The 144,179-nt window shown below is 31.2% G+C and overlaps 9 protein-coding genes, 1 long non-coding RNA gene and 1 pseudogene across 16 annotated transcripts in view; 6 read left to right on the top strand and 5 right to left on the bottom strand.

Moving 5' to 3' along the window:
• The window catches only part of LOC109799032 (uncharacterized), a 3,904-nt gene extending 1,569 nt beyond the window's left edge, over positions 1-2,335 (top strand). Inside the window, exons 3-5 of one of the 2 annotated variants that reach the window (XM_020359509.2) lie at positions 228-930; positions 1,710-1,801; positions 1,878-2,335. In XM_020359509.2, the coding sequence (XP_020215098.1) occupies positions 228-930; positions 1,710-1,801; positions 1,878-2,072 (990 nt within the window). In that variant the 3' untranslated portion in view covers positions 2,073-2,335. Of the gene's footprint in view, positions 1-227; positions 931-1,688; positions 1,802-1,877 lie in introns of both variants that reach the window. The other variant, XM_020359508.2, reaches the window with a different exon arrangement.
• A 27,340-nt stretch (positions 2,336-29,675) lies between these two features.
• Positions 29,676-35,040, top strand: LOC109799019 (protein trichome birefringence-like 39). The gene is made up of 5 exons (XM_020359491.3): positions 29,676-30,027; positions 30,133-30,304; positions 32,206-32,381; positions 32,663-32,821; positions 34,528-35,040. Exons 1-5 carry the CDS (start codon positions 29,762-29,764, stop codon positions 34,814-34,816), a joined length of 1,062 nt encoding a protein of 353 aa, XP_020215080.1. The 5' UTR covers positions 29,676-29,761; the 3' UTR covers positions 34,817-35,040.
• A 7,292-nt stretch (positions 35,041-42,332) lies between these two features.
• LOC145950889 (uncharacterized) lies at positions 42,333-46,993 on the bottom strand. Of its 5 annotated transcripts, XM_083062748.1 has the most exons (6): positions 44,784-46,993; positions 44,449-44,711; positions 44,036-44,375; positions 43,884-43,956; positions 43,708-43,803; positions 42,333-43,621 (listed from the first exon to the last, which is right to left on the bottom strand). In XM_083062748.1, exons 1-3 carry the CDS (start codon positions 44,805-44,807, stop codon positions 44,195-44,197), a joined length of 468 nt encoding a protein of 155 aa, XP_082918874.1. In that variant the 5' UTR covers positions 44,808-46,993; the 3' UTR covers positions 42,333-43,621; positions 43,708-43,803; positions 43,884-43,956; positions 44,036-44,194. The 5 variants fall into 5 exon arrangements, with proteins under 5 accessions (XP_082918874.1, XP_082918873.1, XP_082918872.1 ...); XM_083062747.1 differs by having other exon boundaries at positions 43,884-44,375; XM_083062746.1 differs by having other exon boundaries at positions 43,708-43,956.
• A 3,056-nt stretch (positions 46,994-50,049) lies between these two features.
• LOC109799250 (TMV resistance protein N) lies at positions 50,050-57,550 on the bottom strand. 2 transcript variants are annotated; one of them, XR_014428582.1, is made up of 9 exons: positions 57,035-57,550; positions 55,402-56,506; positions 55,019-55,294; positions 53,996-54,790; positions 53,425-53,674; positions 51,489-52,431; positions 51,192-51,245; positions 50,500-50,592; positions 50,050-50,349 (listed from the first exon to the last, which is right to left on the bottom strand). XR_014428582.1 is itself a non-coding variant. In XM_029271380.2 (5 exons), exons 1-5 carry the CDS (start codon positions 57,547-57,549, stop codon positions 52,772-52,774), a joined length of 3,594 nt encoding a protein of 1,197 aa, XP_029127213.2. In that variant the 5' UTR covers position 57,550; the 3' UTR covers positions 52,455-52,771. The 2 variants fall into 2 exon arrangements, 1 of the variants encoding a protein (XP_029127213.2); XM_029271380.2 differs by lacking the exons at positions 50,050-50,349; positions 50,500-50,592; positions 51,192-51,245; positions 51,489-52,431 and having other exon boundaries at positions 52,455-53,674.
• A 2,971-nt stretch (positions 57,551-60,521) lies between these two features.
• LOC109798350 (uncharacterized) lies at positions 60,522-64,132 on the top strand. Its single transcript, XM_020358580.2, has 5 exons — positions 60,522-60,668; positions 60,747-61,103; positions 61,342-61,584; positions 61,846-62,508; positions 63,356-64,132. The coding sequence occupies exons 1-5, from the start codon at positions 60,621-60,623 to the stop codon at positions 63,941-63,943; spliced, it is 1,899 nt and encodes a 632-aa protein (XP_020214169.1). The 5' UTR covers positions 60,522-60,620; the 3' UTR covers positions 63,944-64,132.
• Positions 64,133-66,543: 2,411 nt separating this feature from the next.
• On the bottom strand, positions 66,544-73,432 carry LOC109799304 (uncharacterized). The gene is made up of 5 exons (XM_020359848.3): positions 70,352-73,432; positions 70,221-70,266; positions 70,016-70,129; positions 69,829-69,901; positions 66,544-66,974 (listed from the first exon to the last, which is right to left on the bottom strand). The coding sequence occupies exons 1-4, from the start codon at positions 72,968-72,970 to the stop codon at positions 69,843-69,845; spliced, it is 2,838 nt and encodes a 945-aa protein (XP_020215437.2). The 5' UTR covers positions 72,971-73,432; the 3' UTR covers positions 66,544-66,974; positions 69,829-69,842.
• Positions 73,433-81,273: 7,841 nt separating this feature from the next.
• On the top strand, positions 81,274-82,579 carry LOC109790605 (uncharacterized). Its single transcript, XR_002238952.3, has 4 exons — positions 81,274-82,017; positions 82,095-82,157; positions 82,319-82,368; positions 82,462-82,579. It is a non-coding gene; the product is annotated as an uncharacterized LOC109790605 (long non-coding RNA).
• Positions 82,580-106,971: 24,392 nt separating this feature from the next.
• On the bottom strand, positions 106,972-109,679 carry LOC109798905 (Pentatricopeptide repeat (PPR) superfamily protein). The gene has a single exon (XM_020359339.3). It carries the CDS (start codon positions 109,601-109,603, stop codon positions 107,417-107,419), a length of 2,187 nt encoding a protein of 728 aa, XP_020214928.1. The 5' UTR covers positions 109,604-109,679; the 3' UTR covers positions 106,972-107,416.
• Positions 109,680-112,141: 2,462 nt separating this feature from the next.
• Positions 112,142-118,580, top strand: LOC109799251 (laccase-4-like; annotated as a pseudogene).
• Positions 118,581-120,016: 1,436 nt separating this feature from the next.
• On the bottom strand, positions 120,017-124,412 carry LOC109799158 (trans-resveratrol di-O-methyltransferase). Its single transcript, XM_020359688.3, has 2 exons — positions 123,571-124,412; positions 120,017-120,399 (listed from the first exon to the last, which is right to left on the bottom strand). The coding sequence occupies exons 1-2, from the start codon at positions 124,339-124,341 to the stop codon at positions 120,106-120,108; spliced, it is 1,065 nt and encodes a 354-aa protein (XP_020215277.1). The 5' UTR covers positions 124,342-124,412; the 3' UTR covers positions 120,017-120,105.
• Positions 124,413-140,652: 16,240 nt separating this feature from the next.
• Positions 140,653-144,179, top strand: part of LOC109798322 (rRNA-processing protein fcf2) — a 4,693-nt gene continuing 1,166 nt past the window's right edge. Inside the window, exons 1-3 of the mRNA XM_083062540.1 lie at positions 140,653-140,812; positions 143,332-143,563; positions 143,817-143,877. Coding sequence (XP_082918666.1) covers positions 143,334-143,563; positions 143,817-143,877 — 291 coding nt within the window. The 5' untranslated portion in view covers positions 140,653-140,812; positions 143,332-143,333. The remainder of the gene's footprint in view (positions 140,813-143,331; positions 143,564-143,816; positions 143,878-144,179) is intronic.

Below are 144,179 nucleotides of genomic sequence, written 5' to 3'. Positions count from 1 at the left end.
GTATAATGTGCACTTTTCTGGCACATATTGTCTTAATGCATTAAAAACCCTATCACTTTGTGGGTGCCTTTCTCCGTTGACTTTCTTTATTTTTACTCGGTATTGAATGCAACATAGAGCTTATATTTTTGTTGTTATATATGGTAATCTTTCTGTATATAATCATAATTTTTAACAGTAATGGGTGAAACTGTTCTTGAGATTGATAGTTCCCTAACCTGGTACAGGATACTGTTAAATACATAGAGAATCAGATGCAGGCTGTTGGGGAAAGTGTTAAAAAGTTCTATTCAGATATTGTGGAAGATTTACTTGAATCAGATGAAGAGGTAGGCATTGAATTGCCTATAGATAAACATGCTGATGCTAGGTTCTATAAGAAGCCATTCCAAGTTTATAAGGAAAGACATGTAAAAGCTGATACAAAGCAAACAACTGAGGATTTAAGGATTCACAATGGTGTTGATAATTATGCCAAACTTTTTGCTTCATTTGATCGGACTTCTGAGGCTGATGCTTCAACATCTTTGAGAAATTCTGTCAAACAAAGTAATTTTAGTTCGCCTTCAAGACAGTATGCTGGAAGAATGGATGTTAACTCAAACATTGGCATTGATGAAAATCCAGTAAGAAAAGAAGTGGCTGCAACCAAGATAATCAAAGAAACCACTTTGGCAGAAGCAAATACATGCACGACATTACAGTCTTGTGAGATCTCAAGTGAAAATCAAAATCAGAATCATGGAGTTAGTGTTTCAAAGCCAGCTTCAACTGAAGTGACAAATCTTGCTCCTGAAACAGACTGTTCTAATGAAATTGAAAATGCTAGTACCGAACAATTTCCTAATGTTCAGGAATTAGATAAATCTGCTGAAGAGAAACAGATTGATGCGAGTTCTTCCTGTTGTGTCCCTTTTGCAGAGTCAGTTGGTGAGTATTTCAGTATTCCTTGGTTATAGTTTCAAAATTTTCCTCATTGTTTTGGCTGATAACTTTGATTTCTGATGTTTTTTCTCTGTAAGTGATAGTTTCTCTATGAATAGAACAGTACACTTCAATGATTATACTTATAATATGGTGGGCCTATCTCAGCTAGGTAGTAGGTAGTAATTCAGATTATAAGTAGTTACTCAATTTATATATTGACACATCACTTTGAAGAACGTAGTCTCTGTCAACGTTAATATATATTACTTCCTCTGGTCCTCTTTATAAGATCAAATTAACTGATCCACAAGGATTAAGGAAATTAATTTGGTTAGTAGCATTAAATTTGTCCTAAATTTAGTTCAAAACTTAGGTAGGTTTTGTTGGAACATTTACATTAAGTTGTGGGAATTGAGTGTGTGACATAGGATTCGATTATTCTCTTTTGTTGAATTTATCACCTTTCTTTAATTTCAAGACAGAATCAACTAAACGCTGTAAGCATGCTTAAATTTATGTTTAGATGTTTTATAGATTTGATTCTTCCCCTATTTGTGGGCTCTAGATACTAGATTGGCAGCCACTACCAACTGAATAAATTTATGGTTTATGGAACCAAATCCCTAAACCTTTGCTGGTGCTAAAATGCTAACAATTCTTGGCCAGTTGAATTCAGTCAGGGTATTGAATTAATTCATTGTTTTTTTAATGATATTTGTGATGTAACAATGATTGATAGTTTAATACTGTTTTATAACAAGACCATATAACCATGCAAGAAGATCATATGAAGCTTGAGGAAGCCTGTGTTATGGTGAGTAGAGATGAAATTCAATTACCTCCCAAAGCAGGTGGTAATGCAAACATTAACAAGGTACAACACTCAAACCGTCCTCTTCTCTTTATTTGGTACACATTCACATTTAACTAAAGTATTTTTCCATTTCTAGAAAAAGACGCGGCGAGCATTTTCTTTGTATAAGAAATCTGCAAGAAAGCAAGAGTATAAAGAGCTTGCAGCATGGCATTTGAAAAGTGAAAAAGTAAATGAAGATTGCATGGAGAATTTAAATCAAACTTTACCACACGATCCAAAAAAACCACTGCTTTCTAGTATGACTGAACCTGAGTGGGAGCTTCTCTAACTCTATGTCATAATTTGGATTCACTCATTAGTCCCTGTGGAGATTAAGATGCCATACTTGAATTTTAAGAATTAAGATGCTGAAATGATATGAATTCATACAATGTTTATGCTATTTATAGTTCTTTTCTAGTTCCCAAGCTTCCCTACTCAACCTTTTTCTTTTTGCTGCTCACAGAAAAGAGGAAAGGGAACTTGTAAATAGGCCACTCAAATGAGAACCTCAAATAGAATAATAAATGAAACTGCTATCTATTTTATGAATACTGAACCTTCCTATTTACATTTTCTCCTCTGATTTCCATTGTGAATTGCACGTCCTTTCTGATTGAATTCATAATCCTGAAATGTCTCTTTAAGTTATAAGAAGTAAGAACAAGTAGTTCCTATCAGCACGTGACTCTTGGTGGCCTTGGCTTGTGGTTATGTGAATTGTAATGTAAAAACACTTCACTGGAACTTTGAGTCTGGTTCTTGTCTCAACTAGTGTTAGTTTTGAGTAAACACTCAAATTCGTCACTGAAAATAAGTATCAGGGAATATATTAATTCTTAGTAATGTAGAAGTTTCAGTTTAGCGCAAAAAAAATCATAAATGTTGATTATATCGATTCTTTTCAGAGACAAGATTATTGTGTTTAAGGATTAATATGATTTAACATTCATGGTTTTTAGGAAGTGTGGAATTGTCGTATTATTCGGAGTACAATCTTCTTTCTGCCAAACTTTTCATAGACACATTTAAGGTTTAACTCTAGTAAAATGAATATGGTCTAGAAGAAACGTCCAGATCGTTAGGTACATTTTTTTTGACAGAGATAGTCATCAATATAAATCTTAAGAACCATATTAACATTTTCCTAAAAAGTTTCAAGTGATTTTTACAAGATAGCATAAAGTTTTTAAAAACATTTTGGACAGGTGAAAATTTAAGCCATCTACAAAAAAGAAAATATTTTGGGCCAGGTAACAAAACGAGGAATCATAATAGAATAAGGCATGTCCATGAAACGATTACTCCATTCTTTTATGCTATCAGGTACACTATTCACGAATTTTTCACTAAAATAGAATTTTTTAAAAAAAGATTTATCAAAAAAAGCACCTGTACCAATTTATTTACCCAATTAGTACATTTCACTGTTCACGTTCAGAATTCGGTTTTCAGGAAACCGAATTCTGAGCTGTTAATTTTTTATTTTTTTTTTTGCATTTTGGATCTAAGCATGGTATAAAGCTGGATCTAGAACGACTCGTTCTCCTTGCAGAATGCTCCGTTCTCCTTTCAGAACAAGCTGTTCCGAATGCAAAAATACACACATAACGAATGAATCTAAACGGGCCGTTCTGCTTGGACGTTCCAGTTTCAAAATTAACAAACTATGTGTGCAAGCAGAACAGCCCGTTCTGCTTGAAGAACGGCCCATTCTGCTTGAAGAACGGGCCGTTCCAGTTGCAACATTAACACATAACCTGAACTACAAACAGAAAAAAAAAAAATTAAACACTATTCAGAATTCGATTTCCCGGGAATCGAATTCTGAGCAAAAAAAAAAAAATTGAAGTTCAGAATTCGGTTTCTGCACGAACAGTAAAAGGTATTACTTCTGTAAATAAATTGGAATAGGTGTTGTTTTGGTAAAAAAAATTTAAAAAAAATTTATTTCAGTAAAAAATTCCTCTATTCACATGACCATGAGTGGAGTGTAGGGGTAGAATTTAATATTTTAATGTAATATGTTGACATAATTTAATATTTTATTGAAGAATTTATTTACTTATTTAATATTTTTTTCTATTTTTTTTAATTCACATCAATATAATGTTCACAGATGATAAAAAAACCAATATAATGTTCACTAATCCTTGTTTTTTTTTTTATTTAAATTCTTCCACTTATTATTGTGCCTCTACATATTTAACTACTTATTTTATTATATCTCTATAATAATTACAAACTTACCAATGACTAAGAGGTAGATGAAGGTAGTTCCCTTACAACTAGTGTCAAAATGAATCAATTCAAGTCCGGCGTGATTTTTTAACCTAACTTGTTAGCACAAATTATTTTAGAATTATATATATTAATTTTAAACTTTTATCAATTTTTATTTTTAGTCCTTAAAATTTTGTCAAGTTTAAATTTTACCAGTCCTTGAATTTTTTTTCTTTCATTAGCGTTTTGATTTTTGACGTTAAAACTTTTTTGTTCATGACTTTTTTTTTTCAAAGATCAAAGCCAAATAAAATTTGTTTAGAGCTAAAAATAAAAATTAAAAACATTTAAAGACTAAAAATATATTTAATCATTTATTTTATCACCTACCTTTTTATAATTTGTAAAATATAAATATAAAGTTTAATACATAATATGTCGATTAATATTTTATGTACATTGACTTTTGTTTTTAATTTCTAGCACTTGATTAATGTTACAATTGGTGCAAATTTTCATTATTGTATATTATATTTTTCTATTTTGGAGTACACATGACAACTTATTTTTTTAATTTTATTTTATATTAATAATAAATCATTTTTATTAATTTGTTATGTAAAAGTTAATTTTTTAATATTTTTATTATTATTTATATTCTTAAAAATGAGTGTTTCATGAGTTAGCATATTTATCTTGCAGGTTGCCAAGGATTGGGCCAACAAAATTGTAGCCTGTGTTAAATTAGTCTAGTTTTGGCTCAAGCTATAAATATGTTAACAACTTGATTAGATCAAGGTTGTTCAATTTGTCAACATTACTTAAACACATTGAAAGTTAATTGTGTATTTAGTTTGATGTCTTTGATCTATGTTATGTCAAAATTCACATCAAATATTATTAATTGACATAAAAGCAACTACAAATAACTTTAAGAATATAATGATTGAAAGTGACAAAATGTGGAACTAAACACGCTTTTAAGTTAATGTGAAACCAAACACATTTAATGTATGTTTGATTACATGTTTGTAAAAATCAATATCAACATCTTTAATTTATTTTGAATTAAAAATATCACTAAACTTATATTAACAACGTGACTCCAAACACACTATTAGTAATTATATCACATCTATAATCCTGCTTGTAATTACTTGTTTAATTTTAAGCTTGATAGAATTGATTTTAATAAACTTGATTTTGAATCGTTGAATGTAATCAAGACATGTATATGTACTAATCAAATTTAATATTTTTGTTGGGACCTGTGTTTTTTTATTAAAAAACATAAATAAACTTTACTTATGTTTTGACCGAATCATAATATATGTTTTTAATTTTTGATATTTTGTTTATTTTTATTTAGTTATTGAACAATTATTTTTATTTATTTTAGCCTTTGAATTTTTGTTCATTTTTTCACTTTTAGTCCTTTAATTTTTCTTTCTATTAACATATTTGGTATTTCTAAGGATAGAAAAAAGGTCCACTTAGACTAATTAATGTTATTTATAGTTCTTGGAATGGCACCATGAGATCTCCTATTCTCATTAACTAGGGAACACCATTAATATGGAACATCCAACATTACTTTCAAATACTACTATATCTTTCAATTTAATTTCTGTTCTGCTCATACACAAATACAAGATAATTTCTTAAAGATTAAATATATTTTAGTCCTTAAATTTTTATCAAATTTTTTTTTGAACAAATAATTTTGACATCAATATAAAAAATGTTAATAGAAAGAAAAATTAAAGGACTAAAAGTGAGAAAATGAACAAAAATTCAAAGGCTAAAATAAATAAAAATAATTGTTCAACAACTAAATAAAAATAAACAAAATTTCAAAAATTAAAAACATATATTATGATTCGGTCAAAACATAAGTAAAGTTTAAGTAAAAATTATTTCCACAAAAAAATCAAATCCAAACATTATCTAAACAATTCAATCTTGAATTCAACATATTATATACATACAGTTAATTAAAAGGGTTGACGAATTTTAAAAAAAGGATCGCATCAATTTAGAAAACCAATATATATAATGAGGAGTTTTCTCTCAAACAATATTTTTTAGTGTTTTAACCTAAATTTCTTTACATTCATTTTCTTTTTAATTTACACTTTGAGCTTGATTAATTGATTGTTATTTGTGGCTCTGTTTTATTTTGAAGTATCCTATTACCTTGTTGATATATTAACGAGCAGAACAAAAAATCTGAACAGTGGGACCAAAAAAAAAACCATTCCAGAGGAAGAAAATAAGAAAGATGGAAATAATGAATGGTGGAGAAAAATGATATTTGCAATTGACATGAATGTGTTTGTTAGATGGATTTAATATATTCTGAGAAGAGATAGCTGAGTAAGACTATTGACTATATACAGAGGATTTCGTGTACTTGAAGAGTGCATAACCTTAATTATCTTGAAATTCTAATCAAATCGAATGAACACTACCTACTGAGAATCTAAAACTGTGTAAACCTTAAGTAATCCTTAAATGAGTTACATAAAAGTTGTCCATTCATTCACAAAGGCAACAATAGCATTGACACATGACTAACTATCAGGAAATATATAAACAAATAATGATAATAATTTATGCATGCTACCAAGGAATTGATTTTATCTATATATATATGCTACATTAATTAATTAATAATAATAATAATGTTAGAGTTTAAGTGTAAAAAAAAAAAAGAAATTACATCAAATAAAATTGGATATGTTAAGTAGTATATAGGTGAAAAACAATTCATCAAGTTAATGTCTTAAAATGTAGTGTAAAATTTAATTATGTGATTTATTTAGTATTTATTGATGAAAGTGTTTCATGGTGTTTAATTTCCAGACACATCAAATAACAATAAATATAGCTGTTTTTTTAAAAGTATAATTGGGAGAAACCATTAACTAACAGTTGTCTCCTGATCAGTGAACTAGTAGTAGCTGTACCTAATAACTTGATATATATCTGAGGTGTAGTGTTGTTCACCGACACTTGGTAAAACAAATGTTGGGAGGAAAATAATACACGCTCACCTATAATGTAAGGGTAGCCTTAAGTTCATCAAATTTATATTGTCATTCACTATTAAAATTGTGTTTGGATACTCGAGAGGACTCAAACATATTTTTTTCCGTTCAAATAAACTAAACACATATTAAGAAATTAAAAATAAATGTAATTTTAAAAATGATTATTATGAAACTAAATATCCTTATAATTTGTGATCAAATGGTATTGTTCCCTTTGATAGTATGTAGATTATTTACACTTTGTATATTACCTCAAAGGTATGACTGTAGGAGGATCTAAGCAAAAGATTTGGATAGCGCTCATTCTAATTGAAGTGTTTCTATGGGCTGAGTAGTACTTGGCTTGTCAAATGCACTTCTCCATAAGCTTGACATTAATAATAAAAGGTCTTAAATGTATTTAAATAATTTAATTTTTAATGTTAACATTTTTTCATTTATATTATATATCTGCATTCCACCTTCAAAAGGTACGTTTTACTATGAAAAAATATACTTGAACACTCTAACCATCCGCTAACTTAGACATTAGAGTACTTTTTGTAGGTACAACTATTGTTTGCAATCTTAAGGACCAAGGACCAAGGATCGAGAACTTTGGACGAATACTTCTCAACAAGTACATTTGGCATTCACCACGAGGCCTTAGAAAACTTATTCTTATGGACTCTACTAATTAGAGTGAAGATGGCTAGAGCAAGAGGCTTACCAAGCAGGAATTTTGAGACGTTGGATAGTATTCACATGTTGACAGATTTACAAAAGGAATTGCAGTAGTGATGGAAACAAAGTGAGCAATAATAGAAACGACATGAGGAAGAGATGACTCTCTTCAAGAAGCATAATTATGAGTTATGACAAATGATTGAGCAGTCGTAGACTATAGTATCTTTACTCCCAGTAGCGACTCCACCTAACAACTAAGTTCATCTTAATATTTAGCTGATTTTGTTTTCCCTTCTAAAATGTTGGCAACTAAGATGTCAGTCTTTAAGGGAGCTCGAATTCCCAAAGCATGGGGATCGGTTGAGTCGAATTCGGGTATTCGGCCTAGTCCGAAGTGGCAACTAAGAAGGAAGGCATGCCTAATCAATACTCAACTTTTGGATATTGTGGGTTTAGGGTTTAGGGTTTAGGGTCACATCTCTTTGAATCGTTAGATCTTTTCATCGTCAACTATGGCAATGGACATGACTTTTCACGTTCCTAAGAAAGTTTCACGCTTATGCTTAACTTCTAGGACTTTCCAAGGGTTTTTGACATACCATCATTGGACTTTACCTTACCACTAAAATGATGGTGTATACGTAAGGCGAAAATTGCAAAATTTTACCTTACCACTAAAATGATGGTGTATACGAAAGGCGAAAATTGCAAAATTTTTAGGCGAGAAAACAAACTTTTTGGTGACCAACAATGCATTAAACTTTTTTCCCCAAGAGTAAAAAACTTGGGGCTTATGTATCGGATAGGTCTCAGAGTCGAGGTTTTATCGACTCTTAGTTATAAATGGACCTTAATAGATGATTTAGATAGTATTCATCTTGACCGAAGTGTTCCCATGGGCCAAATGGTACTTGGCTTACCAAAGACACTTCTCAACAAGCTTGGCAGAAAGTAACTTCTGACTATTACGCGACAATAAAAGGTCTTGAATGCATTTAAATGACTCTAAGAAGACATGTTTTTACTCTGAAAAAATATACATAAATACTCGTTAACTTAAACATCAAAGTTCTTTTTACAAGTACCACCACTATTTACAATCTTGAAGATAGAAGATCAAGCATCAAAGATCAATCTTTGGATGAATATTTCTCAATAAATACAATAATATTTTTATTCATTTAGTAAGATGACTATATGAATATAAATAAGTAAGAAACAATTTTTTTATCTTACAAATTAATTTTATAAAATTAAATTATATTCAAACTTATTTTCTTAATTATATTAGAATTTATCATAGTCATCGTTGTATAATCACCTAACTCTTTTACACGAGATCTACAACGCTTAAAAAATAAATCTTTTGCTTTGAGCCATGGTAAGATCTATGAGTAGCTAATATATATATATATCTAAATGAAGAAAAACTTTTATAATCTGCCATCATAGGTACGAATTGAATTGTATCGTGCGAATTACATGACCACCAACTCTAGAATTAATATTAGGAATAAAGCACATGGTTTTTCTTAATAACCAAGTTAGGTTCATCAATGCAGCCATTTTTTCAAGGATAGTAGTGCCTGCCACTGTTGACCAATGAAATGGAATGGTGAAGATATTATAAGCATTTTCTGCAAAATTCACTCATTTGGAAAACAATAACTTCATACATCAAAATGGACCACCAATTTCGGCTGTATCTGCCCTACATATTGCAACTTGAAACAGCATTATCTTTAACAACAGCACAATTATTTATGGAACCAAAATAATAATAACACAATTACTTCACATTCTTTTGTCTACCTAAAGCCACTATATTTTGTTCAGAACCAACCATGCATTTCAATAACTTATTGCTGTAGGCTACTATCACCAAATTAACAACTCTGAAAGTGTTGCTTTTATATTTGCTCATAAAAACTAAATAAATAAAAATGTCACATACCCATTTAAAAAATATAGTGATACATTTCGTCCCAACTTTATTTTTAAATCAAATATTGAGACTCAATTTTTATTAAGAGATGTAAGTATGAAGTTACTTTGTCTATTAACATTTAATATATTAATAATATCTAATTTTTTATATTTATTAAATGGGGCAGATATTAACTCGGTGTAATTATATTAAAAATATTTTTTTATCAATCTAACTCTTGCATTATAACTTCATATATATATATATATATATATATATATATATATATATATATTATATTTATGTCAAATTTCATTAAAATTAAATAATTAGAATATAATCAAATTATTTATATTTTATTATATTTTAAAATGTATATATTTCATCAATTTTGATTTATATGAATGTTAAATTATTTTAAATTAATATAAATATTATACATATATATAATTGAGAAGTAAGAAACTTTTAATTTAATGAAAATTTTTAAAAAATAATTATAACTGAAAATTATTAAATGATATAATAATTGATAAAAATTATACTAATTTCATTTAGAATTCTCTATTAATATAATAATAAACGCATCATAATGTTAGTCTATATGCATCTGTAATGCTAATATAAACTAACAACTTTTTTGTTAAATAAAATTTCCACTAACAATAACTGATTTAACATTATATACTGCTATAATATACTACCGAATGCATAAATTAATTGATATAAAATTATTATAATTTAATCAATAATCTCAAAATTTTAAAAATACCTGAATATCTTCTATAATGAAAGAAAACGTTATAACACAATAACAATTATTTTAATTAATAGTGAAAGAAAAGAAGTCAACAAAGAAAGGTGCCTAGAGGGGGCCTAATCAATGGGGGGTTAATGCCAGCAAAGGTAACAACGATGCTCAGAATTTAAACTAAGATAAGAGGTTTAAGTCATTAATTTAAAGTTTAAACCATCACAAGTGGATAGAATAATAAAAACAAATGCTGTTAAGGGCACATGCCTATAATTTACTATTAATGAATTTCTATCATATTTTTCATTTTATGAATTTTGGTGTTAATTTATACCCCTATGGCCTGTTAGTGTTACTATTGAAAGTGGACCACTGTGACTTTAATTTTCTTCTTGCTAGTTATCTTGGAAATTACAAATCAAAATTCAAGGGCTATAAAACTAATGGAAGAAGTGACTTGTAGGTAAAGGCATTGGTATATCTTATTATAGACTGCATGGATAATTAATTAATTATTTTCTGTTAACAATCCAAATCAACTTTACTAGGCTTCAAGGGGTAGGTTTTTATGTGGAATTTTTTGGTGCACTGTTTATGTAGATCTCACTTTATAAACTTAATTAAAACAGCTAAAAAAAAAATTTCTTGTGGATCTGCTTGCAAGCACTATATATCCTATCTAATTATAATTTAATTTTAATTATAGTAATAATTGGAAGTTTAATTTAATATTTAAAAATAAAATACTTTTATATTCTTAACTTATTCTTAATTTTACTTTTTATGCATTTATTTATAGTTCATATTTAATATAACAATCACTTAAAATAATTAAGGGTGTTTTTGAAATAAAATTTGAATTTATTTAGAATTAATTAAAAACAATTAATTTAATTACTTTTCTTGATTTTGATGATTTATTTTACATTGTTTATAATTATGATTGGAAGTAGTATAAAATAATTTATTTTAATTAAAGCAACTTGTTTATATTAAAATGTAGTGTTCACATAAAACTTAAGCAAAAAATTAAATAGAATTGACAATTTGCCTCACTTATCGATGGCGATACGGACAATTTATATGCTATTGATTGAATTATTGGTGGGTTGAAAATTATTGGATCCATTTATAATATTGTGTATTAATTAAATTGACAAATGATAGATCGGTGAGCATTTATTTGTTTTCACCAATTTGATAAAATATATGCCGATTGCCGAGCTCAATTCCATGCATTACGTCTAACATCATCAAAGTCCGCTACAGTTTTTTTTTTATTTATAAAATTTTAGAATCACCTATATTACTTTTTGAGGTGCCTCTAACGTAGCGAGGAAATTAGTCATTACTATCAACAATCAAGGATAAAATATATATATATATATATATATATATATATATATATATTATAACGTTTATAATAAAATAAAATCTAAATATTTATGTACCCCAACTACTCGTTACTAAACCAATTTTAATAGTTAAATAAAGGTTGAAACATTTTTTTTAATTGTTTGTAGTTTTACTTACTTTATTTTTTTTAGTTTTTATAATTTAAATAATTTTTTTAATCATTGTACTTATATTTTATAATTATTGTGTTGTTACTGTGTGATATTTATAATTATTGTGTTGCTACTGTGTAAGTGAAATGTGTTTATTAAATTTATGTAGTGGTGATACATTTGATTTTTTTTTTGATAATAATGAGTCACTTAATAATTTATTATGCATTATCTATAATTTGATCGTTTATTTGAATCACATTTAGTCATAATAAATATTGTCTGTCTATAAATTATTTAGACTCTTTGTTTTCTTCCTCTCAAACTATTAAGTGACAAATAACCGTTCACAATATCAAATTCATCGATTTAATAAGTTTACACAAAAATGAATTTATGAAAAAATTAATAATAAAGATTAAAAAATTTTAAAAATATATAGGTTTAAGGACTTAAAAAGTAAAGTATTAAAAATTATAAAGATTAAAAAGATTTTTTAACCTTAAATAAATATACTTCAAATTATTTATATTGTTGTTGTATTCAATAAAAAAATTCTATAATTATTAAAAGCAGAAAATTTTGGGAGGACCATGGTTGCCTCACTCTTATCTCTTATCTAGCAATGTTGTGAAGCTTTTATCAGTTTATTCATTTTTTGTATTAAGATTGAACAATTATAATATTGTAGACAACCGTGTAAAATTAGAGTAGTCTAGATACAAAGATTTCTCTGGATTGATGCATAAACTACCATACACATATGCATGTTTAAAAGAATTAGCCCCAACATCATGGATCATATCTTTTAGTCAACCGTTCATCTCTAAATCAACTTGTCTTTTTTTGTATTTGACACACCTATTCGTGTAACATATCTAACAATTCACCATGTCATATCTATACTGTGCAACTTTTGAGGGACTCATCACACAAAACATGCTCTTGTATAGTGTTTATCTGCTACTTTTACAAATTGAAACAATTAATTCACACAAGAACCAATAAAATTTCTAATTACTACTTATGACATTCCTTTGTGCAAATTAAAGAAACTCTTCCACTTCATTCTTATATTCAACAAGAATGCGTAAACAAATCATCCAGCTCCAATCCATCGGTGCGTTTGTCTGACATAAACCGTGTCAACCTTACTTTTTAACACTCAATGTGACCCTACCCATTTAGAAAGATAATTCTTCGTACTTAATTAATACATAAAGGTAAAGTCTCACACATTAAATTTGACAAAATTTCAATAGTATTTCACATTGGTCTCTAAGTATACAAAATGAAAGTGGTAACATCAAATTCACCATAATCAAGTATGCACCCAAAGAACAACAAGAAATATAGTCAATACGAAATCTTATCAAATTAAAATGATACTTAACCCCCTCCCCCCCGCTCTCTCTCTCTCTCTCTCTCTCTCTCTCTCTATATATATATATATATATATATATATATATATATATATTAATCAACTATAAAAATATATATATTTCCAAACTATCCAAGCTGACAATTCAAGATTCAATACAATAATTATACATTAATAACTGTGTAACTATTGTATTCAATCTCAAACAGAAAACTAAGTTCACTCACAATCGATAAATATTTCTAACAATTATAATAGAACACTTTGAGATAACTAAATATATAATTATGTTTAGTTAAAACTCTTATATAAAATCCAAAATATAATATACACATTTAATTAATCATGTCAACATAACAAAAACTAAATTAGTAATAATTAAAGTATTCATTTAATTAACTATTACTAATTTCTAGTGTAATAAAGATATATTTTAATTAAAAATTTTAATTTTTAATTAATCTATATCTTCGACTAATATCACTTATCTAATATATTTTTAATTTAATTTCTTATTGTTTAACATTGCGTATCTAACAATTTGTATTTAATTATAGTAACATAAATTTACTAATTATACTAAAGGTCTAAAATTATGGATACCTAAAAGATATTTAAATTAATGTCCAATATTGTATAGATACCTGACATGTTTTTTAATTTTAAATTTATATTTCAATTAATTTAAAAGTATATTATATAAATTGTCTATTGTAGTACTTGCTAAATTTTTATGTATCAACTAACTTAAAATTGTCTATAATTTTATCAACTATCTAAATTAACTAATAATGTTATCAACTATATTATTATGCATGTCCCAAAGGAACCACACACACCCTATATCTAGCTAATATTTAAATAAGTTCTCTATATATACAAAACTTATATATAGATTTCAATAAAACAAGTAATGAGCAAAACCAAAATGAGCAAACAAGTAATTAATGAGCAAACCCACATTCAAAAAATATGCATATTATTCTCTACAAACCCTAAAAATCATGGAAGAAGGAGAAGTAATTTGGGAGTGTGTGCAAAGGAGAACTAAAGAAGCTCGTCGAAATTCAACGAGAACTACTCATTGAAACATTTTGGTCGCGACAGTGATCGAAATGGGTGGGTAGCATGCACGAAGGAGTTGCCAAAAATTGCCTACGTTACCAATGGAGAAGAAGATGAAATAGTGAAGTAGGAATTAGGTTTGCACTCTCACCCCAAGTAATAACAAGACATTTTATGATAGGTTAAAATTTAATTATCCACCATAAAATATTTCTTTTTATAAAAGATAAATCAACATCTGTCATAGAATAATTGAAATCCAAAACTAACCATCACAGTTTATGATAAGTGTTAATTTATCCGTCATAGAAAGAATATTTTATAATAGATAAGTCAACATCTGTCATAAAATATTTTGATATTTACAAGTATGTCATTGTACCACTTTTTATGTTATTATGTGAATAACATCCAACATAAAAAAAGTAATTAGAAAAATATAATTAATATTACATATAAAAAAAATTGAGAACAATCATTCATTTTGAGAGAATTTTCAAATATGATATCATTATAAAAATTGAGTAAGAGATAGTGTATTAAAAAAAATGTATTACGAACACTTTTCAATTATTATTATTTTATTGTTATCGGTGTGATGGTGATAGGTCGTGGTTGTGGTGTGCTCCATATATACATGCATCCATGATTTAGATTAGGTATATAGATATATTTAAAGTTAGTGATAAGATATTATTGACAAATTGTTTGAGTTTTTAGGTTTTACGTGGATAATGGGGTATATGAATGTGGGAATAGAACCCTGATAGAAACTTTAACATGCATCAAACATGGCCTTTATTAGGCTGAAAGTGAGTCGTGTATAAGGACTTTTAGTGATGTTATTCGTTGATGCTAGAAGACAAGTAAGTACTAATTACTCAAATCATATTCTCGTGCTGCAAATTAAGACCCACCGACCCTACACCACGTTGCATTATTGTATACAGCAGCTCTTAAATTAGTTTGACATATGAAGGCTCCTAGCTAGAAGCTAAGACACTTCCATTTTTTTCTTTCTTCAACTTCTCATTATATATATATATATATTATTTTTCTATTCAGCACTTGACATACTCACTAATAAACTCCATTTATGTTGATGAATATTTGAGTTCTATGCCAGAAAGGTCTTGGAATACCAAAGGCTCATGTATGTAAATCAAAGACCAGGCATATCTTCAAGAAGGTAACACGTCATATATAATATATAATATTATTTACAAAAGAAGGTAAAGTCCAAGAAATCAGGCACATTAAGAAAATCCAAGTCCAATCAAGATAAATGATAAAATTTACTGTACCAGCATTTATTACACAATTAATGCTCTAAAGTCGATACTTGACTTGAACGTTGAATACCTTTTACATGTACCTCCTTTTATCTGCCTTCGATCGAGTTGTGAGGATGAAGACTCCTCAAAAGCAACCTCAAAGTGAAGTTTATATTGAAGAAAATGACTAGTTTTTTCAAACAGGAACAAATTCTTTTAAGTATAATCAAAATTAAATTTAATCACACATACATAAAATACATTATTTAGAAATATAATTTTTATTTTAGTAATCTCTGGATGTGTTATTCAAGTTTCACACTAAAAGGTAGACGTACGTAATGGCTCATTTAATTGTAATATTAATTTTTTCTCACGATGATATTTTGTGAAATTAGTTTCCTATTTCTAAGGATCATTAGTTTTAACACTTCTATTAAAAAAATTAATACTTTTATGAAAAGTATAAATTGATATTCTATGCATATTTATGTACTGATCAGTTTTCACATACACATATTGACATAATTAAAGTAGTCTTGCATTGTTTAAACAAGAGGATGAATATAAGATTATTTACATACATAATATTTTCATCAATAAGAGACTTTTTGGGTGATAATCAAAAGTCATGAATATATAAGCTCAAAGTAGATAATATCTTATCAATGTAGAGAAACATGTGTATAGGAGCTTTCAATACCCAACAAGTGATATCAGAGATGACGATGGTCGACCACGTGATCGACTTAGCAAGTATGTGATGGAGTTGGCAAATGAATCTAGGTAGAGAACTTTCTTGTATAGAAAGTCTTCCTAATAGTGGAATAGCGATGCAAGTATTTAGAGAATGATTGGACTCTATAGGCCATAATCGAATATACTCGTTAACTAATGACTTCCCTTTAAAAAAAAGGATTAAACCATGATCTTTTTGTTTGAGGTTCCCTTATAAAGGAGAGGTTAAACCACAGTCTTATATTAATTTGAAGGAAAGATTGTTGAAATATAATTAAAGTCTCATATCATTAAAATAAGAGGATGTTTATGAGTTTATAAACACACAAAATTTCCATTATTAAGAGGTTTTTTAGGTAATATCCAAAAATAAAATCTTAAGGATTTAAGTTCAAGATGGAAATATCTTATTAACATGGAAATATGTGTATGTGTGAAAGCCTCCACACAATACTTCAATTAACTAATTATACGTAAATTATTAAAATTAAAATTTAATTAATAATTCTTGTAGATAAAAAAAATAATTCAAATAAAATATATTGGTTTCAATATAATTATATAAGTCAAATTAATAATATAATTCCCTAATTATTAACATTTTCTGATAATATATATATATAGGTAAAATCTTTTGTCACTTTCTCTCTACCTTCCGATATGCTCCACATAAGTTTGGAATGGTATGTCTTCCTGTCTTCAACTTGAATTTTCATTTATGCTTTGTTTTATAGTTATGTGGGAGTGGGACTGAAGAAAAGGAAGGTATCACATGGAGAACGATACCTACATTTTGTAAGATCAAATACAAAATGTACAAACCTAATATATATTGACATAAATATCTGCACTCATGAAAAAAAAAACCAAATTAATGATAATTTTTCCCCAGAATACATTTCTATGCAGAGTAATAAACTAATTTCTCGAAATATAGAGACTGATTTAAAAGATTGACTTCTTTCATAAATTCTTCCATTTACACAAATTTATAGAACGATTTCCTAACTTCATATTTAAGGAGTATAGTTATTTGCAACTATACTGCACTATGTTAGTTAAGAAGAATTTATATGAAATGATGATATTTGCTATGTAGTATCATTTGATTTTAACAAAATTTTGGAAATTAATTAATTAAATTGATGATGGGCATTGTACTTGTCATTAATTGAAAGGCTTTATTTTATTTAAAATTTCTATCATGTATTGAAATTAGAATTTGATAGCTATGTTGTTTCAGAATAAAATTGTAAATGAATTGATGTACTTATCACCCTCATGCCATGTGATATATGTAATAGGTTTTAGAAATTATATTTATGAAAAGGTTGTATAATGATAACTATTAATGGTTGAAGTAGTAGTTGTTATCCAAGAACTAATATGTGTGTGAAGTATTAGTACTTTTTCTTTAGGTGTGAAGAGTAAGTATAATTATATTTATTTTATTTAATAATTTATATTTTATATTAAATTTTAACGATTTAATTATCAAATAAAAAATTCTTAATATATATATTAAGATTGCAATTTTTTTTAAATTGAAATTATTTGATACACTTCATTTCAACGTAATACACACGGTAATGCCATATTTTATATTGTAATTCAATTAAAAACCATAAGGTTGATTGATAGTGTCATTAATAATTAAGATAGTTAATTTTTTACTAATAATATCACTAAAATAAAAGTTATTTTCAAATATTTATTTGAATTGAATGGTTTAAATAGTAATTATATTTAATAGCACTGTATCTAATTTAAGAGATAATTTTTTTCATCAATAAATATATCCACTTTTATGAGAGTATAAATAAAATTAATAATTAAAACATCTTAAAATAATTTTTTATTTCTTATAATTAGAACTAAAAAAGAAAGACATGCATCATTTGTTTCTTTATAAAAGATTGAATGAAGTATTATTTTTAAATGTAAGATCGGGTACTTAAACATGTGGAAAATTTTTAATTTAAAATAACTTCAACTTTAAAAACTTTTAATTTCAATTTTAAAATAAATTTAAAATTCTTCTTCTTCTTCTTCTTCTTTTTTTTTTTTATTTAAAAAAAAGGTATCATCTCAATTAAAAATTTGTCCAAAACATTGTTTCGAACTTGAATCCATCTTTTGATCACGAAAGTGTAATACACTGTGGTTCACTTCTTTCTCCGAACCTTTTCTTTTTTCGCACATGTGATTATAAGAACAATCTAATAAATATCATCTAAGATTTTTTATTCATATCCTCTTGCAAGTAACATGCGGAAAATGATAGGAATGTGCATGCAAAAAAAGAAAAATATCAACTTTAACTTTTTCGTGGTGGATTGAAACATAGAGAATAGGAACAGAGAGAGAGAAAAAAAAAATAATAAGAAAGAGATAAATGATAGATCTGAATTCTGATATATCATAATTCAGTAGAGAATATAGAGAGATAAAAAAAATAAAATAAAATAGGATGATAGTAAGCTATAAGAAAGCGAAATATATATGATAAAAACTATTTGTTCAAAAAGTCCAAAATGAACCAAAGTGTGGTGGAACTGAATTAAATTAAATTAAATTAATCCAAATCAAACCACTTTTATGATGGTATAATTAATTATATATAATTACTTTCATAAAGTGATTTAGTTTTGATTAACTAATTCTTTCAAAAATCTAAGCATACATGAATATATTGTAATAAAAATTTTCAAAAACACTTTAAAAAAAAGAAAACTAATAATATACATGAATTTGGACCGATTTATTTATATAAAATGGTTGGCTTCTGTTTAATTCGTATACCGTATGGTGGCTGACTAGGCCGAATACCCGAGTTCGCGCAGTCGACTAGGCCGAATACCTGAGTTCGTGGCCGACTAGGCCAAATACCCGAGTTCGTGGCAAACTAGGCTGAATACTCGAGTCCGTGGACGACCAGGTCGAATACCCGAGCCCACCGACCACTCACAATCTGAACGAAACGTGTCGGTGTGCTCGGCCAAGTCACGGATTTACGCCAGGATAATTATGGAGAGGTTAATTTATGTAATGCACCGGATTAGCCCCCTAATTTCCCGAGGCCCAGTCCTTAATCGCGGCCCAATAAGAATCACTAGAAATAGGACCCTAGCGAGGTACGTAACTAACTTTTCAACTACCGGATTTAATACGCCGAGCACTTACTTGAGCGTTGGAGTGTCTTTGCAGGCACCCCCCTCACTTCGGACTACTCGGAGAAGGACGAGAAGACCTAGACCCCGGACCCGACCCGCTACAACAAGGATAATTGGAGTGTATATCCTAACACAGGAACATTTGGCGCCCACCGTGGGGCCGAAAAGACGTTTTCAGCCCCTTTTAACTCTATAACTGAGACCAAGATATGTTAGTAACACGCAAAGGACCATCGACTTCGACTCAACCGAACCCCAATCCCGAGAACAATCCCGTCATGACTGGCCAATAACGATACCCATACGGAATGCCTCAGACACAACCGGAGCCTGTGATACAAGAGGTCCGGCAGAACGCCGACGGAGCCCAGCCCGCCTCCACGATGACTTGCGCTCATTGCGCGAGGAAATGGCAGCCTTCCGAAGACAGAGAGAAGCTGATGCCAGGGAGTTGGCCAAACTGCGCCGACAAAACGCCGAGCTCCGAAGTCTGAACCAAACCTACGTGCCGTCAACTCCCACACTCCTAGAGGAGTCGGCCTATCATGCCCCCACCGACCATGTAACCCGAACACCGGTTACTTCTTTGATTGGTGGCAAGATCGACACCACCACCCACTGGTTGAGACACCCCTTCTCCCGAAGGATAATGGAGGCAACCCTGTTAGACCATTGGAAGAGCATGCCGATCGAGAACTATGACGGGTCCACCGACCCCGAGGAGCACTTGAACGTTTTCCTGACACAAGCGACCCTCTGTACTCAAGATGACTCGGCCTTGTGCCAGATATTCCCCACATCGTTGAAAGGGAGGGCTCTGAGTTGGTTCACGCGATTGCCGAGAGCTTCCATTGACTCGTTTAGCGAGCTGTCGTCCCAATTCGCTCTTCAATTCGCGACGAGCAAACCGTACAGGACGACCTCACTAGCATTGGCGGGGGTTCGTCAGGAGAAGAAGGAAAGTTTGAGAAGCTTCATGGACCGATTCAACAAGATCGCCATGGAGATCGGTGACCTTAACCCAGCCGTGGCAATGGATCGGCTGAGCACTGCCCTCAGGCCGGGGCCATTTGTGAATAACTTGTGTAAGAAACCGCCCGGTGATATGAACGATCTCCGACGCCGAGCCGAGAAGTACATGCAAATGGAAGAATTGGCGGAGACTAGAAATCAAGCCAAAGCCGAGGAGGGATATGGACGAAAACAACCGGGTCGAGACCCGATGAGAAAGGCGAATGTCGAGCCCTCAAATGCTCGTCCCCCGAGAGGACCACACTACACAATGTATACAAGACATTTTTAAATATTTGTCATGTCGTTCCTTATTTTAATATATATATATATATATATATATATATGTTTAGGTCGCGCTCATGCAGGTCCAATCTCAAATAACGCACACGTCGACGCCAAGCAATCCTCGACCGATCACTCAAAAAGTGCGCTCGAGCTAGACAGGTTTCCCTCCCGAGTACCCTCCTCGGCTAAGGATGTACCTAGGCCGAGCATTACGCACATACGGCGACGCCAAGCAATCCTCGGTCGATCACTCAAAAAGTGCGGTCGAGCCCGACAAGTTTCCCTCCCGAGTACCCTCCTCGGCTAAGGATGTACCTAGGCCGAGCATTACGCACATATGCTGATGTCGAGCAATACTCGGCCAATCACTCAAAAAGTGCGCTCGAGCCCGACAGGTTTCCCTCCCGAGCACCCTCCTCAGCTAAGGATGTACCTAGGCCAAGCACTACGCACGAACATGCGCCGACGCCGAACAATCCTCGGCCGATCACTCAAAACGTACATTCAAGCCCGACAGGTTTCCCTCCCGAGTACCCTCCTCGGCTAAGGATGTACCCAAGCCGAGCACTCTCGCGGATAAAATATATCGCATATCAAATTGCATGATCTGACTCCGAGGCTGAGCACGCTTCGGCCGAACACGCTCAGGCCGAGCACTCTCGCAGATCAAATAAATCACGTATCAAATCGCATGATCCGTCTCTGAGGCCGAGCACGTTTCGACCGAACACTCTCAAGTCGAGCACTCTCGCGTGCTCCAACACACTTCGCACATCAAATCGCGTGACCCAACATTTTGGGGCCGACCACGCTTAGGCCGAACACGCTCAAGCCGAGCACTCTCGCGTATTAATTACACCGCGTATCAAATCGCGTGACCCAACATTCCGGGGCCGACCACGCTTACGCCGAACATGCTCAAGCCGAGCACTCTCGCATATCAAATACATCGCATATCAAATTGCATGATCCGACTCCGAGGCCGAGCACGCTTCGGCCGAACACGCTCAAGCCGAGCACTCTCGCGGATCAAATACATCCGCGTATCAAATCGCATGATCCGACTCCGAGGCCGAGCACGCTTGGTCGAACACTCTCAAGACGAGCACTCTCGTGGATCAAATACACTTCGCGTATCAAATCGTATGATCCGACTCCGAGGCTGAGCACGTTTCGGCCGAACACTCTCAAGCCGAGCACTCTCGCGTGCTCCAACACACTTCGCGCATCAAATCGCGTGACCCAACATTCTAGGGCCGACCATGCTTAGGCCGAACACGCTCAAGCCGAGCACTCTCGCAGATTAAATACACCGCGTATCAAATCGCGTGACCCAACATTCCGGGGCTGACCACGCTTAGGCCGAACACGCTCAAGCCGAGCACTCTCGCGGATTAAACCTGTGTTAGGATATACACTCCAATTATCCTTGTTGTAGCGGGCCGGGTCCAGGGTCTAGGTCTTCTCGTCCTTCTCCGAGTAGTCCGAAGTGAGGGGGGGTGCCTGCAAAGACACTCCAACGCTCAAGTAAGTGCTCGGCGTATTAAATCCAGTAGTTGAAAAGTTAGTTACGTACCTCGCTGGGGTCCTATTTCTAGTGATTCTTATTGGGCCGCGATTAAGGACTGGGCCCCGGGAAATTAGGGGGCTAATCCGGTGCATTACATAAATTAACCTCTCCATAATTATCCTGGCGTAAATCCGTGACTTGGCCGAGCACACCGACACGTTCCGTTCAGATTGTGAGTGGTCGGTGGGCTCGGGTATTCGACCTGGTCGTCCACGGACTCGAGTATTCGGCCTAGTCGGCCACGAACTCGGGTATTTGGCCTAGTCGGCCACGAACTCAGGTATTCCGCCTAGTCGACCGCGAACTCGGGTATTCGGCCTAGTCAGCCACCATACGGTATACAAGATTGTGAGTGGTCGGTGGGCTCGGGTATTCGACCTGGTCATCCACGGACTCGGGTATTCGGCCTAGTCGGCCACGAACTCGGGTATTCGGCCTAGTGGTCTGCGAACTCGGGTATTCGGCCTAGTCAGCCACCATCTGGGGCCGAGCACGCTTCGGCTGAACACTCTCAAGCTGAGCACTCTCGCGGATCAAATACATCGCATATCAAATCGCATGATCCGACTCTGAGGCCGAGCACGCTTCGGCCGAACACGCTCAAGCCGAGCACTCTCGCGGATCAAATACACCCGCGTATCAAATCGCATGATCCGACTCCGAGGCCGAGCACGCTTCGGTCGAACACTCTCAAGACGAGCACTCTCGCGGATCAAATACACTTCCGCGTATCAAATCGCATGATCCGACTCCGAGGCCGAGGCCGAGCACGCTTCGGCCGAACACTCTCAAGCCGAGCACTCTCACGTACTCCAGCATTTTGAGGCAGAGCACGCCTAGGCGGAGCACTCCTGAACCGAACTCACACCAAGCATTAATTCGCGACAAACATGAATTTAACCCCCCTTCGGCCGAGCATACCATTCGGTTGTGTTTATATTACTAGGCGTTAATGAATATGGCAAAAAATTGGAAAGTAAAATATTTCATTAAAGTATGGCCGATCAGTACGGCTACTTACACAAAAAATCATCTTTGTCCACGACGCCAATGGCCGATCACAAAAGACACTAATGGCCTGATTACAAGCAAGCAAAACATCCTAACCCTAACCTACTACCACCAGAGTCAACCTCTTACACCGCAGCCAAGTCCTCCGGATTCCCATCGCCGACCACATCAATGATCGACTCCTCCTCCCTTGTCGGTGGGGCCTCTTCGTCAAGCTGGGCTCCCTGAGGGAACTCGGCGTAACTTATGAACTTTCCACCGTAGAAATCCCGACTAACATCAAAATTGAAGTTAGCCGGGACCTCACAAAAGTAGAAGGCATGTCGCATAGCATGTTGGAAGCCAGCATCGTGCTGGTCGAGAATTTTCTCGGTGGCCTCGGCTTTGAACTTGGTAGCGGCCTCATTTAGCCGAGCAATCTCGGCAGCTACAGCGGTGGCCTCGGCTTTCATTTTCTGGACCGTCAACTTCAAGTCGTCGGCCTCTCTCCTATGGGCGTCAGCTGCCCTCTTCAGTTCTTCGACCGACTCGGTGACCTTTGCATTGGCGGTCAATGCCTCCTTCAACGTCGCCTTAGCCTCCTTAAGTCGCCCCTACAACCTCTCCTCGAAGACAGCTGACCTCATCATAACATGCTTAGCAATTAGGGAGGACGTTTGGCACAGGGAAATTCGAACCGGCCACGACCACCGAGGTTAGCAAAGCTTACTACACTAGGAACATGCACACTACTACTAGCGGTCGGAAGCAACATCTGCCATTCCACGCTGAGAACCACAACCCTATACAATTAAAACGTCTTTGTCTTTCCCATCCTCGACGCTGCGGGGGTTGTATACCGTATGATAGCTGACTAGGCCGAATACCCGAGTTTGCGGCCGACTAGGCCGAATACCCGAGTTCGCGGCCGACTAGGCCGAATACCCGAGTTCGTGGCCGACTAGGCCGAATACCCGAGTCCGTGGACGACCAGGTCGAATACCCGAGCCCACTGACCACTCATAATCTGAACGGAACGTGTCGATGTGCTCAGCCAAGTCACGAATTTACGCCAGGATAATTATGGAGAGGTTAATTTATGTAATGCACCGGATTAGCCCCCTAATTTCCCGGGGCTCAGTCCTTAATCGCGACCCAATAAGAATCACTAGAATTAGGACCCCAGCGAGGTACGTAACTAACTTTTCAACTACCGGATTTAATACGTCGAGCACTTACTTGAGCGTTAGAGTGTCTTTGCAGGCACCCCCCTCACTTCGTTCTACTCGGAGAAGGACGAGAAGACCTAGACCCCGGACCCGACCCGCTACAACAAGGATAATTGGAGTGTAAATCCTAACACAGGAACAATTCGATATTTATAGAAAGAAGAAAAAAAAACATGTTTTACACACACTCATGATAACTCACAATTTGACTTGTAGATATTTTATCTTTTGTTTTATTTTCTCTAGGTTTGATGGGTACGGTAGTGCACTAGTTGTTGAAATCAAGTCTATTAGCTTAGTATTGTAAGATTATTATTATGTTTTTTTTAATATGAGAGTCCATTTGATGTCTTGAAGATCAATTTTTGTTTGTATTAAAATTTATTTTAACATTAAAAATTATGTTCGATGAACATATATAATCTTGAGGAGGGTTATAATAACATTGATATAACTTTTACTAAGTATTACACTGTTTAATGATTTTATATTAAATGTGAATTTTGTAAATTCAACCGTTAGATTGAAAGTTTTTTACTCTTAGATCATATATACAAAATTTTATATTAATCCAAGATAATTTGATACTTTATTTTTATAAAACAAAATTGACGTAATATATACATTTTAAAATATACTAAAATATGAATACTTTGATTACTTTTAAATTGTTGTTCAATTTTAACAAAATTTGATATAAGCATATATATATATAGTGATATGAACTTTTAATCTAACGGTTAGATTTACAAAATTTACATTTAATACAAAATTATTGAACAGTGTAATACTTAGTAAAAATTACACCGATATTATTATAATTCTCTTCATTAATCTTTAATCGTTAATGTTGAGTCACACTGATAAATTATGTTGACTAATTGAGTGATTCGTTAATGTTGAGTCACACTGATAAATTATGTTGACTAATTGAGTGATTGTTGAATCCAGCTTAACATGAACTGGTTTGAGGATTGGGTTAAGAAGTAGACAAGAGGGTCAGTGCCCACTTGCATTAATTCACGTTTCTGAGTCCTCCATGCTAGTATGATTATTCTATTTCTTTTTCATTTTTAGTTAATCATCAAAATTTTCATGCACGTGACCATTTTTATTATTGGAAGTTCATAGCAAAGCTTTTAATGGAGAAAGGGACGTCATAATAAGGAAACGAAGAAGAAGACAGATCACATTCCATCAAACACCTTTTCATACCATATGTTCCTTAATTAATCAATTTATAATTAAGTCCAAGGGAACATGACTTTAATTCAGATATATATTATATAGAGCTAAATAATATGATACTGCAAATTGAGAATAAGAATTGTATTAACATTACACCAAAATTAGGTTTTTGTGGCGATTAATTTATTCTTTAGCAGTTATATAAATGATTATTATTTTTTTTACCAGCATTTAAATAATGGCTGGTGTATTCAGTGTGGATAATACTATTATCGACATTTATATAAAATGCTGGTAAATACCTATTAAATTGTCGAGAAAACTTATTTTTTTAGTGGCAATTCTAGTAGCCATTTTAAAGGCTATTAAAAGTTATTTTTTCAATTGTCTCATTTTCATTCATTTAGTGACTTTTATCTTTTGCTAGTAAAACTTTAAATAATTTGTTCCTATAATTTTCTTTTCTAAATTTATAACTTATATACTTTTTTTTATCTCTAGTCGATGTGAAATTTATAAGATGAGGGTTGTCTTCTATTTATATTTTTTAATTTATTTTTTTAATTGTCTTATCTCTTAAGAGATGTGAGATTTATAATGTGAAAGTTTCTCTTTAATTGTTTTATAGCACTATTGAACTTGGTAATAGTGGGTGATTTGATACTAATTTATTATAGTGAATTAAGAGTCTAACTCAACCCTATAAATCAACTTATAAGGTGATAGTTATTACTCACTTATATACTATTTAATTATCTTATCTATAATCGATATGAGACTAGTTTTTTTCAATAAATAATTGTCGCTAATAGTAAACTTTAGTGTAATATAAATAAATTTTTAGTGACTATTATATATTAGTCATTAATATTTTTATTATATAATTAAATAGCAGTAATTAAATTATTACCATTAAACAATTATTATTAATAACAAATTTTGTTGTAGTGTAATGTAGGATAAGGGTGTCTACATAAAGCTAAAGGTGAATTATTAGAAAATTAGGATTGGTTTTGTGGTGAGGGTTAAATAATGTATACAATATTTTATATTTGAATTTTAATGTGGTTATTGTAATTTTTTTACTGATATAAAGTAAAATTAAAAGGTGTAAAAATTAAATTAATTAAGATTTATATATTTTAAATAGTTTAAAATAACTCTTACAAGTATAAAAAATTTGCTCATTTATTCTTTTGTTTTCGTAACCTAATACTTTTATCTCTTTAAAAAAAATTTCAAAGAAATATTTAAAATTTTATTTTTGTAAAAATACAAAATCAATTTTAACCTTTTTTTTTTCGAAAGAAAGAAACACTTTACAAAAAAGTAAAATATATAAATATATAATAAATGTCCGAACATTCATTACTTCTGAAAGCAACAAATCAATATTATCTTGAGAAGGATCTAACAACATTATCAAATCCTATTCTCTATAATATAAAGGTCTCAAAATAATAATATAAGTTCATTATTTTATCTTATTTCATTTATTAAAAATGTTTATATATGAAAAATTAAATTTATCATACTTTTTAAGATAGTAAATGATTTGAAATAAATTAAAACATAAAAGAATTATAATTTTTAAAAATACTTTGTAATCAAATTTCAAGTTATGGAAAAATAATTAATTTTATCCTTTTATATTATTTTACATTTATCACTTATTTCAATAATTAGTTTTATTACATATGTCCAATTTAGTCAGTTAACTTATTACTTTTCAGTTTTTAATTAACTTCCACTTACCTTTTCAACTTTCTGTTAGTAAAATTACTCAATATACAAATTAAAACAAAAGAGAATGGAGCCAAGTTACAAAAGGAAGGATACATACCTATGGACCTTATAAAACTATCATGTCTTATTTTAATTAGTGTAAAGATGAGATATGTGTGATTCAAGATTTTCTTTTATTTGTGTGACAATGCCAAACATCTCTTAATGCCAAACATTTTCAGGGGATGAAAGTTCTCAAATATTCAATATTAATAAATATATTTTTCTCTAGTTTTCAATCAAGAGAACTATATATATATATATGTGAATTCATTCTTGATATCCCCCAGCATTTACTAGAACCAAAACTCATCCAAATTTTATGCTCCATAGAAAAATTTCACAAAAAAAGAAATTGGTCTTGTTTTATAATATTTAACATTTTAACAATAGTTTCTAAATGGAAGGCCAGGTATGTACATATATATCCTATACAGTGCACATGAAAATAGAAAGTAGCATTGTTTTTGTACACTAAAAGCATAGCATGCATGCACATGATAGTGAAGGAATCATTCACATAGAGTCAACAAAGGTATGCTCAGTTTATATTATCCAAAAGATCAAAAATGATGTTTGTGAGATCTTCACAGCATGGCAGAGATTATTCATGAATCACAACTGAGGTAGGGTAGACCTAAAGATTCATATTGTTTATAGTACCATACAGGTATACACTTTACACACAAAAAAGGTCAACAACCAGTCTAGGGTAAAAATGTTATTCCATGATTAATATATTTTTTTTTTCTTTTTGTCATTTCTATAGAACAATATTATTTTGACTTCTTTAATTTTGAAAAGATTTATAAAATGCACTTATATAAAAAAAATAATAATTTAATATAATGTCAAATCGAGAGATGATTATGTGGTGCTTTAAATAAGGATTAAATTTTTTGGACACTCAATTGTTTAGATACACTCATAGGACACCCATTCACATGACTAAAATATTTTAGTTAAACAACTATTTCATTTTATCAACTTATTAAAAAATAAAAATAAAAACACTTTTAAAAGGTGTTAGAGAAGTGTTTTTGTCTTGTAACGAGTGTCTATCAACCATTTTTCATATCAAAACATCTAGATATACCTCTTCCAAACACACACACATCCATGAATAAATTATTACATTGTCTGAAATCGCAAAGTGTTTACGAAATTTTTACATAATATTTGGTGAAAATTTTTAATTTGTAAGAGAAAATCAATAAATCTCAATTACCAAAGTAGTCTCAAAATCATGTACTCCCTCGGCCCAACAATATTTTACGTATAAATTTTTTTATATCTCTAATTTTAATATATTAAATCTATAATACTTTTATTTAATATCTTTAATCAGAACAATTATGAAATAAAAATGACGATGATTAAATAGAAAAGTATATGTAAAATTAATTAACATTACTTCATCTGTATAACATAAAAAAAATAGATAAAAGAGAAAATCTGAAATATAAAAAGTTATAAATAGGAGGGAGTAATAATTTATCAAGAATGTAACTAAAGATTTATATAATTTTTGATACTTTTAATCATTTTTAATAAGATCTTTTATTTCAACTACATAGTTTTCATCTACAATATTTAATTCAAAATCTTAATTAAAGAAATTAAATTTAATATCATTTACACTAATAATAATTTGATCTATACTCTCTTTTATTTATTTATTTACTTATATTTAAAATATATCATAGAAAAATGTGTCCTTAACATCTTTCATTTCCCTATTATATTTATTAGACGCCTGCGGCAAAAAGAAAAAGGAAAGAGAAAATCCATAACAAGACATTTTCAATTGTGTCTTTCTTGGTGGGCAAAGAGTTGCCATTATTTTATGAACGACAATCATCATCATTCCAACAATTTTTAAAGCAAGAATTGCATCCAACCCCACTGTTAAAAGAATCAACCCATTCAAACTTTCACCACATCATGAAAGTAAAAAAAAAAATTAAAAAAAAAAAAACACTAAAAAACACCAAGAAACGAGGAAACAACACAAGTTGTGTTCTGTTTTCACATTCCATGTGGATTGTTGGAACGCTTTCTCTCTCATGCTGACACAGTCACAGACCCTTTATATAGGCCTTGATTTGGGGGAAAGCCTTCAAAATATCACGGGGAGGGATCGGAACCCGAGAAAATGGGTTCGCCATTGCTACACTCTCTCTTCTTCACTCTGTTTCTGCTCTGCCTCTCAACCAAAGCAGAGGATTTTGGTGCAACACAGAACCTCAAAGGAACATGCAACTTTTTCCGTGGAAAATGGGTCTATGATGCTTCCTACCCTCTCTATGACCCTTCTACTTGTCCCTTCATAGATCCACAGTTCAATTGCCAAAAACATGGTCGACCAGATAAAATGTATCAAAACTATAGGTGGATGCCATTTTCTTGTCCCATGCCAAGGTACTTCTCATTATGAATTTTTATATTATCTTACAAGTGTTTTATTTCTACATTTTTTAGTATGTTGTGTTTCTAGGCTAAGTGGGATTGTTAATTCTTGTGTAGATTCAATGGATTGAACTTCTTGGAGAGATATAGAGGGAAGAAGATTATGTTTGTGGGTGACTCATTGAGCTTGAACCAGTTTAATTCATTGGCATGTATGATTCATGCTTGGGTGCCAAAGTCTAGGAGCACATTCAGACAGAGGGATGCTCTCTCCTCAGTCACATTTGAGGTTGGTTCCTTCATTCTTGTGCATTACTTTATTTTTTAAATTTAGTTTTTTTTTACACTGTTTAACTATTATAAAATTTAATAAACTTGTCATAAATAATAATTTGTAATTTGATGGCAAGTTTATTATCATAGGGCTACTTCAGTTAATTGAGAAAAATGTGTGAGGTGTCATAAGAATTCAAATTTGTTGATGGAAGTTGTGTCACTATCTTCTCTTGCTTTAAAGTTTTTGAGTCCAAGTTGAAAACTTGTTTGAACTCAAATTCAGATACTCTAATCTGATCTATATCTTGGTACATGAGCTCAGAAATAGGTGTGGTGTGCATGTGCACATATTTTTGGGTACTGTGTGGCAGTGAAGCAATAAAGTTGGGATGTGATTGGTGGGAGGCTTCGCTTTTTGCTGGGGACATTTCTAAGAGATAATAAATATCTGTGTCCTAATATTATTTACTCAAAACAGTTCTTTTACCCTCTCTGCCAAATTCAAACAATTCTGCACACAAAAGAACCAGAAAGTGAAAAAGTCTAATGTTTATTTCTGGAATTTAATTTCATAACTACTTTTTCATTTGCCACAGGTTCATTTCGTTTGGTGGAAAAAGGGTAAAAAAAAAAAAAAAAAAAAAAAAATCTTGCTCAATTTTCAAAACTACCAACAGTTTCTTCTTTTTTTCTTTTTCTTTTTTTCCCCTTTGCTCATTCTTTTTGCCTAGAAAACCACAATGTTTGTTACATCCATGAAGACTATCAAACCAGTTGCTTTATATAGAAACAAATGTTTCAATTAGCAATGATTGGTGTTTGGAGATCTGATTTTCCCTCGGATTCAGTGTGTGTTAATTCACATCCATCCCGGATTGAAGTATTACCCAACAAAACCGTTTTTCTTTCCATGATTGCAGAAAAATGAATGATGATAATTTCATATTTGCCTTTTACACCCTCTCCTCTCCTTCCTTCCACCTGAAAATCTTATTACATGTTCCATTATGTTTGTTTATGATATAAGCTTCCATAATGCTATTTATATAATCTTACAACAGATATAATTATTCATAATTGCATGTGGGTTCAAAAGAAATTAAAAAAAAACTCGAATCAGAAAAGAAAAAAAAAATCTACCTGGCATGTTCACTTTTTTAATTTTAATTATATATGCTAAAATAAATGAGGCATAATAATTTTTATTTGGCTCATAGTATAAATTTTATATAAAAAATCTCAAGCGTGTAGTTCAGCGGTAGGGATTGATCCACTCTTAAGCAATGTCAGGGGTTTGAATCTTACCTTATATATGTAGTCGTGTTAAATTTTGGGACCAGCTATCCTACCTTTTGAGGTGCCTCCAACGTAGTGAAGAAATTAGTCACTACTATCGACAGTGAATACTCTAGGGACGAAAAAAAAATATAAATTTTATATTAATAATACAAAATTATTTTCTCAATTATTAATAAACTAAAAAAATACTTTATCATACTAGAGTGGCCCTATTCTTAGGAATTTTGGGATATATATAAAATTATTAATTTAGGTCTCTATTACTTAGAGAATGGACCACTTGTGGTTTACACAGGTTCTCTGCTTCTACTTTTACGTTACTCCACAAATCTAGTAAACTGCGGTGTTAGAAATTGGACCACATTTTGGTGATAAAAAATGGCCACATTTTTCCTTTTATATTCTCTTATTTTTTCTTAAAAAAAAAAAATAAAATAGAAGATTAGTATTCTCACTAATGGTAAAGTAAGATACCATAATTAAGGACGAATTCCAAAGGCTATATATCCTCTTCAATCATATATATGTGTACTTATAAAGGAGGTTTTGCTAAATTAAAATTAATTTTTTAATAATAAAAAATGTTACATTAAAAATACACTGTTTTTTTCTCAGGATTATGGGCTTGAGATATATTTGTACCGTACAGCATACTTGGTGGATCTTGAACGTGAGAAAGTTGGACGAGTTTTGAAGCTCGACTCTATCAAGAACGGTGACTCTTGGAATGGGATGGACGTTCTGATCTTTAACACGTGGCACTGGTGGACCCACACCGGAAATGCACAACCGTACGATCATTCTCTCACATATAACATACTTTTTTTTTTCTTATTAGACAAAAATTATGTCCAATTCTTAAAAAATGATCGGTGTTATTCTTCTATCAGAATTGATGATTTATCCCAGTAATATATTTAAATATATATTAATAATATCTATAACAAATGTAAGTATATATTACGGAGATAAATTTTTAATTTTGATCAGAGAAAACAATATTAATCGCACTTAAGAAAGTGTAAAATATTATATGATTAATTAATTTGATGGTCTGAAAAATTCATTACAGGTGGGACTATGTTCAGATGAATAATAAGTTGTACAAAGATATGAACCGTTTTATTGCATACTATAAAGGGCTAACAACATGGGCAAAGTGGGTTGAACGAAACGTGAATCCAGGGAAAACTAAGGTCTTCTTTTTGGGAATTTCTCCTGTGCATTACCAGTAAGTTTTTCTATTTCTCCTTCGTTTTGGATTCTAATTCATTCATTTTAAGTATGAAGGGTTTTCGTGCTAAAGATAGAGTAAGATATAATATAAAAAAGATAAGATAAGATAACGATATGATAACTTTTAATTATGTTCAATGTCTTATACATATCAAGATAATAAATCACATAATATTATTATATATGTTTTGTATTTAATATACATTAATCAGATATTATATGAATTATATTCAAGTAACAAAATTTTTGTTTTATTAAAATTACATATGAAATAAAAAATGAATGTAAATTTCATATATGTAGTATATAATACATATTGTTATATGTTTTATAAATTTATATTCAATAATAATACAGTATAATATAATTTAATAGAATTAACTTTTTAAAAGGGAGGATGCACTTTAGAAAATAAAGTACATTCATAGTTTTTAATTATAAAATAAATTATTATGATTTATGACAAAAGAAAATTCTTAGAAAAAATAAAATTTAAAATCAATTATAATATTAATTATTAATTTTTTAATCAATAATTATTATGATATTTTATTTTTTATAGTGTAATTTTTTTATTTTAACAATCTTATTGCTTCTTAACACAACTACCTCCTTAAGACTATTAAGATAAGATAAAAGATAGTCTATATATATATATATATCATGTTGGCAACAAGCATCAGATTATAATAGAAATAAGATATATCAATCTTATCCTATTATATTTTAGCCAAAGCTTTTATGAAAATATTTGAATTTATAATAAACTTCACTTATATAAGTTATTTTTTAGTTTGTTTCAATAAGATTTAGAAAAAAAAGTTACATACAATTCTTTCGGTGCTTTTGTACTTTTACATCCAACCAGAATCTAAGTTTACCTTCATAGAATCGTAGTCTATATTAATCTTGAATGTAAACTTTTATTGTATCGTAAACTTCAATTTTGATTTGCATTAAAAGAACTTAAAAGTTGCATTTAAGTTTCGTCTTAAGACTTATAAAGAAGCCTATTAATATAAACTCTTTAATGAATTTGTTTGGATAGATTTCTCCTGAAATATTTTAAGAAGAAAAATCAAAATAATTTTTTTTAAAAGTTAAAATTAGTTTATAATTAAGTTTAAAATAAGGTTTTGAAGAAGCTAATAGGAAATGACTTTTTTTTACAAATTAACCTATGTATTAGTTGATTTTAATTCATTAAAAAGTCTATTTCATTTTTTCTTCCTATTTTTCTCTCTTAGAAGTATTTTTAGAAAAGTTTACCTATATAGACCTTTGGACATGTTTAAATAAACTTTTTCATAAGTACTTTTAGAAGAGAAAAAAAAAAAAAAAAAAACTAAATAAATTTATCTATAAACTAAAATTAATATATGCATAAACTAATTTTTAAAAGTTCTCTCATAATTTCTTTAAAATTTTATTTTTTAACTTATGCACAAGTTAGTTTTAATTTATGAAAAAAAATTATCTCATTTTGTTTCTATTTTATTCTTCTAAAAGTACTTATGAAAATCTTTATTCAAAATATACCCATGAATAAATTCTCACATGTGATAAGTTCTTAATAAAGAATTGTTTAAGCTATTCATTATGATGAAACATGCCCTTGATATACATCTATATATTCTATGATGATGTAATGTAATTGTACAACTTTGTAGTTAGTTATGTTCATTTGTGTGGTGATGTTAGGGGGAAAGATTGGAATCAACCAACAAAGTCATGTATGGGTGAGAAACAACCATTCTTTGGATTGAAGTATCCTGCAGGGACACCAATGGCTTGGGTGGTGGTGAAGAAGGTGTTGAACAAGATAACAAAGCCAGTGTATTTCTTGGATGTGACCACACTCTCACAGTACAGAAAAGATGCACATCCTGAAGGATATAGTGGGGTTATGGCAACAGATTGTAGCCATTGGTGTCTTCCAGGCCTTCCTGACACTTGGAATGAGCTTCTCAATGCAGCTCTTTCTGCTTGAAATAGTCAGTCATATAGATTTATTGATTATTAGGTCAACTTGTTAGAGGAAAACACATTGTTTTCAGCTGTAGGATAGATATTTAATTTATCATTTTGCTTCTTGTAATTGGGAATAAAAGTGTTCCATGCTCCAAATTGTAAATGTAGATTTATTTTAGCACAAATTTGCCATCAATTGTACCAAACACCATTTTGAATTTTGATGACCATTATGGAAATTAAGATGTGGTGGCTCATTGTAAAGTAGCTTCTTGATTTTTTACGCAATGTTTTTGTTGCCTTTCACTTAACCAACATTTTAAATAAATAAATAAATAAATATATATATATATATATATATATATATATATATATATATATATAAATAAAAGGTTAGGTCCAAGGATAAGGACCAACGTTTTCTATGCTAGTATACAAAAAAAAAAACAAGTAAAAACAAGCTGACAACCTGTAAAAAAAATATCCAAAGAAATAGGAATCAAAGTAAAGATAACAAGCACCTGCATGATAGCTAGCCTAATAAAAGAACATTTCATAATTGAGAATAAAAGAAATAAAATGAAATACACTTAAGATCTCTCCTTGAATTTGATAGCTTTAGTAAAGATGTTTGTTAACTTCCTATTATAAGGAGTTGACAATAAACGCATCATTCTAGATTCTAATCTTTCCTACACTACATAACAATTAATGTCGATATATTTAATTCTTTCATGAAAAGTAGCATTATAAGCTATATGAATCACAAATCTATTGTCATAATATATTAGCGTAGGTACTATAACAAATTCTTGAAGGTCCTAAAAAAAAAGAAAAAAAACCATTGTATTTCACAAGTAAGAACAATTAATGTTTTATACTCTACCTCTAAAGAAAAATAGGAAATATTGGATTGCTTCTTTTGATTTCCAAAAAATTAGAGGTGATTAAATAGGAACACAATACTTAGTTACTAATCACCTAATATCAAGGAAGGAGGAATAATTAGAGTGTGCAAAGGTTTATATCTTAAGAGTAGAAGTAATTGAAAAGAGCAATCATTTGGCGGGTTCAAACTATAAATATCTTAAATATTGAGTTGCGCTCGTGATAATCCATTAGTTTTGGCATAATTTGAGAAAGTTGTTGCATAGCAAATGTTATGTTAGGTCTTATGGTGGTTAAATAAAGCAATTTTCCAATTAGATGCCAATAATAAATAACATTATGATATGACTTTTCATCATTTGTTGAGAGCTTGATTGAAGGGTCCATGGGGATGGAAATACCCTTTGTTGTAAGAAGACCATAATCTATTAATAGCTCTAGAGTATATTTCCTTGGTTTACAAGGATGCCTTTCTTACTTCTAGCAATTTCAAGGCCTAAAAAATATTTCAAGTGCCTTCGGTCGTTAATTTTAAACTATGAAATCAGAAAACCTTCACCAATTAACTTGATTACACTTCAATCATTTCTAGCTTACACAACATCATCAAGATATATCAAAATTGCAATAAAAGAATTGCCAACTTTCTTGACAAATAACAAATAATATGTTGTAGACTAAGAGAAACCAAGAGAAAAAATGAGCTTGGGATATTTTGAAGTACCATTAGCGATTAACTTGCTTTAAACCGTAAAATGACTTGTTGAGTTTGCAAACCTTATTAAGGCAAGATGTTGGAATACCTAGAGGGAAAGACATGTATACTTCTTCATTCAAGTCTCCATAGAGAAAACATTGATAATGTCCAATTGCTCTTAGTGCTAATTAATAGAGGAAGCATGTGATGATTCCAGTCAAAACAATACATAGAGCACATCAACATATAATCCTCACATCAACATATAATCCTCACATCAACATATAATCCTCACATCAACATATTATCTTTTCTTCTTTTTTTTGCTTTAAATAGACAATGTGAGTTTTACATAGTACAAGAATATGCCTTTATTCCTTCTTATTCACCTAGGTCTTTTTTAGGTCATTCTTTGTATATATATATACATTGCAATCATTGTCACAGAAATATATGAGAAAGTTCTCAATTTTATTTCTTCCTTGCATACCTTTTATGGTATCACAATAGGCTAAATTTCATGGCTTCCTCTGACCCTAAGTTTACAAACCCCAGCCAAAATCCATCTAGCCCTTTCTATATTCACCCTAGTGAAAGCCCTTCATCTATGATAGTTACTCCTACTCTTTATATACACAACTATCAATCAAGGTCTAGGTAAATCTGAATGGCCCTTGATGATGATTTTCGCAATCTCTCCACTTGGCAAGCGGACCAAGTTTCGATGTAGTATTTAAGTATCGTCCTCAGGGATTTGAGAATTTAGTAATTCTTACTCTAATGATTAATATAGAGATGTTGATATGATTGGAAGTGAGCTAATGTGAGGCAAAATTAAAACGGTAATGTAAAAGTTATAAGAACAATTATATGAAACAAGGATTGGACCCTAGAGCACTTGCTAACTCCTAAATTTCCTTAAAATAAATATGATTTCATCTTCATGACTTCCACGTTCATTTAGTAATTCAACAAGATCCCTCAAAATTGAATCCTAAAGTAATTAATCTAAAACATGATTCCTCTATGTTTTATGATTAACACTTTGCATTAAGAGCAATGACTTGAACAAGGTGACTAAACAAATCAAGTCTATTCCTAGAGCAAGAGATGTTTAGGTGCAAGATTCAGTTCGGGTTTTCAAAAACGTTTTCCAACCGGATTCAAAAACCAAAAATCATACAACGGGTGATCAAGCCGATATAAGCATTAAGAGAAGAATCAAACACAAGTAATGAAAATGAAATGCATATATATATTTAAGAAGAAGAAGAGTTAGTAGTTACATCTAGACCAATCCTCAAAGATTTAACCCCTCGTGGCCATTTACAAGATCAAAGGAGTGGAAGAAGAAATTACAAAGGAAGAGATGAAGAAAAAGGAGTTGATCCTCGTTCCCAAGTGATCCAGCCTCCAAATCTTCGTTCCCACTCTGTTCTTTCTTCCTCCTGTGCTCCCCGCTCTTGTTTTTCTCTTTGTTTTCGTCTCTCCTTTCCCTTTTCTCTCTCCCCTGCCCTTTTATAATTGCTAGAATTAAAACAGAGTAGGCAGGAAAGAGAAGAATCCGCTCAGCGCCTTGAAACGGCTGAGCGGTTTGAAGAATTCTTCACCATGAAGTAATCTGAATGGCTGAGCCATTCAAATCCGCTGAGCGCCTGAGAGATTCTTCATTGTTAAGCAAGCACAAGGGGCTGGGCGCTTCATATCCGCTCAGCGCCTAGGAGGCAGAGAGCACTCCTTCTTCCAGGGCCAAATCCGCTCAGCGCCTTATAGTGGCTGAGCGCCTCTCTTTTGCTGCATTTGTTGAGCTCTCTGGCTTGAAGGCGCTCAGCCGTTTCAAGGCGCTCAGCCGTTTGCCTCCAGATTTCAAAACCTACAAAATAACACCAAATTGGATCAAAGGCTTCCTATTCCCTGTACTAACATTAATCAAAAGCACCTCTTTGATTCTAAGTATATATAGATCAAAATAATATCAATATGTACACAAAATGTGCTAGATAAGTGTCTCAAGTGAGTATTAAATCAAACTAATTAGACACTTATCAGCCCTTGTATCAAAAACTAAAATGAGCTTTCTCATAAGATCCATCACCAAACCATTGCCCTTTGATCCTTTGTATCCTATCTAGGAGAGGTGAAACACACTCCTCATGTCTTTGGCTTCTTAACACCATTTCACCCTCTATTGCTCATAACGTGATTTTCTTTGAAGATGCCACGAATATATGGGCTGATCTCCGTGAACGATTTTCTCAAGGAGACTTGTTTCATGTCACTAAACTCCAAGGGGGAATTTACTCCCTGAAGCAAGGCTCAAACAGTGTCATTGACTATTACAATAATTTGAAGACTATATGAGAAGAATTGGACGATTTTCATTTTATACTCTATGCTCATGCTTAGCAAAGACCTTTCATCAACAAGACTTCATCATTCGATTTCTCAAGGACCTCGACAAACACTTCTCTATGGTAAGGTCACAGATCCTTTTTCTCGACCCTCTACCCTCTGCCAACCATGTCTTCCCCATGATTATCCAACATGAGAGACAACACACAACGTCTACTTCCATCGACTCAAATCCATTCATCAACGCGACTGCCGCTAAAGCCCATGGTTTTCTGCAGTCGAGAGGACCTAAAAACATTGCATCTGATAAGAAATGTGAGCATTGCAGACGCCTTGGACACACCATTGATGCTTACTATCAAAAGAATGGCATCTTCGCCCCTAAATGGGACTATTGCAGAAGCTTCAAACACACTATGGATGTTTGTTATGCGAAATATGGATATCCTCCCAGTCACCCCAAGTACCCAGGTTGAGCTCGTATCAACAACAAGAACCAACACTCTAGTCCTGGAGACATTGTGAACAGTGTCGCCACTGAGGGAAGCAGAAGCCTAGGGCACGAAGAAGAAACCCACAAGGAAGCTCCTATACATCAATCCGGCCCAATCATCACTCAAGCCCAATTTCAGCAATTGATGGCCCTCCTTCAGCAACCTCCTAGTTCTGTAGGTGGTGTGACTTCAGATGACAGGCCTATTAGGGCTAACCTTTCCTTATCTAGCCCAAATTTCTTTTCTGACTCAATGTTTAGTACTTCTTTCATTTTTTCTACTTGCACCACACACTCTCTTAACTTAATAAAATCTCTTAATGCACCTTATATAGTTGATTCTGGAGCCACTAACCATATTGTTTGTTCTTTGCAATATTTTCACACATGTTCCAACATTAAACCTATGACCATTAATTTGCCAAATGGTTCCTTTGTTAAAGCCCATATTGCTGGAAGTATTCATTTTCCCTTAATTTCATATTGCACAATGTTTTGTATGTGCCTGATTTTACTTTCAACTTTTATCCATTTCAAAATTAATTTCCACCTCTCAATATATCATAACTTTTTCTGAAAATTCTTGTAATATCCAGGAAGCCAGCACGTTGAAGATGATTGGTTCATCTAGACTAATGGAGGGATTAAGTCACTTGGTAATTAACAAGGAAAGACAACCAACATCCAACCTTCATTGTATCTCCAACTTTTGGCATTTTAGATTAGGACATTTATCTAGAAATCATCTTGATATTTTACATGATCAATATCCCTTTATTTCCAAACATTTTGATGAAACATGTGATGTGTGTCATTTAACAAAACAAAGAATATCACCTTATTCTATTAGTGCAAAAAATACTTGATCTCATTCATATTGGATATTTGGGGACCTTATTCTAAGCATCAATTCATGGTTACAAATATTTCTTAACCATTCTTGATGACTATAGTATATACACTTGGGTAGTCTTGCTCAAATCAAAGGTAGAAATTAAAACCCATATACAAAACTTTGTTGCTTTAATAGAAAATCAATTTGAAACTTCAATCAAGTGTATCCAATCTAATAATGGCCCCGAATTCCTTTTAAAAGATTTTTTTTCTTCAAAGGGGATAATTCACCAAACAAGTTGTGTTTAAACCCCTTAACAAAATGGGAGAGTTGAACGGAAACACCAACATATTTTAAATGTTGCTAGGGCTCCTATGTTCTAATAAAAAATTCCAAATAATTTTTTGTCTTATGCAATCAAACATGTTGTTTTTCTAATTAATCATGTTCCCTCTCTTATAACATGTTGTTTTTCTAATAAAACCCCTTTTGAGCTTCTTTTATAACCAAAAACCAGATTTTTTTTTCATAATTAAAGTTTTTGGTTGTTTGTGTTTTGCCTCTATGGATAATCACCATCACAAATTTGAAGTAAGATCTCGCAAAGGTACTTTCTTGGGTTTTCAAAATGGTATAAAGGGGTATGTGATCCTAGATGTCAATACTAGACAAATATTTATTTCTAGGAATGTGATATTTGATGAGATGCAATTTCCTTATTCCAAACCATCTCCCATAAGCCCACAAACCAGCACAAAGCCCATACATGAACTTCCCCTCATACAAAACATCCTGCCTATCCACACCATCCTGAGCCCAATACGGATCTTACACCCTAATCACTTTTACCAAATTTCTCTTCACACTCTTCACCCAACCATGAAATTCCTGACTCACCAGACACTCAAACTCCTCCTCTGACACATTCACCTTAACCTTCTAATTCAACAAATTCACCTTCTTCCCAAACCGAATCACCACTACAAGAAGAGCAACCCTTACAACGTTCAACCAGACCTAGTCGTCCACCCACTTATCTTGGCGATTATCGTTATTATCTTCCCTCTCAAAGGTATGCACAATCATCCTCAACATGCTTGCATCTGATTCAAGCTTCCCTCTCCTACGCTCGAATTTCCCCTTCTCGTCACAAGTACCTCATGGCCCTATCATTCGAAATTGAACCCATCAATTACCAGGAAGCTATCAAACATGAACAATGGCGAAGAGCTATGGATTCTTAAATTGAGGCACTGATTATGAATAAAACCTTGGATGTTGTCACTACTCCACCTTATATGAGACCCACTGGATGCAAATGGGTCTACAAGATTAAGTGCTTTCCTAACGGTAATGTGGAACATTACAAGGCCTGTCTGGTAGCCAAGGGTTTTTCCCAGATCTAAGGCGTTGACTATTTCGAGACATTATCTCCAATAGTGAAGATGGCAAAGATTTGGGTTGTGCTTGCTATTGCATCAATTAAACGTTGGCATGTACATCAGCTTGACATGAGCAACATGTTTCTACATGGGGATTTATGTGAGGATGTCTACATGTCATTACCACCTAGAGTTCATGGTTACAATCCCACTTAGATTTGTAAGTTGTGCAAATCACTGTATGGACTAAAGCAGGCTTGTCGCAAGTGGTATGAAAATCTTTTCACCTTGTTATTGTGTTCTGGATATAAACATGCTCATGTTAACCATAATTTATTTGTTAAAGCATGTGGTTCTGAATTTACTACTCTTATCATTTACATTGACGATATTGTGCTTACTGGCAACTCAATTAAAGAAATAAATAGCATCAAACTCATATTGCATAATAATTTGCACATTAAGGACTTAGGGAATTTGAAATATTTTTTGGGTATAGAGGTTGCACATTATGCTCAAGGCATTTCCTTATGTCAATGAAAGTATTGCCTTGATTTACTCAAGGATTAAGGACTGCTTGGGTGTAAACCTTGCTCTACCCCTATGGATAGCTCTTTACGTCTTTATGTTGATTCCTCTAGGCATCTTTTGGATCCACTCCCTTATAGAAGATTAATGGGATGCCTCTTGTACTTAAACAACACCTGTCCTAATATTACCTTTGTTATGCAAAAATTGAGTTAGTTCATGTCAGCTCCAACACAAGCTTACTACAATGCAACCTTAAGGGTCCTTCATTATCTAAAGGGATGCCCCAGAAAGGGGCTATTTTTCCCAAGAGATAGCACAACTCAAATTTTTTGTTTTAGTGACGTGTATTGGGCCACATGTGTTGATACCAGACATTCTATCACTGGGTATTTTTTCTTTATTGGCAACTCTCTTATCTCTTGGAAAGTAAAGAAGTAGCCCATAGTCTCTCGTTCATCTTCAAAAGCATAATATAGGGCCTTTGCATCAACCACTTGTGAATTATAATGGCTAACTTGTCATCTTCGTGATCTTCATGTTACTTATCCATTGCAGTCCCTTCTTTACTGTGACAACCAAAGTGCCCTTCATATAGCTGCCAATCCAGTTTTTCACAAAATGACCAAACATCTAGATATTGATTGTCACCTCGTTCGTGAAAAGACTCAAGTTGGACTTATGAAGTTACTCTTAGTTCCTTCTTCCAATCAATTGGTGGATGTGTTCACCAAAGCACCCCCACCACAACTCTTCCAAAGCAATCTTTCCAAGCTACAGTTAGTTGATATTTTCCTACCTCCAGCTTGTGGGGGGCTAATAGAGGAAGCACATGATGATTCCAACCAAAACAATACATAATATAGAGTGTATCAACATATAATCCTCACATCAGCATATAATCTTTTTTTTTTGCTTTATAGAATAGACAATGTGAGTTATACATAATACAAGAATATGCCTTTATTCCTTCTTATCCACCTAGGTTTTTTTAGGTCATTCTTTGTATATATATACTGTAATCACACTAGTACACAAAGGGTGTTTTACGTCGTGTATTTTGACCATTTTACGTCGGAAAAGGGTCCGACGTTAATACGGGAGTCGTAAATTTACGTCGCCACTGGAAGACGACGTAAATTTACGTCGGGCAACTTTTCAGACCGACGTAAAAAGGGTCAAAATCGTGCCACAAATTTACGTCGGACGTGGCCTTGTCCGACGTAAATTTACGTCGGTCTTTGCCAGGCCCGACGTAAATTTACGTCGGACAACGCCATGTCCGACGTAAATTGTGGCAGTTTTTTTTTTAAAAACGTTTGTAAATTGATATACCCAACACCTGCATATAAATATAATCCAGAATACCAAATCTAAACCAGGCAGTCCAGAATAGAAATTCAAATTGTATTTCAAAATTGAATGACAAAAAGAAAATAATATATAAATCTTAAAAAACATAAATTATGACAATGTAAATCCTATTATCCTAAAAAAGCTATAAAACATGTTTGTCAATGCTATCTAAATAACTAACTATCAAACTATAAACATAATATCTAACTAACTAAACTTAGAAAAAAAGTTGCCCATTGTTCTCTTATCTTGAGCATCTCATCTTCGGGCAATGGAGATGGATCTTGAAAGACCTGAAAGGGTAATTTAAGTGTCATTAATATGCAATGTTAATTATTCTAAAGGTAAATATAGTTAAATAAATTGTGATATGAATTACCTGCGCCCAAGAATCAATAATACCCGCAGAAACTATGGCTTTCATCCAATACATGATGTAATAGCCACATTCAAACGAGTCTTGTTGCTTATTACACTAAAATGAGAAACAAATAACTATTAATTCCAAAGTCAATAAATTTAAATATTATTGACTGTATGAATTAATTTGCTAACCTTAGGGTATATGAAATGCAATGACTTTGATGATCTGGCTCTTCCACTTAATATATTAGCTCCAGACACGATTCTAATTAATTGAAATAAAAATAAATGTTAGCCAATATATATAATTACAGTGTTAAAACATAATGAAAAAATTTAGTTACCCATGTAATTGGCTTTTAATTTCCTGGCTTGGTTTTCGATGAAGTGAACAAAACCACACCACGGTATATTCCTTAGGAATGATTACCATTAACTGCCAATGAGACCTACATTGTATGACAAACAAATCAGTTAAAAAATTACCATGATTAAAAAATCAATTAAAAAACTAACCCGTCAATGTATGGAGCCATGTATATATGTCTTCTTGAGTCACTCATCCATGTTTGCATATATTGTTGGATCTGGACCTGAGTGTTTCCTGATTTTTGGATGGATTGAGGCTCAATAAATCCATATACTTCTGCTTGTGCTTGCTCCACACTCAATTTGTCCATGTACCTAACACAAATAATTATTATAAGTTAAATGTAATTATTGTAAATTTAGACTCATAAAAGAAAATATGACTTACATGGCCCACAACTGTATGATAGATATATTTAACATGGAGGTTCCCCCAACAATCTCTAATGCATCAGGCAGAGATATGTATAGTGGAACATCAGAGCTATCAACTCCAAAAACTCTAATGTCCCACTGCAATTGAATTGGTTGCTTCTTTAATCGTGGTAATTTGATTAGAAGCTTAGATATGGGATCATCCTCAGCTTCTGCGATATTAGCATCATGAACATGAGGTTCTCTCATGACCTCCTTACCACGATCGATAAAATCCTAAAGAAATAATGAAAATTAGTTAAACAATAATAGAATTATAAGAATCTAAAGGAGCAATAATATAATTACCTTTGCCCGTGCTGAAAGCGGCATGACCAAACATTTTGGCCAAGCTAAGAATGTGCCGGTTGCCTGCCCCACTAGTTGAACCTCTGTATTGGGCAAAGGCACTGGAGCAGCAGCATCTTGAACTTGGTCAACCACAACCCGTGTCCAGTCTGGCTGTAGAGGGACACCATGGATGGTTGAGCCACCCTCAAATACTCGGCCAATAGCCACTAACCGTGGGGGGTCATCCTCAACATATAACTCGCACTGGTTTGGTACATCAGTGTGAGCATGTTCCCCTGAGAAATTTGGAGCAGCACAACTCCCTTTAGTGCTGACTCGAACACCATCATGAGCAACTGCAGTCTGTTGCTGAGAACGAGCCAAAAGTTCAAACTTCTCTTCAAACTGTTTTTCAATATTCTTCAGTTTCTCTTCAAACTACATCTCCAATCTCTGCTCCAATTTCTGTATAACCTCTTGACTGCAAGAGTCGACAGTGCTCCTCGATGATCGGCCACCAAAGAAATCTCGGTGGCTCCAAGAACCACCAACACCACGCACACGACCTCCGTGCTCTGGCTTTCCTATGGCCGTTGTGAGGATATCATTCCGACCATCGGAAACAAATGAGCCTTGGGTGCTCTGCTCAACTAAATCCTCCTGCAACAATAAGGAAGATTAAAAAATCTTATGAATTAAATGAGTTGAAATGAAGAGTCTTAATTTGTATATTTTTACTTACTATTTTATTAGCAACGACCCTTGCAGACTCAGAAGTCATTTGCCCATCTGGTTTTGTCCGGGCTGCTATCCACATCATTTATTGTGCAAAATAACATTGCACGCATGGTAAATTTTTCTTCACGATATGCATCAAACACCTCCACTCCTGTGTCCCATAACATTTTCAAGTCATCAATCAATGGACTAAGATACACATCTATGTCATTTCCTGGTTGTCGGGGACCTGATATCATCATAGACAACATAATATATTTTCTCTTCATGCATAGCCAAGGAGGCAAATTATAAATGACCAACAAAACTGGCCATGAACTGTGTTTACTACTTAAGTTCCCATAAGGATTCATGCCATCTGTAGCTAAACCAATTCTCAAGTTTCTTGACTCTGCACCAAATTCTGGAAATGTTTCATCAATCCTCTTCCATTGCGGAGAATCAGCTGGATGTCGAAGAAAGTTGTCACATTTTCTACCATTTTCATGCCATGTGAGGTTTTTTGCATCTTCTTTAATGGCAAACAATCTTTTAAACCTAGGTATTATTGGCAAATACCATAAGACCTTAGCAGGGGGACCCTCTATTTCTTCCTCACCATTACTTCCATCAGTTTTCTTTTTGAACCGCGACAATCCACATGTGGGACACACTTTCAGTGTAGCAAAATCATTTGTATATAATATGCAATCATTAGGGCACGCGTGTATCTTCTTATACTCCAAACCCATTGGACATAGTATCTTTTTTGCCTCATAGTTGCGATTAGGTAACGTGTTATCTTCTGGAAGCATCTCCTTCAATAACTCCAACAATTCTGTGAAACTTTTATCAGTCCAACCATTTCTTGCTTTTAAACTAAACAATTTTAAAGTTGCTGATAATCTTGTAAACATACTGCATCCTGGGTATAATGGTTGCTCAAAATCAGACTTTAAGGTATCATACACATGTGCTCTTTCAAAATTTTCTTCACCAACATCACGTATCATCTCTTCTAAGTTATCGTTCATCCCTTCAAAATTTTCAGTTGTTGACATTGTTGGAATGTCTAATATTTCTCCGTGCCATGTCCATACTGTATAACTCTTCACAATACCATATATAAACAGGTGATCACGTATTTCTCCAACTTCTTGACGTATCTGATTCAAACATCGAACACATGGACAATAATATGCCCCTTTGATGGGTTTCCCATTTTCTCTTGCAAATTGTAAGAACTCTTCAACTCCATTTCTGTACTCTTGACTAATGCGACTTGCATTCATCCAACTTCGATTCATTATCTATATATTAACACAAATTAACTATTGACTCAGTTATTCATAATTTTTTTAACCTAAACTACAACCCTAAAAAATCGATGGTAAACTAAAGGTCAATGCCTAAAAAAGTCTCTTCTTTAATGCATCTGGAACGGCCGTACTGAAACTAGAACGGGACGTTCCAGATCATCAAATTACAACAAAAAAAATATCAGCAGAACGGGCCGTTCTCCATGCGGTACGACCCGTACTGCTTGCAGAACGGCCCGTTCTGCAAGGAGAACGGCCCGTTCTGCAAGGAGAACGGCCCGTTCTCCTTGCAGAACGGCTCGTTCCAGAGGAACAAATAGCAAAAAAAAAACAAATAAATTACGGGGACAACAAACTAACCTCAAACGACCAACGTGCTGACACTTACAAACTTGGATACGTTGAATGTAGCCGTAAACGCAGAGGGAGACTCAAGTAATTCAGAGGATTTCGTATAAACTGTGAGCGCGGGAATGAAAATGGGACTTTGGGGGCAATATAGGAGAACTATTACGTCGGATAAGGCGTCGCCGACGTAAATTTACGTCGCCCTTGTTGAACTCCGACGTAAATTTACGTCGGATTTGGGTGGGACCGACGTAAATTTACGTCGGACTACAGGGAACCGACGTAAATTTACGTCGGAATAGTGGTACCCGACGTAAATTAACGTCGGATTGGAGGTACTCGACGTAAATTACCTAATTTACGTCGGTCTAAGAGAGGTCCGACGTAAATTAGTCTCCACTTATTTACGAAACTGCCACCGCGTTTTTACAACGTCGGTGTTTGTGGTTTGCGACGTAAATTGGGTGACGTAAATACCCTTTTTTGCACTAGTGTCATTGTCACAGAAATATATGAGAAAGTTCTCAACTTTATTCCTTCCTTACATACCTTTTACTAATCATTGATAGTTGTAAGAACCAAAACAATTATAATAGTAGTCATTTTTTTAGCAACTAGCGAAAAGTCTCAAAATAACATTTAAGATGACGAAGAAAAAAATTTAGGTCTAAATTATCGACAATAGGAAGAGAAGATTAATTAGAGCATTAATAAAATATTAAAAAGTAGATTAGGTCTTTATTAACCATTTTGCATAAGAAAATAATTCAAAATTCTAAGTTGACACAAAAAATTCACTATTATGTCATGTTTGTTATACAATTTCATTCCTCTATCCATTTTTCACACGTCATACATCAAACTCATGCAACACTGAATTGAAACTCTTGTGCAACACAAAAACAAAACACCAAAAACTCAATTTCACAATTGAAGTTAATGTTTCCCTATAAAATAAAGCGTAAAAGAGAGGAAGAAAGAATACTATCTTCCATTTTCTATGAAGATGAGAAAAGGACAATAGATAGTGAACCATTGAATATGTTAAATTAGAATTAGTAGAGATTTTAATGATGAGAAAAATGTAATAGAAGATAGAATTATAGAGAAATTGATACATTAACAAATGTGATGTGTGACAAAAATTAATAGAATAATATTGTGGTAGTGTATCATAGATGAATAAAGCAATGTGGTAACATATGGTTTTGTAGTTTAGAATTTATTAATTATAAATATATAAATACAAATCTATCAATTAAATTATACTTTTGGTTCCTATATTTATTTTTAAGATTCAGTTTCCTTCTACTATTTTTAAATGATTCAATTTGGTCATTTAATTTTTTTTAAAAATTTTAATGTTGTCATTTTATTCACATTGATATTAATAGCATTCTTGAAATAAGATGAAAGAGAATCATTGAACTTTTTGTTAATTAAAGAAGCAAATTGAATCATTTTGAAATAATATGATCAAATTCAACATTTTGAAAATAGAAGGACCAAATTGAATAAAACTCTATCTAATTCTAAACATTCATTTTAATATTTCACATAGGTATTAATTAATTTTTTTAATTATTATTCAATTAAGTCCTACTATTTTTAAAATGTTCAATTTAGTTCTCTAATTTTCTTTAAAATGTTCAATATTATCCTTTATCTAATTTCATTAACACCATAATTAAGAATCAATTTGGATGGGGAAACATTGGGCATTTTGTAAAAATTAAAAGATCAAATTGTACTCTTTAAAAATAGTGAGACTAAATTGAATCTTAATATAAATAAAGGGAGAAAAATATACTTTAGCTAATATTTGTCCAAAACTCACTACTACAAGACACGCTATCTACATCGGTTCTTTAACATCATTTACATCGATTTTAGAACCGATGTAGAAGAGAGTGACGTAATAAATATATACAATTTTACATCGGTTTTAAAACCGATGTAGAATAGTCATAAATTTACATCGGTTCTTCTTATAACCGATGTAAATTTGTATGCAAATCTACATCGGTTCTTATTATAACCGATGTAAATCTATATGCAACAAAGAAAATAATTATTAGATCTGCATTTCAGCCACAAAGATCAATTGAACTTGAACCAGTTCTTGATAAACGTGTACGTACGCTGTCATCCGCTATTCTTTAGATTTTAAATAGTGACTATTATTATTATTATTATTATTATTATTATTATTATTATTATTATTATTATTATTATTCCTAAATTCTTATTCTCTGGCTGTTTTGGCGGTGGTATCAAAAAAGTTATACAATTCCAACTTTTATGCCACTTTGCGAATTTCTTTTATTAGGTTAGGATTAACCCAAATTTATTCACATTCTTTATACATGTAACAAATATATGGTAGACTTTTTTTTTCCTGTTGAAATAAACGATGGTGCATCATTAAACCATATTTACTCTAGTATTCTATGAAGAAAACACATATTCATGTTTATATCAACTGTTTCTAGAAACGTCAAAACACTAGTCCGGTGCGTAAATTAGAGCAATGCTATAAGCTATTTAATAATTTTGACCTCATAGCTCATCTGAGTTCCTAATAACAAACTGAAGGGTCAAAATTAGCATACTTCGCCAACATTTCTTTTTTATATTATAAAAGAATTTATTTCAATCAAATAAAGTTTGTTTTTGAGTCCAAGGCTCCATTACACTATAGCACAGTATTGATAACCTTGTGTCACAATGTGCCTATGCAACTAAGGGTTATCTAACAAGAAGTCAAACTCCAACAAGTCAAAGTTAAAATGCACAAAAGTTCAAAATATCGGGTATTCAATATTTTTCCATGTTCAGAAGTTTGGAATAAAAGGGGAACAGGCACAACAAAGGAGAGATAAATAAGGAGAAACAACAGATTACACAAGCAAAAAATAGACAAAAGGATTCATTCGCCGTTGTATATCCAAAATTAGCTAAATGCATCAAAACATCCATAAAAATCCAAACAATGGGAAGCATCAAAAATGATTCAAAACATTCTTGGAAAAGTAAATAAATACCATAAATTGGTTCAAGTTACAAACCATACATGGTGATATATATAACAAAGGCATTATGGCATGAATCTTAGGTTTGCAGCTTCACCCCACATTAAAAGATACAGACCCATATATAGTAGTTTCCGCTGCTGTACTTCTTGTTGTATGGTAGGTAACCTGCAATATGCATCCACAAGGCATGTTACAAGGAGAACTAAAAAATACATATCTTCTTATTGTAGATGAGTAGATAAAAGCCAGGAGCTGTTAGTAAGCAATACAGTAAAAACAGCTTCTATCTTTCAACATTAGAACAGAAACACTTACCAAAGGCTACTTTTCCAACCCAAATACTTGCACCACTTTTTTGTAATTCTTTAACAGTTTCTTCATCACTTCTGTCAGAGCACGCTCATCCAACTATGCAAACAAAAAATACTCGTCACAAGAAGATATAATACAAATTACTGTATTATATTTGCACTGATGAAAAGTAGGGGAGAAAACAGTACCCAAAAACAAAATACATTTTCTCAAACTAAACAGCCCCCTAGTTTCACAATTTCATTCACTATATAATGGAAACAAGGAACAATGTGAAAATAAAGATGAGTTTTTTTTTTTAATTCTAATCAAAATTTTATCAACTGAAAATGAAAACCAAAAAAAAAATCCCACCTTAGTTTTTAAGTTCATGATTCACAAAAAAAAAGATAGATAGATAGCCATAAAAAATTCAAAACAGAATGTTTATCAATGTAAGGTTCAGGACCTTTCAAATCCTTAAGAAACACAACAGGAAGGTAGAGGATTTGCAACATGAAGAAAGAAACAATTAACTGGAACAGTATCTTATCAACAAAAGACTTTTCTGTTCAACACAACTCAATGATAAAACAAATAGCCTTTTAGTTATTTCCAACAAATTTCAGCTAATAATAATGAGTGTCTTAGAAAAGTGTGATAGAAAGAATGTTTTGCTTGCATTTCTCCTCACAGTAAATTTAACAAACACTTACGGCACAATATAGCACTAAGCTGACTAGTATCCACATCTTCATCAGCCGAATTCCCTGCACCAAAATGTTGAGAAAATGACATCACTGCACACCCGAATACCCAACAAAACACCATAGCAACCACCAAGGAAACAAAACAACCGAAACCAACGCATTTGGCAGCATAAAGCCCAACATTTTTCTAACTCATTTAGCTCCAAAAAACCAAAAACCCATTATCACAACAAGGCTCCTCTGTGAAGTTAGACGTAAACGAAAACACGGGTAGGCGTAAAAATTGAAACTTGGCAAAGTTACCTTGGAAAGAGTCACCGATGCCAATTTCTGAGAGATGCAGTTCGGACTCTGGAGAAGGTTCCGTGAAGGGTACAACGTAGGCGCGGGGTTTGCGGGTTTTCAAGCGGAAAAGGGTGCTAAGGATGCACAAGTTTCTTACGGTGTGGGCGCGCATCTAAGATCCGCAACGAGGTTGAAAAAGAGTTTGTTTGTTTGGTACTTATTCGAATGAATGCGTTTTGTGTTAAATGGAAGAGGGTGTAACGGAAGATGAAGTGAAGATGCAGCAGCAATGGCGCAACAGAAGGGATGGAATTTGAAGGATGGACGAAACCCTAGCACAGAGACAGAGAATGTGTGAAGAAGCTAAAGGGATTCCACGCGGGGTAGGAAATTTGGGTCTATACTACATCGGTTATTTTGAAAACCGATGTAGATTTACTTGTAAATATTTACAAAATTGCCACTGCGCATTTAAATCTACATAGGTCCAATTAAAAACGATGTAAAATGCTCAATAATTACATCGGTTTTGTACATAACCTATGTAAATCTGCTTTTCATTCAACTCATATTTACGAATATGCCACCGCATTCAATTTTTACATCGGTTCTACCTAAACCGATGTAAAATTGGCGATGTTAAATAATAATTTTCTAGTAGTGACTTTTTCATTGTTATATAATTGATTTTAAATATGACATGGAAAGAAGATAAGATGGAATGCCTCATAAAAGAAAGAAAGAAAATACTCATATCTAAAATGGCTAATTTTCATCGAAATGATCTAAATTTTACCATATTCTACTCATGACTATGTAATATTAGTTAACACATTTTTCGTTCGATGGTCGATTCATTTAGGAATCATAGGAACTTACTAAAAACTTCTTTATTTTCTTCTCTACCTTGAAATGGAAGCCAGAACATGTTAACTCCCAATCATTTCATCTCTTTACATACCTATGACATCCATAAGAAAAAAAAACCAAATTAGTGTTTCTAAATAAGTATCATAAAAGCAGTATGACCAATCTAAAAAACTATTTTTTTTTCTTTAGGAAGATCTAACATTATTCTATTAGTTTCAATTTTGCTACGTCCTTTTAAAAATCAAAATTATATATGACATCAATTAAGCATTCACAATTTTAAAATAGATTAAAATGTTATGAGAAAAAAATCATCAAGAAAAAAATTTGATTGTGACATTTATATGTTTATATTTTCACTAAAGCAAAAAGTGGTGAGGTAACAAAACAAGTCGAAGCAAATAACATACAACAAATCTTAAAGATGGAACTTACTCAATAAAAAGATGGAGAAAGAGGACGGGAAAAAATAATTTGATTGAAATTGACAACAATTCTAAACAAGCACTACAAATAGTGTTATGATTCAAATCATATGCATTTACATCATCTTCAAAGCTTGAATCTTCTTGAAGAAACCCTTCAACACTTGACACTATTACAGTGATTACCACAAGCATCACTAAATTAACATCCATTTCCTCATCATCTTCAATGTTCAACCCTAAAGTATTTTTTCCCTCTCTTGAATTCATAAGATATCTCCTAAACACTTTCCCCAAGAATTCTACCAAAAATTGTTTGGTTTCCAGTAATTCAGGTGACTCGTCTATAACATACCAAAGTTTATCTAAATGTTTGATCATCATAGCAAGCACCCTATAGGTTTCATCCAATTCAAAATTTCTTATTTGCTCTTCCTCACTAATTTCGTGAAGACTTCGAACTAAAGAAGAGTTGGGATCATGACTCATGAATTGGATATCCTCCATGTTAGTCTCATGCTTGTACACATAAACTCCCCATGAACATAGACTTAGCTCTGTTTCACAATGAACCTCTATGGTCTTCCAATCATTACCTACATCCCACACCTCTAAACTTAGCAAAACTTGTAGGTTGCACAAGAACACATGATTCTCACCCATAGCAAAAGCATGACACTGTCTTCGTTCACCCTCAATGAATAAGTTCATGCCAATAGCTCGCCACTCAATCGGCAATGTCTTTTTAGCCTTGGCATCCATTTCTCCAAACACAAATGCTAAAGCAATTGCAGGAAACTTCCCACGAGCCTTAAAAATTAGAAAGCTTCCCTTGCTAACATAATCAAACCATTCTGGAATCTTTCTTTTTGGCATCATCACTTCTAATCTCCTCGTCTCTTTACGCACCTATCACACATCCCACAACACAAGAAGCAAAAAGTTACAACAATTCATTATAAACTATGCATGTTGTATTATTATATTTTTTTTTTCTCTAGTTAACAATGAAATAAAATGGGAAGAAGGAATGGAATGAAATTGTGAAATTACAATGAAAAATAATTCTTGATAACTATTTATCAATTTTTTCAATTAAAGAATATTTGTTCGTTATGAATATATATATATATATATATATATATATATATATATGTGTGTGTGTGTGTGTGTGTTTATGAGTGAGTGAGTGTATACACACACACATTTGTAAAAGTAATGCTAGCAAACCTGAGACCATAACATGTTTGATGTCTCCGAAGCTAAGGAATTACAAAGTGTTGCATCTACTTTTTCAACACTTGACGGTAGTTCTGGAATTTCTCGAAGCATCTTACAATAACTTACGTCAAGACATGTCAACTTAGTATATTCTTCAATGCATGTTGGGAGAGACACAAAGTTGTTCCATGATAAATTTAAGTCCTTCAAGTTAGGAAAATTATAAATAATCATGTGAATATCTTCCTCTAATAGATTAGCATCCTCAAAATGTAATGTCTCTAATTTAGGACATGTTGAATGGTTTCCTTTGGACATTCTAAATGACTCTCGAAGTTGATGACATCTTCCAATATGTAACGTGACAAAGTTTGGCAACATAAATAAGCTACTTGGTAAATGTTGGAGTCTCATACAATATGTCATGTCAAGATAATTAAGCCCAATAAGTTTCTTAATGGATTTTGGAAGCTCTTCAATAGCTGTATCAAACATATGAATCTTTAATGGCATATCCATTGTTCCCATGATGTTTGGAAAGTGTGTGAGTCTTTTGCATGAGTTAAAGGAGAGGTGTCTGAGAGATGGCAAATAGATTGTTGGCACAAAACTTTGAAGTTGAGTGCATTGAGAAGCACTTAGGAAAACAAGGTTAGCAAGATGTCCAACTGATTCATGAATGCTAACTAGGTTCTTGCATTTATCAAGTCTCAGTTCTCTTAAATTCATTGTGCCAGACACATCAGGAAATTTAGTAATCATGTGACAATTAGAGAAATCCATAGAAGTCAAATGCTCAAATCTCTGCAAAACATACACAAATTAATTAATTAACAATTTTTTGTGATCTTTCCTTTTTCTTATTATGTTGGGTTTTTTTTGTGTGTTATCTCATCGTTGACTATAAAGAAAAGATTTTTTTTTTCAACATAGGCATACAAATTGTAGAGTAAAAAATTAAGATAAGTTATGTGATAAGTTTGAGTCATTAAAACATTTCTATAAAACATGGAAAATGAAAAGAAATTTTACCTGAAATGGCTTTTCCAATACGAGTAAAGGACATCCTCTTAAATTGATGGTCACAATTTTCCTTGGATAAAAACTTAATGGGAAAGACTGCGAAGGATAGCACTTCCAATCAAGTAGCCTTAAGTTATTTGGGAGAAAACGAGGCTCTTGTGAAAAACTTGTGTTATGAACAATGAGAATTCTAAGATTTTTCATCTTCTCAAATACAGTATTAATACAATTAATTTCTTCTCTTTTTGGAGGATCAAGCATTATTCCTTGAATTTGTCTACTTCCCTTTGAAACAATTGCAAATGGCATTAATTAAGTATGCATAATTTTAACACAAACTAAAATATTAAAAGATGATAAAAATCAAGAAACAAAGTCGACAAAATTCTTACATTATTATCAGCTAGTACTTGAAGAACATCTTCATGATGCCATAATCTGCTACGTTCACCAACTTCATTCCACGCTTCCTCCCTAACAATCTCTCTACCCATGTCTTGTAATAGGTCATGCATCTCCAAGCATTGACATTGATAGTCAATAGTTAAAAGAGATTTATTAACTAATGTTGTAATGCCATCCCCAGAGCAGAAGTCACATGCATCTAATACTTCTTTTACATATTCCAATCTCTTCCCTTTGAAGAAGCATGCAATGTCAAGAAAAATATTTTTTTCATTGAAAGGTAAACTATCATAACTTATTCTAAGAACTTTTTGAACATCTTCATGTGGATTCTTTTCATATCTATCCAATGCATCCTTCCACCCACCCAGATCTTTTCCAATCATATGAGAGCCTAGTACTTTTAAGGCCAATGGAAGGCCTTTGCAACAACGCATTGCACGGTAAGACAAATCTTCATAGTTTGATTCAGGATAACTTTTTTTAAAGGCAATCTGACAAATGAGCTCTAAAGACTCTTGTTCATTTAGCACTTTCACTTCGTATCTCTTTTCAACCCCACCAAAATCTAGCAAATGCTTATCTCTTGTGGTTATGACGATCCTACTCCCAATACCAAACCAATCACGTTCCTTTGCCAACTTTTTCAATTGTTCAACGTTATCAACATCATCGAGAACTATAAGAACTCTTTTTAAACCAAGTCTAATTTTTATTGCTCTAGTTCCTTCTTCAATACTTTTCAACTTGATTTTTTTTACTTCAAGTATCTCTGATAGGAGTCGTTCTTGCATATGTTTGAAGCCCTTTTGCTTTGAGGTTTCTCTAACATTGGAAAGAAAACTCGAACTCTCAAAATGCTTGTAAATGGAGTCATACAAAGCTTTGGCAAGTGTGGTTTTTCCAATTCCACCTACCCCATGAATCCCTAACAAGCAAGTGACGTTACGAGACTCAAGATCTAAAAGCGACTTCAATTCTTCAACTCGATACTTCCGTCCAACAATATGCTCATTACTAGATAAATCTTTTGGAGATACTTTAATGAAAATCTTGTCAACAAGATCATCAATAAACTTAGACTCGTCCTTCCTAATAAACAATACTCTTTAAATTAATCATCAAATTATTTTTGTCAAATTATATAAACACACCACAAACAATCATCCTATAAATACTCTTGCCTTAAATTAACAAGTACTTAATAGTATCTCATGTCCTTATTGTAGAATTCAATATTTCTAATTGATTTAGTCCTTTTCATAATACTCAATCTTCTAAATCTCAAGCATTAAATTTTTATTTATAAAATACACCTTTATTAAATACATTTACAAAATTTAACAAATGAGTAAAATTCATTTAATTTATCTCTTAAAATAAAAATAATAACTCATTCTTTTGTCCTTAGAGTGAAAAAATTTGAAAACACATATTAAGTATTTCTAATTTAAGAATAGTTTTGAAAAGTTGTAAAAATTTAAGATATATTTATCGATCATAACTAAGACAACTAACTTTTCTTAATCTTAGTTATTTAAACTTTATAATAAGTGCAAGACCAGATATATATACTTCATAACATAAAGTCAACACATGCATTCACACACATACACTTACCCTTGTTCTGATTGCAAATGTTCTCCTTTCAAGTTGGCTATGTCAGTCAAGGCTGATCTCCATTTGTGCACCTTGTCACAGTCTTTCCCAAACCTTGATTCATGCTTAGTCATGGCCTCACCATAGCTTCCTTTCTGATACCTCACATATGAGGGATCCACTTTGTAGAAGATGGGCCAAACGTGCTCACATTTCGACTTGATACACACAAGTTCATCAAGGCACCATGAAGAGGCTGCATAGTTTTCAGAGAAAACAACAATGGAAATCCTTGATTCTTCAATGGCTTTAAGAAGCACAGGAGCAAGCTGATCTCCAATCTTCAGTTCCACATCGTCCATGAAGGTGATAATTCCCTTCCGACACAAAGCATCATAGAGATGACAAGTAAACGTGTGACGCGTATCTTTGCCTCTAAAGCTAAGGAAAACGTCATATGAATACTTGGTCTCAGACAGTGCACCATGGTTTTCCATGATCAATGTATTGTAGTAGCAATCTTTCTTTGCAAGCATGTCATTCTATATTGTCATGGATATTATAAATAAAATACCCACAAAAGATAAAAACATTAAGCCAATAATTTTGGGAAATGTAAATTTATTAGAGCACAATTTTAATAATATTTGATATCACATCAGATAATATTCAATGATGGTGACTAATTTTTTAAATAATAAGTAAATAAGTAATCATTGAAAAAATTAAACCTATAGTATAATCGTAGGAATGTCAAATGGATCATGCATGATGGTTCATGCCTCTTTACTCAATCAAGAAGGTGACTCTTGGATAGAGATGGACGTGCTGTTCTTCAACACGTGGCACTGGTGGGCCATCACTGGAAATGCACAACCGTAGATCATTGTTTCAAATCACCCTCGTATATTATATAGTTTCCTATTCCTGTGGTTAATTAATTTTCAATGATGCTAACTTTTGGTGATATGTTAAAAATTCATGACAGGTACGTGGGACTTTGTTCAAATGAATAATAAGTTGAACAAAGATTATATGAACCGTTTTATTGTATACAAGGGGCTAACAACATTGGGATAATAAGTAGGTCGAGAGAAACGTCAATCGACAAACCAAGGTCTTCTTCTTAGGAATTTCTAGTATGCATTATGTTGAAAAAATTATTTTATAATTTAAAATTTAAATTAAATATTTAATATAATTAATCTTTTTTTTATAACGTTTCAAAACCAAAAACGTTTTCCAACGTTGACCAAGACTCACGGTTTTTCCTTTTCCTATTATTTAGCACAGTACGTGCACTGGTTTCTTGTTCCAAAGTTTTGCAAAAACAAATTTAAAAACGGTTAGCACGTACGTACTGTTGACGGGAAAAAAAAAAAAAAAGAGGTGCATAGTGTGCCTATATATATATATTTATATATGTGAGAAAGGGCATGAAAAATCAGAAAACAAACAGCAAGTTCATTTTGATCTCTCTCCCTCAATATTATTTCTACTACAAAATTCTAATTTTGGAGCGGTGTTCTTTGGTTCGGGGATGTTTCGCTGCACTCGAACGGTGTAACGGGTTGACATATCTTGGGAAAGGAGCGCACTTTAAGACTCTAAATTACCTGTGCAGTGGGGGTGTTTTCTCTCTAAGGATAGCGCTCTGCGTGCTTCAACTCAGGCTACTCTAAACCTATTATTTAATTTGCTCTTTGTGTTTAATTAGTTGTTATTCATTGCTCTGTTTTAATTTTATAATATTCATTGTGTTATTGATATTGATTTCATTGATAAATTTAAATATTTATTTTTCTTGTGCTCTATTAAATTTATTTTTCTAACACATTATTGTAAGTTTTTTTTTTATTTCTCCTTTATTCTAAATTCACAAACCAGTGCATGATTGGTGATGTTTATTGTGCAATCTTTTTCTCCATTATTTGGGATTTTGATTGGCACCCAAATGACCAACTTGGGAAATGTAGAATGGTAGAGCCAGATGCAATTAATCTCTGCTTGCCAAAATACTTAGCTTAAAGTTCTGGCAAAAAAATTTAGGTGTTCTGAGAAAGAATGTGCATAGATACAGCTTTTTTTATAAGTGTTTTTCATTAAAATTAGAATTTTATCTTAATAATATATGTTTGCATTTTAAACAGGTTTTATTAATATATATATATATATATATATATATATATATATATATTACGGAGCTTAAATTTTAATTATGATTGAAGAATTGCACCAATTAAATTGAGGAGTATATCTAAATTTTGTCCGAAATATTTTTAATTAATTAAAGTTTCTTACACCTTTATAAAGCCAAGATTATAATGTCAATCCTTCTCTTCCTCTCTTGATCACTCTTAGTGTTATCCCTAAATTTTGTTAAAAGAATTGCATTATTAACTTGTTTTAAATGAGAAACACATAAGAAAATGTTCCGCTTCCGCTTAATTCAATTTTTTCTCGGTTCACTACTATAGTTGACAGTTTGAACAAGTAATTAGTTATTAATGTCATACGTTAACTCACTCATATGATACATTATAATGATTATATACAAGATTGGCCTAATATATTATTATGCTTAAGACAAATTTAAAATATATTATTAAACCTTATTTAAAATTAATATTAAAATTATTATAAATATATATCAAATAAATTTATACTTATATATATTATATCTATAATAACATTTTTTATATGTAATATTTTTTTTATAGTGTTTGACCTAGTGTTTGTTTCATGCAATGATATTGTCACTTGAATTTTTGAAATTATAGTCTCAAAATTAATATAACATCAACTTTATTTTCAGAAATATTTTAAAAAATGTTAATTTGTTTAAATTTAAACACTGTTAAGAATATTTTAAAATTTAAAATGATTAAAATAAAAAAATAGAAATTATAGTTAAGTTGGATACTAATTTCTCACACTCTTATATTAATATAATTTTTCTATCCTATAACATAAAATCAAAATGACCTAAAATATGAGATACTTTTCTAAAATTAAATAGCATCGAAGAATATATTTTTAAAACTTGAAACAAATGTAAAAATTCTACATTTCCAATATTACTTTTTCGAAAATAGTATTTTAATTCATGATACTTGCACTCTGAAATAATATTACTTTTATTTTTATATAAAATTTAAATACTTAATTTATCAAAATTAAAAAAAATAATTAATACAGTTAAAAATAATAAATTGATTTTATTTTATAATTTTCTTTTAAATTATCTTTATATTGTAGTTTCTCTTAATTAATGTTTACTTTTCTTTTAATCAATTAAATTGTGTCTTTAAATAATTTGTATTTAATGCATTTGATCCTATTAAAAAAATATTTTAATTAACAAAAAAATTAATACATACCTCAAAGGGTTGTGTTGTGTTATTTGCATGCTAAAGATGAGTGACATAACGATTGGTTTGCAACACTCTCCCACGTTGTAATAGCCAGAATGCATGGTGCCACTTGTCCCTTCCCCATGCAAACCTCATCTACCACCACCTCTTCAAACCGACACACCCCTTCTTTTTAAGCACCACGTACGCATGCAAACCCCTCCGTGTAAAGGTTTTCAAGAGAGAGAAAAACAATGGCTTCTCAGCAAATGCCTCGCACAGAAAACAGCAACCGTGAGAAAGTAATATGAAGTTACAGGAATACAAAGTATTTTCAGTTCACCTATAACTTTTAACATTTTGTGATTGTTGATTTATAGGGTGGTGGTGAGGAACAAGGAGGAAGAAAAGAAGAAAATAAACAATCTACCCTAGAAAACATTTCCAAGCCCAGAGCTGAAGCTCAACAAAAAGGAATGAGTGCAATTGAAGGTGCTAAGGAGAGATACGAAAGAGAAAAACAAGCTGCAAGTGAAGCTTCCAAAGAGAGAAACTTGAAGGCAAATGAGGAGTCAACACAGGCAAAAGACAAAATGGCTGAAGAAAGAACAAGAGAGGTAGTGGGAAGAGAGTGGAACAAAGAGGATAAACAAAGAAACAGTCCAAGAGGAAAAGTAGAGGCAGAGAAAGCAAGACCATTGGAAAAAACAAAAGAGGAAGCTAAAGAAACCAAAGAGGTAAAAATTCTTGGTATGCTAACTGAGCCTTTATGACTTAGTACTCCAAACTCAATAGTCAATTCATAGTCTAAAGTTGGTTCTTTTTCACTTTTTTTATTATATAAAAAGATGAATTCTTGTATTACTAAACCTTCAAGCTTGAAGCGAGCATGTTAAAAAGTAATATAAAATTTTGGTAATACATGGTGTCTTCATAAAAATATTTTAACCTTTTGAGAATGTTGGTTTATGATAGGGAGGAGGGGAGGAACATGGAAGAGGAAGAGAAGAAACAGGAGAAGAAAATAAACAACCTAGCCTGGAAGAGATCTCCAAGTACAGAGCTGAAGCTCAACAAAAAGCAATGAATGCAATTGAAGGTGCTAAGGAGAGATATGAGAGAGAAAAACTAGCTGCAAACGAAGCTTCCAAAGAGAGAAACTTGAAGGAAAATGTGGAGAAACCACAGGCAAAAGACAAAAAGGCTGAAACCAAAGAGGTAAAAAATCTTTATATGCCAACTGAGCCTATAACCTCTTTGGATATAAGCTCTCTCTCTTGAAGCTTCTATCCAAATAGACTCTGTCTACTAAACTAGACTCGGTCTAAAGTTGGATCTCACTTTTTAAAAATAAAATGATGAGTTTGTGTTTCATTAACCCTTCAAGCTTAAACATATTAAAAAGTCATATAAAATTGTACCAACACAAAGTGTCTTCACAAAAAATTTTAACCTTCTGAGATTGTTGGTTTATGATAGGGTGGTGCTGAGGAACAGAGAAGAGAAGAAAAAGAACAATCTAGCCTGGAAGAGATTTCCAAGTACAGAGCTGAAGCTCAACAAAAATCAATCAATGCGATTGAAGATGCTAAGGAGAGATATGAGAGAGAAAAACAAGCAGCAAGTGAAGCTTCTTCCAAAGAGAGAAACATGCATGCAAATGAGGAGGCAACACAACAGGCAAAAGATGTCACAATAGACAAGGGTCAACAAGGCAATCCTGAAGCAGAAGATGAGAAGGGTTATGGTGCAACAAAGGACACCATTGGTACTGTGCACCACACCACACCACTTGCTGAGAAGGCCAAGGCTGCAGGTGACACCGCTTCTCAGTATCTTGGAGATAAAGCAACTCAAGCCAAAGATGCTACTCTTGAAACTGGCAAGAGTGCTGCCAAAGTGGTTGAAGATTTGAAGGACAAGGCTGTGGTGACAGGATCGAGTGTTGCACATTATTCTGCTGAGATGACTGTGGAGGGAATTAATGTTGTTAAGGAAGCAGCTGAGTATGCAGCTGAGAAGGTTTCTGAGCTTGCAGCCATGTCAGTGGATACTGCTAAAGGTTTAGTTGCTGCAGCTGGTGAGAATGCCAAAGAGTATGCAGAGAGGGATTTGGAGGCCACAAGAGAAGCTCAAAATCAGGTGGTTATTTCTATCAGTGGCTCTACTAGTTTATGTGTAATTGTGTTTATATATCGCATTTAATTATGAGTGTATTTAAATGATGGTAAAGATGGAAACTTCTTCACTTGCATCTCAAGTTAGAATAGTAAATCTTATGGCTATTGCTCCGGTGCCCTCTTATTTGAAGGGGTTTTGGTGCCTCTCAGTACAAAAGTTGGGTTTTTAGGGGCAATAATATCAATTTATCTTATTGCCCCTAAAAACCCAACTTTTGTACTGAGAGGCACCAAAACCCCTTCAAATAAGAGGGCACCGAAGCATTCCCCAAATCTTATGTTATAATTATACATTAAATGCTTAAAAAGTTGTAAGTTGTACATTTTGATCAATCTTTCATGATTTGATCCAATTGGTAAAAATTCACTTCTCTCATACTCTAATGATAAAACTCCTTAAATCTTCTCACTTGTGTGCAGTGATTCTGTATATTGTACGTACTGTGTGTGTTTTATACCTCATGAAACTGGTAGAACAATATGATTGATTGAACTAATGGAACTAACTGGTAATAAAATGCTTGTGCCCCTTATCATTTTTGTTCTAGATAAGTGTAAAACTATGGTTGACACTTGACAGTAGAAAAACTCAAATTGAGAATGAGAAAATGTGCGGTTGTTAAATGGATTTACAATTAAAAATTATAGAGGAAAAAAAATAAACAGAAAACTTCATAGTCTTGGACATTTCTTAAACAAAGTTAATATATTAATGTATTCTAGAACTCAATATGTAAGGAAAATGTGGCCTCATTTTGCTGAATACTTTTTTTTGAGTAACTTGACTGAAAATTGGCAATTGTACTTAGGAATCTGAGGAGATGCCATTAGCAAAAGCCACCACTGAAAGCTTTCGAAGAGGACAATGGCAACAAGAACATGATCAAGGAGGAAAAAGGGAACATGGCTCCATTGGCCAAACTGTAGCTAAAGTTCCACAAAGGACTACAAAGCCACATGAAAGCAACACTTTTGAGGGAAACCAAGGTGAGGGGGTTGGGGACACAATAAGCACTGGTGAAAGTGAAAGGAAAGAGAAAGCACTTGGAGACATCATTGGAGAAGGCTTTCAAGGAAAAGGAAGTGGAGGAGATGTGAACACAAGCATTGGTGAAAAACTAGGCAGTGCAGCACAGATAATAAAGAAGCCACTGGACAAAGCCACTGAGGGAGGAAGAGAGGTGTTAGGAGCTGTAGGTGAAACTGTGGTTGAGATTGGAGAAAACATGGTGAAACCAGCACAGAAAGTGCAGCATCAGGGTGAAGGAGTTTTGAATGCCATAGGTGAGACCATAGCAGAAATAGCAGAGACAACTAGAGTGATTGTTGCTGGAGAGGGAGAAAAAGAACCACACGAGTATGATAGTGGGAAACATGAAAACTTGAAACTTGATTAGTGAGTCTATTGATTAGTGAGTCTAATCATTACATGGATGTTCATAATAATATGTTGCTTGATGATAAATCTATCATGCAGTATTTAGCTGCAACAAGTTCCACGTGTTATGGAATATAGAGTTTGTAAACAAATAAGAATGTCTTTGTGTGATTTTGTAAACAAATAAGAATGTCTTTGTGTGATTCTATATATAGTAGTAGTACTAATATAATATTGTGTAGTTTGCATGGATGTTTATAATAAAGTTGTTTTATGGAAAATTGGAAATCTAACATTGCACTACCTAGATGCATGTTCCACGTTTTGTGAAGTGGTAACATGTAAATAAATAAGAATATCTGATTGTGATTCTACATAGTAATAGGAGTAATAGCATGTTTCTATTTTCTTTTTCTTTTTTGTATTTTATTAATCGATACATCACGACCATAATAAATGTAATAAATCCCTACATTAAGAAAATGTATGTATGTGCTTTGAGGTTGTTGGTAGTAATATCTATCTACTTGTGGAATGTCATTGATTGATTGTGTAGAGTTTTTGTGAATTATTAAATTTTAATTGAAGTATTTTAATATATTATCTGAATTATTGAATATATTAATTATTGAGATTGTTAATTTAATCTTATCAGTTGACAATGACAATAATTTTTTTATTAATTGATAATCTGACACAGCAATACAGCATGCTGAAAATTGATTTCACATTATTTCCAATACAAAACTTCTTAAACAAAATGGGAAATTTTTTTTCCCCAACTAAATTGGAATAATTTTTGTTGTCTTATTTGATTTTAAAAGGTATTTTTGAGATACATGGATACATGAATACAAAAAGGATAAAAAAAGGCAATTACAAAATATACATAGTTGTTCAAAATGTTAAATAATAGCTCATCAAAAAAAAATTAAATAATATAATTGCAAACAAAATAGGACGATGATTTTCTTGACTTGGAAAAATAAAATAATGAGTCATCTAGTTGAATGGGTCACGTGCATTACTAATTTGTGATTGTGATATCATCATTACCCTTATTTGTAAACAATAAAACTTGTATATATTTCTGATTCTTATATTTTTTTTTCCTAAATATAAATTTATTTTTTGGTATTTATTATTATGTGACTCATTTACTGCTTATGTCTTTTTTTCTTAAATAAAGTCAAATCGTTCCACATTCACCTATGTTTAGGGTATCTTTTGGTATTCCACTCATACAAGTCATTTTCTCTTTATTTTTATTTAAAAAATAGTAAGTAGAATATGTTAATGTCTCTATGTCAGACAACTATGAAAATCTTACGTCCTTTCATATTTATAGCCAATACAATTTAAAATAGTAAACATATTATTAATGAGATTAAGAATCTATTCCTATGTATAAAAGCAGCCATTCTATATTTATACGTATGTAATTTTTGAATTATTTTATTTTTAAATAATAAAAATTAATATTAAAAATAAATTATTCTTATAAACTAAAAATTTTGAAATATAATCTCAGTTGATTCAATAAATATTAATAACTTTTAAATATTTTTAAATAAATATAGAGACACGGTGTTGCGATCCAACTAGTTAAATATAAATATTTTAAAATTATTTTTTAAAAAATGAAAATTTGGACCTTTTTAGATTACCGATTCTGTAATTGTACAAGTAGGTGGAAGTTGTTGGGTTGGGATGGCTAGGAATATGCTATACTTATATAAGGGCGTAGTTATCACTTATCACTGCGGTGGTGCTAAAATCTTCTGCTGCATCGAAGGGTTGTAGTTATCATAATTTCATTGAGCAGTTGTAATTAATAATTGTTCTTTCTCTAATATCCCAGAAACAAGAACGTATTCTGAAGTGTTGGATTTTGTTTTTCTGCAACCGAATTTCACAATAAGAAACCAAAAGAGCACACATAGATAGATATCAACAAACGACAAACAGAAAACTCGCAAGAAGGCAAAGGAAAGCATCCAACAAACTGAAATGAAGATAAAAAGCAAGAGAGACACAGTGGAGCCTTCAACAGCTGGGGCATACGCATGTCACTAACAATCTACCAGAGAGAACAGAGCAATACTTTTACCAAAGAATCCAGACAAGTAGACCCTTGAGAGAAAACTAAGATTTGAATCCTAATCTTAAACACGAAAGATACAATGATGAAAAGGAAATACTCTGCATTCTCGGTCTCCAACAATGAATAAAAATTAATCCTTACTTTACATAATGGATACTTAAAATGCACCTAATGTTCTGTCACCCTTAATAATACCAAATTACTCTCTCTTTTATTTACAGCTCAGTAAAACTCAGCAAAATGTAATAACTATTTACCATCTATTTATATAATACTATAACATTATATTTTTCAATAATATCGAAATTGATAATGGAATTGCAAAATTTGCCAAGTGGATCCGACAAATTGTTGCCGTAGTTCATTTGTCAATACTATATTTACCCGTAAAACAAATCACTATCGAACATCATTAAAACATATTCAAGAGATTTCTTAGCCAATTAAAACTAGTTTGAAAGTCAAGAAGGGTCTCATCACTTGAAACCACCTGAGGTAGTCATTAGATACAAAGATAAGTGAAGATTAGATTCTCCCTTGCATTTTCACAATTGTAAAATACATGGAATGAGATTTTAAACAAGGAATTACATATTATCTTCGTATGGCACCAAGATCCTGCTAGCACAAAACTAAAGAACATGTTATCAATGGAACTCAATGCGCAGCAGTAGTTAGCAATGTACACATGCTACGGAAAACTAGCTACCTAACTATCATCACATTCTACCAAATATTATACAAGAAATCGTGTCTAGTGTTTCAACAAGGCCACTTCCAACAAATGGGGAAAAAATATCCCACGCTGCATCAGTAACCTCACCGGTGGCCTTCAGAATGCTTCCTCTATAATTCAGCTGTCAAAATTAAAATCCATAATCCGGAAGCTTCAAAAAATCCAAACTAGGCAAGCGTCACGACACTATCTACTCTAAATATCTGAGATCTGCAACGTCAAATGAAAACAAATAATGATATAGTTAGCAGTAGATCAACACTATATAATGAAATATAGACAGTACACTAAAAGAGAACAAGAAAGAGCATTTTTCAAAGTCACCTATATAAATTCGTACAGTCTAATCCCTACAATTTTGACAAATGACAAAGCTGCTAATGAGGGGAGTGCAGTACAGAAAATTAAAAACAAATCATGTGAAAAATAAACAGCAACACACTGCAAATTAGAGAATACCCTTTCCACATTAGTTCCTCTGTAAGTAGTCCCAGGGACCAAAGGCTTTTCATACAAGCTAAGAAATCGAACAAAAAACTTATCAAATCACCAATATTTACTATTCCAACAAAATTTACTTTCAATACTCTCTCTGATCTCAAATATAAGAGGACAGAAAAAACAAATTCACAATAATTAAGAAAGTTGAGAATATTTAATTTAAATTATACTAATGCCTCGCCAAAATTCGTGAGATTGCAGTCTCCTATTTTTCAATGTTTACAACATCATCCTTTATAGAGCGACACGGTGCAATGTTCTTCAAACAATTAAGATCAATAAAGTCTAAGAAACATTGGTGTCATGTTTTCCAAACATTTAAGGAGAGTTAATATAAGGATAGGAAAAAACAGGGAGTGTATTTGCAATCTTCCAAAACCTCAAGAGGTGCCAATATAATTTACTTTATTTAATTTTACTAATCCAATTGAAATTAATAAAAAAAAGTTCCCTAAATTGTCATTCATTGGGACTTGATATCGAAAATAAAACAAGCTCATTGGAAATACAACCTTCAATTAAATGAAAGGTACTTATGAATGGTTTCATTTCATACGGTGAAATTAGTCAACCTTTGCTTATATTTGGAACTAGCATAATAGGTATTTATCCCTAAAATTCGAGTTTGAATTAAACTTAATCTTACAAAACCTGACTTATAAAATAAAGATTACCTAAGTCTTACAAGCTTTACTTAAAGTCATATTTCTAGTCAATGTAGGAAGCAGCCCCCTTAAAGTTGCAATCCAAACAACCCTCAAAGTAAGCCACAACTAAGGCATGGACCACAATTATCGATTTTCCAACACCCCCCTCACACAAGGACTCCTAGCCAAGAGTGTGACAAATGCAAGGGGCAACGGAGGATAGGCTCTATGTCTCTAATACTATCTTAGGATCTGATCTTAAAATCTAATTCAATCTTATAAAACCGATTTGTAAAGTGAAGATTATCCAAATTTTATAATCTATACTTAAAGCCACATCTCTAGCCAATGTGGAACTAAACCACCACCCTTGATGCTACAATTCAAGCAGTTCCCAAAGAGGCCATGACTTAGGCAGGCTAGGTGTGACCATAATTAAAGCAGCTTTCCAACATTTTCTTTTTGCTTATATTCAAGACTGAATGCAATATATTTAAAACAGATATTATTAGTCTCAAGGTATATTGACAACAATGCAATCTTCCACACAACACTTTATAGTAGAAACACTAGATACACACATGCATTGGCTAACTATTAAAGAAAACAAAAACTGCATAATAAAATTGCCAAATACATAAAAGAAACAGGAATAACTCGTCTATCTTTTATAGTACCTACAAAACAGTTCTGCTCTAGCAATTATTAACTCTTAAGTCAACAAAAGTGGTTAGATCAGAACAAACTAAATCAGAAAACCCCATGTGACAATATAGAAGAAAGCGCCACTCCATCACATCCAAAAGAACATGAATAAACAAATGCACACAAACAAATAAACACCAAACAAAAGCTACAAAAGAAAAGGCAAGGAAGAAAAATTAGCAGAAACAAAATATAGTGAAGGAATCAGATCATGAATCATGATAAATGCTACTGATATAATCTAACAGTCAAAGAAACACCCTCCAGTCCCTATGATTCCTAAAAGCCAAGGCACAGTCAACCAGAATATTTTCCCCTCATCAGCCCACCAGGATATTTCAGAAAAGCCACAGAAATAGATTACCAGACCAAAATTACAACAATAATTAGCATACAATACAGTTGGTTTAACAAATTTAAAATACCTTTAAAGAAGAAAATACCACCCACAACCATGAGAAGATGACATAAGCTAATGATATTAGATATCAAAGAAAAGTCTAGGTATCTAATAAAAACATTTAATGGGTAAGAAAACACAGAAATAAAAAGCCATCTTGCTGCGAGGCTAATACAAAATATGGTCAATAAAGTTTATGACTTTGTACAATTGTCTAAACCCTTTCTTTTATCAGACCTTAAAAGGAGTATGTCTTCAAAGGGGTTAACACCCCACTAGTTGACAACAATTAAGCAACAAGTGAGGATGAAAAAGAGTAAATGATAAGAGAGTCACTAAAAAAAGTAGCATTAAACCTTGTCCTAACAAAAATACTAAACTGATTATGAACACCAACAGAAACACCACTCACTTTTATACAAGGGAAAAATTCTTTTTTTTTTAGATTGTAGTGGGTGGTTAATTGAAAGGTATGACTGGTTTGTGCAATGAGATTTTCATAAAAAAGAATAACAAATTGTGATTTATAAAAGGAGTAGTTATGGGGGTAAAAATTGGACAAAAGAATGTCTACACGAATAAGTCCAATCCCCTTTATTATTAGAATAGGTGTATAGATTTAGACAGGTATTCAATTTCATAATATGAGTGGATCATATGCAACACACATACACAATGTGCTCAACCAGACTATCATTCATGAGCAAGAAAAGTATTCTTCAGTTATAAAATCAGCTTGAAAGCTACATACTAAAAAATAACCGGTCACAGAGCATGACACAAGATAAAACATCAGAGGCTGTAACATCACCTGACACGGCATATTCAGGTCCCTTGCGACCCTGCATCAGACCCAGATGCTGAGGAACTGTCACTATCAGAATCTGCAACACCGCATACAAATGAGAAACACAGAACATTTGACTTCAACAATCAGCAAAAGCATGAATATGACCAGATAACACGTAAAATAAATGCTAAGTCGTTAATCAAAGTACCACTCGAAGAAGATCCAGAATCACTGCTGGAGCTGCTTGAACTGCTTGACCTACTCCCATTATCTGTTTGATTACCCCCTTGCACAGGAAACGATTGGGGAACATTTCTTTCTTCTGTACACATTCAGGCAGATGAATATTTCAATTAAAAAAATAATTGAGATAAATAATCCCAAAACACCAACCCAGATTCTTAGAAGTTTACCTGTTTGTGTTTCTTTTGGAATCTCCACCATAGCTGGTGCCTGGCTCTGCAGAATGCAAAAGAAAGCATTTAGCAATAATTGCTCACCAAAGTAAGAATTGGCAATTAGAAGTAAAAATTATATTCTTTACCTTCTGAATGGCATTCTGCTGCAAAGCTTCCGCTCTAGCTCGAGCAAGTTCAGCCTTCCTCTTATTTTTGCTCAAACTTTTCTTATAGTTGGTCACAAATCTATCAAGCTCCCAGAGAGTCTCAGCATCCACACTATCAATGTCCACTTCAATTTCATCATCATGTTGATTAAGTGCTGAATTTCTCTTCTTGATGATTTGTACAATAGCATCAAGCTTTTCTGAAGGTAAACTCTGAAGATTAGTGCTTAGTTTTTGCTTTTCATCAAACGTCATGTCTCTTTTATGAGTATCTTTTGCCTTTGGCTTTTTTGGAGCTGGGGTTCTACTTGATGGAGTAATGCTCATGGGTTTTTGAGTCCTTATCAATGATTCTGATCTATCCAAAATCCTTCTCATATCAAGAGGTGGTGGTGTAAAAGCAGAAACCCTTCTTGACAATGGCGAAGGTGCATGGGGAGCTGCCCCATAATCAAAGCCATATCTTGTCTCCCGATTGTACTCTGACTCAATTATAACCCATCTGTTCTCAAACATCTCTGATAACTGCTCTGCCATTACATGAACATCTTGTCCCTTTGGATTATATGTCATGGCATTACGAAAAGTGAGTCTCACATCCTCAGCAAATTCCTTTGGTGATTTGTACCAATTCTTATTCAGCCTTGACTTCACAGTTCCCAAGTCCATTGGATGAGTAATGATAGTAAAATAATCATGCAAACCAAGACCCTCAACATCAACAGGAGCATTAAACACCCAACCATGCTTGTGTTTCATCAACTTTTCAAGCAGTGAACTACAGCTTTTGAAAAGCTTAGATCCCATCCCAAAACCAAGTCCCATTTCTCCCCCACCTTGCTTCTTCCAATTCAATTTTGACTTCTTGTTACTCTCCACTGGTGGAAATTTATCTTTTGCAAGCAAGAACTCTGAGTTACGATAAAATTGGTTTGCTTTAGGTGTTCTCTTCTCCTTCTCAACAGTTTCACCGATTCCTTGACTATTCTCCAACATTGACAAACTTAACTGGTGCAAAGGCCTGGCAAGTTGTCGTGGAACACCAGCAGAAGCCACCTCTGAGTGAGCACGCTTTGCTCCACCCACATTATCAATCCCACCACCCACTAGCACATTTGAGTTGCCATATCCACCAACTTGCCTTTGCTTCACTTCAATCCTATTAACCAAACTTCTCACAACATCAAGCTCATTTTCAAGCTTCCACCGAAGCTCCCGCATCTCCTGCTTTGATTTTGAGGCCAAGTTTATCTTGATTCGATCCCTCTGTCGTCGCTCAACATCCCCATTCACCAATGTTAGATGTCGGGTGCTAGGAACTGCCTCCATATGAGGGCTGGGGCTTGAAGGTCCATCATCCTCCTGCTGAACATGGAGGCTAGAAGGTTCATCCTGCTGCCGGATGCATGAATCATCAGAAACCAACACTACATGAGGCTGAACCGTATCCCCATCCAACATTGAATTCATCTGTGACTGAGGTAAAACCCCATCCTCCAATCTTGAATTCACTTGCTGCTGAGGTGAATTCCCATCCTCCAATCTTGAATTCACTTCTGGCTGAGGGGATTTTCTATTTACCAATTGTGAACTGACTTGTGGCTGAGCCATATTCACATCCTCTGATCTTGAACTAACTTGCAGCTGAGCCATATTCCCATCCTCTGATCTTGAACTAACTTGCAGCTGAGCCATATTCCCGTCCTCTGATCTTGAACTCACTTGCATCTGAGACATATTCCCATCATCTGATTTTGAACTCACTTGCAGCTGAGACATATTCCCATCTTCTGATCTTGAACTCACTTGTGGTTGAGCCACATTCTCGTCCCCAGTTCTTAAACTCACTTGTGGCTGAGCCATGTTCTCATCCCCAGTTCTAGAACTCACTTGTGGCTGAGCCATATTCTCATCTCCAGTCCTTAAACTCACATTTGGTTGTGTCGTATCCCCATCCTCTGCCCCTGAACTCACCTGGGGCTGAACTGTATTCCCATCCTCCAATCTTAAACTCCCTTGCGTCTGTGCCATATTTTGATCATCCAACTGTGGCTGAGAAGTATTCCCATCCTCCAATACTGGACTTACTTGCTTCTGTGCCATATTCTGATCCTCCACTTGAGGCAGAGTCGTATTCCCATCCTCCAATTCTGAATCCACTTGCACCTGAACCATATTCTGATTCTCCAATTGCAGCTGAGCCAAATTCCCATCCTCTAATCTAGAACCCACTTGAGGCTGAGCCGAATTCCCATCCTCTAATTTAGAACCCACTAGTGGCTGAGCCAAATTCCCATCCTCTGGCACAGCCTGTTGCAGAGCCTGAGGCTGAGTGGAAACGTTATCACTATTGCTTTTGGCCTCCCCGGCGGTGCTGTTCTGCACCGCGCTGTTGTTGTTACTGTTCTCATTCGTGACGGTGGAAGTGGCGGCAGCGTTGTCAATTTTACTACTTTCAGGGGCGGAAGCAGAATCGTCCGCAGCATTAGGGTCTTTCTTACGGCCTCTGAACACTCTCCTCGTGTAAACCTTCCTCTCCGAAAATCTCTGTTTCTCTTTAGCCGCGTCATCTCCTCCAACCACAGGCCCCGAAGCCATACATCCAAAACCCTAATCCTAACACCAATCCCAAATCCCCGAAATCCTAGGGTTTTACACACCAACAAATCAAAGAATCACGCAAAAAAGGGGGAAAAACACAAACAAAAACAAAACAAAGGCAAGACAAAACCCTAGAACTCCTAGGGCTTCCTTCCACCGCCAGAATTCCTAGGGCTCGCTCAGAACCTTCTCCGAAACGAATAACCAGAAGCGTAAAATCACGAGAGACAGATTCAGAGTAGGGTTTCGAAAGCTGGATTACCTTGTTCCCGATCAGATCTCGCGCGCGCGAACCCACTCACACGCTCGCACACACTCTCTCTCCCTTTCTCTCTCTAGAACTTTGGGTCTTTCTCTCTCTTTCTCGAAACGCTGGTCGTTTTATCGAATCGTCACAGGTGTACGGCAACGGTGAGTTCGTGGGGAAGCGTGGACCAAGCTACGCGTTTGGGGTGCAACAAAGAGCCGTGCCCGGGAAGCATTATATTACCGAAAATTCGCGACGTGGACCCACTCGCGCTTTTCGAGCGTGAACCCAACGCACCAATTGTAAGCGATGTGGCGTGGCGAGTGAGCCCCACGCGCATGTTGGAGGGTGAGGGACTTTAGTGGCGGGGAGTTTCGTTTGCGGGAATTTGAAAAGTTATCTCACGCAGGGGAGTGGCGCGTGTTGGCTACTCTCCGGTTTCGTGGCTTTCTGCCTTGCTGGTGCGGAATGGTACTGGGAAGGTTTTCACACGCGCCCTCGTCGCGGTTGGACTGTATTAGCCATTTCTTTTGGGCCTTTTGTGGGCTTTGTGGTGTTATGGTTATGGGTCCTCAGAAGCCCGTCTGGAAAATTGAATTCTGGTGTTCAGTTTCACAATATAAATAGTTAACCTAAAACAAATTTCCGTTTTAACTAGGGTTTTGTTAACATTATTAGTCTTTTAGAAAAATTTAAAAAATCAATTCTTAAAATGAGGTTAAGTGATTAAATGTGGGAAAAAAATATTAAGAAAGACAGGATTTACGTTTTTCATAAATTGATTTAACGTTTTGTTTAAATATATATTCTAATATAAGAATTTATAAAAGAGTTAAAATTAAGTTAAGATCGTTTCATGAGTTGTCTTTAACTTATTTTTATAGGTTTTTTAAAATTATATATTCAATTAGTTTATGCACATGTGTAATTTGAAATATAATTTGAATTTTTACACCTTATTTTTTTTCTTTTAACACACACACACACATATATATATATATATATATATATATATATATATATATATATATATATATATTATATATATTCTTGTTATTAAGAATGGGAATAAATTATGTTTTAAAGAGAGATATATGATTTGACCTCATTAAAGTTTGATTTAATCTAACATGTTGAATTAATAAAAAGATAAAATTTAGGCTTTCAAAATAACTTATTTATGTAAAAAGGTCATACTTAAACTTATAGAAAAATCTGTTAGACCTGATAGATTGACATATTTATTTATATAATATAATAAAAAAAATTTATATGTATATATTATTAAAAATATAAATAAATAAAGTTATAAAACAAAAATAAATTATCAATATTTAAAATATTTTTTTATAATTATTTTTTTATTATATAATTATAAGCTTATGACTTGTACATGAGTGTATATCAACATACATGATTACACATGAATTATTTCTTCAATAGAAAATGATTCAATTTTTCTTCTATATTTTTTTAAGTTTAAATTTTAATAATATTGAGTAAACTATATTTTTAAAATAATCTTGTTAATTTTTAAAAACTAAGTTTATTGGCCTAATTAACATTAATAATTTAAATAGGCTAATAGGTCAAGTCATGCATTAAAAGGGTCAGGTCACACCTATAAAGAAAGTTTATGATAGATAATAGATCAGACTTTGACTTTAAATTTAGTTTTATAGAACAAACTCAACCTATATATTCAAAGTTTGGTTTAACCTAACTTATTTTCATCCCTACTTGTTATATGAAATCTTTATATATATATATATATATATATATATATATATATATATATATATATATATATATATATATATATATATATATGTGTGTGAAACGCTTGTGTCAAGATTTTATTAATAGTGTATATACTCTCTTAATATTATTTAATCATATTTTTTATTTTAATTTTTAAAATTATTAACAAGTGCATGTGCAAGGAAAAAAAATTATGGCTTTACATAAAAAAATTAAAATATATTATTATTTTTCAAAATTGCTATTATTTTAATCACTAGAACCAGACTAATAATAAAGTTATAATAGATATACGAGGATTTAGGTTTAATTTCTATTCTTATATTTTCTACTTATAAAATAAATGACATTACTTTTTCAAGATAATGTTTGAGTCAATCATGTGATTAGAATAAGGGGTAGTAAGATTGTTCACAAATGGGTATAGGAATAAGTCAGGTCAACATTAACTATAAAAATCAAATTTATTTTATAAATTTAAAACTTAGGTGTCATTATTTATTATAGACTATTTTTTTTAGGTTTAGGATTTAGGGGCAGAGCTTCCTCGAAGCTTAGAGTTATTTTTTTCCTCTTCTTCATTTCTTCAACTTTGTGACTTGGGATCAAGGTAGGGAAAGCTAAAATTTGATTGTTAGTAGAATTTGATATTGCATGTACCTTGATTCTAGTTTAATGCTTGCTAGTATGCTTAATTGGAAGTGGGTGTTGAATTTTGAAGAACTTGTGTTCTTGGCATTCTTGTGGAAAAAATGAAGATTTGACGATCTAATTTGTGTGTTATTGTTGCATGTTTGATTTTCTTCAAAATTTGAATTATATGTTGCTAATAAGTGATAAATATTAAATTGCATGCATGAACTATTGGTTGGATGAGAGGATTTTGGAGATGTGATGGTGTTCATAGTTACTGTGCTTATTCTTCATGTACGTAGAACTTTTTGGGTTTGTGACCCTAAACGTGAGTCTCATGCTTAGTGTAGAGATTGGAGGATACCTCTAGAAGAACATGGTGCTCGAGGTGACTTTTCACGCTAAGCGTGAAACCTTAACCAAATATTTTCTTCTTTGTTTGAGTTGATTGCTCACATGATGTATGATGAAGGTAGTTTAAATGTTGTTTGTTTTTTATCCATTAATCTAGGATAATGTATAGTGATGACTAATTTTCAATTGGTGAGTTGAATGGTGAACATGAATAACATTGTTTAATCTATTACATGTTGTATGTAGGGTGATGATAATAAACATTGGCGTGCTATACTTATGTAGTTGAAATAGTGATGAACATCAATGTGCTATGTATAATTGATATGCTATAAATTACATGGTTGGAGTGTTAAATAAGCATTGATATGTTATTATTGAATAAGTTGTTAAACATTAGTATGCTGATCTTAGAAGAATTGTTAAGCATTGTTATGCTAATTATGATTGGTGTGATTTGATCTCTATATGCATTGACTTTGGATAATGTATATAGATAATATATGTTGAGGCGTTGATATTTAGAATGTTGTTTGCATTAAAGTATGTTGATTAACTTATTAGAAGAGAGGATGTTGTTTGAAAGTATAAAGAATCTTGTTTTGGCACTTTGAGAGGCCAATTGTTGAAAATCTTCGTTGAGTAGGTGTGAAACTTTTGGAGTGGATTTTGTTAGGTCTCTTCTATGACTTTAGCTAATGTGAAGTAAAGTATGAAGTTGAGGGCTACCACCCTTAACTAATTACTAGAATGGTTGTGTGGTTCCTTAAGGATAGTCAATGGACTAATTCTATAAACGATTTGGTAATGTATGTCAAGGTCGTGTGGTATGCCTATACCTAGCTATACTAGTCTTAACGGTAGAATCGAACTTCCCTAGTGTAAGTGGTGACAGTTGAGAAATTGAAGGTAGTGATTGGTAACCCATTTTTACTATCAATATAGCGAGCACATTGGGCATAAAGACAATTAGGTTGATTTGGTAAGGTCAAGTCATTTAGACTGCTTAGGTGTATTCGAAGATCTTCGTAGGTGAATATATAACAACACATTAGTTGTACATATATGTTGTGTTGTTGATTGATGTGTTCATATATATTGGTTGATTCTCTTATTGTATGATATTTACTTGGTGGGGGTTTGAATGCTTAATGTGTAGCTTTCAAATTGATTATTGTTTTAAAGATTGTTTTATGATGTGAACATTGTGTTGTTGGTTTGAAGATCTACATGCAGACAAGTAGTATAGATGTTTTTATTCTTATACTTGCTAGATTCTTTTGAAATCTATCTTATCTTACTTGTTTCTACGCAGTATAAACTGTTATGATTATACTTAATATGGGAGCAAAGTATGAATAGATTATAGAGGACTGTAATGGAGCCCATTAGGTGAATGGTAATACTTTTGAAATGTTTTATATTACCCTCTTATAATAATTGTATAATTTGTGCTTAACCAACACTTAGGTTATTTTTAAATGAAATAGTATAATTAACTAACTTTTTAGTTAACATAGTTTTTTTTTGTGCTTACATAATAATTAGAATTGGAGGAAGTATTTTTTTAAAGACAAAAATCATAAGCATTATCATCAAACCAAAAAATGGATGTAACATATCCATTTATTCATATGAAACTCCGCATACCAATAGATCAATTAAATTAGTCAGAACCCGAAAATATTATGTTGAACCATAACACATAATTAAACTCGTACATGAACTTTATTATGTTATATATATATATATATATATATATATATATATATATATATATATATATATATATATATATATATATATTTATATTTGCTGTATGGTTATATGTTACATTTAATCATTACGTTAAAACAACCGCAATATATTTAAACCAAAGATAATATTGTTATGTTACATTGAACAACTCAAATTTGTCACATTGGACCGAGAAACATATGATCAGCACATTAACCAAAATTAGGTACACCATTCTAAAATTGTCTGAAAACAAATTAATAGAATAAACACTTGACTGCTACTCACTTAATTAGTACTTACATGCAAATTCTCTTACTTGATTTGATGTTAATTATTGTTGTAGATGGATTGGGATCTAAGTGGCAATGTCTATGAATGTTAAGGATATCGTTTTCTTCGGTACAGAGATGGGTTTCATGATTACATGGTGATTTATTTGGTTTGCATCATTATGGTCTTTTTTTTCTTTTTATTTTGGATCCACAAGAATCGTATCAATTTCAAAAATGAGGAGTCTTATATTCAACATGTGTTTTTTGAAAGGTCTCGCATCAACTATCTCATTTTCTTTTTTAATTTTTTTTTATGAAATTTATATATCTGTTAAATAATTTTATTTAATATCAATTAGTATTAAAATAGACTCTAACATGATATTAAAATTTATAGTCTATCTTCGTAATTTGTTTATTATGATAGGTATCATCTGGTCTAATAAACATATGTAAAAGGGGTGTAGGAAAGTCTCAAAATTATTTGTTCCAATTCTCTAAGGGCAACGTATATATCTATTAGGTAATTTCATTTCACGTCAATTGATATTAAGATAAAATTTAACACTATTAAAAATGATTAAATCTAAAAGGTAGTCTTAATTGTTTAATAGAACGAAAGGATTCTGGCATTCCTTTTATAATTAAGAGTGGACAATCCATTATATATTGTGCCTAAAAAGCCTATAAGTGAATGTTTGTGTGAGTCATATGACTAATTTAATTGACATGTATGCATGAGAAACTAAAGCTAAGATAGGTAACATGTAACTAGTGCAAAAATGAGATTTAAAATCGGAGCTTTAAGATCAGTTACCTTATAACTGATCTTAAAAGTGATGCGGTGGCAATTTTGTAAATAATATGAACATTTTTAAAATCGGTTAAAATTTAATCGATTTTAAAAGTACTTTTAAAATCGGTTATTATATGACCGATCTTAAAAGGTATGTTTGGCACAACTTTTAAGATCGGTTCAAATATAACCGATTTTTAAAATTATTTTTAAAATCAGTCATAATTTAACTGATTTTAAATCATGTTTTTTTTATTACTTTTAAGATTGGTTATATGGGAACCGATTTCGTATGTAACATACAAAATCGGTTCTTAGATAACCGATCTTAAATGTCCTTTTCCGTTTCTACAATTTTGGCCTCCACTCTCTGCTTCGTTCGTTTGTTCGTGCTTAGGGTTCAGGCTTTTCGTTTACCCATATGCATTACATGGAACAAAGAAACTATGCGCGCCCTGGAATCGCCATTGTTGTATAAGCTTAAGCACCATCAAGTTTCATTTGTTTGGTGACCAGCGTGAGCCATTTCCCCCGAAGAAGCGCCCCTCCCCCTCCCTGGCCGTGGGTGTGGCCTTGGAGGAGTCGAAGGCGGAGGTGGAGGGCGCCGTGACCCACCACTCCCCGACCCAGGTACTGAAGAACTTCAACGAGATTCAGTGCCGCTCTACGAGACGCGACATCACGCTTCCAATTACTCTCCTCAACACCAGAACCAACAACAGGTCACACTCTCTTCTCTTTTCTCTTCCGATTCGCGCTCTTGTTCCCTCACTTTCGTTAACCATTGTTCGATTTCAGGTGAACGAGAGCGCCAAGGGTACCTTGTTGTCTCTGCTTTCTTCTCGAGGTACGTCTAGCTCTTCTCTTCCACTCACCGAACGAGTTCGGTTATGCTTTCGTCGAATCCCGATCAACGCTTGTTTGGATCCAATTGATGTTCGTGTGTATTGCACTGTGAAGGCGTGAGCCAGCTCAAGGAGAAATGGACCGAATATAACCAACCGAAGAGGCTCAAAAGATTGCTGGCGCTGTTTGTTTCCGGCACGGCCAAACACGTCGCAGTTGCCGCAGGAAATCGGATAACGATTCTGAGTAAAGAGGATGACTATCAGAATCCATGCGCCATTTTCACCAGTGAGATTTATTTACTCTCTGAAATTTTGTCTTGTGTTGGAAAGTGGAAACGCTATTTGATTGCGATGAGCAATTGGTTCGTTAGGTTCCAGCTTTGGTACGTTTAGTGTAGGAGCTTGGTCTGAAGATGAGGACGTGCTTGGAGTTGCTGATGACTCTGACAAACTCTATTTTATCAAGTTCACTGGCGAAGTTGTCGCAGAATTTTCGAAGAAGCATTTGAAAGTCTCTTCTTTGATCGTTGCCCTATTTTCAGATATTGATTTGGATACACGCGAGTCTTACCTGTAAGTTTCTTTCCTTTTTCTGCGTTCTGATATACTGTACAAGGAATGGAGAATGTGATTAGTTTGTCACTGATTTCACGGTCCAAAACAATGTTTATTGTTGAGAACTACTTGTCAAGGGAGATGGATGTTAGTTTGAGATGTTGGTACTCTTTGTGGTGTAGGTTTTCCATTGTTACGTCAGTTGGCTCGCTTCAACAAATTGAGATCAGTCAGGGACAGAGTGGCTCTACCTTTCCCAAGTACATTTCTATTCACACGAGTAGGATTTGCAACAATGTTTTCTGCTTTGACCGGCATCTTGAACATAATATTTTTGTGGCTGTTCACAAGAACTCTGGTAATTATTTTCTATGTTATAGAAGTGATGGTTTTGAATTTAAGAAGTGCATTATATTATAGACAAACAAATCAATGTAGGCTCTGGTTTACTTCTGACTATTAGTCTGATATTGAGAGATTAAATTATATACTGTGTTTGGCTTCTCTATATGTGTATAATGTTTGATGTCTTTCATTTAAATTTTATTTAGAAAGAAATATAGATTTTATATCTTTTTTGTTGTATGAAAAGGACGTTTTCTGTATAATTTCAGGAATTGGCTTTTAGTTTAAATAATTATATAGTAATTCCACAACAAATAGATGTGGGTTTTCAGCTACCAGAAGGTTTGGACTATATTAACACTTTTTTTTTTAATGTTTTTACATGTTTAATGTTCTATCAAAACCACCTAATTAAGGGTCTAAACTGTAAAATATGTATCTTGTATGAGTTATATTACGTACATACTCTAATTTCTTCTCAATGTAGTGGTGAGAACGTTGTGTTTGAAGAGTGAGCATACTAGACAACATAGGATTAACTTAGTAAACCTCAAGAACTTAGTAAACCTCAGGAACTAACTTTATATTCCAAACCAAACATGCATGCGATCAATTTTTTGTTAAATTATTTCCATTTTTTTTATATTCTTGAACAAATTACAAGGTACTCTTTTTCTATACTTGCAGTTTTTAATTCTTTTAATCCCTATCATTATTTGTTTTTTGTAATGTCTTTTTTGTTGACGTGATAAAGATATTAATTTAACTTTTTGTATTTGATCTCAAATTTATTTTATTAGAATTACTCTAAATTAGGTTCTTAAACTATAGGGTTAAAAATGATTGAAAAAGATAAGTATAAAGATTAAAAATGTCTAATTTAAACTATAGGGAATAAAAGGTGAAGTGAGTGAAACTATAGGGACAAAAAATATTTTAACCTTTATTATATTAGATTGTTGCATGAATTTAGTCAAATGTTGATTTTGCCAGGCTGTCTGATTTTTGAGCAATCTTACTTTTTAATTTGGTAGAGATTATAATATTTTGATTCCTGTTGCTGCAAATTATTTAGTAGATGTTGGGTTTTTCTTTTTTTGTTTTCTTAAATGTTCATTAACTATAATCATAAAAAAAATGCTCGTTGACTAAACTAGTTTTATTTTCTCTGTAGTTCCTTTTCTTTGTCTCTGTTTTTCCCTGTTGTTTTGCCTTTATTGAGTATATTTTATCCTTTAACCTTTTATATTCAAATCACTTTCGTTCTCAAATAAATTATCTTCTTATGTCAAATAAATTAATTAGTCTTGGCTGCTTAATGTGCTTGGGAAAATGAAAGTCATGGTGAAATCCATTCGTTGTTGTTTGAATTGCTAACATCTGAAGATGTGAACATATTTTTTCTAAACAATTTTGGAAACTGTTGAAGCTGATTCATACTGATATTGCAGCTTGATATGCTACAAGAAGAGAATGAGAATATATTAGAAAAGGTATGTTCATTCACGCTTTAAGTTTGCTTTTTGCTCATGTTATGTGATGTTGAACATAATGCCTGATTATATTCCAGCTAAGACAAGCAGAGGAAAAACGCCAAGAAGTTGAGGCCAGAGCTAGGGAACTTGAGAAACAGGTAATTTTTCCTAGATATTAACTAAACTTTGAAACCTAACAAATGTAGTTTGGATCTATATGCTGCAGTAAGATCTTCTTAACTATACGTAACTATTTAGTTGTCATTCAGTATGCCGAGTTTTCCAATATCTGTATTCTTGTTTATTTTGACTTTGGCAGGTTGCTTCTCTTGGAGAAGGTGTATCCCTGGAAGCTAAACTGCTGAGCAGGTAAACTAGCATTAAATTCTCCTGTATGGTGGCTGGTACAGATACTTTCTTTTTTTAGTTTAATCTTATGAGTTTTGTGTGATATATTTGCAGGAAAGAAGCTGCTTTGCGTCAAAGAGAGGTACACCGAAACAACAGGATATTAATGTGGCAGAAATATGAAATTAATGATGATTGCAAGTTTGAAGTTCTGTGATCATTTTTGCTTGATAACGTACTATTCTATCACCTCTAAGCATTAATCTATAAGATTCATATTAAATTGTTTTTTTTTTATTTCAATAGACTTTTAAAATCGGTTGTTACATAACCGATTTTAAAAGTCTTGACTTTTAAGATCGGTTATATAACAACAGATTTTAAAAGTAGACTTTTAAGATCGGTTATATAACAACAGATTTTAAAAGTAGACTTTTAAGATCGGTTGATTTATAACCGATTTTAAAAGTCAAGACTTTTAAGATCGGTTATAAATCAACCGATCTTAAAAGTATACTTTTAAAATCGGTTGATAACCGATCTTAAAAGTCTACCTTTTCAAAATCGGCTCTTTTAAGATCGGTTCCATAACCGATTTTAAAAGTCCAAACTAATCGATTTTAAAAGCCTTTTTTCCACTAGTTGAATGAAGTATATGGACTAATTGAAAGTTTAGATGATTCATATGTGTGGAATGGAAACCTCTTGAATCCTTATTAAATAAACTTTTCTTATTTGTTCATAGAAAAAAAAAATCATAGAAATACTTTTGCTTTCAATTATAAGAAGAAAAACTAAAAAAGTTAAAAATATTTTTTTAGTTTTTATAGTTGCACTTATTTTATTTTTAAATTTTTATAATTTCAAAATAATTTTTTTTAATCTTTTTTAGTTTTTATAATTTAAAATAGATTTTTTTAGTCTTTAAATACACTAAAAAATTATCATATAGTAACATACACATTTTATAATGATACAATATTTTTCACTAAAAATTACTTTTATCTACACTAATTATATATATATATATATATATATATATATATATATAATATGTTGATGTATTGTTACAAAGTATAAATATAGAGTATAGTGAGACACAATATATGTTAATGACTCTCATTCAAAATTAATACTAAAATTGTGTATAATTACATATCAAATGAATTTATTCCTACATATAATATATATATATATATATATATATATATATATATATATATATTGATACTTTTTGTGTGTTATCATATGTAACATTTTTTGTGGTGATACTTACAAATTTTTTTAATTCTTTTAGTACTTATCGTTATTTATTTATTTATTTTTTACGTTAACTCTTTTGTATTGTCATGATAAAAATATTTAATTTTATATTTCTAATATTAAATTTTGAAGTTACATTAAATTAGGTCTCACAATGTTTTATGGGTCTTTTTTATGAATTTTTTTAATTTTTAATGTAATTATCTTAAAAGACATATTTTGGGATGAAAAAAAAACTATACATGCATATATCTGCAAAAAAAAACCTATTACAAATTATAAATGAATAATTAAATAGATACCTACTTATTAATGGGATAGTCAAGCAGAGATGGATAATAAGGTATTTGTATTTGTGAGTACCCATACTTTAAAAATATTAAAAATGCTTTTAGTATTTATATATAACATAATTTGATTTATTTTTTTCTAGAAATATATATGTCTTAATTATTTATTTTAGGTTTAAATATATGTAATAAAATTGTTTTTAATATACATATATGTTTTAAAAAAATATTTTTAGTTTTATTTTATTTCTTACATTTTTATTTAAAACTTTACATTTTAACAAATATTAATTCATAGATATAAAAATAAATAAATAAATATATATATATATATATATATATATATATATATATATATATATGAATACCCACATTAAATAGGGCGAGTGGAGGGAGATTAATACTTACTATAATATCATCCCTAATCATATTATATTAGTGATTTTTTAATTTTTTGATAATGTAAAAACTTTAATATTAGTTGTGCATACTATTAAACTATTTTTTAATCAAAATTAGAGTTTTATCACTATAATTTGTGCAATAAAAATTTGCATTAAAGATCAATATAAATTATTAAGATGAAACTTTAATTTTAACTACAAAATAATACAATAGCATCTAAGAAATTATATATAAGTTTTTTCTTTTAAAAATTATTAAAAATATCAAATTTATTTATGTACTTTTATATAATTTAAGTTTTTGGCATAGTGTTGATATTTGTAACAAAAAGTAATTATGCTATGTAAGTAAGGAAAACTACACATTATGTTATAGGATTAAATTTAAATTATAATTTGAAAAATCATCATCATTAGTTTAATTTGACACTTATATTTTATATATAATTCTTGACTTGAGTATAAAATTACGACTTATCATCTTACTTCTAATTAGGTCGAGTATGAAATCATGATTTACCATCTTACTTTGATTGTGTCAACTCGACGGGAAGAAAGATATATACCTCATAATTATATATATAAAGAAATATTACGAGAAAAACTTAATTCCTTTTCAATGGTCTTCTATAATACCTTCTTGATGATAATATTACATAATAAAAAACAAAAGAAACATAGATAAAATTTAAAGACAAACAGGAGTGGTACCTTAGACAAAATAACAGAAACAATTAATATACTATCCACTCACATATGCTCCAAAACATGTATATATACGGGTATTTCAAGCATGCATGTAGGGTTTTATTTGAAAGAGTAGTAATGCTATTTCCACAACAATCTCACAATAATTTTTACAACAAAGAAAAAGATATATAGAAAGGGAAGAAATGAGAAAAGTAATATAATAGGATGGTATGAAAAGAAAAAAAACAGATGCTGTGAAAAAATATTGTTGAAATGTGAGTAGAAATAGCATTATTCTATTTGAAAACACTACGAAGTTTACAACTAAGCCAAGCCCAAGGATAAGCTAACGGTCACACCATTGTAGCTTTAAACTATATGTAGATAAACCAAACAAAGGTAAATTATTAACTAGTCTTGAACTATCACGTATTTATATATAATCCTAACTAATCACAAGACACATAGTTAAAATTTTCAATTTATGACAAGCAATTAATGATGCTTATCAACTATGTGTCATGTGAAAATTAGTTAAAATTATAATAGTTCAAACCATATAATAAATTTTCTTGAACAACATGTGCATGCATGCATACATGTAACGATAACAATCTCGAAACAAAAGCTACTAGTTGCGTGGTGGTGCTCTTCCATTATGCTGAGGATCTGGACCTCCTGGTGCGAGTCTATCAGCAGGTGCAAGTGGAAGACTACTACCAACTCGAACATGTACATGTAGGTCATGGAGAAGGCTTTGGATTTCAACAACTTTTTTGTGATGATGACCATGGAGACTTCGAGCCTGCAAAGTCATGAAGAAGAATGTAGAGAACATGATTAGTGCAAGAATACACACTTGGGATGCACTTGTATTCCCCATGATCATGATCAAGGTGTTATAAAAAGTGAGAAGGATTATATAAGGTTGAGATGGCTTGTAGAATGGTCAAGGGGTTAGAGTAGTTAGGAGGGTTACTACAAGCACTATTTATACGTGAATGTGATTAGGTTTAGGTTAGCAAGAGCCCATCACTAGTGAATGTAACACTAAATATTTATTTCAAAAGTTAAGTCAATATTAAATACATGGATTTTGTCATTTGTATGTTCCTTAATTGCTTAATTAATTATTCTTTGATAGTGACTTTATTTTACACCAATATCTCACTCATCTACCAAGGCTATCAAAGTGATAGAGGGGTGGTTAATTTAGCCTACTAATTAGTAGGAGTCAAGTTTAAAAAGTTTTGAAATCGATTTAATTTAACTAACTTGAAACGAGCTACTTCACAATGAGGCAAGGTTGGCTAGGTGGACTTTAGGTTTGAGTTTAATAAGTTTTGAAAATAGATCAATGATTTGGACATTTGTCATTCTTGAATTTAGGCATTTGATGTATTAGTGACAAGTTATATATATATATATATATATATATATATATATATATATATATATATATATATATATATATATATATATATATATATATTTTTTTTTTTTACTCTGTAAAATCTAATATTAGATTGAAATTAAAAAAGTTAGAAGTTCAAATTAAGAAAAAAGGTCAATGGTTTGACTAATTTGAAACGCAACCCATAAAAGATTGATCTAGGATAGTAAATTTCAGGCTTTCAAATAAATTGGCTCGATTTAATTCAAAAGGTTAAATAGGCTCAAGCCAACCAGATTTTAGAAGAATGCAATTGGAACCAATATGCATATTTAATAAAGGTTGATTGTCATCTACTATCAATAAGCTCAAAAGAATACGTTGCTAGAGATTTAATCTAAAATGAAAAGTAGGTTTTCACTTAAAAAGTTTAAGGGTAAGTTTGGAGTGATAGATATCTAGTCGTAAGTTTAAAAAATATCGATACAAGCAAATTTTAGTTTTAAAAAATATTTAGTTTTTTATTTTATTTTTTTATTTTTAAGTTTTAAAATAACCTCATTTTAAATATAATATTAAAATTAGTTAAAAGATCTTTATATTAACAATGATAATGATATAGTTAGAAATAATTATAATAATAAATATAATGACAATGATAATAATAATAATATTGAAGTTGATGATAACTATAACATCAATAGTAACTATAATGTCAATAGTAGTGATGATAATATTAATTAGTAATGGAAGTAACAACATATCAATAATAATAGAAATGATGGTCTTTAAAATATAATGTGTTTTTCTAAAATTAAAACAAATTTCATAAATTATTTTTTATTGGTTTTAAAAATGAATATAAAGTAATTTGGAATTGAGTTAAAAATTGTTTCTATAACTCTTTTTAACTAAACTCTTTTTTTTTTTAAATTACATTTATAAACCAAATAAAATTTATAATCTTATAACAAATATGAGAAAACACATATCTGTTTAGTCTGATTAATATATGTATGAAAATATTATAAGATAACTTGATCTCTCCTATTTATTTGATAAAATTCATGCTTTTATTCCCAATAAATAAGGTTGATAAGTTGGCTTTTATGAGGTAACAATTGATTTTTTTTATATATAAATTTTTTACACATTTTTGTAAACTTACTGTTCCCGCAACTGTAACACCCAAATTTTTATTATTATTTTAATGGCATTTTCGTAATTTTAATAAAGTTATAGGGGTATTTTGGGTTCTGGAACGGGCCGTTCCAAAAGTGGAACGGGCCGTTCCAAATGTTGAAAATGTGAGGTTTTTGTAGTCCCAGAACGGCCTTGGAACGGGCCGTTCCGGTATGGAGAACGGGCCGTTCCGGAAGGAGAACGGGCCGTTCTTCTGAGATTGAGAACGGGCCGTTCTGATTTCAGAACGGGCCGTTCTGGTTTTTTGGGAACGGGCCGTTTCGATTTTGGAACGGGCCGTTCCAGTTACAAATTTTGCCCAGATTTGAAGGATCCGGAACGGGCCGTTCCGAAATCAGTACGGGCCGTTCCGGGTGTGTCAGATTGCCTATAAATAGGGGCAGGGGGGTGAAATTTTTTTATACAGAGGAAGAAAGTGAAATTTTAGAGAGAGAAAGAGAAGAGAGAGAGAGAGAGAGAGAGAAAGAAAGAGAAAGAAAGAGAGAGAGAAAGGAAGAGGGAATCCAGAGGAGGAGGCTCTGCCTAAGTTCAGCTCCGCTTATCCAGGTAAGGGGGGGAGTGAGAACCTCGCTCACGGGTGTAGGGATAATTGTTGGATAGTTGTTTGTCGGATTGGCCCCAATCCTTTGTCGTTATTCTGTCTAAATTTCTATTTACTCTACTTTGCTTTTTGTTGAAAGTGCCGTTGTTCTGTCTGATTTTCTATTTACTCTACCTTGTTCTTTGTTGAAAGTAATAAATGAATATGAAATTAATGTTAATAATAAATGAGTTTTAATATGAATAAGAATGCTCTCTGGATCTCTGTGAATACCTATGCGGACCTTAAGAGGAGTATTGATGACATGACCATGTGAAATATGGACAAATGACATGAGACCTAAGAATTGACTATTGAGACAAACTATGATTATGAGACTATGACAAATGAGGACATGATGTACTAAATGAAATCATGTAAAAAGTTAAATATTGAGTCAATGAGATTATGATGGTATGACATGCATCATATGCATATATTATTACAGGTGTGCCGCTGAGGCCGCATACCAGTGATGTAACATGCTAACAAGGTGTATCTTAGGGTCACCAGTGATGTAACTTGTAACCAGGTGTACCTTAGGGTCACCAGTGATGTAACCAGGTGTACCTTTGGGTCACCAGTGATGTAACCAGGTGTGCCTTAGGGTCACCAGTGATGATATGTGAAACTTCCTTATGGCGCCACATGCATGCATTTATAAGTCAAGATCATGACATCATTGCATGATAAATGAATATATATGTGATATTGATGATGTATGTGTATTATTTATAAGTGACTTATATTTGTTGTGTGTGTGAGTGCTATCTAGCCTTTATTTCTGCACCTGTAACTGAGTGAGATGTTTCTCACTCCCTTGTTGTTTTTGTATATGTTTAAATTATGTTGCAGGTGATCAGCATCATGAGGATGTTGGTGATGAGGCTTAAAGGCTTCAATTGGGCATGCTCTGATAGGATGTGACATCGGGGCATAGTTATTTTAGTTTAATATGTTATTGTTTTTATAACTTTAGTTTCTCTTCTTTTGTAATTTCTAACGAAGAAATAACGTAGATAACATATATAATTCAAGGAAAATATATGTTAAGAATTGTAATTTGAACGTTCTTGATAAAAGACCAAGATGTACATTTTTGTTATATTTTTTATTATATGATTTGGGAGTATAAATTAATTCCTAACCAGGAGGCACTGCCACCTTTACTGGAGTTAATTTATATTTCCTTTATTATTATTTGTATATATATGATTTCTTGTGTTACACTAAATTGTATTGAAAATCTTAACTTCTTTTCTTTTATAATTTTTACACTGGAGTTATGATTTATGAGTTACGAATGTGAATCTTCTACCTTGTTATATTTGAAATATTTGTCAACTATGAAAGATTTTATTTACCCAAAAAGAAGATAAGAAATATTTTATTGTTACATTTGTTGTATATTAATAACGGGGTAGAGGGTGTCACATTTAGTGGTATCAGAGCAGGTCGATCTAATCGACCGTGAGTTATGAGTTTACTATGCTTATTTGGTTTACTATGTTTATTTGGTACATGAATGATGGACTGAATTGATTGTAAAACTTGTTGGTATGATAGTATGATGATTGATTATGTTTATTGATTGTATTATTTTCTTAGACTATGGCTGGTAGAAATGATCGTGCGATTGCCGATGCTCTTCAAGCATTAGCACAAGCTATGAATAATAACAATAGGACTGAGGTCGCTCCTAACTGGTTGGAGCAATTTCAACGAAATCACCCACCTACCTTTAAAGGAGGATATGACCCAGATGCTGCTATGAATTGGCTAACAGAAATAGAAAAAATTTTCAATGTTATGGATTGTCCCATCGCTCAGAAGGTGAAGTTGGCCACATTCATGTTGATTGCTGATGCTCATTTTTGGTGGGAAGGAGCACTTCGGAGGATGATTGATGGAGGGGTGCACTTGAATTGGGACAACTTCAAGAAGGTCTTTCTTGAGAAGTATTTCCCGGATGATGTGAGAAGTCGGAAAGAAATGGAATTCCTTGAGCTGAATCAAGGGAACGACACAGTGGCTGTGTATGCTGCCAAATTTGATGCTTTGGTTCGTTATTGCACACACTACCATGGTGAGGGTGGTGAAAGAGCTAAATGCATAAAATTTGTAAATGGTCTGCGTCCTGAAGTGAAAACTGCAATTAACTATCAGGAGATATATCACTTTCCCACTCTGGTCAATAAGTGCAGCATTTATGATCATGACAACCGTGCTCGTGCTGCTTTTTATAAAGGAGTTGGAGGTCCTATCCGTGCTGTGAGTTCTAGTACTTCGGGAAGGAGTAAGCCTTACTTCGCTTCTAATAGATTTCAAGGGAGTAAAGCTGCTGCTAATAAAAGTAAGTTGCTTACTAGAGGATCCATTGTTAGTGCTACTGGAAGTGTTGGAGGGTCTGTGTCCACTCCTTCAGTAAGATGCTGGAAGTGTGGACTTGTTGGTCATAATCAGTCTGAGTGTCGTGACAGGGAAGTTACCTGCTTCAACTGCAATGGTAAAGGTCACATCAGTACCCAATGTCCTGAATCACAAAGAACACGTGTTATGGGATCGGGTTCGCAAACTGAGCGTCCAAAGACTGTGGGGAGAGTATTTGCTCTTAGTGGTGCTGAAGCTTCTCGGTCAGAAAATTTGATACAAGGTACTTGTTTCATAGCTGAGACTCCTTTTGTTGTACTATTTGATTCTGGTGCAACTCATTCCTTTATTTCTGTCTCTTGTGTCCAAAAATTGAATTTGCCTGTGTCTTTGTTAGATTTTGATTTAGTTGTGGAAACCCCTACTAATGGTCCTGTGACTACATCCTTAGTGTGTTTGAAATGTCCTTTGACAGTTTCTGATAAGCAGTTTCTAGTTGACTTAATTTGTTTGCCTCTTAGTCAATTAGATGTAATTCTTGGTATGGATTGGTTATCTTCTCACCATGTCCTTTTAAACTGCTTTGAGAAATCTATTTCCTTTGGTGAATGTAAGAGTACGGAATTTCTTAGTGCTGCTGACATTAAAACTTGTTTAAAAGACAATGAAAAAGTGTACATGATCTTAGCTTCTTTAACACTTGAGACTGATAGTAAGCTAGATGAGATTCCCTTAGTGAGAGAATTTCCAGAAGTATTTCCTAAGGATGTGTCTAGTTTACCACCTGAGAGAGAGATTGAGTTTAGCATAGACTTAGTACCAGGTACCCCACCTATATCTATAGCACCCTATAGGATGTCCCCTACAGAGTTAGTTGAGCTTAAGAAACAAATAGAGGAATTACAAGGAAAACAATTCATTAGGCCTAGTGTCTCGCCTTGGGGAGCGCCTGTTTTGTTGGTTAAGAAGAAAGATGGGAGCATGAGGTTGTGCGTAGACTATAGGCAACTGAATAAAGTGACCATTAAGAATAAGTATCCTTTGCCTAGGATAGATGACCTTATGGATCAACTAGTTGGAGCTTGTGTGTTCAGTAAGATAGATTTAAGGTCAGGATACCATCAGATTAGAGTGAGAGCTGAGGATGTTCCTAAGACTGCCTTTAGAACCCGCTATGGGCACTATGAGTATTTAGTTATGCCTTTTGGTGTGACTAATGCACCTGGTGTTTTTATGGACTACATGAATAGGATCTTTCACCCTTACTTGGATAGATTTGTAGTGGTCTTCATAGATGATATCCTAGTGTATTCCAAGACTAGGGAAGAGCATGTTGAGCACCTTAGGATCGTTCTTCAAACCCTTAAGGAGAAACAATTGTATGCTAAATTGTCAAAATGTGAATTTTGGTTGGATAGTGTGAACTTTCTAGGACATGTGATATCCAAGGGTGGAATAGCTGTAGATCCTGCTAAGGTAGAAGCTGTGTTAGAGTGGAGAACACCTAAATCAGTATTTGAGATTAGGAGTTTCCTAGGACTAGCTGGTTATTACAGAAGGTTCATAGAGAATTTCTCTAGGCTAGCTCTTCCTTTGACTAAGCTGACGAAGAAAGACCAACCTTTTGTGTGGGATTCTAAGTGTGAGGAAAGTTTTCAAGAACTTAAGAGGAGATTAACTAGTGCTCCTGTGTTAGTATTACCTGATCCTAGTAAGACTTTTGAGGTATTTTGTGATGCTTCTAAATTGGGTTTAGGAGGAGTACTTATGCAGGAGGGTAAGGTAGTAGCCTATGCTTCAAGACAACTTAAAATTCATGAGCAAAACTATCCTACCCATGACCTTGAGTTAGCTGCAATAGTTTTTGTGCTCAAGTTGTGGAGACATTACTTGTTTGGGTCTAGATTTGAGGTTTTTAGTGACCATAAAAGCCTTAAGTACTTGTTTGACCAAAAGGAATTGAATATGAGGCAGAGGAGATGGTTAGAGTTTCTTAAGGATTATGACTTTCAATTAAATTATCACCCTGGCAAGGCTAATGTTGTAGCTGATGCTTTGAGTAGAAAATCTTTGAGAATGTCTTCCTTGATGATTAGGGAAATGCAAATGATTGAGGAGTTTAGGGATATGAGCTTAGGGTGTGAGTTGACCTCTAAGAGTATTAAGTTGGGAGCTTTAAGAGTGACTAATAGCTTGATAGATGAGATTAGAGAAGGTCAGAAGATGGATCCTTTCTTATTGAGTCGGGTAGAGAAGTTGAATCAAGCTGTGAAAAGTGAGTTTAGAATTGGAGTGGATGGAGTTTTAAGATTTAAGGATAGGTTGTGCATTCCTAGTGTGCCAGAACTTAAGAGAGCAATCCTGGAAGAAGGTCATAAGAGTATCCTTAGTATCCATCCAGGAGCCACTAAGATGTACCAAGACCTTAAGAAGATGTTTTGGTGGCCTAAGATGAAGAGGGAAGTGGAGGAATTTGTGTATGCTTGCTTAGTATGTCAGAAAGCTAAGGTAGAACACCAAAAACCTTCAGGTTTGATGCAACCTTTAGATGTGCCTGTGTGGAAGTGGGATAGCATCTCTATGGATTTTGTAGTTGGGTTACCTAAGACTGTGAAGAACTTGGATGCTATATGGGTCATTGTGGATAGATTGACTAAGTCTGCCCATTTTATTCCCATTAATATTAGGTACTCTTTGGAGAGGTTAACCAAGTTGTACATCAGTGAGATCGTGAGGTTGCATGGAGTTCCTACTAGTATTGTGTCTGATAGAGATTCTAGGTTCACCTCTAGATTTTGGGAGAGTTTACATAAGGCTTTAGGCACTAAGCTTAGATTGAGTTCAGCTTACCATCCCCAAACAGATGGCCAAACTGAGAGAACCATACAATCTTTGGAAGACTTGTTGAGGGCTTGCATCTTAGAACGTGGGGGTAGTTGGGATAGTTTCCTACCTTTGATAGAATTTACCTACAATAATAGCTACCATTCTAGTATTGGGATGGCACCATATGAGGCTCTGTATGGTAGGAGATGTAGAACACCTTTATGTTGGGTAGAACCTGGAGAGAATGTCATGTTAGGACCTGAGATAGTTCAACAAACTACTGAACAGGTTAAGATGATCCAAGAGAAGATGAGAGCAACCCAGAGTAGGCAAAAGAGTTATAATGACAAGAGGAGAAAAGACCTTAAGTTTAAAGAAGGTGATCATGTATTCCTTAAAGTCACTCCTTGGACAGGAGTAGGCAGAGCACTGAAATCCCGTAAGCTTACTCCACGTTTCATTGGTCCTTATCAAATTCTTAAAAGAATCGGTGAAGTGGCCTATCAAATTGCTTTGCCTCCATCTCTTTCAAATCTCCATAGTGTCTTTCATGTTTCCCAACTCAGAAAGTATGTCCATGATCCTTCCCATATCATTGAGTCTGACAACATTCAGTTGAAGGATAATCTTACTTATGAAACGGTTCCTCTAAGGATTGATGACAAGAGAGTGAAACAACTAAGAGGAAAGGAAATCCCTTTGGTTAAGGTCGTTTGGGGAGGAAATATTGAAGAAAGTGCTACATGGGAATTAGAAAGCAAGATGCGAGAAGCTCATCCATTTCTGTTTTCAGGTAAATTTCGGGGACGAAATTTCTAAAAGGAGGGGAGAATTGTAACACCCAAATTTTTATTATTATTTTAATGGCATTTTCGTAATTTTAATAAAGTTATAGGGGTATTTTGGGTTCTGGAACGGGCCGTTCCAAAAGTGGAACGGGCCGTTCCAAATGTTGAAAATGTGAGGTTTTTGTAGTCCCAGAACGGCCTTGGAACGGGCCGTTCCGGTATGGAGAACGGGCCGTTCCGGAAGGAGAACGGGCCGTTCTTCTGAGATTGAGAACGGGCCGTTCTGATTTCAGAACGGGCCGTTCTGGTTTTTTGGGAACGGGCCGTTTCGATTTTGGAACGGGCCGTTCCAGTTACAAATTTTGCCCAGATTTGAAGGATCCGGAACGGGCCGTTCCGAAATCAGTACGGGCCGTTCCGGGTGTGTCAGATTGCCTATAAATAGGGGCAGGGGGGTGAAATTTTTTTATACAGAGGAAGAAAGTGAAATTTTAGAGAGAGAAAGAGAAGAGAGAGAGAGAGAGAGAGAGAAAGAAAGAGAAAGAAAGAGAGAGAGAAAGGAAGAGGGAATCCAGAGGAGGAGGCTCTGCCTAAGTTCAGCTCCGCTTATCCAGGTAAGGGGGGGAGTGAGAACCTCGCTCACGGGTGTAGGGATAATTGTTGGATAGTTGTTTGTCGGATTGGCCCCAATCCTTTGTCGTTATTCTGTCTAAATTTCTATTTACTCTACTTTGCTTTTTGTTGAAAGTGCCGTTGTTCTGTCTGATTTTCTATTTACTCTACCTTGTTCTTTGTTGAAAGTAATAAATGAATATGAAATTAATGTTAATAATAAATGAGTTTTAATATGAATAAGAATGCTCTCTGGATCTCTGTGAATACCTATGCGGACCTTAAGAGGAGTATTGATGACATGACCATGTGAAATATGGACAAATGACATGAGACCTAAGAATTGACTATTGAGACAAACTATGATTATGAGACTATGACAAATGAGGACATGATGTACTAAATGAAATCATGTAAAAAGTTAAATATTGAGTCAATGAGATTATGATGGTATGACATGCATCATATGCATATATTATTACAGGTGTGCCGCTGAGGCCGCATACCAGTGATGTAACATGCTAACAAGGTGTATCTTAGGGTCACCAGTGATGTAACTTGTAACCAGGTGTACCTTAGGGTCACCAGTGATGTAACCAGGTGTACCTTTGGGTCACCAGTGATGTAACCAGGTGTGCCTTAGGGTCACCAGTGATGATATGTGAAACTTCCTTATGGCGCCACATGCATGCATTTATAAGTCAAGATCATGACATCATTGCATGATAAATGAATATATATGTGATATTGATGATGTATGTGTATTATTTATAAGTGACTTATATTTGTTGTGTGTGTGAGTGCTATCTAGCCTTTATTTCTGCACCTGTAACTGAGTGAGATGTTTCTCACTCCCTTGTTGTTTTTGTATATGTTTAAATTATGTTGCAGGTGATCAGCATCATGAGGATGTTGGTGATGAGGCTTAAAGGCTTCAATTGGGCATGCTCTGATAGGATGTGACATCGGGGCATAGTTATTTTAGTTTAATATGTTATTGTTTTTATAACTTTAGTTTCTCTTCTTTTGTAATTTCTAACGAAGAAATAACGTAGATAACATATATAATTCAAGGAAAATATATGTTAAGAATTGTAATTTGAACGTTCTTGATAAAAGACCAAGATGTACATTTTTGTTATATTTTTTATTATATGATTTGGGAGTATAAATTAATTCCTAACCAGGAGGCACTGCCACCTTTACTGGAGTTAATTTATATTTCCTTTATTATTATTTGTATATATATGATTTCTTGTGTTACACTAAATTGTATTGAAAATCTTAACTTCTTTTCTTTTATAATTTTTACACTGGAGTTATGATTTATGAGTTACGAATGTGAATCTTCTACCTTGTTATATTTGAAATATTTGTCAACTATGAAAGATTTTATTTACCCAAAAAGAAGATAAGAAATATTTTATTGTTACATTTGTTGTATATTAATAACGGGGTAGAGGGTGTCACAGCAACAAAATGGGTGTTTTTAATAACATTAAAAAAGTTCAATTATAAATAAATAGTGTTCATATACTTTGAGATATTTTATTAAATGTAAGATAAAATTTATATTATTAAAGATTTTTAATAATATTTTAAAAATATTATTAAAGTTGTATTTTGCAACATTTTAATAATATTATTAAATTTTGTAAATTTTATAAAATGATAATTAGTATTAACATAAATTACATTCTATAACAAAGTTATTCACCTTCAAATTTAATTTTAAGTTATTCACCTTCAAATTTAAATCATATCTTAAATTTCACTTTATAGTTATATAAACTCTTTGTGTCATATTTTTACTCGATTTGAAACTTTAATTTTAAAAAATAATTAAATATTAGAAAAATATATTCTTTATATGTAATTTTTTTTACTTGATGTGATGCTTAATTTTGGAAAATAATTAAAAAAGATATTATTGAGATAAAAAAAAATAATGTTACTTTATCTATAATAATATTTTCTAGAAAAAAAATGTTACAATAACTTATTAACTTAATTTATAGTAATATTTTAATAAATGTAAGTACTAGATAGATATTATTAAAGATATTAAATATAATAATGTATATCTTTACTAATCAAACACATTTTTTTTAAAGTATCATTCCTGTCATTATATTGTTGGTATAATGTTATTCTCGAAAATAAAAATTAATAACTTAAAATAAACGCCCTCTAAGATATATATTCTTTAAGATATATATTCTTTATATATGAGTTATTAGTCACAAATACTTATTGTAAGGATGTTTACAAGAGTGTTTAAAACTAAATCAATCACATTCGATCAAAATTAAAAAAAATTAAATCACAAAGGGAGTTCAACTCACTTGGTTGAACGCTATACATGAGTTATTGTGATTTCTTAATACCAAGTTTGATTCTGACAGTCACGAGAAGTTTGCAGGATTAAAAATCTACATATAGTTTCATACTGCTGATATAATAATGACTCAATACTAATTAAGTAACTTGATAGGTTTGAAATAATTATTAGGATAAAATATGATATCATTTTATATATGTGTATTTAAACTTAATTTTGTAAAATTAATGTGTAAGATAAGATTATTTTTAACTTATATACACTTTTATTATCCCCAATAAATTGATTACAAAGTTAAAATTTGTAAATAATAAAATCCAATTCAAATTAATTATTTTTGTATATATATCTTGAATTCAGAAGTGCGATTTCATTTAATCACAAGTTGTTAATGGACGACGCACCATTTTTAACTTTTGAAGCTATTTATATATATTTCCCTTCTTTCTGGTTTTTACTATGGCATACGTGAAAGCATTATAACTAAGGTTTTAGAAGTAAAAAAAAAAAAAAAAAAAATTCAAAACATTAACAATAAAAGAAAAATAAAATTATTACTTAGCCGAAAAGCTCGTAGTAGCGGCTATTACAATAAATAAAATAAAAAAAGACTTATAATGTGATATATACATATCCTATAATAACATATTTGTTATTGAAGATTATTTTTAATTATAATTTTATTCTCATAAATATTAAAAGGTATATGCATAAGTTATATAATGACATATAATATGTATTGTTAAATTTCATTTAAAATTAATATTAAATTATATATAAATATATGTCAAATAGATTTATATTTATATTATTATATTTATAATAATATATTTTTTTAATTTCTTATAGTGTGGATTGTTTTTTTCACTCATATACCTTGTCTCGTTTCTCCCTTCTCATTCAACATAGGGTTCACATTATTTTTTATTTTGTTGTTGTTGATTCTTAAGTCTAATTTTAAGCATTTAAAAGTAATAATTTATCATTAAAAAGAATCTATAAATTTATTACACTATGTAACCTTTATATATTAAATAACTTTTTTTATTTCAATAGCACTGTGCAAAATATGAAAATACAAAAAAAATAAATAAAATAAAATACATAAATGACTTAATTAAATTTTAGGAATCAATAAACTAGTGGTTTTCTAACATGTGATCCAAGTAACATTGAGTTAGATTGTTTGAATATCTTAAGTACAAATTCAAGTTCCAATTTTGTGCATTGAAAAAACGTAATTAAGTGAAGAAAATCTATTAAAAATTGCTTAGTAAGATATTTTGGTAAAAAATTAGTTATTGACCGGTGGTTACTTTGCACCTATAACGTGATAATGGGAAAAAAAAAAAAAAAAAAACAAAAGACGTGGTTTCTGTAAAAGAATGAAGGTAGTCACATATATATACAATTGTGTTAATACGTACAATTAATAAGTTTTTTTTTTTTTTTAACTTATAGTATTATAATTTTTTAATAAATTAAAGCTTATCATTTGTATATGTTTAAATAAGAAATATTAGTAATACACTTTCAACAAAAATTACTCATCAATTTATTGATATTTTACACTTATAACATGATAAAAAAAAATATTAAGCTGTGATTTTTTGAAAGAAAAAATGAAAGAAGTATTATAATTTAAACAATGCTAGTAACACTTTTTTAATACTCATTTTCTAACATCTTTATTTATTTGTTAAAATTTATTAAAAATCATAAATTTTGAGTTATGCATCTCATTTAGCAAGTCTCCCTTATTATAATATCATAGAACCTACTAAAATTTGTGATTTTCAAATACCAATAGGAAATATTAGCAAAAAAGTATCATTAACATTTCTTTTTATACCTTCTATCTCAAATTGATTACAATTTTATCATTTAAAAAATATATTAAAATAACTAATATTTCCACTTCTCAATGTAATATTAATTTTTTTCTTCAAACAATTAAAAATAATGTATTTACTGAGAGAGTGAGACTATATATTTTAATAACCTATATAAAAAAGTAATGCATTTAGGAATGTTTGATACACATAAAACTTTTACTTTCTCCAAAAACTAACATAGAATTTAACATTATAATTTCTCGATTTATTATTTAAAAAATAATATTTATAAGAAATATTATTTTTCAAGAAGACTTTTGCATAGGTTTTCACATAATTATTCTCATGGTGAAGGTGAGAAACTCACTTTGAGCTGAAAAAAGTTTTAATGCAATAAAAATGTCACATTATCTTTATTTCTTTATTAAATATAGTAAAAAAAAATTATTTTCACATAACATTTATAAACATTTTTAGAAGCATTTATTAATTAGCAACTAAATAAATTTTCATGAATCATAGGAATATAATTCTCAGAATTTATGATTATTCTCATGAATCATTAACTACCAAACATGAAAAAAAAATTGTCATGTACTAATCATTGTAAAAAAAAATGACGTTATTTACACATAATTGATTCATACAATATATTTTTTTTGTAACATATAGTATTATCATTTTCCAATAATAACTTACCATTTTATATACTTAAAAGAAAAATATTAATAATACGTTTTATAACACACTCTTTTAAATATATTTCCTTTAATAAGATTTTATTGAAAATTCGGTGGGTTGGACTTCTCACTTAATATCTCTCTTTCTTGTTTTTGGAGTTTTGAATAACTTAGTGAAATGGGTTAGAAAAGATGTTGGTAGCTTTGTTTATGCTTAAATCGATGTTAATATATATATATATATATATTTCTTCCGTAAATTGAAAGGAGAAATTTTAAAGAAAGAGGGTAGGAGTCAGCTTAGGTATGGGTCCTTGAATGATTTGTATTAAAAAGATGCAGGTCTGGACCATCCTGTGTGAGATATATATGATAATGTCTTTATAGTAATTCAAACTATTCTCTTACCAAGCCCTATTACATTATGAAAGGTCCCTTAAAAATTTTATTTGACTGCCTTTGCCATTGAGCAGCTAATAAACTTTTCAAATGAAAGCGATGTGCCTACTCTTGTTTTTGTGAATATTATTATATTATTATGTGATACATTTTGCACATAACAGCCAAGGAGTTAGTAAATTATAATATTAACTCTTGGGCATCCTTCAGAAGCTTGACTATCCCCTCCAAGACTTAAGGGTCATAATCTCAGGATGAAAAATTAATAATTGTTGGGATTTTTTATTTTCATAATGCAGGTGGCCACCATTTTTAGATTTGCATGAAATAATTAATTATTAATGAATATACTTTTTTCTGTTTAACCTAATAATTTTTTTAAAAAAATATATGGTGGTTAATTAATTAACCCTCACGAAAGCCTGAAAGCCTTCACAGACAGCTTGAGACTTAAAAATTATGAAGTGGTCATGCATGCTATATATTATATACATGCAACAAATTCAGTAGTAGTTTCCTATGGTCAACGTACAACACTAGCTGAAATGCTTAGTTAGTTAAAGAATAATTCACATAAAGCCTTGAATCGCAAAAATGAAAGAACAAGAAAAAGTAATTCAAGCAACATGCATGAAAAGAGGTGCATAATAATATGGCCTCTAATTACGATTGTAGCTTGTATAAGTTGGCTATAGCTATATGCATTATGTATATATGTTTGGCATTAATGAAAATGAAATGAGAGATTTGATTCATTTCAAGAAATATTATATATAATGATATATAAAAAATGTTATTATAAAATATATAAATATAAATATATTTTATATATAATTAATTAGTTACACAATAAAGTATAAGTTAAGAAAATTACCCACAGATCTGCATGCAAGACCCTGGTGCAATTATTTCCTTGTCTGCAAATAATTTTGATCCTTTTACACAATACGAAACACTAGCAAAATTAGTTCATTCTTTTTGTTTCATGTGTTAATTTATGTAGAGAGAGAGGGAGAGAGAGATTATGATCGAGATTCGTTAAATAGAAAGTAGAATCTAGGTCATCTCATGAATATCAATACGCTTCAACCTATAATAAAAAGAGTGGTTGAAAGAGATTTTTTTAATATTTTTCTTAGCTGTTTTTAGTATTTTCCATGTTTGCAAAGAGTAAATTAAAATGAAAGGGAGAAATTTGCAATCTCTAGGCAAATGAACGTGTTTAAATTACCAAAGTCCGTTCTTATATATTATGCTAATGCATTTTCAACCCTACTAATTGAGTCACAAGAAATTGCTCATACTATGAATGGTAAAACACAATAAGTAATAGATGTACATGGAGAACCTAGTGACTTATTTTAATTATGTCCAAGACCCTAAATTTATTTGACGAGTATGAGTTTGTTTGAATATGTGTGTTTTTAAGAGTTTTTTTTTATTAGAGATAAAAAGTATTTTTTAACAGAAAAATTCTAAAAAAAGTGTTTCTAATAATTTTTATTCAATAGCACTTTTGAGAAGGTTTCTGATCTTTTTGATCATTATGTACCATCTGTTAAGCAAAAAGCCACTTAGCTAGTCTCCCTCACATAATTCTGAATCACATGGTTGTTGCTGAGCCATCAAAATTTACTTCTTGTTTTCCTATGGAATGTCATGCATTGACAAAAATTAATCTTCAAGTCCCATCATTAATGGAGATATGGAGGATGGGGACCGTAAAATGACAAGTCGTTCTTTGGTGCCAACCGAAAAGAGTAGCAGTGATTGACCTTATCCACGTCAAAAGATTAACCCTAAGGTTAAAGCAAATTATGTGATCAACTGCTTGTGTTCTTTGTTTAGCTCAAATAAGAATAGGGTATCCAAAGTTGCTCCATTATTTATTTATTTATTTATCTATTCCTTTCCTAGGATTATAAAATTATTTTGCACCACAATATTGGAAAACAAAAGACGAAAGAAGCAATGAAGGTTTTATTTTATTTTTTATTTATTTATTTTTATTTTTTTTTATTATATCAAAATAGCTTCATTTGTTGAGCTCTCCATTTTGTCTCTAAACCAAATAGTACATTGCCTTTTTTTTTCTTTCAACATGACATCCCACTCTACTCCAAGTTGAAAAATAAGCAAAACCACCATGGTAATAAAATAAATGGAAGGGTAAGCTCATATTATTTTAACCACATCGCCTTTTGCATTTTCCTTTGTGCGTAGGAATCATCAACTTTCATTTTCTCCATTATAGATACATATATATTTTTGTTCTTTTGCTTTTGGATAACCCTAGTACGTAGAGATGCCCACAAATTCCTATACTGTAATCCCAGTGAATCAATTTATAACCATCAGAATATTCTTAAAGTGTTATAATAAGTCATTTTTTCAACAATAATATTATTGGGTTTCACTTTGTTACCACCTCAAGTTTGCTTGCTGGCATTATGACGGTTTTGTCCTTGACCTCGAGAATAACGAGAAAGAGTGACTTAGAATTTTCTTTCAACACTAATATTTTGATTTCAAGTTAATCGATATTATTAAGATTATCATATTTAAATATTATTTGTTTTATTATTTATTGGGTTGTCATAATTTTATTCTAGAAATTTTAGTGAATTAAAGAAAAAATATGTTTATTAATTATCTTTAGTTTGAATTCTTAAACGGTGTAAGACTTTTAATATCTTAAAATACATTTTTACTACACTAGTAACTCATTAAAAAAGTATTAAGACAAATTTCAATATATGGTTATTATTTACAATAATTCCATTTATCATTTCTCATAATTGTCCCAAATTCAAGTAAAAGAGGAATTGTGTTAGCCCTCAACCGTGAACATATAAAAATTATCAAAATTCATTCTGAATGGTATCATGCATGTAAATGTGGAGTAAGACTAACTTATAAGTCTGCTAGCTCCTCCTTTTAGTGCCACTGTATTGAGTGATCTACTCACATTTTGAAACACTTTTCATTGAATTGTCATAATCTTATCTTAAAAAAAATGTTTGAATGAATTAAGAAAGAAAAATATTTATAAATTATAATTAACCTAATTTTCTAAACAATGTAAGATTATTTGACATATCGAAACCCACTTGCATTAATTTTATTGGTAACTAATAAAATAAATATTAAGATAAATCTTCATATGGTTATTGTTTACAATAATTCCATCTATGTTTTCTCGTAGCTGGTCCTAAATTCAAGTAAAGGAGGTGAGTTGTGTTAGGCCCTCAACTCAAGTACTCAACTGTCAAACATAAACTCGTAAACTATTCTCAATGCTATCAATAAATAAAGCATTTGTTTATTCGAAGCAAATGAACTGTGCATGACTATTGACTAGTGTAGTAATGATATTGCAGGTACCATATTATTATATATAGAGAGATCATTAACTTCATACCCATAGTGCTGTAGTGGTGACAGGGCTGCATGCAGAAAGCAACTTTTGACGAACTTAGGACTTTTTTTTTACTGGCAGCACAATCCAGGAATATGCTTATCTAACGAGGGCCAGATATTTCCTAGTAACAAAACACTGACAATTATTATGGGAGAATATCAATCAGCCATTGAGAGAACAGTAGAAAAATCAATGATTACTAGTATTAAAATTGAATTAATTAAGAGAGAATTAAGATTTAGCATGGTTTGACCTTTGGCATTCTGCTTCACAAACACTATATATGTCGATGTGATGTATGAAAGTTTCTCTCGAAATAAAGTGTAATAATATTGACTTAAAAGTGAGAAATTAATAGGCATCAATATGTAGTTAATCTTTATATGACATGGATAATACTCCTTAAATTTGACATTTTAACGATTTTATTTCACGGATGACATCTCATATAATTTTTTGTTGATCAAAATTTTTTATTGATCAAAATCTTTTGTGAGTAACTCTTTATGAGTTATCTGACTGTCTTTAAGATAAATCATTGTCTCTATAAATTAATATAAAAAAATTTCTTTTACATGCTTTTTAAATTTTTTTTCAAAAGATATTTAAATTATTTCAAGCTAAACACGCTTAATTACATAATTTTTATGTGATGAACTATTAAAAAGTAAATGTATCTTATTAATTTAAGTAGTACAAATTAATTTTTTTAAGTCGTTCACAATTGCACAATCTCACGTATGTACAAATCTCATAATTCCTCTCATTTTAGTGTATCTGGACTGTTACAACTGTAATTAAATATTATTAAAATCTTTTGTAGGTTAAAATTTTTAAATACATGTTATTATAGTAACTAGATCCCTTAATCAACACATGATATTATTAAAAATTATTCTAAAATATATATTAATTAATTATGCAATATATAAATACCATATATAATATGTCCATATTTAGATACCATACATTCAAATTAAAATTGTAATAATTATTAATTAATGAAATTAATATTTTATGATGTGGTTACAATTATTTATATTAATGTATATATTATCATATAATTAAAAGAATTTTATAGGAACAATATCTCGGAAGAAAATACTATAAATATTTATAATTTATATTCAATATCAATTTTTAGTATTTTTTTATATAATATTTAGGTTTTATATTTCGAAAAATATTTTTGTAATATTAGAAATTAATAAATAGTAAAATTAATAATTAGTAATGAAACATAAATTTAGTTGAGATTAGCTAGTAGTCCAAATATTTATTTATATTACGTTACAAAAAGAAATTTGTGTGTGTGTGAATGTGTGATAGAGAGAAAGTGATTAACTCACTAAAATTACTTCACTCAATAACTTATGGTATATATTAAATTTTAACGATAAAATTACTAAATTAAAAGTTTTTAATATATAGGTCAAGTTTATTTTAAAAAAAAAAAATTGAAAAATTATTTAATATTTTATTTCATTAATTTAAATTGATGGATAATCGTAAAAATATTTTATACATTTATTTGAATTTATATAACAAAGTATCATATGGTTTTCAAAATTTTTAAGAATTTGCAGACTTAATTTATACATTAAAAACTTTTAATTTATCCAAATTTTCTTTTTATTTTGACATATTTATATATAAAAATATTTAGGAAAAAATTATTTGAAGGAATAAATATTTATGACATATTTATTGGAGGATAACCTATTAGAAGAAAGTTTATTGAAGAGAATTATTAGAAGAGAATTTTAGAGAGAAGAATTATTTTCTTTAAGATTAAGATTATAGACACTCAGTAGTCATGTCCTACCTAATAATTTATGATTAATAACACCTGAATAATAATAATAATAAAATGTTGTGATGGTTGATAGCCTTGTTGGTTCTCTAAAATGGACTTGCCACATTTAATGTACACAAGCATACAAATTAAGATGCTCCTTCAGAACTTATACATAAATAAAAAAAATAAAAAAAAATAAAAAACAATAAAAAATATTTAAGTGTTTTGAACTCAAATATAAATAAATTTTAACTAAGTCAACTTTATTTAATATTCTTAATTTAAAAATATCCCAAAACAATAAATAAGAATATTATCTATAATTAATATGATTAAGGATATCTTAGTAAATGTAATATACATTTTACATGAAATTCTAAAAAATAAATACATTTAATTCTCTCTCTTAATCTGTTTGAAATTAGTTATTTTTGTTTACATATAAGTCCAGATGAATTATTTGATACACAACTAATTAGTATGGACTCCACCTAAACCCAGTGTTTAAAAAACCGGACCGAACCGGCCGGTCGGACCGGTTGGACCGGGAACCGGTGGTCCAGCCGGTCCGAATCTTAAGTTGGATCGGTTATGCAGTCGACCCGTTTCAAACCGGATTGAACCGGTCAATTTTCTGGTTCAACCGGTGAACCGGTAGGTCAAACCGGTTCAACCACTTTTTTTTTATTTTTTTTTATTTTATTTTTTTTTATTTTTTAAGGGACCATAAACCACAAAAATAATAATGAAAATTGAATCTTTTAATAGAAGAACAAAGATTCTTATTAAATATAACAATAACTACTTGTTCTAATGTATTTGTTTATATAATATACAACTTAAATAACTTTTATAGTATATTATTAATTTTATATTATATATTTAATAATATAATATATATGTAAATATTACATATATTATTTTGTGATATCAATTGCAAGCATATTATATATGTACATATTATTTATATTTTTAATTTGTATTAATATACAGTTTAATATGTAATTTTTTTATATATTTTTACAAAATAAAAATAAAAATAATTTTAAATAAGATAGAAAAATTGAAATTTAAAATAAGATATAAATTTATTAAAATTTATAAGTATAAAATATATTTAATATGAATATTTTTTTAATAAAAATAAATAAAAACCGAGTCATGCGGTTCAACTAGTGACCCACCGGTTCAACCTTTGACCCACTGACCCAGTACCTTAACCGGTTCGATGACCGGTCCGGTTTTTAAAACTATGCCTAAACCTATATATAAGTAAAAAACAAAAACTCAATTTTAGACAAATTAAGAAAAATATATACTACATTTATTAAAATATCTTTAATCACATTCGTTATAAGTAATGCTCTCTCATTTATTGTCTTGGAGGTAATTTTAGATTAAAAGTATTAAATAAAGACTTGAACAAAATTTGCTTATATTTGAATTCAAAAACTTTAAACATTTTTTTTACTTATATAGGTTTAGAAGGATTAACAAAAAAAATTTGTCTTTCTTTATAATAATTAACTTACGTGAAATCAATCAACATGTGTGTTTAGATGAGCGTTCACAAAATTAATTTTAAATTAAATTTATTTTGTAAAATTGATTTTGAAATGATTAGATTTATGTTTGAATGTTTCTATGATAAAAGCAAGTTAGTAGTAAAGTTTAATTTATTTATTTTATTTAACACATAAGCTATCTAGACGTGCTTCAACTCAAAATTAATTGTAGATCCGTAATCAATTCCTCAAAATAGAATTAAACATGTGAAAAGTTTATCCAAAATCACATTAATTGGTATTTCAATGTGGTTATGAAGAATTCATCATGAAACCAAACAAGTACCAAATCTAAATGCATCAAAGATTTTCTCATATGTGATACACCATTCTTCTATGCCTGGCAAAGCATTGGGAAAAAAATTTGTTGTTCTGAACTGGCCCACTTAGGGCCCAATTGAAACTTGTTACACCATGCACTTCAACACCACTCACCTGGGACAAACTGAAACCCAAGGTGTGAATCACAAGCAACATATAAGATGACACTGCATGGTAGAATCAGCATTCAGGTTTGCATTTTCTTTCAAGAACCACTCCCAATAATACCAAACTGCAAAATATGTTAAGCGCACTGTTGGCTAAAGACTTATAGAGTTTTGCTGTACAAGTCAATTTGCAATTTCTTGCCTACTGTAGCCTTCAAGAAAGCTACGCCATATATTGGCATTTGGTGGGAAAGGCATGCTTGCTATGATTTTCTCAGCTTCCTTAATTTGCCCATTTTTAGCCAGGAGGTCAACTATGCAATGGTAATGATCATGCTCTGGTGCAATCCCATAACTGGTTCCCATCTGTCTGAAAATTTCCATGCCTTCGCTCACTAATCCACCATATCTACAAGAAGAAAGCACTGCTCTGAGTGCTAATGCATCAGGTTTCAACCCTGTCGATTCCATGTTTTGGAATCTCATTACTGCCTCACAAGCATAGCCATTCAGCCCAAGGGCAGTGATTAAAGTTGTCCATGTAATGATATTTTTGTGCATAATTTCTTCAAAAACTTTCACTGCACTATCAATGCTTCCACACTTTCCATACATGTCAACTAGTACATTGCCCAAAAATGTGTCATTGTTACCAAGATTAGTCTTTATAACGAGTCCATGAAGAGAACTTCCCAAATCCAGACGGCAAAGCTTGGTGCACACAGATAATAGACTCATAAATGTGTAACTATCTGGGTATATGGATGCAGAATGCATATGCTTGAAAAATGCGAAGACCTCGTTATAACTATTGCTCCGAGCACAAGCTGAAATGACAATGTTCCAGGATACAACATCAGGGTTTTCTAGCAAGGAAAGCAACTTCACTGTTTCATGGTACTGGCAAGTTCTGTTATATATTCCAGCAATGATGTTAGATGGGACTACAGGAAGTGGATTATTAAATTCTTTGAGAAACGAAAGTGCTTCATTTATGAGACCATTTCTGGTGTAAGCCATAACAAGAGAGCCTAAAACGTATTCATTACACTCATACCCTGATCTTATAATCAAACCATGGAGCTGAAGTAGGTTTGAAATTGATGATGACTTGAGAACAGCAGAAAAGGAAAACTCGTTAGGGGAGTAACCCAATTGGAGCATTTCTTGTAACAATAGAATTGATGTGGAAGTGCAACTGTTTGAGTAACCCAACATCAAAGTATTCCAAGAAACCACATTCTTCTCTTCTATCCGATCAAAACATTTATGAGCTGAAATAAATCTATCACATTTGGCATAGAAGTCTACCAATGAAGTACCCACAATGACATCAGATTCAAAACCACTCCTGATTACTTTAGCATGGACAGATTCTCCACATACCAAGTTTCTCAGACTAGTACACGACTCAATAACAGCAACAAATGTGGCTTGACTCGGCATCAATCCTCTGCTTGCCATATTCAAAAACAGCTCCAACGCCATCACAGGTCTCTCACTTTTTACCAATGCATCAATGACTGTATTCCAGGACACAACATTCTCAACAGGAACCTGCTCAAACAATCTCTCCATCGCAAACATGGCTTTGCACCTGACATACGCACTGATTAGAGAATTAACCGCAGTAACATCACCACCAAACCCACATTTAACCATTAAACCATGTATCTGTCCAGCATATTCCAAATCATCAAGTCGAGACAAAACCGCAACAAAAGAACCTTCCGACAAAGACGCCCCCGTCCCCACGAGATCACAAAACAAAACCTTACTCTCTTCAACAAACCCATTACGTGCCAGCAAGGACATCATGGAGTTCCATGTCACCAAGCTCTTCTGGGGCATACCTTCAAATGCCAAAAACACTTCATCCCAACATCCATGCCTCCCCAAGAAGCCCAACAAAGCCGTGCCCACGAAAGCATCGGCATAAAAGAGTCCACTTTTAATGCTCAACCCCTGCAGCTGAACACCCCGAGAGAGATTCAGCAACTCACACGACAACAACCCAGTTAGGGTATACTGTGTAGGCGAAAAACCACTACCCCTCATGTGGGAGAGCAAGTTCCAAGCATCATCTACATCCCCACGTCGACAATAAGCATTGATGAGAGTGTTGTAAGAGACAACTGTTCTCTGGGGCAAAGCGTCAAACACCTTGCGTGCATGGAGCACTTCTCCAAGAGAAACGTAGGAGGAGATGATGTTGTTGTGGATGAAAATTGATTGCTTTGGAATGTGACCCATTGTGATGGAGAGTGCGTGGAGACATTTGGTGGCGTCGAGGGACCGAATGGTGGAACACACTTCGAGTAAATTGAGGAGGAGTTGGCCATGTCGGAAACCCTGTCCATGGCAACTCATGCAGCTAAACTATGTACACTAACACTATGATCCTGTTACGTTGTCAATTTTATTTGATTCTTTAGAATGTTCATTGCTTCTTTCAGCTTTATTTAATTGGTTTAAATGTACGATTAGTTTTTTTTTTTTTCTCCTTGGTTAACCTAGCTAGCTTAATTGTAATCATCAATTCAATTTTATTTATTTATTAATTTTACCATACAAGTTATTTCTATTCCATTTTCTTTATTTTTTTAGCATACTTTCAGCTATATAAATTTTTCTTTAGGGGGTGCCATTTTGCCAATTTTAATCAACATGCATCTATATATTTTTTAGTCACAGGGCCTAATTATGGATTCTTTTTATTATTATTTATTATTAAGATGGAATGTAATGAGAAAATCAAATCAAATTCGTCAAAACTAGTAGTAAGGATAGTGATGGAGATTCACTGTTACAACAATGATTTTTTATTTCTTACACCTGCAACAATGATTGTTAAGAGCATTTGATAATGTTAAGTTGGATTTCATGCTAAAGTAGTGGCAACTAATTAAAGGATGAAGGTCTTACACCAAATAATAAATGTCAAAGAAAAAGTGTAATTCTCAAATTTATGTTTAAGACACTAATCTTTATTAGATTTAATTTGCCCCACCATTAGCAATCTCTAAACAGGCCATTGGCATTAACATATCTCGCTGAATCCCTTTAATATATTACAGATTGATCTCTTGATATAATTCATACATTCACAATCAAGCTTATTGTTAATAGTAATTTACATAATTTAATAGTTATTTCCTCGATTCTTTTTGTGCATGTGGGAAGAAAAGAAATGTTTTGAAAGAAAAAAATTTAATTAGTTTCTCACTATTTTCACAGTGCATTATATTGTCTCTACGTGTCAACCCCTTGCATACATATTAGTCCTATTTATAAATTCTCTTATGTATTTTGGTGAAAAGATATAATCTTTCAAAGAGACATGTCTTATATATGAATATTAATAAAGAGACACGTTTCTTGTCTTTTAAGGAAAAACACATTTTTATGAAAAATGTTTCATGAAAGGATATAATCTTTTATTAATACACACTTTCATAAAAAGATACAACTTTTCATAGATACAACTTTTCATATTTGTAAAAACACACACACACACGTTATGGTAAATCAAATAATGGTGAAATATTAAATTTATCAAATCCATAAATTTTCTATAAACAAACCCCAAAAATCTAATTTAAATATAGATTATTAGAAATATTAAATTTATCAAATCCATGAATTTTCTATAAAAAAAACCCAAAAAATTAATTTAAATATAGATTATTAGAAATTTGGATATCTTGCAAAGATGCAAGAGTGATGGTTGCTTGAACTCAAACCAATTATTTTATGAAAAATTATTTTAAAACTTGATGATTTGAAAATGATATTATTATTTTTGAATTTTTCAAACGGCATTAAATTTTTTTATTAAAATTTAATTAGGAAGCAAATAAATAACTTTGACCTACGGAATAATTTATTATTCGTTTACTACAATAAAATATGAAAGTCTTAGACTTATTCAAATAATTAATTAGTTGATGAAAATAAAAGCACATGCTGTTGATAATAATTAATTATTATAATTTAATATTAGATTATTAGTTTGTTCTCCATTAAAACCGAAATTAGAGAAAAACAAAACAATTGAATGAATTAAAACAATTAATCATAGCTTTGGCTCTAAATCCTTTATAACAGTTTTTTTTTTGGTCTTAAATAAGAACCACAACTCCAAACAATTATGATTCTTCATAAATTATAAAGGATTTAATTTTCATATTTTGCGAATTTAAAGAATTAATTTTAAAATTCTTTTGCTTGTGTTGGTGTCTATGATCATACGTATATAAACTAAATAGATACGATTTATTACAATACATGGGGATGAAGATTTATACATACAATTTAGAACTAGCATGTTACATATATAACCCAATATTCATTGCATTTATTCCCACTTCATAATATATTTTTAATCAAGAAGTGTTATTATACACTGAATCTTACAAACTAAAAGAGAGAAAGAAAAGACAGAAGTACGAGAAATAGAAAATGTTGCAATGCAAAGGAAATAGAGAAATAAAATATTGTTGCATGCATTTGTTCCTCTCCTCAATTTCTATGATTGCCATTGTTGAAGCCAATTTTATGATATGATATCGTAATAATTAATATATAACTATCTCAATCCCATCCTCATCAGTGTCCTCCCAGAAAGAGAAGAGGAAACTTCACATTGTTGTTGGTGATGAAGAGAGGGGGAAGTTGTAGCAGAATTGTTGAATTGATTGGTGATGTCAGAAAGAGGCATCCTCTTGGTCTTTCTCTTGCTATGATTCTTGGTTTTGATGACATTGTTGTTGTCACATGTTGGAGGGACATTTTCCTTGTTACTATGGTCGGAGATGATGATCATAGTGGAAGTGTTACTAGCCTCCATTTCTTATGTAACAAAATTGAGTGACCCAAAAATTAAGGTGGTTGTTTTTGTTTAGGATTATGGAGAGAGGTATGGAAGAAGTGGGTGATAGATTAGGTTGTGGTGTTGGTATATATTCGTTGGTCAATGAGACTAAAAAGAGGGAATACTTAAAAATTTGAAACTTAGGGGCGCGGAGTGCAAGGAGAATTCAAAATTTAGATTATGGAAAAAAATGTTATTAGGGTGTTCTTTTCCTTTTTTACTCTTTAGATGTCAAAAATAAATAAATAAATAAATAACGACTGTCTAAAAAACAATGTCGGTAAAAATTCATCTCCATGATTCAATATAGGTTAAATTTATTAGAACTAAATTGTGGTTTAACTAATTAATGTTTCAAAGGTTAATCGATTATTGATCCCACAAGTTGAACAAATATTCGGCAGACTCGAAATATGTTCTTATTAAACCATTAAAAATAAGACATTTTGTTTAACTTTCATGTAGTTGGTTTTATTAATAGAGAGAGAGTTAAAATCCATACAATCTCTTAGTTTATTTATAATATAAAAACATATTTTACTAATTGTAATATTATAATGGTTACGTATACGTTTTATTTTTTAATTTTATATTTTTATCTTAGATTAATGTTTATTTTTATTTGTACACTTTATGAAATGATATATACATATATAAATAAATAAAGTTTCAATATAAATATAACATATGTATATATAAATTTATTTGTTATATATTCATACACAATTTTAACATTAATTTTGAATGATATTTAATATTATGTGTTACTATAAAATATACCTATATTTTTTAATAATATATTAATATATATTATATCTATAATAGTAAAATTCATTTTTAATAATAAGTATTATGTTATTATAAAATGTGTGTTATTATAAGATAATTATTTTGAAGTGTGATTATTATTTCTCCTTCTTATAATGTTTTTTATATATTTTATTTTTATTTTTAAAGATTAATAGTAGTCAAACTGCATTAAAAAAAATATTTATTACAATATTAAAAATAAGTTGTAATAAAAAAATATTTATTACAATATTAAAAAAATATATTATGTGTTAAATAAATTTAACATTTAGATGTTATATCAACAAAAATATGATGAACTGGATCGCATTAAATAGAAGGATATAAGTTGGATGTTCAGCCAGGAAACACCTACTTGCTAAGAATCTTCAATGTTGCACTCAATGAAGAGTTATTCTCACTAGTGAAAAAATCACTTTTAAAATCGGTCATTTTTTACTTTTAAAATCGGCTCTCCGACCGATTTTAAAAGAGCCGATTTTAAAAAGTGGGACTTTTAAAATCGGTCGCTGCATGACCGATGTTAAAAGTGATTAATTTTTTTAAAAATATTTGACTTATTTTAGGAGGATCCCTGAACAAAACCTGTAAATTAATAAACAGGTTGTAGCACATCTATGTTCTTGTTTTCCATGTTCAACACTACCACAGTATAAACAAGGATGACAGTTGTAAGAAATTAAAAAATAATAATAATGAAATACTTATTCACATGTTCATCCAAATCAGAACTTAATGAGAATGAGAACCATTACCACTTCCCCTATAACTGTAAATTGCCGTCCAGGATATTGTTCAAACTGCTGCATAATTCAACAATCATCAGTTCATAGAAGAAAAAAAAAACACAACCGCGAATAAGAAAATAATCATGAGCGAAAGAAGAACCAAACAAGTCATCAGCACCAAACGGCAAAACAACGTCACAGTCACAATTTACAAGTAACTAAGTAGTAATTGCACTTAACCCAGGCTCGAAAGTGTGAGACCCTCTTTTTCTTTCCCCAATTACCCTTACCCTCTCTCACTCTCATTCACACACTACCAAGCTTCACATTTAGCATTCTCCTTCACCCCCTTCCTCACATTTCTGACTCCTTCTAGTTGCTGATTCAAGGTGCTGGTCAAGAATAGGATTGGATTTCTAGTCGAGCCGTGCGGAGCTTCCTCTTCTCTTTCTCCTTTTCTTCCCCGTGGAGCATTTTCTTCTACTTCCCGGAGCTAGGATCTTTTGATTTGAGGTAAGGGAAGCTAGACTTATGGCTGTTTGGTTTGTGAAAGAATGCATAATCACATGGCATAACCGATTTTCGTGAAGTTGATGAGCTGTGGTGAGGAACACTCACCTTTGGGGTTTTTGGGGTAGGGTGAAAATTTGGGGGATCTTCATAATCTGTGAATGCATGCTGAAAAGGAGATGTTTTTCATGATGTATGATGAAAATGTGACACTTTGAACCGTTTGCATGTGGATTTTCTGTTAAGTTTTGCAGGTTTTTGGAGATTTTTCGAACTTGGGGAAGTTACTGATGAGTTCGCGCTGGGCGCTGTTCTTCGCGCCGGGCGCGCGACCACCAGGAGACTCTGTTTAGGCAAGCCCGCCGAGCGCAGGGCTGTGTGCGTTGGGCGAGCTTGCAAATGGGAGTCTCTGGTTGGCTCGCGTCGGGCGTGACTCGAGCTGCGCTGGGCGCGATATCAAGAGTAACATACTTTGGGATACTTGGGCCGCGCTAGGCGCACTTTTGGACTCGCTGGGCGCGGAGGCTCCTTGGGAGTCTCTGCCAAGAGCACGCCGGGCACAATGCGAATTGCGCTGGGCGCGAGACCTTGGTAAGTCTCTGTCTTCCCCATGCTGGGCGCGGGTTAGGCCCCGCTGAGCGCACGAGACTCCTGAGTCTCTGCCAGGCAGGCGTTGGGCGCAATTTGGAATTGTGCCAGGCGCGGGAGAGCCTTGGTGCTCTCGGGTTGAGACTCGCTGGGCGCGAGTACTCCTGCGCTGGGCGCGCTGGTCCTGGTGCTCTCGGGTTAAGCTGCGCTGGGCGCGACCTCGAGTGCGTCGGGCGCGCAAGGAGATGATGATCTATATAATGTTGGCTGTTGAGTTGTGCCGAAATTGTTAATCAATGATGTTATATGCTGAACCAAGTTGAATTTGATGAATATGTTGTGATGACTAGAGGATAAAGCTGAGATAAATATGTTAGCTATATTAGAGGAATATTGTTGAGCTGGAATCAATGGATTAATAAGAGAAATTTTATAGTATAGCGGAATTATAGACTGTTGGGCCGAATTATAGAAAATAATAATTTTGTTGAATGGCTGTGCTGTGTGTTATGTTATGTTGTGTTGTGCTGTGTTGTGCTGTGCTGAGCTATGCTGAGTTGGGTGATATTATAGTCGCTAAGTCGGTGCTGTTGTTAGCCACACATGTGGTGCTGATTCTAACCGCTAAGGCGGTGCTGTTGTTGCCGCTTTGCGGTGCCGTTATAGCCACTCGAGTGGTGCTGTTGTTGCTGCTAAGCAGTGCTGATATTGCCGCATTGCGGTGCTGATATTGTTGAGTGGTATAAGCTGTACAAGTGTGCTGATAATTGTGTCTGTTGTTAATTATATTGATATATGGATACACATATTTGTATGTTGAATTTTAATTGCACTAGCTTACCCTTCTGTTGTCTCCATGATGTTGGACTGCAATGATCATACTATGTATGGGAGCAGAGCAGGGATAGGTGGGCGTCTGATGATGAGTCTTCTGCGGACCAGTAGAGCTGATCGTTTCTATGATTTTTTTTTTGAGGTGTAGCTACTTGGGATAGTAGCATTTGATTATAATTTCTTTTGTACGCTCTAACTCTAGTTAGATTGGAACTCTGTATATATTTATATTCTAGACCCTATAATTATATACTCGTTCTATTCTGTCTAGTGTTTCCGGTGTGCGGTGGTTCGAAGTGTAGTGGCCAGCCGGGTCGTTACAGAAAGCATCTTAGATGATCATTCTCCAGACCTTATCAAAACGTAAGTTCACAACATTAAATTATAGAGGTGATGCCATCTTCCTTTGCCCCACCATGAAAACATACTCCAAAGAAAAACAACGCTAATGGACTTTTTCATTGGTGCTCCTCCTGCTAGATATAGCCCATAAAAATAAGCCACTTGCTTTCTACACCCAGTTTTTAAATCATACACCCATCAACTTTTTTTAATGTTAAGACAACCTTTAAAATTAAAAAATTAAATTAGAACTTTAGTCTGGAAAGGCCCCAGAACGGGCCCAGAACAGGCCGTTGGCAGAATGGCCTGTACTGCTTGCAGTACGGCCCATTCTGCCTGCAGAACGGCCCGTTCTGCACTCAGTACAGGCCGTTCTGCTTGTAGAACGGGCCGTTCTCAGGCCGTTCTCGGGCCGTTCTAGACTCAATTCGCCCAGCAACAACGAAATAAGAGAGATGAAATGAGAATGTTACCTTTAAAGTTGTATTCTTCTGAAAAAATGAGAAGCTGCACACTTCAGATGAGAAGAATATATGAACTAAAAAAGCTAAAGAGTAGAGAATGAAGCTAGGGGGAGAATGAGAGAGGAGATAGCATATATGAAGTCTCTGATGCTACTTTTAAAATCGGTTGTTCAATAGCTGATTTTAAAAGTAGACTTTTAAAATCGGCTGTTGAAGAGCCGATTTTGAAAGTAGACTTTTAAAATTGGCTGTTGAAGAGCCGATTTTAAAAGTCTCACTTTTAAAATCGGTTGTTCAATAGCCGATTTTAAAAGTAGACTTTTAAAATCGGCTCTTCAACAGCCGATTTTAAAAGTAATGTCATTATTTACGAAATTGTCACTACATCACTTTTAAAATCGACTACCTTATGACCGACTTTAAAACTCCGATTTTAAAAGTCATTTTTGTACTAGTGTCTTTAAAATTGCTAACCATGAACTCACTGTTGTTGAGGTTGATGCAGTCTACACAAAACCTTTCAAAATCGACACATTGTCATAGCACCAGGCCAGACCACAAATGTGCTTCTAACAGCCAAACATGAAACTGGAAAATACCTAGTTGCAGCCTCTCCTTTCATGGATGTTCCTATTGCAATTGATAATAAGACTGCCAAACTGCCACTTTACACTACTTAGGCACCCTTGGTTCCACCATCACAACCATCACTTCCATGCCTCCTAAAAATGCCACCCCACTTGCCACTACTTTCATTGACTCTCTTAGAAGCCTAAACTCCAAAATATATCCTGCTAGAGTCCCTTTAAAGATTGATCATAGCTTGCTTAGCTTTTCACAGCAAGCCTTGGTATCAACCCTTGTGCTACTTGTGTGAATAATAGTAGGGTGGTAGCAGATATCAATAATGTCACCTTTGTGATGCCTAAAATTTCTGTTCTTCAAGCACATTTCTTCAACATTAAGGGGGTTTTCACTGATGATTTTCCAGGAAACCCTCCTATGGTTTATAACTTCAAAGGGACACAACCATCAAACTTGAAGACCATGAAAGGGACTAGGGTCTATAGACTTGCTTACAATTCTACAATTCAATTAGTCTTGCAAGATACTGGAATGATAACACCTGAGAACCATCCTATTCATCTCCATGGCTTCAATTTTTTTGTGGTTGGTAGGGGACAAGGGAATTTCAACCCCACAAAAGACCCCAAGAAATTTAACCTTGTAGATCCTATGGAGAGAAATACAGTTGGAGTCCCAGCTGGAGGATGGACTGCTATCAGATTTAGGGTTGATAATCCAGGTAAAGTTATCAATTTTCTATTGTGTCTAAACTTCAAGTTTGTTCTATTATTCAATACATGATTAAGTACTAAATGTGAGCACTTCAATCAACAAATTAAAATTCAAACTTTAACCACCACATTATGAGATATTAATCTCTTATGTTAAACTTAACTCTGTTTAAGTCTGAATGCTAAAACAAATTGTACAATGATAAAATGATTTGGATTTCACATTTTTTTAGTGTTATTATATATGGTATATTATGTTTTATTAGGTGTGTGGTTTATGCATTGCCATTTGGAAATTCATACAACATGGGGACTGAAGATGGCTTTTGTTGTGGACAATGGAAAAGGACCAAATGAATCTTTATTACCGCCTCCAAATGACCTACCCAAGTGTTGAGAAAATTACCAAGTTATATTCTACACATAATGAGGAAGGGAAAACACATAAGTAAAGAGAGGTATATATGCCAAATGGAGAAAAATGATGGCTAATAACAAGATTTTCATAGAGCAAAGAAAGGAGAAGATGCTAAGAGTGAAGGAATAAGACTAAATGAAAATGACTGACTACCATGTGTTTTTTTTTTCGTTTTTCATCATTTTTTGTATTATTTGTACTCTCATCTTTCTCCTTGTTGAATGATATTTTTGTCATTAATTATGCTTTTAAATTTCAATCAAAATTTTAAGGACTTTTAAGCCCCTTCTCCTCGTTGGATCTAAGGTTTAATTAACTTGTTATTGGTAAATGATAGCAACAAAGTTTTGATGTTTTTGTTTTCGATAGATAAGATTGGTAGAGCAAGAAGATACTTCCAATATTATTGGGTAGGATGTCAATGACATGTTGGGGTTGTTTATAGAGACGCACCTAGAGGGTTATTGTCGAGGCCTAACACAAGCTCAAACTACAAGCATTTCTACTCAATTAGTTCCTAGGGATTAGGGAATCACCCTGGGGAGGGTTTCCCACCAAGTAGGAAAAGTGACATTAGAGGGATTCGAACACACCCATATGAGGAAGGTGAAACTCCAGTTCAAGTCCTTAACTTATCAACTTATGTTGGCATTTCAGTGCTAGTTAAGCAATGTATTTTTATTTTATTTATTTATTTATTTAAGGAGGAGAGAAGGGATAAGAATGATAAAATGATAGAATAATTCAGGAAGATCAAACCTATATTTTTAATTAGTTTTTTTTTTTTTATAAATAATTTTCTTTAGAAATGCTTATAATTAAGAGAAGAAAATTAAAAAAACCGCCGCAATATAAAAAAAAAACGCCGCAAAATAACGAATTTCTTGTAGTGACTTAAAAAATTAACTTATGTACATGTTAGAAGAATATTTTTTAGAAAATATAACATGAGAGAACTTTTACAAATTAACTTGTACATGTTGAAAAAGGAATATTATTTTATAACATATGTATTAATTTCGAAACAAATGTTGAAAACATACATACAAAATATATATGAGTATAAGATTGCATATGTGATTTATACTTGACCTAATTAACTAATTGCGTAACAAATGGATACTATATAATATATATATTTTAAATGTTTTACCAAGTATTGGATTATTGCTTGTGTTTGTGTCTAAATATAAACTATATTGTATAAGAGTTTAATATATTCAACTTAAAATTGAATCGTTTGGATAGTGTTTAAATTTGATTTTTGACAAAAATAATCATTAATCAAACTTTATTTATCTCTCGATCAAAGTAAATTAGTTTAAGAGAAAACTTAAAGACACTAATACAAAAGCAAAAGATCTATAGGGTACGGCATATGACATCGAAATGTACCAATTTTAATAAAATTTGATATACACAAAGTGATATAAAGTTATAATTCAATAGTTAGATAGACAAAATTCATATTTAATATAAAATTATTAAATAATGTACTAATTAATAAAAATCATATTGTCTCATTTGAACTTTCCTTATTTATTTTTGTCTTTTTGTTCAAATATCATTAGTGAATATGTTAAAAAGAAAAACACAACTATTACTGAATTTTCTATAAAAATATTTACTCAAAAATTGTGATGTATCTTTGTAAATGAATACATCACATTTACCCAACTAATGTTACATAATTAACTTAATTTATTGTTGTTGGTGATCTTACGAGTGATCTTGAGACACTATTTTTTTTTAATTATAGAATTAAAAGTTTCAAATTTAAATTTGAGGAAGTAAAAACGAATTTGCCCAAATGAAACTAAAAATATATTTAAATGATTTATGTATGTAAGATGTGGTGATTTAACAATTTATTTCATTAGTTCCATTTCTCTCATGAATATAACTATACAATTAAACATAAAAGAAACATTATAAGTGATCATGGAATTTTATTTTAAACATTTATAACATGAATCCTTTTTCATATACATGTCTAACGGTAACACACTATGGATAAACCTCGATGATAGAATTTAAACCCAGAGCAGGAGTTATCTTGTAGTCACTGAAACCAGCAGAAGAAATCAAGTTGGCCCATTCTTTCTCATTTCTTTCCTTTGCAATGAAAAACACCATCATTTGCATATCAAGGAACAATTGTGTCTCGACTAACTTTTTGTCTTCCTTCTTACTCTCCATCACCAAGTCTATGATAATAATCTTTCCTTGGTTAGGTATTGCTTCCTTGCATTTATTTAGTATTTTCACACATTCCTCGTCGTTCCAGTTATGCAATATCCACTGCTCAATTGTCAAAGTAATAGAATCACCAAAATTAATGAAATGAATATTGATTTCCTATCGATCATAATTGTTATTTTTTTTCTTTCTAAAATCGACCCATAATTGGTTTATATATGAACATAAAATAATATCCACACACATATTAGAATTTTATGAGAACCCTTGTTAGAAATGTAACAAAAGTGATGCTTGTGAGTAACCTATTTGACCAAAAAATGCCTCACATGCATCACTTTGAACTTTGTTTTATTTGTTTTAACCTTTGAAATTTAATCGACTAACAAACTAATTGATATATATATAAGTTAAGGTCTTGACTGAGACGTCGTCGTAGATCATCATAAAAATAAATCAACCTGTGCTTTCCACATCGCATTTGACCTTGTAATACTTTACCTAGGAAATATCACAAACTTTATTGTGCTTAACTAACTCATGTTTAACTATCTATTTTACTATTCCATCTCTATCTAGCTAAATTGAATCAATTATGAAGTCTATTTGAGACAAGTACGAAGTGTTATTTTAGAAATTTTTTTTATTGCAAAAAGCTCTTTATTTTTGATAGAAGAGTTTTCCAAAACTCTTCTCTTCTAAGTCCAATATTTCCCTTGCATCATTAAGGTAACTGCATCTAAGGGTATAATTTATTTTGCTAATGCAATGTTGAACTTTTTGGTATATTAAAACAAATCTCCTAATCACTTTGATGTTTGTTAAACAGTTACATTTTTGTTTTTGAAAAGATATCTTTATAGATTAAGAAGAGAAAAGTGTTTATAAATTGTTTTTTTTTATCTCAACTCATAAGTGATACAAGGCTTTTTGACACACTGAAATAACATCAAATAAGTCTCTACATGTCTTTTCTTTTATTCATATCTTTCTCTTCTACATCCCAATTCACCTCATTTTAAGCGTATGAATATCCTCTTGATAACTAAATAGTCATTTTAATCTTTGAAAGTGATAACCATTATTATATTGATTCTTTTTTTTTTTTTGAGGGGATTATTATATTGATTCTTGAAACTATAAAAATATTAAATAAGTTTCTAAACTTAACTATTTATTATCATTTTGTCCTAATATATAGTCATTTTATTAGCATTATCATATTAATAACATTTGTTTTTGAATTTTTTTAACTAATATGATTACCAATATGAACTTTCAATTACTTTTTTTTTTTTACATTTTCTTATGAGTTTCAGAGAGTAATTAATGCGATAGTATATTTCAACTTCGAGAACTAAAATGATCATTAACTCTTGCATTAACTAAATACATGTCACACACAACTAAATTATAATATAGACCATTCAAAAAAAAAAAAAAAAGAGAGAGACAATCGTAACCAACAAAAAAAATAGAGGACCAAATCAAATTTAATCATATTTGACGCATGGACATACACTACAATAAAATAGACTTTTAGTAACATTTAATATGACTTTTAGTGGTAATAAAAATTGTTACAAAATATTTTACCGACATTTTCACATTAACCATTGTATACAATGTCGCTAAAATATTTAGTAGCAATTATTCTAAATGTTGATAAAAACCCTTATAATGGCCGAAAAAAAGTGTATAACTTTTTGTGACATTTTTTACTTTCTAGTTGATGTGAGACTTGTAAGATGAGTACAAATACTCTTCAATTACTTTATCTCTAGTCGATGTGGGACTTGTAAGATCAGGGTTGTCTTCTACTTATATATATATTTTTCTTAATTTTCTTATCAATAGTCGGTCCCCTCAAGTTTAGGGACTATTGAGTTTGATAATAGTGAGTAATCTCATACTAACTTAGAATAGTAAGTTATAGGTCTAACTCAACCCTACAAAAAAACTTGTAAGGTAGTTATCATCCATTTATATACTCTTTAATTATCTTGTTTTTAGTCGATGTGAGACTAAAATTTTTCTTAATAAATAATTGTCACTAATAATAAATTTTGGTGTAATGTAAATACATTTTTAGTGACCATTATATATTAGTCATTAATACTTTTATTAAATAATAAAATAAAGAAAATTAATTTATTATCATTAAATAATTGTCGATAATAATAAATTTTGTTGTAGTGTTATTTAAACTCATTTTTATTTGTCTTGTTTTTTAATTTAGTTTTCAAGTCATTCCATAAATATGAAGATCGATACTATTAGAATTATAAGTGCGATTTCCAGTCAAAAAAGTGTAAGATATACTCTTTTATTTATATCTAACCTACTTTTTTAAGAAAGTAATTCAAATTTTTAATTTTAAATTTTAAGATATTATTTAAATATAGAAAAATATTATTTATTTTTAAGATATTGTTTAGAATTAAAAATATTGTATTTATTTTAGAGATTTATTTTCTCTTTTAAGATTATGATGTTAAGTTAATAAATAAAAACTTTTAAGATGAAAAGTATCCGACCTGCAAATGAGGTTAATGCCTTAAATAAAAGGAGGGGTCATATGAAAAATGGTTTGTTAAATTTTGACAAAAGAACTTATGAAGAAAGGTTTGCCATATTTTGTCAAAAAAACTCGTGTACAAAGTTTTCAAGTTTTATCAGTAAAGCTCGTGAGAGAAAGGTTTCCATATTTTATCTATAAAACCTGAATAATGGATTTTCAAGTTTCACTCATAAAACTTGTGAGGATGAATTTTCAAATTTCATCTACAAAACTTAAAAAAGAGAATTTTCAAGAATATATATATATATATATATATATATATATATATATATATATATATATATATTTAAAATAATGAACATTTTTGTAAATATAGATATAAAGGAATAAATCAAGAGAATTTTTTTTTTTTTGTGATTTTTCTTTAGTTTTATGACACTTACGTGTACTCTATCATATTATCATTATTGCGTATAAAAATATAATGAATTTTTCTTTTCCAACACTACCGTATACTCTTTTCTTTTTTTTATATCTAACCTACGTACCAGTATACTACCTTTCTCCAATATTGACGTTATGGACTCATAACTACCTTAGTTCTACGCTCTTATATTATATCTAACCTACCAATATGTGAAATGTATTAGAACAATATATCTGTGGAGTCAAAATTATCTATAATCCAGTACATTCAAAATGATGTGCTAAAGGTGAATTGAGAAGATAATTAATACATGAATAATATTTACCTTCAATAAAACTGAATCAGCAGGAGGAATTCCTTCGAACATGTCCCCTCCAAAATATTTTAAGTTCTCAGCTCCTTGCAAGTTGTTAACAACATGTGGGAGATCAAATACAATGCACTCTAATTGTGGAAATGACTTTGCAATGGTCTTAGCCATAGTCCCTGTTCCTCCTCCAACATCAACCAATGACTTTAATCCCTTAAACACCCCCTTGCACTTCTCAATCATCACACTAGAAACCAATTGAGTGTCACTAGCCATGCCATCATTGAAAAGGTGATTGAAAGGGTCACGCCCCAAAAATTCATAAAATGTAGTCCCTTTTTCTGTGTGAAATGTTGTAGGGTCTTCATTTGTGAACCAAGTTGAGAATTGATGCCATAGATTAATGCAAATTGGATCAAGTAAGGCTTGTAACAAAGATGTCATACTCAAGGGATTGTCCTTAAGGAGTAGTTTGCATGGATCAGTTAGCTCATACCTTACTTCTTGCTTATCATTTTGAATGATGTTGTGTTGAGAGATGAAACCAAAATGAGTCAAAATCCGCATCAAGCGGTAGATGAAGCTGGACTTTGATGGGTGGATGGGTAGTGAAGCAATGAGTTGTGAGAGTGGCATGGGTTGGCCATACTTGTGTATGATATCTGGTATGCTTAATTCAATTGCACATTTAAGAGACATAGAGCTTATGAATTTCAAAATATGATTCCATACATGGGTCTGAGCTCGAAGTAATTTCGTAGCATCCTCTTCACTATAGGAATCCATATATCTAAACTAGCACAGCTAGCTAGGTTTTCGTGCCTTTGTGGTATAAGACCTCACATACTTTGCTCTATATATTAATAGCACTGGCAGTGTGTTATATCAGTTGTCACATTTTTCTTGAGAGTTGAATTGCATGTATGGGATGTTTATGGGAATTTAAAATTTTTTGAAATTTAAATTTTGATTTGAATTTCTATCATTCAATTTATTAAATATTTTATTTTATAAACTAATTCAAATTTTTTAAAATTTAAATTCTTGATTTAGAGAAGACAAAATTTAATTACAAGTAAATGTAAATTAATGATTTTTAAATATATATATATATATTAAAATTTTGATATTGAATTTTATAAAAATAAATATTAGTTTATTTTAAATATTTAATATTCTCAAAATAATATTTTTCTCCATCAACTCTAATTAGGGGCCTACAAGTACCTTATCGAGTTGATCAACAATATGAATCTCTCTTAAAAATAAAATTGGGTGGTTAAATACTTATCAACCTACTAATTCACTAAAGTGGACCAACTAGTTAACTCAGTGCTAAGTAAAATGGTTGAATTTATCAATTCATTTAAGTAGATTAACCCACTTTGTCACCCCTACTACTTCTAAGAACGACCTTAACATTTCATAGGCCCTAGACGAGATAATAGATATGACCCTTTACGATATATAAATAAATACATGATTTAATTAATGTTTACTATATCATTTGTCCTATGCCCTATGAACTTTTTTTAAAATTTTTAATTAGGTTCCTAGAATAAAAAAATTATAATTGGGTCTTATGTATTTATATATATATATATATATATATATATATATATATTTGTAATTTTTAGTTTTTGATGTTAAAGATTCATTTATTATTCCTAAAAATTGATAAAATATTTTTAAATTCTCGTACTTGAACAATCGTGTTAGATCATTATTTTATAGTAATCTTCTATATATTAGGTTTTAATCTCTATTTGTTAAAATTTTCTACTATTTTAGAATTGAATTCTTATCATTAAGGATATTGTGATAATTTTTATAAGTATATTAAAACTTGTTACACATGATAAGTTTATTTTTTAATAAACAAAAATTTCACTTTTATATAAAGGAGCATGCATAATATTTAAAAAAAGAAATTCTAGTGACACGGGTGTAATTTTTGAACAAAGCATTTTTATTTTCCATTCATGCCTAAAATAATCATACAAATTAAGTAAAAGTATATGCAATTATAAAAAGATATAAATATCTTAAAAATAGTGGAAACAAAATCCATGTATTCATTTTATCTATTGTTATAGATTTATGTAATAATAATAATAATAAATATTTATTTGTTATAGATCAGTTTATTAAGTTTAATATTTTTTTAAAAAAAGACATAAATTTAATTAAATAAATATTTAACCTGACTTATTTTTTATTAAAAAAAAAATCTTTGGTGGGTTTAATAAGCTAGGTCATACATAAATCTTTGTTGAACAACTTAGTCTATATTCATATGTAGTTATTATATGGTGACATATGAAGTGACATAAGTACTAGCAAATAGTGGCAATACGGTGCGTGTGAAGCACGTTTGTTGAATCTTGGCAATTGGTCAAGAGACTACTTTTTCGTCTAGTTAATATTGGTTGAAAATTGATAAATTTAAAAGTTATATTCATAATTCATACATTTAACTTTTAAAAGTCAATTAATGCTGGTCTCGATTGCATTTCGTTTTTCTTGTCGAGGTTAAAGGTAATAAGAGATCACAAGGAACATTAAATGCAACAAAAAAATAATTTTGATGCTTCTAAAATGCTTCTTATCTTATCTTATACAAGGACAAAAAGTATTTATAAAAAAAAAATTATGTTTTTATATAATAATTTATGAAAAATTGAAAATTAAATAAATAATATAGACACCATTAATATAATATTTTTTACAATGACATTCAAATACAAATATATGATAAATTTATTGAATTTTATAATAATTATACAATGAATTGTACCTAAGTTTTGTCTCTTTTTAAACTCTCTAATTGACATTTATTATTTTTGATGGGTTTGATATATAAAATTTGATTTTAAATAATATTTTCATCTTTTATAAAAATTTAATGATAAATAAGAAAAAGTAAAATTGATAAATTATTATTTTGTTCTATAAATCCAATCAAATCAACTAATATAATTACTTATATTAGTATATGTAATTAGATTAAAATTATCTTAAACATTTTATAAAATATAATTTGAATATCTAGGATCTCATCTTATACTCCATCAATTAATTAGGTTAAGCTCAGTTTATGAATAAATAAAATCATCAAAAATTAATTCATATATTTATATATAGTGAAGCATTTTATAAGTTTGGAACTATATCTTTTTTTACACAATTATTATTTGCACATGTCTTGGTCAAATAAAATCTAGCCTTAAGAAAATGAGAGATGAAAATTAGATACTTAGTTGCCTTTTATTGTCAGGAACAAAAAACTTTTTTTCTTTTATGCACAATTATGATGATGAGTAACATATTAAAATAACACCATAAAAAAATAAGAAAAGATCACACAAATTTATTTAACGTGGTTCAGCTCTTCATACTTATGTTCACAAAAATGTTCATTATTTATTTCAAAATATATATCTTGAAAATCCTCCTTTCGAGTTTTATGGGTGAAACTTGAAAACTCCTCCTCGCAAGTTTTCTAGCAAAACTTGAAAACCATCATTCAAAAGTGTTCTAGCGAAACTTGGAAACCCTTCTTCATATGACCTCCTCTCTCATTTAAGACGGTGACCCCTTCTACAGGTCAGGTGGTTCTTCTCATTTCAAAAGTCTCTATTTATTGACTTTACACCACTATTTTAAAAAGGAAACAAATCTCTAAAATAAATAAAATATATACTAATTCTAAACAATATCCTAAAAGAATCAATATCTTTTAAAATCTAAATAATATCTTAGAGATTTAAATTTAAAAATTTGAATTGTTTTTCCAACAATTCCTCCCTCAATTAAAATTTTCAAATTTGACTTTGTTGTCATGGATGTTTGTCACAATCATCTTCAATCATACTTTAACTCTGTAGTATTTATTGTCTCCATTTCTTGGATATTGGAATCGTTGTATGTCAATCTTCAATACTCAAGAGACAGGTCACCAGACTCCACGAACCATGAGCTCTGATATCATTGTTGAGAACAAAAAAACTTCTTTTTTTTACGCACAATAATGATGATGAGTAACATATTAAAATAACACCATAAAAAAATAAGAAAAGATCATACAAATTTATTTAACGTGGTTCAACCCCTCATGCCTACGTACACAAAAATGTTCATTATTTATTTCAAAATGTGTTACATATATCTTGAAAATCCTTCCTTCAAGTTTTGTGGGTTAAACTTGAAAACCCCTTCCTCATAAGTTTTATGAGTGAAATTTGGAAACCCCTTCTTCATAAGTTTTATGGGTGAAACTTGAAAACTCCTTCCTCGTAAGTTTTCTCGCGAAACTTGAAAACCATCATTCACAAGTTTTTTGGCAAAACTTGGAAACCCTCCTTCATATGACCTTCTCTCTCATTAGTTAAGGCGGTGACCCCCTCTATAGGTTGGGTGATTCTTCTCATCTCAAGAGTCTCTATTTATTAACTTTACATCACTATTTTAAAAAAGGAAACAAATCTCTAAAATAAATACAATATATTTCAATTCTAAACAATATCCTAAAAGAATCAATATCTTTTAAAATCTAAATAATATCATAGAGATTTGAATTTAAAAATTTGAATTGTTTTCCCAACATTTATATCAAACTTAATAACCACATAATCATGTTTAAGATCAAGAGGCATTTAATGACAAAGTTGGAATATAACCACGTGGTCGTGGGTTATAGTTGTAGTAGCTGTAGAAAAAGTTTTCCAAAGCTCCATGGAGGATGCCAAAATTTTTCCAAACACATTAGAGGTAACTGAGCCACTTGTCCAAAATTGGAACATTCAAAAAATGTATTATGTTTTTCTTTACCCTAAAGTAAGAATTTTATAATTAATTATTATGTTTTTATGGGTCCTGAGAATCTAAGAATTTTGTGAAAATTTATTTTTTATTGAATATCGTATTTTGGTGTCTAATCATGATCATTAGAGCAACTCCAATGGGAGTTGCTTGTCCCATGAAGCAACTCAAGTCTCGGTTTTCTACCATTAGAGGACTCTGACGTGGCAACATGAGTTGTTTGAAGAAGAGAGAGAGTTGCTTCTTCAAGCAACCGTTCCTTACCAGATTTCAAGCAAATCTTATTGAACATATTTGGAAACGTTCGGAAATAATAATGAAAATTAATTTCGTACAATGTCTATGTATTTATTATTATTTTATTTTATTTTTAATATCTACTTATTGTGTATTTTTTTCTCGTAATTTATTTTCTTTCATTGTAGTGCAATTATCCTTTTTAATAAAAATTAAAAATTGGTTCATAAATGATTAGAAAAAAATTCTAAAAGTTGAATTTCTTAAAGTTTCTTATCATTAGAGTAAATTTGTGTTTGAGTTGCTTAATACTGACATGGCACACTCGGGACCACTTTTTTCATTTTTCAATGCATGAAGCAACTCAAATGAGTTGCTTCCATTGGAGATGCCCTTAATGACTATATTTTATATCAGATATAAGTCTTAAATTGGATAAATGTCGACCTATTTTATAAGATGTAAGAGTGGGAAAGTACTTAACTAAACTCTCTTGACAAAAGATTAGGAGGGTAAACCTACCTATAAAACCTCAAGCATAAAAGATGTAAAACAAGTGTGTGTGGTAACCGGTAACCCTTTGATGTATAACAAGTGGTATCAAAGCTAAGGATTTCAACTAGGTGATCGACTTGGTGAGTATAATGGAGTTGGCATGTGGATTTGAACACAAAATCTCTTGTAACAAAAGTCTTTTTAATGATAAATCTATATATGAAAAAGAGACTTCCTGATAGCATGGAGGATTAGGAATAGAGTTGTCAAAACGAGTAACCTGACCTGACCCACCACAGGTTGAGCATTTGGTGGGCCAACCCAACCCAGCTCATTTATTAGTGAGCTCAAAAAAATTGAACCCGGCCCGGCCCACCAGGGGTTGGTGGGTTAAACGAGTTGGCTCACCTAATTTAAAAAAAATGATTTTTTTTAATGTACAACTAAAGCCCAAAATCACAATTAAATAATAATTCTAAATACAATCAAATAAAATCAAATAATCTCATGTAAACAAATATAATTCAAAATCATCTCAAATACTCTTTTGGGCCCAATAATTCAAATATAATTCAAACCCTAATGTTCATTTGGGCAATTGGGTCCAATAAAATGAAAGTTGAAGCATAAGTTTTTTTTTTAATGGGTTGGTGAGTCAGCCCAACTCATCACAGGTTCAACTCGGGTGAGTCGGGTTGTTAGTGAGCCTGGTTCAAAATTGGCCCGTATTGAAATTTTCAATTTTTTTTTTGCCCAACCCGGCTCGAACCCGTGGTGGGTCGAGTTGGCTCACCGGACTGAGCCCATTTTGACAGCTCTAATTAAGGTGCATGTCTCATTATCGTGAGTAACGATGTGACTAAGTCTGACCATTTTATTTGTCATAATTTTTTTTATTAAAAGATTTGACCTAATCTGAATAAAAGTTTGGTGCAACCTACAAATCTATTTAAGGATATACTTTGTAATAATTTAACACCAAGTAAAACATAAAAAATAAATATGCTATCATTTATGAAAATTGAGTCTAATTTATATATATTATATGAACATATTTTTAATGTCTAATATAGAATTCATAATGATAACTTATTTAAAAAAAATATATATTTGTAATAAGATCTCTAATTAAGATATAAATTTATCTTTTAATAAACTTAAAAATTTTATTTTTATATCAAGGAGCATGCATAATATTTAAAAAGGTAAATAAATATATAATTTTAATACATCATAATAATTTTATATCATAGTAATAATGATAAATATTTATTTATTTATATTTAAATAGATCAATTTATTAAGCTTAATAATTTTTTTAAAATAAGACATAAATTTTAATAAAGTTTTAAAATGCACTACTAAAAAAGTGTCATTTTCTTGCGAATTTTCTTACAAAAAAATATTCGCAAATTTTTTTTCGAATTTTCTTGCAATAATAATTTTGCAAATTTTTTTTACAAATTTATTTATGAAAAATAATTTACAGATATTTCTTCCAAATTTTTTTACAAAAAATAATTTACAAGAAATTTTTGCAAATTTTGCTACAATTTTAATGATCATAAAAAAAAATTTCCATAGTAAAAATTTGCAGAAAATATTGTAAGAATTTTATTTTGTTTCTTACAAAAATAAATTCAGAAGTAATGTTTACTAAATGATAAAAAAAATTTGCAAGTAACTTTTCCTGCAAATTTTCCTCACAATTTTAATCTGCAGGAAAAATAAAAAAATATTTAAATTTATAAGTTTAATATTTTAAAAAAAAATTCAAGTCCCATATCGATTGAAAATAATATAATTAAAGAGTATATAAGTTGGGGCAACACTTACCTTACAAGTTGATTTGTATAGTTAAATGTTAGGCTTATAATCTAAAATCTTAGAATTTAAAAGATTACATGTTGGAGGCATGAAAACAAAATGCTTCGGATGAATTTATTGTGAGCATTTGAAAGTTGAAGAATTATTGATAGAATTTATAATAATTTTTTTAATTTTTTTGTAAAAAATATTCCTGCAGAATTTCTTGTGAAAAAAATCACAGGAAACTTTCCTGCGAATTTTCTTACTTTTTTTTTTGCAGAAAAGTTTCCTGCGATTTTGTTTTGCAGTAAACTTTCCTGTGGATTTTTTTCGCAAGAAAATTTCTTGCGAATTTTAAAATTTGCAAAAATATATTATTCACGAAAGTATTACCCAACGTTTCTTGCGAATTTTTATAAAAATTCGCAGGAAAAGTTTCATATAATAAGAGAAATTCTAGTACTGATGGTTTATTTTTTATTAAAAAAAATCTTTGTTGGGTCTAATAAGTTAGGTCATAAATCTTTGTTAAGCAGCTTAGTCTATTACATTGCTCAATAATTTTATATTAAATGTAAATTTTGTAAATCTAACCGTTAGATTGAAAGTTCTTAATTGTTAGATCATATATACAATATTTTATATTAATCCAAGATGATTTCATTCTTATAAAACAAAATTGACATAATATATACATTTTAAAATATACTAAAATATGAACATTTTGATTACCTTCAAGTTGTTGTTCAATTTTAACTAGAAGTTGTTAAAACAGGCCACTCGGCCTGGCCCACCATGGGTTGACCATTTGGTGAGCCAGCCCAACTCGGCTCATTTATCAATGAGATAAAAAAAATCGAACTCGACCTAGCCCACCACGGGTTGGTGGGTTAAACGGGTTGGCTAACCTTAAAAAAATATCATCCTTTTAATATACAACTAAAGCCCAAAAAATTCAAACCTATTTTAAAAATATGAGATTCTTAATTAAGATATTCATAAATGAATCATTCATCCCGAACATTAATTTATAATTTTAAATACAATCAAATCAAATCAAAATAATCTCAAATAGATAAATATAATCCAAAATTATCATAAACTTTAAATATAATCCAAAATTATAAAAATTACAAATCACAATCTAACATTAAATCATTATTGTATCATGTTAGATTGCACCATGACCCAATAATTATTGTATTTTTTTTTAAATTTAATCACGGGTTGGTGGGTTAGCCCAGCTCACCACGGGTTCAACCCAGGTGAGTCAGGTTGTTAATGAGCTGGGCTTAAAATTAATCCGTATTAAAAATTTCAATTTTTTTAACCCAACCCGGCTCAAACCCATGGTGGGTCGGGTTGGCTCATCGAGCCGAGTCCATTTTGATAACTCTAATTTTAACAAAATTTGATATAAGTATATAAAATGATATGAAATTTTAATCTAATAGTTAAATTTACAAAATTCACAATTAATATAAAGTTATTAAGTGTTTACTTAATAAAAATTACACCAACATTATTATAATCATCCTCTAGTCTATTTTCATATGTAATTATTATATGGTGACATATGATATGACGTCAAAGTCCTAACAAATAGCAATACTGTGCGTGTGAAGCAAGTTTGTTGAATCTTGGCAATTGGTGAGAGTAAAGAGACTGCTTTTTCGTCTAGTTAATATTGCTTTCAAATTAATACATTTAAATTTTATAATAATTACACAATGAATTGGACTTAAATTTTTATATCATTCAGTTTAATTCAATTTTTTAAACAATTTTATGCGTAATTATGCAGCACTTGCTTTTATTTAGATTTTAGTTCAGTTTAGGACAACGGTACAACATTTTTTTTTAGCAAGAATAGAAAATATTATAAATAAGATCGCAACCAGAATTGAACATAAGTTTTCATATTTTTAATTATTTTAATTTTTTCTCATCCAAGAAAAATTATAGAAAAAAATGCTATTTTAATTAAAACCAAATTTAAATCAAATAAATTTAAAAAAAATAAAATAAAATTCCAATTACCAAACAAAAAGTATACATCAACAATAATAAATTGCATTTTGTTTGATCTCATCATTGCAGCAGTTTATTTAGACTTTGTTTACCTATATACAAGTTTATAGGTTTTTGAAAACTCTATCAAAAAATACTTATTTACAATAGAAGAACTCTAAAACGTAAAACAGTACTAAATATTGTAACAAAGTCAAATATTTTACTGTGCGGATATTTTAAGGTTTCAATTGAATGAAGAAAGTAAAAACAATAACAAAAACATGAGCATATGTAACACCCCGAATTTTCTACTAATAGGTTACTAATTATTATTTATTTTTATATTTATGAAAATTATTATTTTAGTTAATTAAAAGGGACTTTATAGAATATTTTAAAGGTTTGTAATAATTTAAATTATTTATAAAAAATTAATTCTGATTTTTTTAGGCCCAGAATGGCCTGTTCCGAAAAGCGGAACGAGCTGTTCCTAGAAAGCGGAACGGGCGTTCCAAAAAGTGGAACGGGCCATTCCAGATAAACAAAATGGCCTAAAATCCAAGTTGAAAGAAGAAATCCAGAGGGGGAGGTTCTGCTCAAGTTTTACCTCCTGCTTATCTAGGTAAGGGGAAGGAAAACCTTATCTCTTTTACATTTTATATACTATTATGTATATTTATTTATGTTATTTTTTATGTATATTTATTTAGTGGGGTGTCCCTAACCTCATTTATTTGCTTAACCTATGATTATTTTATCCATAATAATTATTAAGGTGTTCATCTTTTATATTGTTTAATTATTTTATAATGATTGTCATTTTTATTTATATCATTGATATTCTTAATATATTCTTTTTACGTAAATATATTTATAATCAACTATGATATAGTTGTGATATCTTGGACTCGTCTTGTTATTTCTTCACATATTTATGAAGATAAATATTGTTCTATGACCATAGAAGATAAAGTTTGAATTATTTGTAGCTGGAGATTTGACCTTGGGGATTTAAATGAGTAAAGAATGAAGGTGAAATATCCTATTGTTGGTTAAGGTGAAATATCCTTTTATTGGTTGATATTATGATGATGCTCATTTATCCTGACTAGTCACTACAAGTATAATTCAAATTTTATTGTATCATGAAAATCTAAAAAATGATCTATATATATATTTATATTTTATATATATATATATGTTTAATATTGATTATAAATAATTCTGTTTATTCTTTTGAATTATTGTATTTATTGGATATTGTTTTTACTTCTCTCTTTTCTTTGTATTTAAAATTAAATATATTATAAAATAGATGGATCTACTTGGAATTCCAGAGCATTTTGCAGTGATTATAATTGTTGTCTTTCCTTGAAGAAATTGGAATGTGGAGGCTATTTGATGAATCTATTATAATTGTTATTGTAAATTTATTTCTATTATCAATGTAAAGTTTGTAATAGAAGTGAAAGAAATAAATATTGTGTAAAATAATACATTATTATAAATACTTTAGAACGATATGTTATGTATTAAACTCACAAAATATTCTGTTTCTTTATCTTTATCTTTATAAAAAAAAAATATTGTTAACGATATATTTGCGAAAAATATTATATAAAAAATATATATTTATTATTATATAAATTGGGCGTTAGAATCGGGCATTACAACATACAACAATGCAAGGTTAAAATAATATTTTGTATCAATATCAACGAAATAGAAATAGAAACACCCAAATGATTTTAAACAAGATTTCACATAAACATACATGAAATTGATGAGCATAACAGCCACTTGGAACGATTAAAATAAGATTTCAACAATATAAGAAAAAAAAAATTTGAAAATAATATAGAATCATTATTAATATTTAAAAGTTTAGATGTAAACATAATGTGAAATTTAAACTTTATTTATTTTTTAACAATATTTTTATTTTCTTATAATATTTATTGAAAATAATGTAGGTTGATTCAAGACATGTGCTTTCAATGTAATGATCAATTCTACTCATGTTGCGCTTGTCGTATACAATTGATTCAAATCACGTGTCTTCACAAGACAATTGGTGATTTTATTAAGATCGCATTTATTGGTATATGATTGATTCAAGTTACATGTCTTCCAAGTCAACTTATGGTGTGTTTGGATGAGGGATTTTACAAATTCAAGGAATTTTGAATTCTTGGTATTTGAATTACTTTGATTTTAATTTCTATCATTCTTAAAATATTTTGTTTGGATAAGTCAATTCAAATTTCTTAAATTTTAAATTGTTAAGTTGGATATAATAATTTGATTCTATCATATGGTAAAATTGATTTTGAAAATATATTTATATGTTGAAATTTTTGAATTAAATTTTATAAAAATAAATATTAGCTAATTTTTAAATATTTAATAAATTTAAAATTTAATATTAGATAATATTTAATAATTTTAAAAATATTGTTGAATATTTAATAATTAAAAACATGAAGAGGTAAGAGATAAGATAAAATATATAAGTGAAATAAGAAGAAAAAAAATATGAGAAATTTCAAATTCTTACTTTTTTGAGAGAATTTCAAATTCTACTATTTCAAGGAATTTCACAAATGCTTGAATTTCAAATTCTTTATATATTCTCCATCTAAACAAGGTATTTCACCTCAAAGAAATTGAAATTCTTTAAATAAATGAATTACTCCATTTAAATTCTTCATCTAAACACACTATTAGTGATGTTGAGTAATTGCCAAAAATCAAACTTTAATAAATTCTTGAATGTACGAGTTTGCTTTATTGATAAACATACTTTGAAAAAATCAACAAAATTGATAGGTTGATATATATATATATATATATATATATATATATATATATATATATATATATATATATATATATATATATATATCAAACTATCAATTTTGTTGATTTTTTCAAAGTATGTTTATCAATAAAGCAAACTCGTACATTCAAGAATTTATTAAAGTTTGATATATATATATATATATATATATATATATATATATATATATAAACATAATGACCAATAATTAATGAATGATATTTTTTTGATTTTTTTTTTGTATATTATCTACTAATAGTCAATTTTACAAGTTTATCTAATCTTCTTGTATTTTTATTTATTTATGCTAAATAAATCTCAACAGGCTAATTTTTTTTAAAATAATTAATTTTGATAAGTTTTAAACAGAATAAATGTGACTAATAAAATAGTAACTCATATAACAATTATACTAAACATAATAATTGAAAATTTGAATCAATAAAAAATTTAATACAATTTATCTTTCTAATAATTAAAAATAAGATGATGACACAATTTTTTTAATAAAATTATTATTAAAATAGAAATTACATGAGAATAATCACATGGACACACAAAATAAATGAGACATAAGGTAAATGTACAAAAATTATTTAGGTTAAAAACCTCTTTTCGTCCCTAACATTATTTAATATTTTCAATTTAGTCTCACTTTAATTTTTGGTCTCAATTTGGTCCCTAATAACTTAAATTAGTGCAATTTGGGACTTCCGTCTAAATGATTTAGACGGAGTTAACTTTGGCCACGTGGCATCTACGTGGATGCCACGTGGATGCGCACGTGAACGCCAAAATTCTTGAAAAAACCTGAAACCAGAACGGCCCGTTCTGAATTCAGAACGGTCCGTTCTGAAACCAGAACGGGTCGTTCTGATAGTAGAACGGGCCGTTCTGGTTTTAGAACGGGCCGTTATGCTTTTAGAACGGGCCGTTCTGAATTCAGAACGGCCCGTTCCAGAACGCCATGCTTGTTATTATATATTTATTTTATTATATCTATATTAATAAATATATAATAAATAAAAAATACAATAAATTAATATTCATTTATGAATAAAACTAAAAAAAAATCAAATAAGATAAGACCTTCTAAAATATTTCTTTGATTTGAATTTATCCAGTTCAAAATCTTAACTAAAATGTCGCAATGTATTTAAAAAATTGAAAATAAAATTCAGGGTTTAGGGGTACCTCCTCAAGAACAGGTTGCTATTGTTGGGGTACATCGTCAATGACTTTAAGGAAAAACACTGTTTCATTTTATCCTTGATTGTATAGTGTCAATTTGGTAGTAAGTAGTTCACTCCAGTTTGACTAACAATGAAATAAAACCTGTTATCATTGTCCTTAGTGATACACTGCATCATCCTTAATGATATACTGTATAACCCAAATGTTTAGCGATTGAAGTTATTAATCCTCATTAACAATATTATTAAATCTAGTGTTTAAAATGCTTTGTATTTTCCCTAAAAAAAATGCTTTGTACTTTGTTTTTTTTTACGAAATTCTGGACCAAAACTGCCCGTTCTGAAACCAGAACGGCCCGTTCTAGTTACACTGTTGATGTGTTAATTTTGGACTTGGAACGGCCCGTTCCAGGTGCAAATTTTACACATCAATAATGTAACCAGAACGGGCCGTTCTGGTTCCAGGTGTATTCAAATATTTTTTGATCTACCTACGTGGCATCCACCTGGCATCCACGTGGCCACCAGTTAACTCCGTTTAAATCATTTGGACAGAAGTCCCAAATTGCAACGATTTTAATTATTGGGGACTAAATTGAAACCAAAAATTAAAGTGAGACTAAATTGAAAATATTAAATAATGTAAGGGATAAAAAGAGATTTTTAACCAATTATTTAAATAAATGATAAGATTGTACAAATAAGAAAAAACTTAAAAGATTCACAAAGTACCATAAAATTAGCCAAAAGGATAAATAAACTAAAATAAAGGTACGAAACCAAAAGAGGTTGAAAAGATTTTTAGCAATGAAATTTTTTTGTTGTTGGAGACAATTCTTATGATTTTTAAATGGGTAATAAATTTTTTTGGAAGTTGAATAAACAATGACAAAAATGAATAGTTATACTCTTATTTTTTTAATTTGAAAAGAAAATTCTTCATGAATACTAGAGTCTTTGAATTTCAAATGATTTTTTTAGGTGTAGCCTTATATCTTGTAATAAGTATTTAATAATGTAATTATGTAAAATAAATATTATGTACCTAAATTGAGAGACTATCAATTAATAATAAATATAATAATTTTTAAGTAAATAATTATAATAAAGATGCTATAAAATGGTAACAAATTACTTTAATAACTATAGTATTATTTGACTATAACAAAAAATTGAAATAATATTATTGTATGTTATACGAAATGAAGGTGATAAGAGTGATGCTATTATATTTTATTCTCAACTCTTTTTTTATTTAAATTTAGAAAAATATTCTATATAATTTAGAAGAGAAAAATATTCTATTAGTTTACTTATGTTGCTATCAATTTGTTGATTTTAAACTAATTGATATTGTACATTACACTTATTTATAAAAAAGAAAAAGAAAAAAGGATGTTGTTGTTTTGTCTCCTCTAAAAAATTTAAAATAGAAAATTGGTAATTAAGAACCTATTTCAAGGAAAAAAAATAGAGACCTTAAATGTATATGCAAATATTAATCTAATCGATGATTTATTATTTATTAACAATCAACTATCACTACAAGAGAAATCTAAATTATCGACGGATAATTTTTGACGGTTACAAATCCATTAGAAAATTTATATCTTTGACGGAAAATAAATTCGTAGGAAAAGTTATATTACCAACGGATACAAATCTGTTGAAAAATTTATATTTTCGACAGATACAAATCTGTCAGAAAATTTATATTTCTGATAGAAAAAAAATTCATAAGAAAAGTTAATTACTATTGGAATATGAACTTATCTAAAATGTCTATCAAAATCAATTGTATTTTACTAATACACATAAATTTTTTGAAAGGAATACTTGTGAATAACTAATTTTATCCGGACCCACAAAAATAATGAAATAGACGTCTAATATGAAGAGAAGGAGCTCCCAAAGTATGGAGGCAACACCATATGACAACAAGGAAGCTTGAAGCCCAAACAAGTTGATTTTAAGATCCTAGAATGGGCTATTCCAAAATCGGAACGGGTCGTTTCTAAATTGGAACGAGTCATTCCAAGTTACTAAAAAGACCTAAAATCCTAATTGAGAACGGGCCGCGTTCTACCTTTAGAACTGGTCGTTCTAGGTTCAAATTTAACTCATAACTAAATGATCCAAAACAGGCCGTTCCAATCTGGAACAGGCTGTTCGGGTCAGATCTGACGTATATAAATAGTAGACTCGGACACTGTTCTTAGGACCGGAAAAAAATCGTCCAGGATTCCTTATAGCTCGAAAATTCTCTCTCTTTATCCTATTGTATTTCTTGATATTTGTGAGGCAATTGTCTAGTGTAAAAGGTAGCCAAAAAACATATAATAGATCATCATATTAGAAGATTCAACACAATAACAAGTTTAACAATTTATTCGCCTCACATTGGTTATCATATTCTTTTCTTGAATTTTTTTTTTTTTATTTTTTTAGTCTTTTGATTTGTTGAAAATAATTGTGTATACAGAGTGAATATGATTTGTTGTCTTCAAGATTATTGTTTAGAAAGTATTCAATATACAATAAATAATAACCTTAATTGAGTAACATTTTTTTTTATCTTTAACGTTATTTGATTACGAGAGTTTAATGACTAGCCACTTGTTAGCTTGAATTCTTGTGTAAAGATTTTTTCAAACTTAGGAAAATCATCATCTTTCACTCAAATAATAATTCCAAATATTTTACTATAATTAATAGCGTTATTTGAATAACAATGCTATTTTTTATGTTGTTTTGAGAGTTTAATAATTAGTCATTTGCTAACTTAAATTTTTATACAAGTTTTTATTTTAAAATAAATAAATAAAAGATATTTATTTCACATATAAATTATCTTCTCGTATGTAACGATTTATGATGTTAATTGAGTAACGTTTCTACGTTTAATATCATGTAAATCATAAAAGCTTATAGAATAATCATTGACTATCCTAAGTTTTTTGCACAAGATAAATTAAAAATTATCATTTTATGAAAACAAAAATGATTATTTATAACATTAATTGAATAACAATTTTATCTTTAATGTTGTTGTAAGGGTTTATTGATTAGTCATTTGCTAACCCAAATTCTTATAATTTTTTTAAATAAAAATACAAAAGAAGCATGTCTCACATTTTTAATATATATATATATATATATATATATATATATATATATATATATATACACATTTTTAAGGAGTAAAATAAATATTTATGAATTTATATAATTTTACGCAATTAATTAAAGGTACTATTTTTTACAGGTGTGTAAGGTGCTAATACCTTCCCTACACGTAATTGACTTCTGAACCTAATTTTGATTTTAAAGATATTATCAATAATAAATAATTCAACGAATTAAATACTTAATAAAATTATGTTATAATTACTAAAATGTTCTTTTAAATGATTTTATTAAAAATATTATTTAATAATTGTGAAACCATTAACAAAATTTGGAGGCTAGGTATTTTACAATTCGATGAACAGCCATCGCACCCAATTTTTTTAAAAATATTTGAGGTCGAACAGAGAATTTTTTATATAAAAAATATATTTGGTAATGAAAATATATTTATATTTTAAATTTGTTTTTGTTGTTGGGCCGACACTATCCTGTAGCCCAAGTTGTGTGTGTTTTTGACCTTCTTCCTTACTTTTCGAATGGGCTTGGTTATAATCCTAAACCACTGTGGTTACCAACATTAACATTAAAACTAAAAAAACATTAAACAATTGAGGGTGACGAACCCTAGTTCGAGAACTCGAGGAACAAATTGTTGAGACTGATTTTGGATTTTACAAAACATCAAAGTTTATTGTTCGCTCGCAGTTTCCACGGCTTCCAGGTTAGTATTCCACAGTTACTAATATATTTTTGTTGTTTGAAAGTATTGGTTCCTATTTTGTATATTTGATTGCTCTATTGCTATGTAATTTGGTTTCTCTTGTTCAGTAATTTGTTTTGTTGTTATATTCAATGTTGTTAAAATCGCGACCCTAGTCGTGAGATCATTCACAACACCTTGTCCGTGCTGAATCGTGTGTATGATCGGATAAAGGTGGGATCGCGAGTTTTTGCGTGGAATATGAGATCTATGATTCCTTTCGATATTGAAGACTATAATTATTTTCTTTCCCCGATTCTAAAATCACTTCTGTTGCATTCTGCTCTACCCATTTGCAGTCAAAGGTTGAGCTAAAGGAGGCATAATGTCTTAGGGTTACAGTAAGAATTGGGTTGCAGTATTGGGCCAATAGACCCAACGTTTTTTTTAAAGTTTTAGTTTGAGTCAAGTTTATTTGTAACTTTTCATTTGTTTTTGAAATAAGCATCGCATGTAATATGATAAAAAAAAAACTAAATAATAATGGTAATAGAATTTTAGCGATTGATATAATAAACTATGTAATAGTAATAAAAAAACTAAATAAAACAAAACAAATAATTATGAATTTTATTTGCATTAGTCTATCCATCATGTTTTGAACTTATGATTTATTATAATTATGAATTTTATTTAAATTTATTAATATTGTAGTTTAGATGTTATTTTTTATTTAATTTATGTTACTTTTATGTATGTGTATCATATACAATTATTTTAAGTAAGAATGTAGGATCTTATGATCAGAGTTAAGATCTTCAAGTTACAGGTTTTCACCTCCTTCCCAATCCTTGATAAGATCTTGATTTTAAGTTTTTAACACTTTTGGCTGTACCATGATGATTCTAATTCTAGACATGAAATTATGTGTTATGTAATTTTTTTTTGGACTTCTTTAACCCGCCGATAGACCTCTGACCCACTAACTTTACTGGGTTTTAGAACATTGCTAATATGTGTTACTTTTTGAGAACTGTAGCATCAAAAGAGGAATCTGAATATTTTAGGTGGAGCATTATCAATAATCTCTGGAAATATTAAATTTGTAATTTCTTGAATAGTGTGGATTAGCTGTGTCTCGCTTAATTGACAGGATGAACTTGGAATCAGGAGATTGCATGCAATAGAGCGATGCAATGTAAAGCCATGACTTGTAATTTGGGAATGTATAAGCATTGAGAAGTTTTAAATTTTACAAGGGTTTGCTGATGCTGATTGTTATTATTATCTTTGCTCTGTGCCGTCTTCTAATTGCATGTTTTTCTTTTGTCTATTATGACTGAATTTGACTCAGTGGCCCTTAGTTATTTAGTTTGCTTAATATTCTGGTTATCTCATTCTGTATAAAATAACCTTTTGAGAATCGTAAACCAAAAGTGAGAATCTTGAACCAAAAATGAAGCATGGTTTTAGTTAGTGTATGCTGAACTAAAAGTGAGGATCACACGTAAGCTTTTGAGGATCGTGAACCAAAAGTTAAGCATAGTTTTAGTATAGTAGTCATTGTTTGACAATAGTGCTTTGCCAGTTAGGCATTGGGTGATGGAACAGCCATGTGGGCTTACTGTGAGTGTGATGGTGGTTGTTGTGTTGCTCATGGTAGCATGGTTCATGTGTATGGTTTGGATGTTAGGGGAACACCCTCCTCTTAATCTTGATTACCAGAGAATTAATGATGTCGTTGGGTTGGCTTTGACAACATAGTCATTTGAATCAGCTAACATCTATGGAGGGGTGGTGGTGGGATTGTGCTGTTTAGTTTCCATACGGGGAGCTTAGCAGATTGAATTTTTCTTTTAAGGCTGTGTCTATTGGGTTTGCTGATAAGATTCAGTGTTGGAAGGGAGCAACTATTTATCAGTTGGTACTATGTTTCCTAGGATGGACAATTGTAACATTAACCTTTTGGATTTAGGGTGAAAAAGATGGTTTGGTGTTGGTTTGATATAGAGGCTCCCTTGGCTGTTGATGAGAAATGGGTGAGGGATTCCATTGCAAGGGAGAGTAACCAATTAGTTTATACTTTACATGTTATGCATAGACTTGGTTATACAAATGAGATTCAAACTTGTCTGTTGTCATCTACAATGAGCTTATGGATACATGGAAGTTTGTTGAGATTGAAGGATGTAAATGAGTTGGATCTGAATATTATTTGTGACCATTTCTCATTTGTGTGCTTCTTAATGAAACTAATAATGGAAAAATGACAGAGGAGATGCTTTTCGGTCATTTTTATTTTTATGTTATAGTTTTTCCTTATTGTTTGAAAATATTTTTTATAATTTAGTCCTAAATTTTTATTTTTAAAATATAATCAGGGAAGGAAAATAAAATAATCGTAGAAACAATTATTATAAAAGCACCTTATATATAATTTTAAAAGAAATTATTATAAAAATTAACAATTATATTTTTAAATTTTTGAGTATAATTAAATATAACTTTTGAATCTCATTGTGCATTTCACTTTGACTCAGGAATGCCGGAGAGCAAACCAGTGATTGGGTTATCATGGCAACCACAGCTTCCTATTCCATCATTAAAAACCACTAATGGGTCTCATCCCAAACCTCAAATTGAGGCATCAACCAGCACTGTTTGGAAATCCAGTTTAGAGCTGGTTGATGGCCTTTTGGTCCCTCCAAACGATCCCAGAAAATTGAATAAGTTACTGAGAAAGCAAGTTAAAGATACTGCTGGGGAAAAATGGTATGCAATGCAGCAATAGATTATGTCTTGAGCAAGTTTGCATTTCTGAATGCAAGCACGGTTGATTTCTTTCTTCTTTTTCTTTGGTTGTTTATCAATTCATTTTTACGCAGCTTAGCTGAATGCAGTGGTAGTAACCTTTTTTTAATCAAATATCTATATATTCATGTTCATTTTATGTAGTTATCTTTTCTTATGGTTTCTAGTTGAAGTATAAAATGGAATTATCTTATTATATTTACATCTATATCAGGTTCAATATGCCAGCTCAAACCATTACCCCTGAGTTGCAGAAAGATTTGCAGCTATTGAAGGTGCTTTTGAATTTTAACATCTTTTCCTTTTTATTACTTTTCTCTCTAGGTGTTTTCTAAATATGGTCAAATATAATGTCTTGTGAAATTAGCTTGGATTGAACTAATAACTTTACACATACATATCACATTCAAAATGAGAAGACATAATTGAAACAAAAAACATAAAAAGTAGATTTTTCTTTCTCCAAGTGATATGGTAATAGCGGAACATGTAGGGTTTAGATTTTTATTGCAGTTGTGGAATGCAAATTTTAGGCCCTTTTTATGTTGGACTTTTGCTTTACAAAAACCCTTCTCAG

Source organism: Cajanus cajan, chromosome 8 (genome assembly GCF_000230855.2).
Source record: "Cajanus cajan strain Asha chromosome 8, NIPB_CcT2T_4, whole genome shotgun sequence".
In the NCBI taxonomy this organism is placed as follows: Eukaryota; Viridiplantae; Streptophyta; class Magnoliopsida; order Fabales; family Fabaceae; genus Cajanus; species Cajanus cajan.
This window is presented reverse-complemented; position numbering and strand designations above follow the sequence as displayed.

Bases quoted from the DNA above. Each gene is read 5' to 3' on its own strand.
- LOC109799019 (XM_020359491.3), top strand. From the start codon at position 29,762: ATGGGTTCGCCATTGCTACACTCTCTCTTCTTCACTCTGTTTCTGCTC. The intron at 30,305-32,205 runs GTTGGTTCCTTC...TTTTTTTCTCAG, and splicing joins TCTCCTCAGTCACATTTGAG to GATTATGGGCTTGAGATATA. The intron at 32,822-34,527 runs GTAAGTTTTTCT...TGGTGATGTTAG, and splicing joins ATTTCTCCTGTGCATTACCA to GGGGAAAGATTGGAATCAAC.
- LOC145950889 (XM_083062743.1), bottom strand. From the start codon at position 46,789: ATGAATCGAAGTTGGATGAATGCAAGTCGCATTAGTCAAGAGTACAGA.
- LOC109799250 (XM_029271380.2), bottom strand. From the start codon at position 57,549: ATGCTTGCAAAGAAAGATTGCTACTACAATACATTGATCATGGAAAAC. The intron at 56,507-57,034 runs GTAAGTGTATGT...ATTGTTTATTAG, and splicing joins CATTTGCAATCAGAACAAGG to GAAGGACGAGTCTAAGTTTA. The intron at 55,295-55,401 runs GTAAGAATTTTG...ATTGTTTCAAAG, and splicing joins AAGTACTAGCTGATAATAAT to GGAAGTAGACAAATTCAAGG.
- LOC109798350 (XM_020358580.2), top strand. From the start codon at position 60,621: ATGGCTTCTCAGCAAATGCCTCGCACAGAAAACAGCAACCGTGAGAAA. The intron at 60,669-60,746 runs GTAATATGAAGT...GTTGATTTATAG, and splicing joins AAAACAGCAACCGTGAGAAA to GGTGGTGGTGAGGAACAAGG. The intron at 61,585-61,845 runs GTAAAAAATCTT...GGTTTATGATAG, and splicing joins AAAAGGCTGAAACCAAAGAG to GGTGGTGCTGAGGAACAGAG.
- LOC109799304 (XM_020359848.3), bottom strand. From the start codon at position 72,970: ATGGCTTCGGGGCCTGTGGTTGGAGGAGATGACGCGGCTAAAGAGAAA. The intron at 70,267-70,351 runs GTAAAGAATATA...TGCATTCTGCAG, and splicing joins AGCAGAATGCCATTCAGAAG to AGCCAGGCACCAGCTATGGT. The intron at 70,130-70,220 runs GTAAACTTCTAA...GAATGTGTACAG, and splicing joins TCCAAAAGAAACACAAACAG to AAGAAAGAAATGTTCCCCAA.
- LOC109798905 (XM_020359339.3), bottom strand. From the start codon at position 109,603: ATGAGTTGCCATGGACAGGGTTTCCGACATGGCCAACTCCTCCTCAAT.
- LOC109799158 (XM_020359688.3), bottom strand. From the start codon at position 124,341: ATGGATTCCTATAGTGAAGAGGATGCTACGAAATTACTTCGAGCTCAG. The intron at 120,400-123,570 runs GTAAATATTATT...ACAATTGAGCAG, and splicing joins CTGATTCAGTTTTATTGAAG to TGGATATTGCATAACTGGAA.